The sequence below is a fragment of the Thamnophis elegans genome, chromosome 1 (genome assembly GCF_009769535.1).
Source record: "Thamnophis elegans isolate rThaEle1 chromosome 1, rThaEle1.pri, whole genome shotgun sequence".
NCBI lineage: Eukaryota > Metazoa > Chordata > Lepidosauria > Squamata > Colubridae > Thamnophis > Thamnophis elegans.
The window spans coordinates 78,214,654-78,336,549 of record NC_045541.1 but is presented as its reverse complement, the minus strand read 5'-3'; the positions used below and the strand labels follow the sequence as shown (position 1 = coordinate 78,336,549).

The following is a 121,896-nucleotide window of genomic DNA, read 5'->3' as shown; positions in this document are numbered from 1 at the left end:
CCATGTTCAGGTTTGTCTTAAATTATGTCTTAAAACTGTATTTTAATTTATATTTGCTTTAAAAAGTCAGGATCAGAGATTTTGCATTTCTTTCAAGAAAGGAAATATATTTTACTCTTTTAAAATTAGACACATAGCTTGAGTAGCAGAGTAGTAGGAATGAGTAGCACATATGTGCGAGGGGAACCTTTACTTTTACAACTTCTATATTTTAATCTTTTTAATAGTAAAAGAGATGTGCAAGTTCAATATAGAAATACAGGTAGTCCTCAATCTATGACCACAATTGAGCCCCAAATTTATTTTGGTAAGTGAGAAATTTATTAAGTGAGTTTTGCCTCATTTTACAACTTTTCTCAGCACATTTGTTAAGTGAATCTCTTGAAAGAAAGGGTTAGGGCTAAATCATCATGAATTCCATCCATCGTCCCCGAACATACAGTATATTCAGCATATAGGTTGAATAAGGAGAGAGTATGCAGTCTTATTTCACTTTTTTTGCTGAACTGCGGCCGTTTCTGTTTTGCAAAGATCTCTCCATACAGTGGCAATGAAGGATATTGTACAATAGTTTACACACTTTGTTAAGTCCCCCTTTTTTATATTGGAATGTAGGTTAACATCTTCCAACAATTCGACACTGCGACATTATTCAGAGTTGCTAGCATAGCTTGGTTAGAATCTTGACCGGTTCTTCTTCTGTTGCTTGCCATATTTCAGTGAGTATTCCATCAGTTCCTATAACCTTCTAACTTGACAATGACCAGAGGGTAGATTTAATTCCATCTTCAATGTCTTTATAGATGTTGCTGTAATACAGTTTCTTGTTTCTTTTAACAGCTCTCTGAAAACCCTTAAGCTCCTTTCTGGGTTTTTTGTCTTTTTTGGCTTGACTTCTCTTCCCTTCTTGGCAATTTCCATGGTTTGTTCTGACAGGTTTGCTTTTTTCTTTTCTTTTTCGACAGTCTTAAGTCTTAAAAACTTCTTTGAGTTCATTTCAGAATTCCTCTGGTTCTCGATCAATGAAGTGCAAGACTTCAGAGCTATTCTTAATGTACTCTTTGAAAATGGTGGATATATGTTCTTTAGCTTAACCTGGAATTTGCACATGAGCAATTTGTGATCAGTTCCTGGCCATGCCTTGATGCTATAATTGAGCTCTTCCTCCTCCTCTTAGCAACAATATAATCAATAAGATTTCTATATATTCAATTTAGTGATGTCCATATGCTGTATAGAGGCATCTTTTTGATTGTTCAAAGACCTTGTTAGCGATTAAGAAATCTTTGCAGTGGCAGAAATGACAAGTCAGCCTCCTGCTTCGTTTTGATTTCCTAAGCCACACAATCCAACTATATTTTCCTCTTTCATATTTCCAACTTTGGCACTCCAGTTTCCAATCACAAACAGCACATCTTGCTTGCATGTTCTATTGATTTCACTGATGTAGAAGAAAAAGAGGTTGATTACTTTGATATTGATTGATCATCATATTAAAGGATTGTCCGCAAAGCTGAATTGATATTATTTCATCACTGATTGTGTTGTAGCCAAATACTGTTCTTGCTATATCCTTTCTCAACATAAAGGCAAGACTGTTTCTTCTTTGTTTTTCATGTGCTCAGTAATAAAGAGTGTAATCTTTTGACTGAAAGTGTCCCATCTCAGTCCCTTTCAATTTGCTTGTGCCTAATATGTCAATTTGTAATTGTTTCATTTCATCTTTCACTGTGCTGAGTGTTCCTGTGATTCTTACATTTCATGTTCCTAGTGTAATTCTGTCTTTGCTGCTTCAGAATTTCTTTTCCTGTGTGGCAATTTCAGTCCCTAGATGTCCCAAAAATTTTAATCTAGCCATGCCATAACCACTGAGCCCTGGTGGTGCAGTGGTTAGAATGCAGCACTGCAAGCTAATTCATTGCTTACTCCAGGAGTTCGATTCTGAGCGGTTCAAGGTTGACTCAGCCTTCCATCCCTCCAAGGTCAGTAAAATGAGGACCAGATTGTTGTAGTGCTGGAAAGCACTATGAAGTAGTATATAAATCTAAGTGTTATTGTTATTAGTGAAAGATCCACTGCTCTTTCTCAGTAGCATATGAGTGCCATCCAATCGGAGGAGCCCATAGTTTGGCACTGTATCATCAATCAGCTTCAATGAGACAGATGGTCATTTAAATTTGATTAATGAAATAAAATTTCTATCCATGTGGTTTTCTTGGTAAAAGTACAGGAGGGGTTTATTTCTGACTTTCCATGCAATATGAATCAAAGCCTTTGCCATTATCACTAAAGTGATCATCTGCCTCTGGCATCTTCCTATATCAACACTGTCAATGTTGGCGCCTGCTTGCTTTAGCTGGGCACCTGGGATGATCTTCATTGAGAATATGTACAGGTAGTCCTTGCTTAATGACTGGTCGCTTAGTGATTGTTTGAGATTATAATAAATCCCCCAACAGATATTTACGACACAATTTTGTAGTTCGATCAGCCACATCCCTCCATTCTGTGATCAGATTTTGGGTGCTCCCTCCATTCTGTGATCAGATATTGTTCTGCGAACAAATGTGCTCTTTGGCTATTTGATGTATATTACTAATGAAGTGAAATGAGATACTTATTTGGTATGGTGTAGTTGACACACATACAAGAAGCATATCCCCTGCAAAATGTTGTAATTTTATTAATCATTTTTGAGCAACAAATATCAAGTATAAAAGATGAAAATTTCCCCTCAACCAGACATTAGTTGATAGACAGTAGAGCACTTATTCAGAAGAAAATATCCCTGAAAATCTATTTTCTGAAAACAAATAAATAGTAATTTGATTTTTGAAAACAATTCACTAACTTAGAACAGAAATTCTAAGTTCTATTATTCTTATTTATTACTTTGGTTTACAAAAATTCTCCAATGACCTTTTGGTGTGCATATGCTTATGTTAGTCCATTCTGTAAACAATTACAAAAATAATCCAGATCCTCATACAACTACTATGCTGATGGTATCATGTAAACAGTCTTCTTCAGCGGCAGCCACACTTCACGTTATTTCCCCTTCTTGCAATAGTAATAAATCTACAAAGAATCCCACATCATTATATAGCCTGTCTCATATTTGGAAAGAGTAGGAAAAAAATGAAGTTTGTAGAAAAAGGAATTTGGAAGCACAGTTAGAAAAATTATGTCAGAGAACTGAGAGCTACGCTTGCCATTTTAGCAAATACCAACCAAAGTTCTTGTCAGGTGCAACAGAGATGAATTGGATCAAAATCCTACTCAGTTTCCAGATCATGCCTGGCTTCTGTCAGCTAGTGTTAAAAACTCCACCAGTCTTAATTAAAATAGTACTACCTGTCACTTAATGCAGGAATTGTCACTTCTCAAGCGAAGATCCCAAACCAAACTAATACATCCTTTTTATTTCTTCACCCCCAACTCCAATTATTGACACCAAGCCCTCTTCCCCTCCATCTCCAAGTTTTTTTTAAAACTCATATAGTCTCAGTTGAGCCTACACCCAAGAAAAGGTCAGGATATTTCAGAATGCATGGCTTGCAGAAGAGAAAATCTTTCCTTGAAGAGTAGATAGAGGAAATATTTGGTTGGATGTTGCTTGAGCATAACTTTTACATTTTATTACATTTTATTCAATTTTGGGTCACTTTTTGGAAATGTTTAGACTGGTCCTGAGGGTCCTTTTCATTCCTGCTGCAGCTTTTATTCTTACTGCTTCTTCTGCTGCTGCTGTTCCAGCTGCTGCTGCTGTTCCAGCTGCTGCTGCTGTTCCAGCTGCTGCTGCTGTTCCAGCTGCTGCTGCTGTTCCAGCAGCTGCTGCTGTTGCTGATCCAGCTGCTGTTGCTGATCCAGCTGCTGCTGTTGCTGCTGTTCTTGCTGCGGCTGCTGCTGTGGTGGGAAGGTGAACATTTCTTGCTGATCTGGTGCGGGAGTGAACATATTGCACTCACTCTTGACACACTCACACTCGTCAACATGCAGGTAAGAATAATCCATGGTGATACCACCGTCGCAAATCAAGGTCACTTGCTTCTTTGTAGTCTTTCGCTCTTGACAACACGTGCATGTATGATCCATCATGTTTGCTTTATACGAGTACCTGAATGGTGAAAGCAAATTGAGGTTGAGATGAGCGGCTGCAGGATGAAGTCCGCTACCCTTCACAATCATTATTTGGTTTCATCAGGTTTTGTCTTCTCAATGCCATTTTGCATAGCGTTGGGCAGTCAAAACATTATAACCTACAGTAGGTAACTCTGTGGCTTGTGGATTCAACTCTCAGAATTCCTCACACAGCATGGATGACTGAGGAATTCTGGGAGTTGAAGTCCACAAGTCTTAACGTTGCCAACATTGGAGACCCCTGACCTACAGTATCTCTATCAATGGAATCAGTTTTTGGGTCCTTCATATTATTACTGTGATGGGCAATCATAGAGTTTTTCATTCCTCCTCCCTATTCATTGTTGGAACTCTCTCCTCTCACTTACCTGCTTGCTTCTACCTTTCCTTTGACATTTGCCAGACATCACATCTCCCATTTGTTGATCATCTGCCATTTTTCTCTCTCTCAAGGAATGGGAGCTAGGTCTGCACCCTGATCTATCTAAAACTACCTTAAATAGAATTCCATCTACACTGGGAATAATTTAAGATGCTGGGCAATGCACCAGCAATGAAATCGAATCTTAGCTGAACTTCCATTTCCAATGTTGAAAGTTGAAATTAAAATGACATCTGCACTACTTTGCAGATATCCTAAGAACCAAATCTTAGATAGTTTCTTTGCATTCATATCTCAGGGCATACAAAGATTTTTTTAAACAGTTGTTTCACAATGAGCTACCAAAGATGCACTAAAATTCAATGTTACTTACTTTGAAAAACTGTCACATTGGCCTTCACAGTATGTTACTACAATAGGTGAAGAAGATTCACAGCCATTGTGTTTTATTATTTTGGTGATATTTGTTGCTGTACAGTTTTCAGCTTGAGAGTGGAAGAAAAGACAAACAGTAAAAAAAATATTGAGTCTGATCATAAACATAAAACAAACAAACCAAAAATAAAAGAAAGCATACATGTACAGGTAGTCCTTGACTTACAACCACAATTCAGCCCAAAGCAAGACAGTTGTTAAGTGAATTTTGCCCCATTTTACAACCATTCTTGCCACAGTTATTAAGTGAATCACTGCAGTTTTTAAGTTATTAACACAGTTGTTAAGTGAATCTGGCTTTGGAATAACAGAATGAAAAAGTTGGAAGGGACCTTGCCTATCAACTATAAGAAGTGGGCTTGAATAGAATTGAAGTCCTGTGACATCTGAAAGGCTATGGTATAGCAGCACAAACGGCTTTATCACAGATAAAAATCTGAATTTTTTTTATTTATGATAATATAACTTACTTCTGCAGCTCTTGCAGCACCCATCATTAGTGAATGTCACATACTCCTATAAAAACAAAATATTTCAAAATTTAATTTAGGATATTAAAACCATCATTTTCCCCATAAGGGTATCATGTAGGATTAAAATTAGAATTCTTTATTGGCCAAGTGTAATTGGCTAATAAAGACATTTGCGTTAAGCTCTCAGTGTACATACAACAATAGTGATAGATCATTATCATGGTCATTGTAAAAATACATTCATCATAAAACATTAGATACAACACTTAGTGATAGTTATGGATACTAAATAAGCAATCAACAGAAATCACACTAAGATACCAAATAAAAAACAGTCACAAGCACAAAAATAAAACACAAGCAACTAAGTTATATTCATAAGAAGATAAAGAGATAGGTAATAGGAAAGATGAAAATAATTATGGTAATGCTGCATTTCTGGATAGTTTGACAGTGTTGTGGTAATCAGTTGTTTAGCAGAGTGGGGGGAAAACTTGGGGGGGGGGAACTGTCCTTGTGCCTAGTTGTTCTGACATGCAGTGCTCTATAGTGTAATTTTCAGGGTAGAAGTTGGAATCATTTATGTTCAGGATGTGAGGGATCTGTAGACATTTTCACAGGCCCTTTTCTAATTTGTGCAGTATACAGATCCTCAATGGAAGGCAGGTTGGTAGTAATTATTTTTTTCTGCAGTTCTAATTATCCGTTGAAGTCTGTGTTTGTCTTGTTTGATTGCAGAGCCAAACCAGACAGTTATAGAGGTGCAGATGACAGACTCAACAATTCCTCTGTAGACAGTTCCTTGGGCAGCCTGAGCTTTCTGGGTTGATGCAGAAAGAACCTTCTTTGTTGTGCTTTTTTGATGACATATTTGATGTTAGGTGTCCATTTTAGGTCTTGAGATATTATAAAACCTAGAAACTTGAAGGTCTCTATTGTTGATACTACGTTGTATAGCATTGTGACTGGTGATAGTGTAGGAGGGCTTCTCCTAAAATCTACTATGATTTCTACAGTTTTAAGTGGGTTCAGTTCAAGACTGTTCCGGCTGGACCACAAGGCTAGTTGTTCAACCTCCTGTCTGTATGCAGATTTATCGAATGAGACCAATCACTGTTGTATCATTTGCAAATTTTAGTACTTTAACAGAGGGATCCTTTGAGATGTAGTTGTTAGTCTAGAGAGAGAAGAGAAGTGCACACAGCCCTGGGGCACCCCTTTGCTAATTGTACAGGTATCTAATGTGATTCTGTCTAGCTTCACCAGCTGCTTCCTATCTGTTAGAAAGCTTATGATCCACTTACAAGTGTGGTCAGGCACAGCTAACTGATTTAGTTTAGGTAGAAGAATAGAACATCAATACAAACAAAAGCAAAACAACAATATTTGGGCAACAGTCCTAAAAGGATATTATATAACTTGGTGCATCTACTTCTTCTATAAATATTATATATGAAACAATGGAAACATTCTCACTAATTCTCTATCTCAGTATTCATTTTGCTTTGAATACATTGTCTCCTGTAGCGTACTAAAGCTGCATACTACTGACAATGCCAGCCAATTATTTTACAGTTTTATATAGCTGTTTAGATCACAATGTATTTTAGCAACAGAATGTCAGATTATGGCTAAAGCTTTTGCTTAAATTCATCTAATACAGTTCAGTTGTAAATCTTCCATAATAAACCCAATTAATTCCAACTTAATCTTTTGAAAAAATTCACATTCACCACATAGAATCAAATATGATAAAAGAAAGACTGTTGAATCAGTGAAACTTACAGGCGGGCAATTTGGATCAAATGGAGGGCAGGCTTTCTTGGTAGTGACAAGAACATATTGGTTCTCAACAAGATCACATTCATATGAAGTACAATTGTTTCCTGGTGGGTACCACGTTTCTCCTGGCTGAAAATAGCCACAATTGTAGTTATTTATTTATTTTAGAAGATAACATAAAAACAACTCATGATCATACATTCATTAATTTCTCAGAGTACAGAACTGGGAATGTGGTGGAGGGTGGCATGCAATTCAGTTAGAGGTGTCCTCAAAATGTGAAACAATAGATGGGAAATTTTTGCACAGCTGAGGGATACTGGACCGATCCTAGCATTCCTCGACTTACGCTGGATGTGATTTGTTAAATTGGCGCATATGTAGTTTGATGATAACAGTTGACTTGGCATGCGCAATGGAAGCTTGGCTGGGGAATCCTATCACAAACTCAGTATAGGTAGTTCTCAACTTATAATCGGGCACTTAGTGACCATTCAATGTTACAATGCACTCTCAAAAGCTACTAACGATCGCCATTCAAAGTTACAATGGCTGGGCCTCCCCCGCAATTATATGACTGCACTTCAGGTTTTTGGCAACTGGCCTATATACATGGCCATTTGCAGCATCCTCCACTCACATGACTGCGTTTTATGATGGTTTGCCAAAAGCGGGCATTTATTTCTAGTTTTTGGCAAAAAATGGTGCACAGCAAACAATTGGTTCGCTTAATGACCCCGGTGTTTCTTAAGCAACTGCCACAAAAAAGATTGGATCAGTATTAGATGCATGAGTGGATTAAATGTGAATTTGATGAGCAGTGGAGTTCGGAAAATTATAAGTTACCTTGATCACTTGGGCAGGAGAGGAATCCAATGTCAGAACACAAGCAACCTGCGCACATTGGCCACAGCATTGTCCAGATACTTCCCGATATTCGTAACCCTGTAGTTCAGAAAAATGGGAAACATTCATAAATCATAGATTTTTTTTAATAAGTAGTGAGTAGATGGATAGATTCAGAGAGTTTGAAAGCCATGAAATTTTGTTGTTTAAAAAACAACGACAATGTGGCTTACCAGAAGGCATCTTCGGTCGCATGTCTGAGACACACATTCCACATTGTTTTCCAGACCTTCTTTTTCAGAGCATCTGCATGAGTCACATAATCCTCCTGGTACAACTGCCCCAGGCTGAAGAAGTAGAAAAGTGAAACAGTAATAAATAATTCTAACCTAAATTCATACCTGGAACTACTACAATCAATCTATTTGTGATCTGCTCTTCAGAAAGAGCCATGCTCGGTACTTGTATTTTGATCTTTAAGATGTCAGGTGAAGATCTTTTTATTATTATTATTATTATTTTACAATAATTCTCACACTATTTGGTGTTTATTTTTATTGTGGTCTTCCTGTGATTTTGAGTGCTGCGTTATAATTGCTTTTGTTCTCACTCTTAATTATTTCATCCTGGTGTATGTTGTAGTTTTGGTTAATCATGGATTGCACAATGTTTTTAATTTCGTGGTATTCCTACAAAGGAATTACATTTGTTGAACAGGATAGAAATATGAAATAAATAATGATAAGGTTGAGGACAAATGCAAATGAGAGCAGGCTTTTATATTTTCAAAAAGGAAGAATTTTACTATTGTCATCCCTGAAAACCTTTAGCAAACTAGAGAAGCAAAAATGATCTCCTACAGGAAAAACACTGTTAATATTGGACTTGAATTAGTTGTTTAAGTGGTGCAATTCTTCATTTTAATGAAAATTACTTACACTGTAGAACTTTCCATCGACAACACAGCCTGGTACTTTCACTGTAGGAAACAAATATAATATTATAATTAATCTTAGCATTTGTTCTCAACAGATCAAATTAACCAAGAAGGAAAAATGACATAAAATGATACAATTTGCTCTTTAAAGTTTTCCTTTTAAGAATGTGTGCAGTCACAAAAAATTGTTTATTTAGCACACAGTACGGAGTAGGAAACTTGAGTAATTTAATCTTTGGGAATTCTAAAGCATTAGATCTTACCCAATGCATCTCTCAAATAGAGTTTTTTCCTGGTGAGCTCCATATATGCTGAATATTTTGAGCAAATATGGCTTAAACAATTTTGCAAGACCTGTTTCAGACCCACTGTTGGAATATACCTATTTGCATTTTTCTTACTGTTACACAACAATATGCAGTGGCATCCAATGACAATGAAAACGATTGCTTCATTTAGAACAGGGGTATCAAACTCAAGGCTCGGGGGCCAAATCCGGCCTGTGGGGTGATAAGATCTGGCCCATGGGGTTGCCCTGGAAACAGAAAAGGACCAGATGGTGGAGTCTCTACCAGCAAAAACAAAAGGTTGCAGGAAGCTGTTGCAGCTGAAAACAGAGCTTCAGAGCTCTTTTTTGCTTGCAGAGGACTTGGGCCGCAACAGGCGCCCCTGACACGAGTGGTGCTGAGCTGCTCATGCCCACCCTGGCCGCCTGAGGTGAAACACAACCCTGATGTGGCCCTCAATGTAATCAAGTTTGACACCCCTGATTTAGAAGAACAGCTCTTTCTATGACAAATGATAATGCATTGAATTGCTAATGTTAATGTTGATAACGTGTTTTTAAAAAATAGAGATTAATCAGAGTCGGGGTAGAACATATTTTTACAGATTGGGAATAGGTTTCTTTCATCCAGACGTATTTTGTACAAATAGCATCTTTGACAGAAATATTCAGTAACTTTGCTAGAATCACTTTCAGCAAGGTCAGTCAATCTATTTGAGACAGTCCTCACATGATTTAAAGATGGAAGAAACAACCAGTCCCTTTAAAACTGTATGTTGCTAATAGGCTGGCAGCAGAAATGTCATATATAGGGAATTAAGGATGCCCAACCTCAGAGCCAGTGTAGATCAAATATCAGTTTATACTAGGCAACCAAAACACACACACACACACACACACACACACGCACACACACAGACACACACACACCAGGGGTGGGTTTCTCGCCCCGTTCCAACCGGTTCGGTTGGAACGAGGCCGGCGGCGTCCTCGCGCACGCACGCGGCATCCTCGCGCATGCACGCGGCGTCCTCGCGCACGCATGCGGCGTCCTCGTGCACGCACGCGGCACGTGCATGCACGCACGTGGCACGCGCATGCATACTAGCGTCTGCACGATGCTCCAGCTGCTCCTGGAGGATCGCGCAGGCTCTGTATGCGTTCTGCGCATGCGTGGAAAGTGCAGAATTCGTAAAAACCGGGTAAGGAGCGGGCGCGGGTGTGCGGGCGCGTGCGGGCGCGGGGGGGGGCTTCGCCGTTCCCGGAAGTTACTTACTTCCGGGTTCGGCGACCAACCGGATCGCAGGGACCGGTGCGAACCGGTCGAAACCCACCCCTGACACACACACACACACACACACACACACACACACACACACAAAAGAGATCTCCCCTGAAATGGCTTTCCATGAAAGTGGATGAATATACTTTCTGTGTTTTTGCAGGCAGTGGAATATGGGGTAGGAGAGAATATTAAAGCAATACAGCAATTGTTTTTTTTTAAAATAGCTCAATTCTTACCACAAGTGGTGTTAATGCAGCAGCCTCCTGGCAAGTTTTCCGTCTTTAATTCATATCCCAGTGGACAGGTTTCAACAGACCAGGGACAGTGAGTAGTGTTGCACACTGCAGAATGAAAAATAAAAAGGAGAAAGACCAATGGGTGGATTAATACATTTTAATATTTATTAGCATCACTTTATCTACACTTTGTCTTGAGCAAATCATAGAGTGCATTGAGTTATAATGAATCCAGTACATTGTGTATTTAAATAGAAATTTGACCCGTCGTCTTTATAAATTCTGGTGCAATGGTTTAACTTCATTTTTATCAAAACAGAATTGGCGGTAAGTTGTCCAACAGCATAGCTGTATCCTATAAGCATTAGCTTTTGATCTTGTAGAAACTAGAAAGTGCATCTATAGGGTCCTTGGTACTCTCTGAACTTAGTGGATTTCCTTGCAAATGTTTCAGTACCAAATAGTTAACATCAACAGTATACTGAGGATGTTACTTAGTTTGGTAACAAAACAACTGCAAAAAACCACCAAGTTCAAAGAGCACTAAGGAGCCTACAGTGCAATCTAGAGCTGAATATATTCTCTTCTAAAGTATTCCTATTTTATTTATTTTTTTATTCATTACTAAATTTATTTTCCTGCCCATCTCATTTCAAAGCAAATATTTGCAAAGCAGACAGATTAACTTCTCTAATATATGATTTATAATACAGAGCCTTGGTTAAACTGAAGCAGCCACTGTAATCTAACCAGAGGTGGGCTCCTACCTATTCAGTCGGGTTCAGCCAAATAGGTAGTAACTCCGGTGGTCATGTGACCATACCGGTTCTATGATCGGCAGCGCCATCTTGATTTTCTGTTCTGCACATGCGCAGAACAATCTTCATTAAAATGTAATTTTAATTCATTTTTTAATGTTGTGTGCATGTGCAGATCATTTTAAATGAAGATGTGCATGCGTGCAGAGCGCGTGTCTGGTGTGTGTGTGAGCGAAGCAAGAGCATCCGCACAATTTTTTTTACTACCAAACTGGTAGTAATAGCGGCCAGAACCCACCCCTGAATCTGACAAATGAGAGTTTCCAAAATGAAAACTGGCAGGCTAGCTTGGGTTATTTACGATACAATATTGGTGAAAATTATACTTACCACACTGTTTTTGAGGGCAGCACTTTTCTTCAGGGGTTAATATTGTGATGGGTACAAACCCTTTATAGGAACATTCCACAGGAGTAGCTTTGGTAGGACATGGTTCTTCAATACATTGTACCATAAGAGAATATTCTTCACAAGTACATTTCTGGCAGTTGCTAATCCAGGTTTCTCCAGGCTGTGAAAAGAGATATTTTTAAATATACTATTTATCTCTCTCTCCCTCTCTCTCTCTCCCTCTCTCTCTCTCTCTCTCTCTCTCTCTCTCTCTCACTCTCTCTCTCTCTCTCTCTCTCTCTCTCTCTCTCTCTCTCTATATATATATATATATATATATATATATATATATATATATATATATATATATATATATATATATATATATATATATTCTTTCTATCTATCTATCTATCTATCTATCTATCTATCTATCTTATCTATCTATCTATCTTATCTATCTATCTATCTATCTATCTATCTATCTATCTATCTATCATCTATCTATCTATCTATCTATCTATCTATCTATCTATCATCTATAAATATATATGTACACACACATGTTGTACATATACATACATATATAGACATGCATAAATACAGTATAAATTTCTGTGTTGTGCTTAAGCACCTCCATTGCAGCTGCCATACATTATTGATTTGGAGAAGCGGATTTGGTCACATATGGAGGTAAGAGAGATTTACAAGCAAAAGTGTGCACACTTGGAATAGTGGGTTTTCCTGTTGCTACTTGCAATACAATAGCAGAGTTGGAAGGGACCTTGGAGGTCTTGTAGTCCAACCCCCTGCCTAGGCAGGAAACCTTATACCGTTCCGGACAAATGGCTAGCCAACATCTTCTTAAAGACTTCCAGTGTTGGGGCATTCACAACTTCTGGAGGCAAGCTGTTCCACTGATTCATTGTTCTAACTGTCAGGAAATTTCTCCTCAGTTCTAAGTTGCTTCTCTCCTTGATTAGTTTCCACCCATTGCTTCTTGTTCTACTCTCAGGTGCCTTGAAAAATAGTTTGACTCCCTCTTCTTTGTGGCAACTCCTGAGATATTGGAACACTGCTATCATGACACTGAGACAATGGATGCAATTTTTTCCTATTTCCTCATTAAAACCCACCAAACATTGAAAAAAAAATTTGAAATTTTTTTTCCCCATGAAGCTCCTATAGAACCCATAGAGTTTCACCCATCTACATTTTATGAAATAATAAAAGCTTTAATACTTACCACTTTGGGTAGCCCATCTGGTCCAGTACAACCTGGAAAAAAATGTATATGTATGATATTTTGCACTGAAGAACATCTAAATTTCATTATAATATAACGAACATAATAATGTGTTATTCTGTTTTACACTAGTCAGTGTAGGTAGCTTACAACATTTAAAAACAACACAGAACATTATATAAAACACAGCAATACAGGCAGCAGCTGAGAAACCAAATCAGTCTAGAGAAAGCAATGAGCATATTAAGGTTTCCCCCTCACACAGTAACCCCCATATCTGAAAACATATCCATGGGTTTTCAGAAAGGCTAGCAAGGTCAGATCTACTCTAGTCTCAAGGGGAATTGTGTTCCAAATGGAAAAAGCAGTACACATCTGGCCCACTTCTTGGGTCCCACAAGCTGACTTTTTTTTTAATTGATAGGATCTACAGCTTACCTCTCCTGCTATATTAATGGGGGGGATACACATGTAACTTGCTTAGAAAGCAAAGGGCCAGTGACTGTTGAGGCTTATGGAATCTAGTGCAATTTCTTTTGTCTCCTGGATAACAATCAAAGGGAAGATGCTAGGAATGCTCAGGTAACCTGAGCTTCAGATAGCACAAAGAAAGTTGTGGGTCCATTTTGTAGATTTCATGGGCAAATAATAACAGACAATGCTGATCCATTGCTAAGTGATACTTATGGAGGGATTATCATACAATTTTTAGAATGTATTTGTGGAGGGGAAAAATCCTCTGTTGAACAAAACCAACTCTGTGTGAAAGAAGACTATATTTTTTTTATAAATCTTGCATATTCATGCAAATGTTCTTCAGGATCTTTTACTCAGTTTTGTGCACTGCAGTTGATGGATATAAATCAGGCCTCCTTAACTATGGTAAATGTTTCACATGTCCATATTACTGGGTCTATGGGTTTTGATCCATCCATCATTTATTATTTAAGTGATTATCTCCTTTCAATGAATGATTTCTGATCTTCTTTCATGGAAACGACTGAAATCACATCTAGCTGGCTGGTCTGTCCAGCAGTCTCTTTGCATTATGTTATCCTCCACTTTTAGAATATAATAGAATAACAGAGTTGGAAGGGACCTTGGAGGTCTTCTAATCCAACCCCCTGCTTAGGCTGGAAACCCTACATCACTTCAGACAAATGGTTATCCAACATTTTTTTAAAAACCTTCCATTGTTGGGGCATTCACAACTTCTGGAGGCAAGCTGTTCCACTGATTAATTGTTCTGTCAGGAAATTTCTCCTTAGTTGTAAGTTGCTTCTCTCCTTGATTAGTTTCCACCCATTGCTTCTTGTTCTACCCTCAGGTGCTTTGGAGAATAGCTTGACTCCCTCCTCTTTGTGGCAGCCCCTGAGATTTTCTTAAAGAACACTTACCACAATCAGAGACACAGATATCTCTGTAGGTACTGAAGAGTTTGGTTCCATTTTTACAGAAGCAACCTTCTGTTATTCCAATCTGTGGAGGACCACTTCAATGAAAAAGAGGCACAGATTAGAATGGTAGCTGCACCCAACATTGTGAACAACCACACAGTGTATGCAACTAATAAGAATGAAGGAAGGAATTAGGTTATATATGGTCAACACAACTTCCTTTGAAATTGCTCACATTGATGTAACCGCCATTAATCATCAACATTTCATCTTCCCTGTGAGAGAACTAGTCATGATAAAAGAGGAATTTCAAGTCCATGAGGTTCAAATCCATGGCAGTAGACTAATTTTTAACACAGGTTAAAATTTATGAATTATGAAACCATGACTGAAATAAATCCATAGAATTGTTCTTGCATCTATAGAAGAATACATTTTTCCTGATAAAGTGGAAAGGAGAATTCTTATTTTGTTTGGTAATTAGTTCCACTATCAAAGTGCTCATACTATCAAGACACTTTTCCTAGCATGGAGTCTTTCTGTATCTTAAAACCATTGTTTTGTATCTTGCTCTTTAAAAATGATAGATAATAAACCTCACTGGCTTCTTTATAAAGGCCTGAATCAGGTGTTTGAACAGAGATATTATGTCTCCTAGTCAATCCTTTTTCCTCAAGGTTAAATACGTTGTGTTCCTTCATTCCTCATTAAGTTTGTTTCTAATCCTCTGTTCAATTCCATTGCTCATGTCTATCCACATCTCTGCCCAGTTCCAATTTAACTGATCTAATGTGATGCCAGAGCTGAACACCATAGTCAAAGGGAATGTCTACATAATGAAGAAAATTATTTCACATGATCTGGAAATTTTGTTTGCAACAATGCAGCGTAAAATTATATTGCTTTTCAAAAGTCACATCATTTTGCTAAGTCATAGTCAATTTATGATCAATTCAACTACTTTTTCATCCATGGTTTTCTAAAAGGCAATCCTTTTATACTTCTAGGCATATTCTTTTTTCTTTCTAAGTGATTTATTTTGCATTTTTTTCCTATAAAATTCCATTCTGTTGGTTTCCTCCCATTTCTCCAAACCCCTTGGTACCATTTTGCTAGTTTTATATCATCTGCAAATCTGATAACTAAATCATTCAGCTAAATCATTAATGGAAACTTTGAACGGTACTGGCCTCTTGCTTGATACCTTCTATTTTGATGAAGAACTACTGATGTGCTCAAAGTGCAGTGATCGAAAGCAAATTATGGTTCCAGCTAATGACGTGACATCTTGCCCATATTTAACTAGTTGGCTAATCAGAATATCAGGTATTGCTTTGTCAAATGATATGCTGAAATAAAGAGTCCAGCACTGAACAACAGAAGTTACCCAATGAGCATACTCAAAATGGTTTAATCTGGCAAGATTTACTTTGGACCAAATCCATGCTAACTTCTTCTAGTAGTGATGGCTTTGCTTTCAAGGTGTTTGGCCATTTTGGGATCTGTCTCTAGAACGTTCCAGACTGAGTAATCTGTAGTTTTCTTGCTCCCTTTCTAAAGATAACCTTTGTTCTCCTCTCCCCCGCCACCCATGGTACTTCATTTGGTCTTCAGGATTTCTGAAAAATAATTGCACATTCAAAATAACAGTAACTTCTACCATTTAATCACCCTACTCTGAAATTTGTAAGTGTACAATATCAGGAGGTAGTTCCTTGCTATTATGCTTGACCTGGAATATAGTTAATTCATGCAGCTCTTTGCAATTGCCTAAATCTGAGCACAATTAGCTCCTTATTTATTTTTCTTTCTCTTGCCCTTTTCTTAGCCTCTTGTTATTCTTTTCATTTTCACTGAAGAGCTGCTTCCTTACTCTTCCTTCTGAATGTAATAAAAAAATCATTCCACTTATGTAGTTTAAATGCACACTCAATATGTTGTTCATTTAATCACGACAATTATAAACTTTCACAGCTCTTTTGAGTTTTACTAACCTGTTATCACAGGTAGGAGGATGGATGGGGCCACATGGATAGTATACTTTATCTGTAGGGCAGCTAAAGGCTGTAAATGATAAGAGAAAAATGTTCATCATAATATAGAAATGAATTTTCCATATATTTTGCATTTGGGAAAAAGTTTCAGTACAACTTTTTTTCTCATTATCTTTCCATCCATTATTCAATTTACACATGGGGAACAAAAGAAGAAAAATAAAACACTCCGGGAACTACAACAATAACAACATTTATTAACAACATACTGCTATAAATTGCCTAGACGAGAGTCATTTAGATGAGATGAGCAGTGTAAAGCATAAGTTATAATTACGGTAATTAAAATTGAATAATATGACTATAAAATTATTAATTGATTATTATTAAAAAAACAATGATTCCAACCACATGCATCTATTATTTTTCACATAATTTTGGCTTTGTTCACACACACAAACATACATACCAACTTTTTGTATAAATGTGCCTGAAGCTGGACATATTTCTTTCATATCACAGTTTTAAATGAAATACATTGTCTATCTGGAAGAATGGTGGTTGAATATTCTTGTGTTTATTAAGAAATTGTTTAATTGGTAAAAAAAATCAGAGCTTCTTTCTAGTACCCCTTTTTCTTTCGGCATCACTTTTTTGAGTGTCATGCCAAATTCTCACTGAAGATATATTTAAAAAGCTCAAAATAAGGAAGGAAGGAAGAAAGAAATTATCATATAATAAGCAAACATAGTAAGATGCCTTGATATTCCAGAACTTACGGCATTCATCATTGGTCTTCCCTCGCCAGTCGATACAAACACCTTTAGAGGCACAGAGAGAAGCATATATCTCTAATCCTGAACATTGCATGGAGACATTTTTCATACGGCAAGCATCATAGAGGCAGCCTTGGAAGTAGGAATCCGGGGGTATGATCTTATGGCACTCAGAGAAGATGCTGCAAACATACAAGAGGTACTTGTAAAATAAATATCTCTGAATAAGTACGCATTGATTTACTCATTTAATTGAAGCTTCTTTTAAATCATGGAACTATTCTAAATGAAAAATGAAAGGGAAAGATTGAAAAAAAATCAAGACCATGGAATTTCTGGTACCAAAGAACCTTCCCCAAGGGTTAGACTATGAAGTTTTCCAGGTATAAAATCTTTCCAAAATCTATCTATTATAAAAGGACGGTTTCTGGAGTTCTGTGAACTTTCAGTGATTCTACATCAGGGGTAGTCAACCTTTTTATATCTACCGCCCACTTTTGTATTTCTGTTAGTAGTAAAATTTTCTAACCGCCCACCGGTTCCATAGTAATGGTGATTTATAAAATAGGGAAGTAACTTTACTTTATAAAATTTATAAAGCAGAGTTACAGCAAACCCCTACCGCCCACTATGAAAGTTGGAACGCCCACTGGTGGGCAGTAGGGACCAGGTTGACTACCATTGTTCTACATGATGTACAAATGTACATTAAACCAACATAATGGAAAGGATTTAAAGAACATTTTACTACATATTAGTTACAATTCATACCACATTTTTGAGCACTTTTTAATTAGCAACCATGCAGGTGTTATAATTGTGGGAGATATACCATTTGAGAAGGATTGTCTTTTTGTACATTATTTAACATTGGAGGCATTTAATGTAAAGGGAGCAAGGAACCTGCCCTTGTTCTCTTTCTTGTTGGTTTGATTTTCTCGAAGTATACTCCAGAAGTATACTCTTAGAAGTGCCATTCATCCCACTTCCTACTTAGCCCTATTATAACTTCTTCCTTCTCCTTCTTTGCTCCCATCTTTATCCCAAACTGACAGAAAATAAAATCACATTTTCTTTTCTTATTAACATATTGTCATAAACAGTTTTAATGTTCTTTTGGATTTTGAACATCTTTTTCTAGATCCTTGTAATGGACTTGATTCCACTAACATTTGCATCCAAATTGGATCCTGGTGAATGACTTGAGGGATTCTAACTAAAGTTATTTAAAAAAAACCCTCTGCAATATCCTTAGAAAATAGATTTTTCTGGTTAGATATCAGGCTGAGTTACCCTCTCTTCTAGTTTTCTGCTTGTGGGTTTATATATGGATGTAAAATGGCATAGCTGGATAGGTTATGCCTGCATTTCCAGGCCAAGCTTGCTAAGTGAAATGTGAGAATGTTTAGAATGTGACCCAAACTGTCCAATATAGAACTCTGCTCTTGTGAAATCTAATCTTATCCATGCTTGTTCACCAAACAGTTTGTATAGACTAGCAGCTTTATACTCTATTGTAGCCTTTTCTCAAATCTTCTACCCTGGATGAACTTTTGAAATAATTTTCAGGTGTCAGGGATGCTCTGCATAAAATTATATCTTAAGCTAGCTTTGTGTACACACACACACACACACACACACACAATGTCTTGTAGAAATTATCCCATGTAACTCTAATTGAGAAAGGCTGCTCCACTATATGGCCCATCAAACAAAACTAATTACTGCAAAGATCTAAATTTTGGTAGAATTTTCTATTGTATCATACTCAAATTTATAGACTAAGATAATGCATTTAGTTGAAAGAGAAACAGAAAGAATTTTCTTTTCATCAGAGGATATTGGTCAGAATCCATAAACAGGATTCTTTGAGTGAAAACAGTTTCTGCTTAGCATCAGGATTTGTCTCTGCTATTGGAGCTTCCATCAATCCTTCAAAATCTACTGGAAGATTCCTAAATCTTTGTAGCAGATTTGAAAATGTGCAAAGGACTGGATAGGTAAGAAGGATAATGGAATTTATGATACTTCGAAAAAAACCAACAACCTTGTTTAATCCACCAATATGATTATACTAGATGACCTATATCCTGTTTGGTCATAGTCTCAGAAATATTTCCTCTTCTAAACAGAGAAACCAAATGACGAACATGTCTATGGAGATTCTCAGTCCTCTAGGTCATGGCTGTCCAAGATGCACCTGGACTTTCTGATTTTTCTTTGAAGATGTTTCACTTCTCATACAAGAAGCAAATTGGTGTGAGTCTTCTTGGAACTGTTGAATTGTTTCTAAAACACAGTCTTTTCAACTGTTCCAATTTGCACCACTCAGGTAACTTTCAGGTGACCCAGATAAACCTCCAGGGGACCTTAATGACCCACTAAAAGAATACAAATTCCAGCTGCCTGCAAGGAGTATAAATCCTTCTATTCCCCACCATTCAGTCAGAGCTGAAGAAGCTTCTTGGATGAGAGGTGAAACATCTTCAAAGAACAGCCAGAAAGTCCAGTTGCCTCTTGGGAAAAAAAAACACCTTTGGGACAAAATGACCAACAGTTGGCAAAACAAGGGTGTGAACCAGGGCAACTTTTGACTTCCCGCCAGTTTTATCATTGAGTTTCCTTGTGGGAATGTGGGAGGAACATCGAAAATGTCCCTTCCCCTCCCCTCTCAATAGGGAGATAAATGGCTAAATGGCTGGGTGGGAGAGGGAAGGAGAGAGGGATTGCAAAACTGGCTGGGACACTGTCATAGAATGTTGAAAATGAAGTTCATGTGACTGCAGTAGCAATCCAGCAGCACTGAAACAGCCACAATTTTTGCAATTTCATTCTCCAGGAATTTGCATGCCTTCTGTAAGTTACCACATTTGAGGTACCTTGGTTTAAAAACTGTTGTTCTGCTAGGTTAAAGATAGTGAAACAAGGCTTTTAGTAGTATCTATATTCACTGGATGGCAAAAAATGAATATAAAATAATTCCTATCTTACTCATTAAAAATAAGGGAACAGAGAGGAGCTGCACTACATATTTCCGGTGAAGGTGTTGAAATTTGAGATGGTACAGGTGGTGTTGGTCCAAAGCAGTAATCCTTGTTGGGATCAGCCACTTTCCAATGTGCAGCCATTTGGGTGCAATCTGTTACTTCACCATTTGGTAAGCGACATTCATCTCTTTTATTGTTAGTGCAAGTACCTGGGAAAATAACATGAAAACATATGTAGAGGACAAAACATTTGTGATCTCAGGCCAAATAAGCAGTCAACACATCTTGCAAGTATGGAAGAAGTAAAAATATCAGAATGGCTACATAGTTTAGTGACTCAGGCAGTAGAAGTTGTGGGAGAAAGATCAAGCAGAGGAGGTGCCATGGCAAGCAATACCCTGCATGGGCTGTACCAAAAACAGGTAGGTGAAGTGGCAAATATTGGGAAATCCAGCCAGTGGTGGAAAGAGCTGGACTAAAAGACAGCACTGAAGTAATCATCATAGCAGCACAAGAACAGGCACTAAGCATCAGATATCTATGCAGATTCTCAGTCATCCAGGCCATGGTTGTCCCAAAGGTGGTTTTTCAAGAGGCAACTGGACTTTCTGGTTTTTTTTCTTTAAGACATTTTGCTTCTCATCCAAGAAGCTTCTTGACATAAACACCAATTGCCTCTTAAAAAGCATCTTTGGGACAAGCACCAGATATATAGAAGCAGTGGTCCACCCAGGGGTGAAATTCAGTAGGTTCTGACAGGTTCTGGAGAACTTGTAGCTGACATTTTGAGTAGTTCGGAGAACCAGCAAAAACCACCTCTGACTGACCCCAGAGTGGGGTGGGAATGGAGATTTTGCAATATACTTCCCCCAGGAGTGGGGAGGGAATGGAGATTTTGCAATATCTTCCCCTGTTATGCCCACCAAGCCATGCCCACAGAACTGATAGTAAGAATAAATTGAATTTCACCACTGGGTCTACCTCACTAGGGAGGACCTGAAATATAGTCTGTGCAGACAGACCTCATTCCAAATCAGAGCGGCAGGGTGTAAGATGAAAGCAGGAACAACATATACTGAATGGCACAAACAAATAGTTGGCCCTATGTACAGGAACATCTGCATAGTGTATAGTCTAGACACACTCAGGTTCAGATGGAAGATCCCAGAAGGCTGAGGAGAATAACAGTCTTCTGTTATTAGATCTTATACTAGAGGTGGCTTCCTACCAGTTCAGACTGGTTCAGCCAAGTAGGTAGTAACTTGGCTTGCCACGCCCCCAAACCGGTTCTATTGCTGATGCTGCCATCTTGATTTTTGGTTTTACGCATGCACAGAACAATCTCACAAAAAAATTTGTGCACCAAATCGGCAGTAATGCCGGCAGCAACCCACTCCCATCTTATACACATAGGATCTGTGGGACTTCCATATCCAGGCAAGAGAACTGGGCAATTAATTAGACATCTGGGTAGTAGACCAAAAGACAACATTGGTAATATATGTAGTGGTGCCAAGTGACAACAATATCAGGAAGGAGTATGAGAACCTGGAGAAGTATCAGCACCTGAAGGAGGAACTGAAGAGGATGAGGAAAGGAAAGGCCAAAGTGGTCTTAGTGGTGGTAGGAGGAACACTTGGGGATCTGACTCCTAAGCTTGGGGAGTGTCTCCAACAGATCCCAGGAATTACATCAGAACTCTTTGTTCAGAAGATGGTAGTGCAAAGAACAGCTAAGATACTGTGCAGTACCTTCAAACTCCCAGGCCTCTAGTAGAGGACCTAATATTGAGGAAGAAACATGCCACCCATAGGGATGAGAGGGATTAGCTTTTTTAACCCCATCGATCCCTTGGGTAAAGCAGATAACATGAATCCAATCTTTTTTTTTAGCTCTTTATTCAGTTTCAATGCTGTTGAAACACTCTCCGGCTTGAGTTTATTTTTTCCAATTAACAGCATGCACTTTCTTCTGCCAACAGACCACAGCTTAAAAAATGATGGTACCAAAACTTTGAAGAACACTATACCAGTGTTGGGTTTCTATTTTTTACTATTGGTTTGCTTGTAAACACACACACACTTGTGTGCACCTCTTCTGCAGATGCACAGGCGCGTCTGGGTGGGTGGGCGGAGCCTCCCACCACCGTTACTACCAATCTGTGCCGAACCAGAAGCAACCCACCTCTGCACCATACTTACTAGCAAGAGGAAGGTGTTCTACAGTTGTTTGCAAGAGGTTTTTGAGAGAAAATAGGAAGAGAACTTGCCCTCTTTATCATGTGTTAGAGAAGAAGGCAGCTTTTGTCTAGTTAACTATGACAGGCTGTAGAACTGCTTCCAAAGCTTCTAGACTATTTTATTGAATACTCCTAGAAAAAAATATCATTTCTTTTGAGACAAATGATATATTTTTCCATTTTTATTTACAACAGTAATTAGAAGTTCTAATATCCAGGCTGAATGAAAAATAAGTGACATTTTGGCAAGTGAGTCAAGAGTTTACTAGAGAAACAAGCATTTTTCTAAGAGCAAATATATAAAGTGTTGTTTCAACTACTTTATATTCATTATAGTTTGCAATTATTTCATGGAATAGGATTGACAGGATTAAACCATTTTACTTACCACATTGTCCTTCAGTATTGTTGTAAAATTTGCTGAATGGAAGCTTTATAGCGAAGATTACACCACTATAGGTGACAATAGTATCCATTTCAGAAATTTCAACCACCGTATTAATACCAATTGTATAGATATAAATGTCATCTTTCTGGAAACTTGACTTGATGAGTTTCCCATTGAAATAGATCTGCATAGAAGAATAATTTTGCATCAGAGAGCAAATTTATATCAGAAATTTTTTTGATTACCCATACTTTTAAACAAATAATGCACATGCATGTTAAAAATTATTATCTACACATTTTGGATAGTTTGCTTATTCCAATTATTAATTAAGAAATATGTATTTTATTTTCTACCAAATAAAATTACTTGATCTTAGTGTGCATGTAACCATGGAAAATCTTAGGGAGGCTGGTTCCCCCGTCTGAAATGGCTTTCCAAGGATATAAGCAGGGGTGGGCTTCAAAAAGTTTAGCAAGGGGTTCTCTTCCTGGTTGCTGGGTGGGCATGGCCTAGTCGGCCTCATACACTATGGCAGTGGGGAGCATTTTTGCCCTCCCTAGGCACTGGAGGATTTTCTTGAGCCTCTGGGAGGGGAAAAATAGTCTCCCCAGGATCCGGAGGCCCTTCCCAATCTTCCAGTAGGTTTGTTTTTCACCCTCCCTGAGCCTCCGTGTGTGCCCTGCATTTACCTGCATCCAAAATGGGTTGTATGGGGACTCCTGGGAGAGGAGCGGTGGGGTAGGCAAGGCCAAACAGGAGTGGGATTTGGGGGGTCTCTGAACTGCACAGACTCTTAGCTGGAGGTTCTCCTGAACCTCTGCGAACCCCCTAGCAGCCCACCCCTGGATATAAGACATACATCTGCTAGGAAAGGCCACATAGATCTAGTCACGCTTATGACATACTAAGAGGTGCTTTTTCCTCTTTTTTCCCCAGGGATCACTGTAAACCTGAACCTGCTTTAAGACTCTGATTGGCCTTAATTTTTTTGTATCTTTGTATCTCTAAGCAAATCAGACCAAACCAAATAAGTAGTACATAATTCTCATATTTTTATAATATATCATGATTATTATGTATAAGAATGCTTTGTGCTCTTTTATGCAAAACTAACTTTGCATGGCTATATTTCTTAATAAAACCAATAATTAGACATTCCATTTAAGAAATATCAATTCTTTCTTTTACCTCTCTGCTATGTTTCTGAGATTGTTATTTAGACTTAAGATGAATCCATTTATGTAAACATGGTATGTTTCAACCATTACATAAAGTCTGAAATGCTGGGGTGTCTTCCTCCTCCTCCTACTCTTCCTCCTCCTCCTCCTCCTCCTCCTCCTCCTCCTCTTCCTCCTCCTCCTCCTCCTCCTCCTCCTCCTCCTCCTACTACTACTACTACTACTATCACCACTACTACCACAGCTGCTGCTGCTGCTGCTGCTACTACTACTACTACTACTACTACTACTACTACTACTACTACTACTATATCTTCTTTCATGATTCAAAAAAGTAACCATATTAGATTCTTCACTGTTCTATAAATTGTTTTCAATTTATAGTGATCTCCATTACGGATGAAAAGTAGCTTTTCTATCCCTTCTCTTTCTGCTCAGATCGTTAGATAAACATACTGTACCTTTAACTTCATTAATTGATGGCTAAAAGTTTAAACAAATCTCACTATCTTCTAGGCATTAATACATGAGAATATAGGTAGTCCTCCACTATGACCACAATTGTGCCCCAAATTTCTGTTTTTAAATGGGACATTTGCTAAGTGAGTTTTGCTCCATTTTACAATCTTTCTTGCTTCAGTTGTTAAGTGAATCATTGCAGTTGATAATTTGTAACCTGTCTGTTAAATAAATTTGGCTCACCCATTGACTTTGCTCATCAGAAGTTCACAAAAGGTGATCACATGACCTTGGGACACAGCAAAGGTCATAAATATGAATCAGTTGCCAAGCTCTGAATTTTGATCATGTGATCATGGGCATACTGCAAAGGTCATAACTGAGAAACAGTCGTAAGGCACTTTTATCAGTGCTATTGTAACTTTGCACAGTCACTAAATGAACTATTGTAAGTTGAGGACTACCTGTACTGCACTTCCTTATTCAGAAAAAAATATATTTCTGAATAAGCAAGACTAGGGTTGCATCCTAAACATTGTACATTTGAATTGAAACATTTTACATGGGGCTAATCGTGGCTAAAATGTGGGAAGATTTTCATTTTCACAGGAGAAGTTCTCACCCCACTGCAATACCTGACACAGATGGGGGGGGGGTTGTTGTTCTAGAGAATCAAAGAAGTTTGAGGAATGAGTGGAGGTTATTGTTCTGCATGTGAATGGCACTGGATCTCACTTTCAAATTTTACCTTGTTAATGTCTATCCCATTAAACTGTTGGCGAGTTAACACAATGACTGAAGATTTGTAGTATATAATAATAGACTGGTGACAGGAAAGTTGATCTTCTGTGTCACAGTAGTAATTATCAAGAAGGATTTTAAAGTTGTTATATTTTGGTATAATTTCCTGCACCAATACATAAGTACAATTGTCCAAGAAAGTGTAGTAGACTCCATCAAATGTGATAAAGTGAGGATCACCCCAGCCACTACAAATACCTGATAAATAAAAGAAAAAAAAGGTGACAATTAGGATCTTAAAAAATATTGTACCTCGAGATTAATATCAACGAAATAACTCATATATTATCAAAAGTGGATTAAAATTCATCATTACCATAAAGCCATTCAGAAATAACATTTGCACTTACATTCACATTCATAGTGATAACAACATCCATCCTGTGAGAGAATCTTTACTGGTAGGTAGCCATTTTCACAAACAATATTCTGTACTGGTGGACACTCCACTTTGCTTATCATAATATTGTTGTTTCCTAAACAAGTTGCTTTGGTGCAATTTTCTATCCATGTCTCACCCTCCTGGGAATAGTAAAAAAAATAGTTTATAGTTTGACCCAATAAAGCTCTGTGTGCATATTCATATATTTCATACATTAAATTATGTTTCATGAGTAATAAGGAGGGAAGACAACATTTTTCCTCTGTCTAACTGAGATTTGACTTTTGGTCCCTGTTGTGGCCCAGCAGGAGCCGTTGGAGATGCAAACAGACTCCGACAGCGAGGGGCCTTATGAGTCGGCTCTGGAAGAGGTGGAGGACCCTGGACAGGGTTCCGACTCTGAGCAGGGCGCAGAGAGGCTGGTTGGCCACCAGGAGGCATCTGAGGCATGGAGCAGCAGTGAGAGCCGAAGGGAGGGTGCTCATGACGTCAAGCCTTGGAGTAGTGATGAGGAGACAAGGGAGGTGGTCCTGGATGCCAGGCAACGCCGGGCAGATGGACCGAGAAAACAGTATGCAGTTACAAAAGATAATTGGACTCAGCTGGTTGTAATTAGGCTCCTCTCAAGATTGTATTTAAGGAGGGACTTGGGCAGGAGTCTGATTTGCAGGATTCAACTTCATTCATAACGCTGGAGAAGCTATTATCTGTCTATGTCGAAGTCTGAGTTGCTGCCAAGGTTCTTATCTGTTTGTTTATGCTTGGGCTTTCAGCTACCGAAGTTTATGTTTCCTGTTAATTAAAGTGCTATGAAATTCCAGTTAAGCTTGTCTCGGCATTTGTTACAGGATGGAGGAGGGGGTCAGAACAGATCCCTATATTTTATAATTTAATTCAGAAAAATCTTGATGTCACGATCCTTCCTTTCCTTCTTTAAACAAGCTTTTTAGCAAGGAGACACATCTTGGAGAAACATTTGCCCATCTGATGACATTCTGTTTAAGTAACTACCAGATAGAGATAACTTGACATGATATAGGAGGTTAATTTATAATATCCTACTTCCCATTAAACTTCAATTCTGCATCAGTTCAAAGCATCATTTGTATTTCTCTGAGTTGCATAACCTTTCTGACTTAAGTGGAATGCCTGGAATTTGACATTTGTGAAGTTTTACCTCAGCATCCAAAGTCCACATTTTTTAACATTCCTATCTCCTGATCAGGTTGATAAACATGAAGTAGGAACCAAGCTCACTGGGTAAAGTAAACCCCAAAAGAGGACAAACCTGGTTTTAAGATGATCCCATATCAAAAGGATGGATAGATAGGAGGAAAAAATAGATTAAAAATCCCAGATGATGTCCATCTACACTACTTTTTCAATGTTCTAGCTAAGCTCCGTCCTGATCTCTTTCCCTCCAAGTAAGCATACATTCTTTGCACCCCACCACCATCACCCTAGAAAAGGGGGAGCTAGTGCCAGGATTTTTTTTAAAAAAATGAAGTAATAAATACTAATTAAAAGTTATTGCCTGTAAAATACAATTCTGTGTATTGTGCCAAGTCAATCTTGAATCAAAATGGTTTTTAAAATAAGATATATAATATGCAAGCCTAATTGAACCCCATCACTATACCAGTTGCCAAGTATCCACATTGCAATCACATGACTGTAATAATTGCAACTCTGAGGATCAGACATACGTCTCCTTTTCAGTGCTATTGTAACTCTGAATGGCCTTTAAGTGGTCAGTAAAAAAAGCACTTAATTGCGAAACTATCCAGATATCAAGCATAAATTTCCTTTGTTCCTTGATTTACACTAGTTTTTATAGCACCAAATAAAATGTTTGGTTAGCAATATTGCCCAGATGATGTCACTCCTTAATGCCCTCATTCTCTCACATTGGCTCTTTCCTTAGGATAAGGCATTGCATATCAAATCAGGGTGACCTTCAAGGCTGGTTAGTTCTTTGTTTTGAGAATAAAGGCTTCAGAGCAAGTCTTTGCCCCTGGATAGCTATTGTTTCAGAGAGCCATGCCCCTTGCTTTTCTGTTGTAATATAGCAGAAAACAACTAGCAGTCCTAGATCAAGGAAAGTTATTGTGCTGTCCACTGTGCCCTGGTCAGACATCACTTGGTACTCTGTCCAGTTTTGGCACTTCAGTTTAAACGTGATATGACAAATTTGAGTGACTTCAGATAGTGAAGGCTCTGGAAACCAAACCCAATAAGATGTCTAAAAGATAGGGCAGGTTTAATAGAGATTAAAAGTGACATGCGGCAGGAGACTATGTATCTGAAGAGATGGCATAAAGAAAAGGGAGTGAATTCATTTCCTATTGCTCCAGAGCAGGGGTCTCCAACCTTGGCAACTTTAAGTAACTTGTGGACTTCAACTTCCAGACTTCCTCAGCCAGCAAAGCTGGTAGTTAAAGTCTTCTGGTAGTTGAAGTCTTCTGGAAGTTGAAGTCCACAAGTCTTAAAGTTGCCAAGTTTGGAGACCCCTGCTCTAGAGGGCAGGGCCATTTTAAATTAATGGGTAAACTACAAGAATGTTCAGGAGACATCAAGAGAAACTTCTTGCTTTCCTCCCTGTGTCACCAAGCAGAAGAGGTTCTCTTGACCTTCTCGGGAAGTTTTCAATTACAGATTGGATGATCAGCTGTCAGATTCACTCTAATGGATCTCACACTAAGCAGGCAATTGAAATAGATGACCTCAACATGTTCTGTTCCAATTCTATGAGTCTATCCCTTTAAGTCTCTTTAAAATGTTTTATATGGTGCATCATGAATGGTATTTGGTAAAAGCTATCCAGGGAGTTTTGGGTATCCTTTAATTCTCCTTCGTTTGGTTTAAAAAACATATTTCCTAGGGGTAATATACTCGATGTCTTCATGATAAAAAGCTAAATTCCATGACTGTCCCTGTTGTCATTTTGAAAAGATTTACTTCATTGTGTAGAGGTGTCTTTAACCATTCTTCCAATTATATTGCTACATTAAAGCATAACTGAACAGATAATTCTATGGTGGTGGTGGTGGGGGAAGAATTGGAGAGAAAAAAGGGGAAAAAGACAAATGCTAAGCACATTTTGAGTCAGTATCCTATTTCTTCACCTTCATCCCAATTCACTTTACTTCCACTTATATGTATATATGTATATTCTGCCTGTTATTTTCATGAAACATATATTTGCAAACAACTATATTTGAATAAAATATATTTTGCTGTACAAGATTCCTTAGTATCAGCAAAGTGCTGTACTGTGAGGGAGATAGGTAGTTCTCAAATGTAATAAACACACAAAAGCTGTTCCAGGCAACTTTTTAAAAAATGAGCTATCACTTGCTTTCTGTTCGGAAATTGTAATTTGAATCAGTTCATGCTTGTTTCACCTAATTGCTCATAAAGCCTTGCCTTTATAGCACTGTGAGTCTGAAGGCTGGAGATGTATGAAGGAAAAGAGGGATTCTGGGATTCCAAATCGAGTTAGTGCCATGTGCAACCTAAAACTCCAATAGTCACATTTGGAATAGAGAAAGGTTAACTTCTCCTTCCCTAGCCAAAAATATCCAACATATCTACGGAAAACACATCACACTGAAAACATGATTATCACAGATTACAAAAAAACAAAAAAAAACACCATTACCTCTCGGGGTGGAACAGCATCAGGACAGCCTGGTGGTGGAGTAGTACCAGCAGTACTGGTAGTAGGAGTGGTGGAGACAATTGTGGGAGTTGAGGTGGGTTTGGGTGTAGTTGATAGACATGGCCCTTTATATCTTTCAACGGAACATGTGCTACCACAAATGGCGAAATAAAGGCAGCCATCGCTGTCGGTTTGCTTATAAATAATTTCACCTGGGGGGGGGGGAGAAACAACAACATTTCAGTAGGATTTGAGAAAGCTATCAAATAAGTGCATACATAACAAACACAATGATAGAGAAAAGTCTGCCACATGAATCATAAGGAGAAACGCAGAATAGGTATACTGCAGATCCTGTCAGCCAAAGGGTATTGGTTGGTGAAGGCCCCAAAAAGGAGCTTTTCCCACAGTGATCACTGTTCTACTGCATGGAACATCCTCCCTCCATATATTGAAATGGGCCCAACTCTGTTAGCCTTTTGCAAGACCCTAAAAACCTGTCTTTCTTCCAGTACCTTGGTGCTAAATGTGTCAAAGTCCCAGTTTTGTCACTGTATTAATAACAGGTCATTTAATTACTATTATGCAAGTGGTGCACTGGCCTAGACGTAGAGCTCGTGCCTCACAATCAGAAGGCTGTGAGTTCAATCCTAGGTAGAGGCAGATATTTCTCTCGGTGGGCAAAATGAGAATATTTGCTGAACAAAGCTCTGGATAGGTGACAGGAAGGGCATCTGAAAATTAAGCCACTCTGCAACCTTCATACAGTTGCGCAGACTCTACCCAACATGGGATTATGGGGTTGTTAAAAGATGATGATTTAATTGCTACTATGTGTATTTAATTTGGATGCCATTAGTATTTTATTAAATTGTTCTTAGTATTTTTAGTGTAATAACATTTCTGAATTGTAAGCTATGCAGAGCAATTTCCCAAGATGGGTAGCTATAAAATTGAATAAGCAAAAATACATAAAATTCAAAAATTGGCTGGCAAAAAAATAACAGTTATTGAAATAAACACTTACCAGGCATATAAATATTTTCCCCAATTTGGCAAAAGCAATGACTTGTGCTGCTGCCTACGGTGGTGGTTGAAGATGTAATACTTGAAGTGGGTTGAGGTATGGTTGTGGTTATCAATTTCTGTGTCATTGTTCCAAAGGCCGTTGTGGTTGAAACTGGGGGGGTTGAGCTGGAAGTGGAGGTGGGTGGTATGGTTGTTGTTATGCATTCGGGGTTTTCTTCACAACAAAGCACGCTTACCCTATAATTAAGGCATAGTTGATATTTTCCAGTTTGGTCCCTATTGTAGCATGTAAATCCAACTGTGACATCACACTTTACGACTTGACCAACTTGTTCAATGGTTAGGTCTTGGTGGTTTTCCGCTTGGCATTTTATATTTATAGGCTTTTCACAGAATTTCCCTCCCGCAGCTCGGATATTGCTGTAAGTTTCAAGGTCTCCTCCTTCGGGTCCAGGAACGGGAAAGTCAGAATCAAACCATTCTGACCATTGGCAGGTGACAGGCGCACATGTGGTCTTTGGTGGAGTGGTTGTAGTGAGAGTTGTTGTTGGTGTGGGCAACTGGGTAGTGGTGGGCAAAGCAGTCGTAGTTACTATGGGAGTAGTGGGAGAAATAACAGTTGTTACGGTGGGAGTTGTTTCTTTGGTGGTACTGCTGGTGGTGGTTATCACTGTTGAGGTGGGTGGTACGGGTGTTGTTTTGCATTCGGGGTTTTCTTCACAACAAAGCACGCTTACCCTATAATTAAGGCATAGTTGATATTTTCCAGTTTGGTCCCTATTGTAGCATGTAAATCCAACTGTGACATCACACTTTACGACTTGACCAACTTGTTCAATGGTTAGGTCTTGGTGGTTTTCCGCTTGGCATTTTATATTTATAGGCTTTTCACAGAATTTCCCTCCCGCAGCTCGGATATTGCTGTAAGTTTCAAGATCTCCTCCTTCGGGTCCAGGAACGGGAAAGTCAGAATCAAACCATTCTGACCATTGGCAGGTGACAGGCGCACATGTGGTCTTTGGTGGAGTGGTTGTAGTGAGAGTTGTTGTTGGTGTGGGTAACTGGGTAGTGGTGGGCAAAGCAGTCGTAGTTACTATGGGAGTAGTGGGAGAAATAACTGTTGTTATGGTGGGAGTTGTTTCTTTGGTGGTACTGCTGGTGGTGGTTATCACTGTTGAGGGTGGGTGGTACGGGTGTTGTTTTGCATTCGGGGTTTTCTTCACAACAAAGCACGCTTACCCTATAATTAAGGCATAGTTGATATTTTCCAGTTTGGTCCCTATTGTAGCATGTAAATCCATCTGTGACATCACACTTTACGACTTGACCAACTTGTTCAATGGTTAGGTCTTGGTGGTTTTCAGCTTGGCATTTTATATTTATAGGCTTTTCACAGAATTTCCCTCCCGCAGCTCGGATATTGCTGTAAGTTTCAAGGTCTCCTCCTTCGGGTCCAGGAACGGGAAAGTCAGAATCAAACCATTCTGACCATTGGCAGGTGACAGGCGCACATGTGGTCTTTGGTGGAGTGGTTGTAGTGAGAGTTGTTGTTGGTGTGGGTAACTGGGTAGTGGTGGGCAAAGCAGTCGTAGTTACAATGGGAGTAGTGGGAGAAATAACAGTTGTTATGGTGGGAGTTGTTTCTTTGGTGGTACTGCTGGTGGTGGTTATCACTGTTGAGGTGGGTGGTACGGGTGTTGTTTTGCATTCGGGGTTTTCTTCACAACAAAGCACGCTTACCCTATAATTAAGACATAGTTGATATTTTCCAGTTTGGTCCCTATTGTAGCATGTAAATCCATCTGTGACATCACACTTTACGACTTGACCTATTTGTTCAATGGTTAGGTCTTGGTGGTTTTCAGCTTGGCATTTTATATTTATAGGCTTTTCACAGAATTTCCCTCCCGCAGCTCGGATATTGCTGTAAGTTTCAAGGTCTCCTCCTTCGGGTCCAGGAACGGGAAAGTCAGAATCAAACCATTCTGACCATTGGCAGGTGACAGGCGCACATGTGGTCTTTGGTGGAGTGGTTGTAGTGAGAGTTGTTGTTGGTGTGGGAAACTGGGTAGTGGTGGGCAAAGAAGTCGTAGTTACTATGGGAGTAGTGGGAGAAATAACAGTTGTTATGGTGGGAGTTGTTTCTTTGGTGGTACTGCTGGTGGTGGTTATCACTGTTGAGGTGGGTGGTACGGGTGTTGTTTTGCATTCGGGGTTTTCTTCACAACAAAGCACGCTTACCCTATAATTAAGGCATAGTTGATATTTTCCAGTTTGGTCCCTATTGTAGCATGTAAATCCATCTGTGACATCACACTTTACGACTTGACCAACTTGTTCAATGGTTAGGTCTTGGTGGTTTTCAGCTTGGCATTTTATATTTATAGGCTTTTCACAGAATTTCCCTCCCGCAGCTCGGATATTGCTGTAAGTTTCAAGGTCTCCTCCTTCGGGTCCAGGAACGGGAAAGTCAGAATCAAACCATTCTGACCATTGGCAGGTGACAGGCGCACATGTGGTCTTTGGTGGAGTGGTTGTAGTGAGAGTTGTTGTTGGTGTGGGTAACTGGGTAGTGGTGGGCAAAGCAGTCGTAGTTACAATGGGAGTAGTGGGAGAAATAACAGTTGTTACGGTGGGAGTTGTTTCTTTGGTCGTACTGCTGGTGGTGGTTATCACTGTTGAGGTGGGTGGTACGGGTGTTGTTTTGCATTCGGGGTTTTCTTCACAACAAAGCACGCTTACCCTATAATTAAGGCATAGTTGATATTTTCCAGTTTGGTCCCTATTGTAGCATGTAAATCCATCTGTGACATCACACTTTACGACTTGACCTATTTGTTCAATGGTTAGGTCTTGGTGGTTTTCAGCTTGGCATTTTATATTATAGGCTTTCACAGAATTTCCCTCCCGCAGCTCGGATATTGCTGTAAGTTTCAAGATCTCCTCCTTCGGGTCCAGGAACAGGAAAGTCAGAATCAAACCATTCTGACCATTGGCAGTTGACAGGCGCACATGTGGTCTTTGGTGGAGTGGTTGTATTGAGAGTTGTTGTTGGTGTGGGTAACTGGGTAGTGGTGGGCAAAGAAGTCGTAGTTACTATGGGAGGTAGTGGGAGAAATACCTGTTGTTATGGTGGGAGTTGTTTCTTTGGTGGTACTGCTGGTGGTGGTTATCACTGTTGAGGTGGGTGGTATGGTTGTTGTTATGCATTCGGGGTTTTCTTTACAACAAAGCACGCTTACCCTATAATTAAGGCATAGTTGATATTTTCCAGTTTGGTCCCTATTGTAGCATGTAAATCAACTGTGACATCACACTTTACGACTTGACCAACTTGTTCAATGGTTAGGTCTTGGTGGTTTTCAGCTTGGCATTTTATATTTATAGGCTTTTCACAGAAATTTCCCTCCCGCAGCTCGGATATTGCTGTAAGTTTCAAGATCTCCTCCTTCGGGTCCAGGAACGGGAAAGTCAGAATCAAACCATTCTGACCATTGGCAGGTGACAGGCGCACATGTGGTCTTTGGTGGAGTGGTTGTAGTGAGAGTTGTTGTTGGTGTGGGTAACTGGGTAGTGGTGGGCAAAGAAGTCGTAGTTACTATGGGAGTATGGGGAGAAATAACTGTTGTTATGGTGGGAGTTGTTTCTTTGGTGGTACTGCTGGTGGTGGTTATCACTGTTGAGGTGGGTGGTATGGTTGTTGTTATGCATTCGGGTTTTCTTTACAACAAAGCACGCTACCCTATAATTAAGGCATAGTTGATATTTTCCAGTTTGGTCCCTATTGTAGCATGTAAATCCAACTGTGACATCACACTTTACGACTTGACCAACTTGTTCATGGTTAGGTCTTGGTGGTTTTCAGCTTGGCATTTTATATTTATAGGCTTTTCACAGAATTTCCCTCCCGCAGCTCGGATATTGCTGTAAAGTTTCAAGGTCTCCTCCTTCGGGTCCAGGAACGGGAAAGTCAGAATCACACCATTCTGACCATTGGCAGGTGACAGGCGCACATGTGGTCTTTGGTGGAGTGGTTGTAGTGAGAGTTGTTGTTGGTGTGGGTAACTGGGTAGTGGTGGGCAAAGAAGTCGTAGTTACTATGAGGAGTAGTGGGAGAAATAACTGTTGTTATGGGTGGGAGTTGTTTCTTTGGTGGTACTGCTGGTGGTGGTTATCACTGTTTGAGGTGGGTGGTATGGTTGTTGTTATGCATTCGGGTTTTCTTTACAACAAAGCACGCTTACCCTATAATTAAGGCATAGTTGATATTTTCCAGTTTGGTTCCCTATTGTAGCATGTAATCCATCTGTGACATCACACTTTACGACTTGACCAATTGTTCAATGGTTAGGTCTTGGTGGTTTTCAGCTTGGCATTTTATATTTATAGGCTTTTCACAGGAATTTCCCTCCCGCAGCTCGGATATTGCTGTAAGTTTCAAGGTCTCCTCCTTCGGTCCAGGAACGGGAAAGTCGAATCAAAACCATTCTGACCATTGGCAGGTGACAGGCGCACATGTGGTCTTTGGTGAGTGGTTGTAGTGAGAGTGTTGTTGGTGTGGGTAACTGGTAGTGGTGGGCAAGCAGTCGTAGTTACTATGCGAGTAGTGGAGAATAACAGTGTTACGGTGGGAGTTGTTTCTTTGGTCGTACTGCTGGTGGTGGTTATCACTGTTGAGGTGGGTGGTACGGGTGTTGTTTGCATTCGGGGTTTCTTCACAACAAAGCACGCTTACCCTATAATTAAGGCATAGTTGATATTTTCCAGTTTGGTCCCTATTGTAGCATGTAATACCATCTGTGACATCACACTTACCGACTTGACCTATTTGTTCAATGGTTAGGTCTTGGTGGTTTTTCAGCTTGGCATTTTATATTTATAGGCTTTTCACAGAATTTCCCTCCCGCAGCTCGGATATTGCTGTAAGTTTCAAGATCTCCTCCTTCGGTCCAGGAACGGGAAAGTCAGAATCAAACCATTCTGACCATTGGCAGGTGACAGGCGCACATGTGGTCTTTGGTGGAGTGTTGTAGTGAGAGTTGTTGTTGGTGTGGGTAACTGGGTAGTGGTGGGCAAAGCAGTCGTAGTTACATGGGAGTAGTGGGAGAAATACAGTTGTTATGGTGGGAGTGTTTCTTTGGTGGTACTGCTGGTGGTGGTTATCAATGTTGAGGTGGGTGTACGGGTGTTGTTTTGCATTCGGGGTTTTCTTCACAACAAAGCACGCTTACCCTATAATTAAGCCATAGTTGATATTTTCCAGTTGGTCCCTATTGTAGCATGTAAATCCATCTGTGACATCACACTTTACGACTTGAACCTATTGTTCAATTGGTTAGGTCTTGGTGGTTTTCAGCTTGGCATTTTATATTTATAGGCTTTTCACAGAATTTCCCTCCCGCAGCTCGGATATTGCTGTAAGTTTCAAGGTCTCCTCCTTCGGGTCCAGGAACGGGAAAGTCAGAATCAAACCATTCTGACCATTGGCAGGTGACAGGTGCACATGTGGTCTTTGGTGGAGTGGTTGTAGTGAGAGTTGTTGTTGGTGTGGGTAACTGGGTAGTGGTGGGCAAAGCAGTCGTAGTTACAATGGGAGTAGTGGGAGAAATAACAGTTATGGTGGGAGTTGTTTCTTTGGTGGTACTGCTGGTGGTGGTTATCACTGTTGAGGTGGGTGGTACGGGTGTTGTTTTGCATTCGGGGTTTTCTTCACAACAAAGCACGCTTACCCTATAATTAAGGCATAGTTGATATTTTCCAGTTTGGTCCCTATTGTAGCATGTAAATCCATCTGTGACATCACACTTTACGACTTGACCTATTGTTCAATGGTTAGGTCTTGGTGGTTTTCAGCTTGGCATTTTATATTTATAGGCTTTTCACAGAATTTCCCTCCCGCAGCTCGGATATTGCTGTAAGTTTCAAGGTCTCCTCCTTCGGGTCCAGGAACGGGAAAGTCAGAATCAAACCATTCTGACCATTGGCAGGTGACAGGCGCACATGTGGTCTTTGGTGGAGTGGTTGTAGTGAGAGTTGTTGTTGGTGTGGGAAACTGGGTAGTGGTGGGCAAAGAAGTCGTAGTTACTATGGGAGTAGTGGGAGAAATAACAGTTGTTATGGTGGGAGTTGTTTCTTTGGTGGTACTGCTGGTGGTGGTTATCACTGTTGAGGTGGGTGGTACGGGTGTTGTTTTGCATTCGGGGTTTTCTTCACAACAAAGCACGCTTACCCTATAATTAAGGCATAGTTGATATTTTCCAGTTTGGTCCCTATTGTAGCATGTAAATCCAACTGTGACATCACACTTTACAACTTGACCAACTTGTTCAATGGTTAGGTCTTGGTGGTTTTCAGCTTGGCATTTTTATTTAGGCTTTTCACAGAATTTCCCTCCCGCAGCTCGGATATTGCTGTAAGTTTCAAGGTCTCCTCCTTCGGGTCCAGGAACGGGAAAGTCAGAATCAAACCATTCTGACCATTGGCAGGTGACAGGCGCACATGTGGTCTTTGGTGGAGTGGTTGTAGTGAGAGTTGTTGTTGGTGTGGGTAAACTGGGTAGTGGTGGGCAAAGAAGTCGTAGTTACTATGGGAGTAGTGGGAGAAATAACTGTTGTTATGGTGGGAGTTGTTTCTTTGGTGGTACTGCTGGTGGTGGTTTTCACTGTTGACGTGGCAGTTGTTGGGATTGATGTTGTTTTCACAATCTGAGGTGCTAGATGGCAGCCTTGTTGTACGATGTTGTGTAATAATGGGTCTTTCTGTTGTCTTTGGAACTGGTTGTTTTGTAGTTGTTAGTATTGATGTAGGTATTTTTGTTGTTTTCAGTGATGTAGTGATAGGTGTTGTGGTGGTTACTCTTGTTGTTTCAAATGTTGTTGACTGTGTACCTTTTGTTGGAAGCAGTGTTGTAGTTAGAGGAGCTGCAGTGGAACTTGGTTGCATAGCAGTAGTTGCCGTTGAAAGTTTGTAGTAGAAAATAGAAAGACTGGTTATATATTAGTAGTGGCAGGAGGTAATGTCATTGTAGGTGTCTCCGGAACTGATGTAGATGTCAGTTGTGGTGTTGTTATATTTGGACTTGTTTTTCCTGAAGTTGTAGTAAAGATTGTAGAGGTTGTCTGAGGTGTTGTGACTCTGGTTGAAGGTTCTGTAGGAGTGGTCAAGCAGTAGTTGTTGCAGCAATAAACTTTAATTTGATAGTTGAGACATATCTGTAGCATTCCCAACTGATCTTCATTTCTGCAAACAAATCCAAAGGATACGTTGCACAGGACCTTTTGGCCAATTTCATCAATAGTTTTATTAGGGAATTTCTCAGCTCTGCATTCTATATGTTCTGGGTTTCACAGAGATCTTTTCCTGTGGCTCTAATAATGTCATATGTTTCAAAATCTCCTTCATTATCCAGTGTAGGAATATGCACATCATACCATTCTGTCCATTTGCAGATAGGCGTGCAAGTTGTTTTTGTCATCATTTGTTGTTGAAGATCCAGTTTCCATTGTAGACGGGATTGTAGTGCTTGTAGATAAAAAGTGCTTTTTGGGGTTGTTGTTAAGATGCTAGTGGTTCCTTTAATTGTACTGTGAAGCAGTGGTACTTGCTGTAGTTGGTACTGTAGTTGTTTGAACTGAAGTGGTAGTTGCAGGTATGGAGGGTTTAGTATAATTGCCACATGGTACAAAGGTACAGCATAGAATTTGATTTGATAATTGTGGCACATTTCTGGATGCTGGTCCATATTATTACAATTAATCCAAGTGTTCTGTTGCATTCTACCTTCTGGCCCAGTGTAGTTAATGGAGTATTGGGGAATTTCTCTGCTCTACATTCAACAGCTTTTGGACTTTTGCAGACTTGGTAGCCTTTGACCCTTAGATTGTCAAAAGTTTCAAAATCTCCATCGTTGTTTCCCGAGCCAGGCTGCATCCCATCATACCACGGTGGACCAATTACACACTTCCTGAACACAGACGATGTAGTCATGGGCACTGCAAAGATATTAGAAGGATAATGAATATGTTTCATCTACCTAGAACAACCTAGAACAACCTAGAACTATGGCTGCCTACAATCTGACCTACGCTTAGTACACAAAATTGTCTGCTATAACATCCTAGCTGTCAACGACTACTTCAGCTTCAACCAATAGCTACAAACTCAAGTAACTGCTCCAACTTGATTGCAGAAAATACGACTTCAGCAACAGAATGGTCAATGCCTGGAATGCATTACCCAACTCTATTGTTACATCCTCAAACTCTCACAGCTTCAACCTCAAACTGTCTACCGTGGACCTCACCCCATTCCTAAGAGGTTTGTAAAGGGGTGTGTATAAGTGCACCAGGGTGCCTATGTTTACTCATACTTATACTTGTTTTCTCATACATTCTTGACAACCAAAATAAATAATAAAACACAATATTGTCTAATAATTGTGAGCATGCAAAATACCCTGAAACAACTATGCCCCAGAACAGTTTTTTGAGGTAAATGTGGTAATAGGGTCAGTGGTCACACATATAGTTTCCTCCTTCTTCCTCTTCCTAAAAGAATTCCTCTTTAAGACTCTCACCTAAGGAAACAATGATCTTCATCAAACTTTTTTGATGGCAAACAATTACAGGAAGTTTAATTGGCTTCCTTCCCAGGACATTCTACTCAAGATCATTGATTTCCTGCTGCTAATGGCATGAGGAGCAATAATTATTAGCATGGTGTCTGAGAAGAAATAAGTGAAGTACATTCCTTGGTTTTGTGATAACTTAATTGATATTTTAATTGCACATTACCCTCAGCACCTGCTAAGCAGATGCACTTTTACATAGTTATTACATTGAAGAGAAGAATATGCACAGAGTGCAATTAAAACATTTATTTTAAAACATGTGGCATTGCATTGCTTCAGCAGCAGCAGCAGAATAAGTCATCTCAACTTAGTTTAGACAAAGTGGACATTCTTTTTTTATTACATTTAGGGATTCAGAGTCCTATTAGTTAAAATGTTTCATATGGTACCATGGCAATAGGCCAAATGGTTTATTTTCCCATGATTTCCTTCTAGGTTGCTATAATGTGGAAATGTGGGGTAGCAAATTGAATCTACAACTTAATCTTTTTTCTCCATACAACAACCTATTTTCAGTAGCAAAATTGGCAAGTTGTTTATAGCAGAGGCGGGTTTCAAATCCCAGCGCTACCGTTTTGCTTATGCTTGTGTGGAGACATTTCTGCGCACACTAAAATGTATTAATTTTTTTTATAATCATAGACTAACAATCATTTTGTTTCATTTCATTTACTAAGGAAAAAGATAAGTCCTCAGAGTTGTTAGAATTTGTACCTGAAGTAGTACTTCTGTGGAAGTGGTGTTAAATACAAAGACAGTAGAAGTAGGAATACTGGTAGGGGTTGTGGAACACGGAAAGATATTCCTCTCAATTGTGCCATTTTGACTGCAAATTGCAGTGATGCACCCTCCAATGCCATCAGTTGTATTGTAAATGATCTCTCCAGGTTTGCTTATCTTTCCTTCATAGATACAGTAGCATTCTGTCATTTAAAAAAAGCAATTGATTATTGAAGTTGTTTCAATTCTCACAATGGCTGATCCAAATAATCACAGCCCACATCAAATCGACACAGTCTGCTTACCATTTTCATCATATCTGCAGTCCTCTTCACTGTCTATTGAACAATAACTGTAAGGAAACAAATGAGCGCATTTGTTAGAAGGCTGCTCACCATTTAAAAAAGCACAACAGGTTAAAACAAATGTAGTTTATGCATAATCGGAATAGAATCATGCAGAAACTAATACTTTATTACAAGAAGATCCATTCATTGTATGGAAATGTCCAGATAAAATTTCTGGAAAAAGAAAAAAGCTTCCTGTCAATTCAGAATTTATAAACAGGTTGACCATTTTCTATGGAGAATTCTTATTTTTCCCTTCAATAAAATTAAGGGAATAATAAATTATTTATTTATAAATATTTCCCTTTAATAATTGTTTTCCCTCTAATAAAATTAAGCTTTATGAATTATTTTGTTTGAAAATGACTCTTCTCACAAGAATTGGGGGTAGAGAATGGGTTCAGAAGATCCTGTGGTCTAAGTGGAGCAAAACAATGGAGTGTGCAAAAAAAAAAAAGAATAAGATCATTATTCATTGAAATGATTTGAGCAACTCTTAGTCTACCCTGGGATGAGATGACTACCGAGTAGAGTGTATTAACAGCAGAGGTGAGTTCTTCCCGGTTCAGACTGGTTTGGCTGAATAGGTAGTAATTTAGCTGTCCATATGCCCGAACTGGTTCTATCTTGTTTTTTCCCTCTGCACATGCACAGAACAATTTTTTTAGTTCTGCGCATGCACGTGCACACAAAATGCGCACGCACCTGAAATGCATCCCTCAGCGAACCAGCAGTAAAAGAATCCGGAACCCACCCCTGATTAACAATATGGCATTTTTCAAGAAATTGATCCTGAGACGTGTATTCCAGAATGTTGCCTGCTGATTCTTGCTCCGGTTTTATGAAACATAATGGTATTTGGCCTCTGCCAGATCTTTAACTTATTTGGAAGCTTCAATTGGTACAAAACACAATGGTATGAGCATTTATGTGTACTGTCAAAAGAACACACACTGCACCTCTGTTCTGTGAGCTGCTGTGGTTGCCAGTTTGCTCTCAGGTCCAATGCAAGATGCTGGTTTTAACCTTTAAAGCCCTTCATGGCACAGGATGAGGCTATCAGAAAGACTGCCTCTCTCCATTTACATTAGCCCAACCCATCAGATCTTGCAGAGAAGGGATACTGCAGATACTATCAGCTAGGGCTACACTTGGTGAGCCCCAGGAAATGTGCCTTCTCTACTGTGGCACTTGATTAATGAGTATTGTTCCCCTCCCCATTACATTGGCCCCACCCCTTTGATGTTCTGAGAGGCCCTCAGGACTTGATCATGTGACTAGCCTGGGTTGCCACAAAACAAAACAGATTTGTCTAAGTGACTACTGTTAAGGAAGTCATTTTTTATTCTTCCTTTACTTACAGTTGTATTTTGGGGATTTAGAATATTTATTGCCCTGGTTTTTTTAATATTTGTACTTGCTATTTTTACACTTCTTGCTTTATCCATTGTTGTGTATCACCCAGAGTCACCTTTGATGAGATGGGTGGCTGTATAAATTTGAGGAATAAATAATAACTTCACAATCCTGGCATTTTAAGCAGAAGTCTTACCATGATTGACAGCTCTTTTCTGAAGGCAATTTTTCTCCTGGTTTATAATAGTTTCCCTTATCATCAAAGCAGCCACACTTATCAAGGAGACACAGTCCATCTCATCTTCATTAAAATAGGGTTTATCATCTGGACATTTTGGATAGCATCCTACAGTAAGAAAGATAACTTAATGTAAGCTTTTCACCGGACAAAATGAGCAAAGTAGGCAATAAAATAGAGATGCGTGAGTGATTTTAACAAAATCTCATCTTCAAAGCTTCAGAAAGAAGAGCAAAGAGTTCCAAACATTTTTTTCAAAGTTAGGCTTAAAAAATAAATGTTATGCAGGCAGATCAGATAAGAGTGGGCTTTTTTCTTATTTCTTTTCAGAAAAATAACAGCTTCTTTTTCAGTTCAAACAAACTGTTTGGTTCAAACCAATTATCTGGTATTATCTTTCATTTGCTAGCATGTGCAAAACTGCATGCATCCATACATTAAAGTTGAATAATTGAGAATTGAAAATAAAAGTTATTGGAAAAATATATCCTTACTTCTTAAGCAAGTCTTGAATAGTTCCTATTATAGTTATTAGAAGAATTGATGCAATTTCAGTTTTTAATGATTGTTGCAAATCAAAGACAAGATGCATAAATACTGTACCTTCCAAGTCATAATTCAAGTGAACAATTGTGTGGATTCCTACAGGTCTTCATGCAAGAAGAACCACAAGGTTGATAATGCCATTCACACTCTCCGTGTTTATTGTAGTAATCACAGAATAAAGCTGAAAGGAAAAAGCAGTTCAAGTGAAATGTGTTTGTTTTACAAGAGATATCCCTTTTAATATTCTTGATATGATTTATTACATTTTATTACTTGATAACATCATAAAATAACTTATCTTGGAATAATTTCCCTTGAACCTAATACTGAGAGGACATCTATTGTTTCATATGGATTGTTTGGAAATTCCTTAAATCTCATGAGATATCAAGTTCTCACTGAACTCATTGTCCCATGGACAGCAACAGGACCTTAGACTGAAAGTTCTTGAATCTAATAGTGGGGACAGGGAAAATTCAATTCAATTCAATTATACCCGGAACAATTACAACTTGTTCAGGAATTATTATTCTGTTTCCAAATGTTCTTTTGCATTTTCTGTTCTCATGTCACCTTATTCATATGACGTAGGTATATCTTCCATAGCAATCTAGCAAGGCTTTGTTAATTTAAGGATACATCTGATCATAGCCATTCTAGCCACGTAGTGACACCATGGTTCAATAAATCTCAATCTGAACTTAAAGTAATTTGAAATATTTAGGGACTCAGGGACTCCTTCCACAAAATCACATATGCAAATATGAATGCATTGCCAGTGATCGTCATAGAGATATCTCATTTCCATTTTCTGAGTTGGGCTGAGCTTGCAGTAATGATGTGAAATACTACATGTAACCATCAGCCCTGAGAGGTAATACATTAAGCTCTTACAGCATTTGCGTGCATTCAGAAGACTCCACCTAAGTCCAATGATGATGATTTTTTAGTATTAAAAATCCCATTTGCTGTGGTCCTGAGAAATTAACAATTGAAAATATTGTCTGCACCTTATTCCCACCTTCAACATTCCTGGGAAGGATACTCACGACAGATAGATGGAGTTCTCCAAGAGATGCATACACCAGCCTCCTGACATGCCTGTGCATATGCAGCTACGGCTGTACAGAAGCATTCACAGTCTCCTCCAGTGTCACAAGCACAGGCATCAGATACACATGCTTCATAATATTTAGTTGGTTCAACCTAGTAGGAAATAATGAACATAATTCAGTGTGTTCATTAGTTCAGGTAGGTGAGTTTGATAAAGCATGGGGCATAATAAAGCATTCTTATATTTGCCATTCTTTATTTCCAACCAATCCTTCTGGAGACCTGACCGTATTGATCACTATTCCATTTGTTGCAGTAACAACTGAACGGACAAAGCAATTTGTTGTAGTTATGAAAGCAATAGTTTTGGGATGCAACTGGTAGATGTGATCTGTCATTAGCAATGAATCAGGATGCAATTTGCAATGAAACAAAAAGATATTCTCTAAATCTATTCAGGAACAATTCAGATCCAACAATCATTGGACATGTTGCTATCAAAGATACAAAGCCGAACCACAGTGGGATCTGCTTTTGATTTCTCTTGTAGAAATAATTGACTTCATTATTGATTTAAATGGTTGCAGTGATCAAGGCAATGGACACATTGCAAAAATGGAGATAGTATTCTTAGTAGCCCACCAATAATTAAAGTATTGCTACTTAGTCATAAAAGGATTAAAGGTTAGGTTATATGAATATGTAGTATGTATGTATGATTATGTATGTAGTATATATGTATATGTATATATGTATATATGTATATATGTATATATGTATATGTATATATGTATATGTATATATGTATATATGTATAATGTATATATGTATATGTATATATGTATATATGTATATGTATATGTATATATGTATATATAATGTTGTATTTGTGCTGATAAATAAATAAAGGGAGATTAGTATAGATCTATTTCAAGCTATTTAGCTCTCATCAGTTAGCCATACCCTTACTGGGATTCGAACCTGGGCTGTATTACATATTAGGCAGATGTGTTAACCATTAAGTCACAAGGTTCTCCTCCTTTATCAGCTGAGCCAGGGAAATAGGTGATAAAGGAGCTGATAAAGGAGGAGAACCTTGTGGCTTAGTGGTTAACACATCTGCCTAATATTAATACAGCCCAGGTTCGAATCCCTGTAAGGGTATGGCTAACTGATGAGAGCTAAATAGCTTGAAATAGATCTATACTAGTCTCCCTTTATTTATTTATCAGCACAAATACAACACAAATGTAACAAAGGCAACAGTAAAATATTGGGTTTCTGTCTGGATGGTCTCTTGTGACGAGCCGATAGTCAGAGAAAGGAAACACTAGGCTTCCTCCCATATTTGGGCATACCAGGGGTTGTGACACTAAATACATACATACGTATATGGGATTTAGCCTAGGTTTAGAGCAAGATTATGTATTGATTAGATCCATCATTAACTCTTCATATTATAGAGCAGCCAGTAATGTGTTTCAGTTATTAATATTCCCAGATACTTTGGTCAGATGTCACTTAAAACTAATTAAAAAGGAATGTAGACATACTTGTGGATAGCTTAAAGACTGCTAAAAGGTTCTGAAAGCAATATGTGTCAAATCCACTTCATATTATACCACCAAGATCTATTAGCAACCATATTTAATGCCCCATCTGATTACCATGTCAGGTTTGCCAAAGAATAAAAGTGTCTGAGAGGACAGAGTTGGTAATAAAAGGACTTTCCAGTTACAAAGGAATCCTCTGAGAATTACAAAACTGAAACATTTTTATTTATTTTTTTAATCTTTGGAATGCTGGAATGATAGCATCTCTTTTCAGTTGCTTGGTTTGTGGCTCTTATATCTTCATCTCAGCAATCACATGCATATAATCTTGTTAATATACAGCTACATCTTCTTAGGAACACAACTGAGTCTAACATTTCTGTTGCTAAGCAAGATAGTTGTTAAGTGAGTTTTATCTCATTTTATGATCTTTCTTGCCATAGTTGTTAACAGAATCACTGCAGTTGTTAAGTGAATCATGCAGCCTTTACAGTGAATCCGGCTTCCCCCATTGATTTTGCTTGTCAGAAGCAAGCTGGGAAGATCACAAATGATCACATGATCCTGGGACAGGGCAACTGTCAAAAATACATGCTAGTTGCCAAGCGCCCAATATGATGATGTGACCATGGGGATGCTGCAGTGGTTGTAAGTGTGAAAACTGGTCATAAGTCATTTTTTTGCAGTGATATTGTAACTTTGGTCACTGAACAAAAACCATTGTAAGTCAAGGATTACCTGTATTGCATAAAGTTTGTTCAAATGATCTATATAGTCTTCTGAAATGGATCTGTTCATACCTGAGAATGGCAGAGATCAAAGGTCTTGCTGTTAATGATGCTACACTGCCTCTGTGCCCAGGAACTCCTATAGGGATTTGCAGAACATGGATCCCTGGTGCTTGAGGCATCTGGACAAGAGGGAGAAACTTTCCAGCTGTTACCAATTCCAGGACATCTCCTACTATTGACTGGCTCCTGGTGGTGAAATCATTGATGTCATTGCCATCATAGTTTCCACAAAGGCCACAGACCTCACCCTGCACAGAGAAAAATACAAAACAAAACAAATTGAAAGCTGGGCATAGATGGTTCTAGCTTTAGAGTTCTAGCCATTTTAATGCTGAAGAATATGCATTACTCGGAGACCTTTAATATATTTCTCACACATAGTTTGAACTCATGTACTCAAAGCTGTATATGTTAAAGACAAACCCCAAGTCCAGGAATGTTTAATCTGCATTTACGAAATGATTAAGGATCTATGAAACCAATACATTTTTAATTACACTGAAACAGCATTGTGTTGCATAGCAACGAAATAGCCATGCCTATCTCTACCTAACCCCAATTTATTTCAAAATTAGTTTTAGGAATTGAATTTTTTTTCCTCAAAAGCATAACATGGTTGTCCTTCTAAGAATGTATTTCTTCCAAAGCTATTTGAGTTCCTCAAACTATTACCTAATCTATTCCTATGTATTTTACTCTATGACAATTGTCACATGAAATATACAGTTCCCCCCCCCAGTGGAATATCGTATTGCTCAAAATGAAAGAAATCCAAAATATGAAATTACATTTTCTACAACATTGTGTGTGCATATACTTGTGTATTGAATAGTCCAGCTTAGAAAAGTTATCCTTGAATGGAGCACAAGTATCCCTAGCAGAACTAAAAGGTTATGTTTACTCCCCGTGCAAAAGGTTTGGTTATATTGAGCTCATCCTGAGATTGGACACAGAGCTATGATTAACATTAATAATTAAGTTTAATTGATTCAAGCCAACTTCAGCAACTAGGATTTAGAATATTTGTTTTGAAACATTTCTTTAAACAGATGTTTCCAGCTATTGGCCATGATAACTGGGAGATTTTGAGAGTTCTCGTCCCAAGCTATTAGGAAGGGAGGTTGTGCAAAGCTGGTTTAAAATTGAACAGTTCATAATGTCAATCATAGTTTGTCTACTAATGTATTGTCGTTGTACAGGGCGGGGCATAACCTTTTCCTAGGGGGTCACAGCAAGATCGACAGCAGTTTACAACTTCCGCGACACCTCATTTTAAAGCCCATAAAAAACTGAATTGAATGAGCTATTAAATGTTAAATTTGCTTTAAGAATGGCTGGAAAATTCGATTCGGAAGAACAAAGGATCATTGACAGAATAAAATGCATTGCCTTTCGAGAGGCTCGCGATGCTGGAGCGACGTTTATCAATCGAAAATGGATTGCAAACAAATTGAAACGTCATCCGGATTGGGTTACTGATAATTGGAACAAAACAGCCCAAGAATGTTTCACAAAATTTGGAGAAGGGCGTCCTCTGCAACTGTCCCAAGAAAGCAAAGCCATCATTGCAACTGGCAGTCGCAAACAACGAAAAGGAAACCGAAAAGTGGCCCAAGAAATCCTTCAAATTCGTGGAAAACGAGTTGATCAAAGGACAATCGGCCGATATCGAGAACGAGAAGGTTTGAAGCCATTCCACGTCATTTGCAAACCATTGAAAACTCAAACACACGTTCAAGATCGGCTTTGGTTGTGCGATTGGTTGTCTGAATGGACCAAGGAAGATTTTCTTCTTCATTCGGCGCCATCTGACGAATTCTTCGTTTATGCCATTCGAAAACCGAATTTCCAGAACGATCAAATTTGGGCTAAAGACGTCGACGACATCGCCAAACATGAACGATATCGACAAATCGTTCGCAATCCGACTTGCATCGGGATTTTCGTCATTTTCACAGCCAAGAAACTGCATTGGGTTTTGAAGGATAAAGGGGAATCCTGGGATGGCAGTTATTTCCGTGAGAAAATTTTATTGGAGAATGTCATTCCATTTCTCAGTGATCCAGACAATGTCTTGGTGGTTGGTGAGGCTGTCTTTCTTCATGACAAAGCTCCTTGCATGCGTGCAAATGCGACTCAGCAATTGTTAAAGGAAAACAATGTCGAATTTTGGGCAATGACGTCTGGCCGGGAAATTCGCCAGATCTCAATCCGGCAGAGAACATTGGGGCCATAATTAAGGATGAAGTGGAAGCTCTGATGATTCAGGAGCAAGGTCAAAATCGATATTCGGTTGAAACTTTGAGAATGAATTTGGAAACTGTGTTGAAAAATCTGGAAAATCGAACGGAACTGTTTGAAGATTTGTTGTGTTCTTATCCACCTCGTTTGAATGCTGTTCGAAGGGCTAATGGTGGTCATACTGACTATTAAATCGTGTCAATAAACTCAGTTTTTGATGGGCTTTCGAATGGTGTATGAATTATTTGTGTTGTTATTACAAGTGTTGCTGTGACCCCCTAGGAAAAGGTTATGCCCCGCCCTGTAAGTATGGTCCAGAATTAGAGAAGCTGAAGTTTATTCCTATTTTCAGACATAGATGCTCAGTGAGTGGTAATTTTATTTTCTGCCCATCCAATCTCAGGATCGCAACTGGAGAAAAAAAGCTAGGAGAGATTGCTCTGTATTCTGCCTTGGTCTTCTGGAAACAGAAATGAAAGCTTTTGCATTTCTTTCAACCATAAGGAACTTGGTTCTCCAACCGTATCAATTTTCAAGTGTATAGACTTCAGATCCCAGAATTCCATAGTAGTATGGCTATCAATGTGAATTCTAGGAGTTGAAATTCACTCACCTGGAAGCTGCCAAATGGGAAACATTGGCAAGAAAATTAGGGAAGGGAGTATGTGAGGTCTATGCTTGTCCATATTTCATTGAACCATAGTTCAGTGTGATTTCCAAGTATTGCTTTTGCTATATGTTGACAATCAATTCAAGGGATACACACACACACACACACACACACACACACACACACCTCTTCAGTTATTCACAGAATTCATCAAGAATGATTAAAATTTCCCTATAAATACCAATGTTAAATGGGGTCAGTCCACCCAAATAAAATATTTGTAGTATTTCTTAAACACAAATTTTATGCTAAAGCCAATCATTTACGTTCTTACAATGCAAAAAAAGTCAGTTAAGAATGTTAGCTATAACAAGGTCAACAGAGAATTGTCATTCATAACGATCATGTTTATTGCTCTGCATAATATATTGTCAGAACATTGTCTTGCCCTTTGTGTTTTACATGACAATTTTTTCACTGCTATCAATGGTTCTAGCAACTAAAATAATGCTAAATTGACTGTAAAGTGGAACCATAATAGGATCCATTTAATAAACCAACTACTGTAAATATTTAAATGTGCATGTTTAACTCTTAAACATTGTTCTTCATTGACTGTATCATTATATTATGAATGTATCATTCATTCTCTAACAATTTTCAGTGCAAGTCTTCAGAAATAAATAGAATGATTCAGTTTCTATTTTGCATTCACACCTCACCTTAAAGTCTGCTTTGAGTTTAATGAACACACTGGTTTTCTTATCCCATATTACGGTCACGCTTCCATTAAAAATTTCAATCACCATGTAGATGCCCATGTATCGGATCGTGAAAGGCGCTTCGCCTTCAACAGCAAGTCTCGGTATCACCTTAAATGTTCCATCTGTAAGTAGTAACTCATAGTTCTAAAAGATAAAATACAAGGAACATATGTATTTGTACCTATATCTATCAATGGAGAACAAGTTTGGTGTCGTGATTAAGGAATCAGACTAGAAACCAAGAGACCATGAGATCTAGTCCTATCCTAGGTATGAAGACAGTTGGGTGACCTTGGGCCAATCAATTTCTCTCATCCCTAGAATATACAAAAGGGAAAACTATTTCCTAAAAACTTTGCCAAGAAAACTGCAGGAATTTTTCCAGGCAGTCACCTGAAGTTAACTTTGATCAAAGACACACCACGCACAAAACCACTCACACCACCTATCAATGCCATTGCTTCTAATAATTTCCGCCGGAGATTTCCATTATTGGCAAGTTCTGCACTGGCATTTGGATATTTTTGCAAATATAGTGCCCTATGCTTACCATATACTATTTCAAGATTTCCACTTATTATATAAAGATTTCATATTACAGATTTTGTTGCTTTGTCCATACTACTACAAGTCATAATGTTTTTACCTTCTGCTAAGTTACTTACCCCAGCGAACACCTTAATGGCTTTTGAGCAGGTAGTCCCTGTAGAACCGCAAGGGATATTCTCTGTGATCACCCGGAAAGTTTCTACATTTGTCTTATTTTTACTACACTGATTCTGCAGAAAAGAATGTGGTGTTAAGTTTTTATGAACACAAATGGAGACTCAAGGCTAAAAAATTATAAATTTATGATAGTAGAAATTGAATGCGAAAAAGTTTAATACCTGGACCAGTGTGTATTCACACAATCCATTGAAGGCATATCGTTTGTCATCAAAGGTGGTATAATGACCATCTCCATAAACTGAGCAAGTTTCCAGACAAGGTTTATTAGAGCATAACCACTTTCGGTTCTTGCATGTGCTAGGTAGCCAAACACATATTAGATATTAATAGGGATGCAATATAAATGCAATCCGCTTTATATCAGCCATCAATTTATACATACCAAGTATTACATTTATCTTTGATAGTTTCTCCTGGTTTATGTGGCTTCATTGTGAATGCATGGACATTCTTCTGCAGGTATACATTTGCCTGTACCATCAGACACTAGCTGATCAGGACATACACAACCAGAGACACACTGTGTACTGTACTGCAATAGAGGATTAACAAAAAGTGTTACCTGACAAAACTCTATGACAAGAAGTAACATTTCTAAGATATCGTACAAAGAAAAAGTGATTTCAAATTAATGCCAGTTCTTCCTATTTTTAATATGTACACTGTTGTTTCAATTTCCTTTTCCTTCAGGAATTTTGATAAAGCAATAGCAATAGCACTTACACTTATATACAGCTTCATAGAGCTTTACAGCCTTCTCTAAGTGGTTTACAATGTCAGCATATTTCCCCCAACAATCTGTGTCCTCATTTTACCAACCCCGGAAGGATGGAAGGCTGAGTCAACCTTGAGCCTGGTGAGATTCAAATTGCCTAATTGCAGGCAGCCAGCAGTCAGCAGAAGTCGCTTGCAGTGCTGCATTCTAACCACTGTGCCACAAAGGCTTTTTGCAGATATAAAGAGGGGTCCCTGAATGTTTATTTTTATGCATCTCTGGCCAGTGACTTGGCATAAGCTTAATAAATTAAATAGAATACAATATAAAAGTGCACAATCATGACTAAACCATGCTTGTTAAACAGGTTTACGGTATCATAAGAATTTGTTCTCCTTTCTCCCAGAAAGATCTGAGAAGACTTTTAGATACTTCATTAACTATCATCTCTTGCGATCTATCAGACTAATTTCTATTTGGCAGTATCTTCCTCAAGGGATAGGAAGATAGTGTGCCAAATTGTGCTGGCAATTTCGGAGGCAAAAAGACAATTTTCATTACAATCAATTATCTCCTGACAGACAGCTTCATATATTTAACTCGACTGATGATAATTTCAGTTACTAATATGCTGTTTTACTTATTAAATTTCTATTCTGCATTTTCACTATGAAAACAATCCCACCCAAGCTGAAAAAGCTATTAGAATCAGACCCACTTTTAACTAGCCATACTTACACAGCCCATATCAAGTGTCTGGCAGCTCTTCTGACACTCAACTCCATGAGCATTAGCTGTGGCATTGTCACAATCAAAGTAGACCATAGGAGCAACACAATCTGGAAGAAAAAAAATTCTGTCTGAGATTTTATTTCGGTAATTACACAATGTATATTATGCCAAATTTACATTTTATGACTACAACTGACATGGGACCCCATGTTAGAAGAATCACAATCTTGTTTTGTTTAAGTTTCTTAGTTTTGAATCGTGTTTCCCAAAGTTGGAAAATGCCTCTTAATAATAATAAAATTAATGTACAGTAATTGATCAAGTTTTCAAATTGCTTATGAAGCACACAAATTAAATCCACATGAATATTCATACTTCAGTTTTAGAAACAGTGGTTGGATTGTGGGCCTTCAATGGCTGCCCTCCTTCCCTTGCAACCTCCTCAGTCCCCCAATTCTGATTTGGAGGGTTGAAGAGATCCTAGAACAGAAATCTGCATGTTGCAGAGGAATGAGAAATCAGCAGAAATCATTTGCACATGTCTCTGCTGCCAGCGTATCTTGAGCCAATAACTTTACTCAAGGAATTCTCCTCTTGTGGGAGCTGTATTGGATCTAATTCAGTGTTTCTTTCTAGATTAGCCAATCAGGTATTCAGTTTCTACAAATCTTGCCATTTAATGGTGCCATTGTCAGATTTGTGGTTGTGGTGGTGGTGGTGCTATTATGACAAATTAAATAGAAAACTTGTTCATAAAGTACTGCACTTACTAAATAGTATGCTTGCTTTAGGCATAGATTTCTCTTGCTGGATCTGAACAAGGCTGGAACACCATCATAATAAAATAGGGAATAAAATGGTGGTTGTACCTGTTTGTGATTTCACTTCCCCAATGCATTGAAGCTTGCCTTGTACACAGGTACTGTAAGAGAGTAAGACAGCTATTATATTGCAATAAATGTAATAAACTTATGATCCTGATTTATTACACTTTAAACTATAAGTAGTTTCTTTGTTGTTGTTGTTGTTGAGGAGGAGGAGAAAGAGGAGGAGGAGTAGGAGGAGGAGGAGAAGGAGGAGGAGGAGAGGAGGAGAAGGAGAGAAGGAAGAGAGAAAGGAAAAGGAAAAGGAGGAAGAGAAGGAGGAGGAGAAGAGAAGGAGGAGAGAAGGAAAGAAGGAGGAGGAGGAGGAGAAAAGGGGGAGGAAGAGGAGGAGGAGAAAGGAGGAAGAGAAGGAGGAAAGGAGAGAAGGAAGAGAAGGAAAAGGAAAAGGAGGAAGAGGAGGAGGAGAAGAGAAGGAGGAGGAGAAGGAAAAGAAGAAGGTGGAGGAGGAGGAAAAGGAGAGGAGAGGAGGAGGAGGAGGAAGAGGAGAGGAAAAGGAAAGAATCATTCAAAACACGTTGAAATACTGAAAGGGATTTCTTTTTGATAACAATTGTTAGAAATGAAGAGATCTTTTACTTGGGGTTATATGGATACTTGAAGCATTTCTGTTAGAAATGTATGGGCCACAAAATCATATAGATCAACTGTATTATTGCCAGCTTAACCCACTTTTACCAGTTTACTTTTCACCTAGCTGAAAGCAAACAATAAAAAAGTGAATCCCTTACTGATTAAGTTCAGTTCTATTTCAGTCTTGCTAGCTTACTTTCAAAACTAATAAGTTTTCATTCTTCTGTCTTCCAAAAGGCTTGGGTTTTCAAATCAGGCAGATTTGGTCATTTAGAAGTATCTTTTAATGCCCAAAATACTTACAGATGGAAATGTGAAAAAAAGGAAATGCTACAAATATTACAAAATTGATCAATAGGTACTTCCATTCCATCTTTAAAAACTCAGCTCACTGTAAGAAGTACAGTAAAATAACAGCACTACACCAGATTTGAAGTTTTATTTATTCTAGTAGATGAAGTGACTTTGTGAAAGGATTTCTGGTCCTGAATGGTCAGCTCACAAGCAAGGTTGAATACAATTGCTTTCCCCTATACTTTTGTTCCATGGCTTTCTGCTACTTCTCTTTCCACCACTATGTTTATTTGAAGTCTCTCACCACATGATGCCATTGTCATGAACCACCTCTCCAGATGGAATGGCAGATCCTTTGTGGTAACAAGGACACTTAGAGGCAGGCACACATTTGCCATTGTCATCCAGGTATGTCCCTTCTTCACAGGTGCATCCATCCACTGGAGAGAACTTGATTTTGCAGGTGACATCAACCTCACTGAGAGCTCTGCAGGTGGCTTGACAGGTCTCAATGTTGTAATGATAAGTCCAGGTTTCAGGACAAATTTGAAATTTGGCTTGAGAGAGAAAAAGGAAAAAAAGAATGGATTTATTAGCAAGATTCATGTAGCAATTGTACTAGAAATTCCTATACATACAACAAGTTGCAATGACTCTATCAGTCTCTTCCCCCCCTCTCTCTGCCTGCCTGCCTGCCTGCCTCCCTCCCTCCCTCTCTCTTTCTCTTTCTCTTTCTCTCCATCTCTCTCTCAGGGGGGGGGGACTCTGTAAATATATGCATCTCCAAATCTCAAACATCAAAACATGTTCTGTAACTCCCAAAAATGAAGCTCATGAAAGAAAAGTTCCTGACCAATGAAGGTAGCCATTACCATAGACCAGTGGTTCCCAAACTTGGCAACTTTAAGACTTGTGGACTTCAACTCCCAGAGTTCTCCAGCCAGAAGAGCTAGCTGGAAAATTCTGGGAGTTGAAGTCCACAAGTCTTAAAGTTGCCAAGTTTGGGAACCACTGCCATAGACAGTAATCTGATTGTTGAAAGAAATATACTGACTTCTGCCACTAGTGCAGTTAAAATACTGGGTATTATCGACATATAAAACCTAAAGAAACTGAGAACAGGATACTGAATGCAAAAGGCTGGAGTGCATACGAACCACTAGATATCTTGGAAAGGGAGAGAAAAATTCAACTGTTGAAAAGCAATAGGAGTCCAGTAAAAATTCAGTAATCAGTAGAGAGGTGGCTAGAGTTAAATCGACCCTACCCACAAGATATGAGGCATGAGAAGTTTGCATGTGGAAACTTGAGGCATGAGAGGCTTACACATGCAAACATATTTTAAAATAAATGTAAGAAAAGTTTTAGCGAATGATGTGCCTGATTCCAAGCTAATTTTGGAGTTATTTTTTAGGTAATTTCCTAGCATGTATATTCTTCCTCTTTGAAAAATAAGACAGCTTCCAATGGTCTGGGATCCTTCAGGAGCATTTTAATTGAGTTAAAAACAAGTAGGGACAGTCAGAATAACAGTTGGAGGGGATGTTGGAGGTCTTCTAGAGATCATGTACCAAACCAGAAAAATGTCCAATCTCTCCTTAAAAATCTCCAGCAATGAAGCACCCATAATTTCTGAAGTGAAGCCATTCCACTGATTGTCAGGAAATTTGTCTTTAGTTCTAGGTTGGCTCTCTTTTTTGTTTGTTATTCTAAACTTACCACAGACAGTAGTCCTCCATGCGCTTAGCAATACTCCTTTAGCAGCACATGCCCTGACATAGGCTGAGAGGGCAGCACACATGCAGTCCTCACTCTTTTCACAGTTACAGGTGTCAAACATGCAGTTCTAGAAAAAACAAAGGACCTCAGGATTAACCAAACTTCACTTTCCTTCAGAGATATTTCACTTTATCTCCAGGTTGCAATCCTTAGATCCTTCAGATATCACTGAGTGTCAGCCAGCCTGTCTTCCTATTGGGCTACTAGAAGGTGTAGGCAGTAGTATCTGAAGAATCACCACTTCTATAACTTTGCTTTAGCCTGACCTTGCCAAAATCATGAACAACTTGGAGAAATTGCATTTGAAGTATTTTTTCTGCTTTCACCTAAACTGTCATATGCTAGTCACTTGGGTTCTTTCAGTGTATAAATATGTAACAGTTTATTAGCTTTCAGGAAGCAAGATATTTCCATGAATTATGGATCCTGCAAAGTGAATAGCCATATACTTCAGGTGCTATAAATCAGTAAAGTAAACTTAGAGTTTATACTGGAAATGAACGGCTCTATCTAAATCCAATCCATTAAAATTCCTTTCCTTCTGAATTTTCTGTAATTTTTCTTAAACATTACAAAAAAATTACATTGACTGTGTTATACAACTTGCCTTAACATATGAATTTTGTTCACATCTTAACTTAGAATATGCATTTTTCTAAAGTACAGTATATATTTTAATTGAGTTTCTGCACTTATGCAGATCTAAACCATAACTATATTGCAAAATTTGAAATTCAGGAAGTATAATAATGTTTTGATTCACATAATAGTCCAAGAAATGCAAACTATTTAGAACAGCTTAAAAAGTATTTGTCATCTCCAATTAAGACCTAACACAAGAATGGAACTATATATTCTATTTATATACGAATTAATACTTCATACTAACATTTGACTATTAACTATTGTCTAGGTAGACATTCTGGTGTACTATATAAGTGAGAAATATATGATTGGATTACAAAATGTAGGGAATGAAAAAAAACACACCAATACATAGAAAGCAAAAAAAAAGACCAATTAAAATCTTAAGTGGCTTCTCTGATTTTGACAATGCATTTTTCCCATGAATTATCTTTAAGTTCATCTTGGCATTTCAGTTGAAGAGAAATAACTCACAGTATGGTAAACATCTGGGTTTACTATTGAGTGGCATTTCTGAAAGGGTCCCTTAGTGTCAGTCAGCAAACCGCACCAGTGTAAAGCATATTTTTCTATAAAACAGAGATAAATGTGGTGTCATTTTGGTATCCTTTTTTGCTATACCTCCTCTGTATAAATCTGCAACAATGATCAATTATGTCAAACTGACAAACACAATACAGCAGGGCTATTAAACTCCTGGTCTACAGGCAAGATACATCACGTGCTGGTCACACCCATGCCTGGTTTAGCAAAAGGGGAAAATGTCCTGATACTTCACATGATGCTGTCATGATGATGTGAGTTTTTTTCCATATTAAGTTATTTTTTCCATTTTCATAGCATATAATAACATGTATACTATTACATAACCAACCATACTGTATTATTAAATATTTACATCAATTCACCTTACCATCAACTCCCAAAAACAATTATTGACTCTTCTGCTCTCCATACACCATATACCTTATCCATCACTTTCTTCTCCCTCTCTCCTCCCCCCTACCTCCTTTCTTCCCTCTATCCTTCTCTTCTCTACTTCCCCTTCCTCTCTCCTTCTTCTCTCCCCCCTTTCCACTCCTCCTTTCTGTCCTCCTCTTCTCCTCTCTTGTCAGCCTCTGTTTTGCTGCTTGCTTTCGGCTGCCATTGAAATGGGGAGGGGAGCATTGTTTGTGGGTGGGGAAGTGTCAGTACAGGAGAAACTGATTAAAGGGAGGTGTTCTCACCATCTACTGCGCATGCTGCAGATAAGGGTTTTGAGGATCAACAGAAAGACGAGACGAGAGCCAGGACTACCAGAACAAGAGGTTTATTCACATAGAACTATATACAGGTGATTCAGCACCATCCCTGCTTGACAGCTATTTAAACGGGCTGTCAAGCAGGGATAACCAATGGGCGTGCTTTCAGCGTCTAGCAACGAATGACGCTGCGCCCTAGCCAATCAGGGCACCTCTAGCGGCTAGCAACAGGCGATGCTGTGCCCTAGCCAATCCGGGCATTGCCTGGCCTGTTGCTAGCTGCCAGGTCATACATCGAGCACTTTCCGAGTCCTCAACAACGGGATTTGCCGCCCAGACCAACTGTCCGGCATATCAGCTTGATGATGCTTTTTGAAGATGTCTCCCACATGACACCTGTGGGTTGTACTGATTGGACTATGGACTAACATTACCAGGGGGAGGGGTTGGGTCACATATTGATATCTATGATTACACACGCTTTTGCCTCAGACCTCACTTTGTTTAGCTACCATCTACTCATGAACAGTAAAAGTACTCTTAATTCTGCAAAATGGAGTTGAATGGTTTCTATCTTGGTTACTGAGTGAAGCAGCCCTGACACCTCTTCTCTCCTATCACTCTCTTCTTCCCTTACCTCTCTCCTCTACTTCACACTCTTCACTAATGATCTGAGTTTGACACCCCTGCAATAGAGTAATCAAAGCCCCATTCCTCTTTACTAAGTTTTCCACTCACTGCATTAGCACCAACAGGAGTGCGGCTTTGATTGCCATTTTGTCATCACAATCTGACACTGTACTGTACATGCTCTGGAACATGGTTTTAGCCCTAAACCCTTAGTGCTATCTCAAGAGACAGGCTTGTGCTGCACAAAAGTCTAATTTAAACCAGGGAAGACAGCTGCATTCTCTCAGCTATGTAATAATGGGTCTGTCACTTTTGGTACATTATAGATTTTTCATTTTCTGCTGACTATATGTGACTATACATGTCACTGTTTTTATTTATTTTGGGGAAGGCATTGTAGAGGATAAGTCCACAGTAGCCCCCAATCAGTCTAATCTCCTTTATAAGACTCTTTTCTGAAGATACTGAGAGGAAATAAATAAATGTTGTTCTAATCTCCTTGGAGGAAAAGCAGGACATAAATGTGAAATAATAATCCTTATTATTGTCCATTGTGAAGATGAAATTTGTCCTGATAATTCTGGACACAAGCAACTTTAACTGCAGAACAATCAAATATTTCAGTCCATCTGGGTGTTTATATTTTTTAAACACAATGTTAAATGTGTTAGATCTTTTCCCCCTCATAGATCTCTTTTTAAAGATGTTTCTAGGACAGCCCTGCTTACTGTGAATTCTATAAAAGCACAGTATCAGCAGCACATAGTGAAATAAGTCAGAGAAGATATACAAACAAATGTACATACCATTTTCTACGCTGAGAGTACAGGGGTTTTCAAATATGTTTTTGACGTTGGGACAGTCTGCCTGTGTTTTCCAGGTATTAGCAAAGGCAGCAGGTGTTCCTTCTGTCACCCCACTGACAGCTTTAAAGTCATCTGTTTGGATACCATTGAAATTTCCACAAAGGCCTGAAACAAAAATTAAAGACATTAATCCTTTATCACTGGCGCAGTGGTTAGAGTGCAATACTGCAGGCTACTTCTGCGGCTTGCCGGCTGCCTGCAATTTGGCAGATCGAATCTCACCAGGCTCAAGGGTCACTCAGCCTTTTGAGGTCAATAAAATGAGGACCCAGATTGTTGGGGGCAATATGTTGACTCTGTAAACTGCTTAGAAAGGGCTGCAAAGCTCTCTGAAGCAGCATATAAGTCTAAATGCTATGGGTACTGCTATCATTGTAACTTCCTTCTGTGTAGTGAAAATGACTCATTGATTCACTTACCACATGTCTGCCCTTTGCGGCTTGGATCCATGTATATAAACAGTTGCATTATAGGGATAAATTGTATCACTAGCTGGAATCCAAATTTTGTGTCTACCATAGTGTAGAATGAAGAAGGCTTGAAGATGGTGAGATTGGCTGTAGAAACAAAACCATACAATGAAGTAGTTTTCAGATGAAAGCATACATTTTATCTGCCACCAAGGGACGAGTTTTGCAACTGTGGTTGCTGCTGCAGCACAAGCAGAGAGGTGTATCCATTTGGGCTTTTCATGATACTGATACAGGCATAGACTTTGTATCTCAATCATTAACTGATACTATTATAAACTAATAACTCTTAGGATTAACATTTCTTATTAACCCGATTAGCAATTACTTAGGATCAATAAATTAGTACCTACTTTCAAAGGAAAGGTCTAATATAATATCTAAATGGCCAATCACATCCAATAAAGAATTCTACACTACTCCACTCCACTCCATTTTGGTAATGAATTGCTATCAATCTTTTCCTGTTCTAAACTAGACTTTTAACAGCATTCAGTTCTTTCTTCCATCATTGGCAAATGAGAGGTATTATTTTATTCATACACCTACATTTTACAGAATTTCAAAAATTCCATGAACAAAAGATCAATCCTTAAATTGTGTAAAATACTAGAATATAAATAGCAAAGAACTCACATGCTGAGATAGGCAGCTGAGTGAGAATCATATTCACATACACAGCTCCATTAGACTTGATCACAATCACCTGGGTAGTAAAAATGAGAGATTAGAGCAAGCACACTGAGAAAGTACATCTTTACTGCAGTATGTATTTATTAAGCAAATACATATGTTCGACTCACCCACAATGACTCAAAGAGGCATACAACAATAAATTAAAACAATAAACCAAACACCTTTCCTTCAGTCATACTGATTTTCATTAACTCTTTTAGGCAATACACACGTTATTTTGCTTAACTGCATTTTTTTAAAACACAAGATATCTGTATAAAGAATCTATATCGTATTTAATTGGTTGGAATGAAGGTTCAACAATAACTGGTTGAATTATATTGGTGTGTCAAAAATAAACGTGCTGAAATATTTGGAACAAGTTTTAAGTAGGATAGGATAAATATTTTTCTGAGATTTTTCAGAGACTCATGTCCAAAACATTCCTATGCCATGGAGAAATTTTGTAAGGCAAATTTGAAGATAGGTACAAAAAGAAATAGAGAAAGTGAGGGCCGAACAGGAAGGTAGCTTAAACTAGAGAGTAAGAACTAAAATGTGAGAAAAAAAATAACAGGGAAGGAGAGAAGCATGAAAAAGAGGAATAGGAAAAGGAAGTGAGAGGAGTCATAGTCAAGGCAAGAAGTTTGAAGGAAATAAACTTTTTAGCCAGGATAGATAGTGAAAAGTAATACTGAAATATTAACAGAAGAAAAAAACATTCCAGAACCTGGATCCCCCTACAAAGAAACAATGGACAGAACATTGTGCAAAGAAAATGAATTGCATGTGTTGTTTGTAATTGGAAAGTCAACATTTTTACTGCATATTTTTGGTATAAGTTTAACATTAGTATCAGGAGCTCAACTGAGAACTAATTTTTGCATGCAAACTGAATCTGTTTCTGACTGGGTCTTGTGAAAAATATTATTCCTAAAATTATTGAGCAAACGTGCTTCTCATCCATTCTTGTTCTTCACACTTACTGTCTGTCCTCCATCAATGTTTATAGCTAATCCTTTCAGGCATGTCTCAGTTTCTGTCAGGCCACACTTTTGAATTTCTCCCAGAACAGCAAAGGCGTTGCTATCACAGAGCTGGAAAAATAAAGAGTATTAACAGTTTGCATTAGCTGAACCTATCACATTCCTTCTAAACTAGTTATGTGTTTAAAATAATATATATTTTTAAAAAGGTAAAGGAGTCCCTGCAAGATTTACTCTGCTAGTCATTGCCAACTTTAGAAGACAGTGCTTATTTCCTTATGTCAAAGCCAGCGTTTGGTTCCTATTGGTTCAGACCAGTTCAGCCAAACCAGTTGTGGTTTGGTGGCCTGGGTCACTGGAACTGGCAGCGACCCAGGCCTGCCATGCCCCTAAACCAGTTCCCCTGGTGGCACCACTGTTGTGGCCCAGCAGGAGCCGTTGGAGCTGCCACCAGACTCCGACAGCGAGGGCCCTATGAGTCAACTCTGGAGGATGTGAAGGACCCTGGACAGGGTTCCCACTCCAAGCAGGGTGCAGAGAGGCTGGTTGGGCACCAGGAGGCACCTGAGCCTTGGACCAATGGGGAGGAGACAAGGGAGTGTGATCCAGACATCATGCATTGGAGCAGTGGGGAGGAGCCAAGGGAGTTGTTCCTGGATGCCCAGCACCAAAGAGCTAATAGGCATAAGGAACAGTTGCACAGTTACAGGAGATAATTGCACTCAGCTGGTGGTAATTAGACTCCTCTCAAGATTATAAAAGGAATGATTGTGCACAAACCCTTTTGCAGGAGTCAACGTATTCACTTGAGCTGGAGGGGCTCTGGGGGCTCGCTTGGCAGGCTGGATTGCTGCCAAGGTTAGTCTGTGCTGGATTGCTGCCACCGCCTTGTCTGTGCTGGATTGCTGCCAAGGCCTGGACTGTGCTGGATTGCTGCCAAGGGCCTGTCTGTGTATCAATAAATCCTGGAAGTATCTTTGTCTCGGTGTGCTTTGGTGTAGGACGAGGGGGGTCAGAACACACCACCATCTTGTTTTTCAGTTCTGCGCATGTGCACAACAATTTTAATTGCACTGCTAATGCGCGTGCAGCGTGCACATGAGCGAACCGGCAGTAGTGCCGGCCGGAACCCACCCCTGGTCAAGGCCATTGATCCAATGCTGTCTGAAGATATTCCTTCAGTCATGTGACCAGCATGACATTATTGAGTAGTGTTACCCTCCCACCGAAGTGGTATCTATTTATCAGCTTTTGCATTTGCTTACTTTCACACTGTTAGGTTGGCTAGAGCTGGAGTGAGGATAGGAGCTTGCCTTGTCACATGGTGCTCAGGGTCTTGAACATGGGCTGTTAACTTTCCAGCCAACAAGCCAATGTCTTAATTACTGAGCCACCATGCTGCCTGTCTTTTAAAATAATAAGAATAAAATCACCTGGCTCTTTTTTTTTTGTAGGTCAGGATTTCCTTCCCACAATTACAAAAACAAAGTACTTTAAAAGTTGCAATTTTTGTTTCCCCACCCCTCTTATTTGAACAAAACATCATAATTTAACAAATCAGAAAGAAGTGCAGTCATTATACATGTATTCACCCATCCCTCAAATTCCAGAAAACAGAACCGTAGTTGATGATTTCATAATGTCTAATAATAACATTGGGATAACAACAACAACACACAATAATCGCAACAACAGAATTGTGGCCAGTTATTTTGCTGGATTTGGCATTGGTTACTAGTTGGGCCCCACCCAGGGGCCTAGGACGTCGTAATGTATTTTCGTAATATGCGTGCGGATCCAAGCAGTGCAGCTTTTTGCATTTGACTTATGGTGATTTTGTCAATTTTTAATTGTTTTAAACGTAATTCCAGTGCTTTTGGAATAGCACCCAGTGTGCCAATTACCACTGGAATTACCATTGCTGGTTTGTGCCATAATAATTTCGATTTTTAAGTCCAGGTATTTCGTGATTTTTTCATGTTCCTTCTCGACCCTGCTATCACCTGGTATTGCGATGTCTATGATTGTAACCTTATTTTTCTCAACCAGTGTGATGTCTGGTGTGTTATGCGCCAGTATTTTGTCTGTTTGTAAATGAAAATCCCATAAGAACTTAACCATCTGATTTTCGGTGACTTTTTCAGGCTTATGTTCCCACCAGTTTGTTGTTGTTTTAATATTATAATTTTTGCACAAATTCCAGTGGATCATTTGTGCTACTGAATTGTTGTTGTTGTTGTTGTTGTTGTTTGTTGTTGTTGTTATTATTATTATATTATTATTATATATATTATTATTATTAGTAGTAGTAGTAGTAGTAGTAGTAGTAAACTTTTGATGAGGAAAAGATTCAGTTATCCTGAGCACTGATTTCAAGTGTAATCAAGAAGTAGGGAGCTTTATTTAAAATTGATATGAATGAAAATATGTGATAATTCATAGATGTAGAAAGGATGAACTTCTCCCAGTAACAACAATGCATGGGAGGGTCCTTGTTTTCAGTGTGACAATCCCACAATGTTGTAGTTATTGTTGGATTGTGTTATCACAATCAGGTGGGCAGGACCTATGGTTTGGGTCTCTTCTTTAGAATTGGTATAAATGCCTTTAACTGGAACTTTAAACTACAGTGTTGATGTTAAAGAATAGGAAGTCACTCCAAGGTCCATCAAGGTAGCCTTGGGCAGGCAGATTACCTTAGTAAGCATATAGCTACAGTCCCCAAAAAAGGAATAGTGTTTCTCATCAAAAGTGGCGATATGGGAGCCACCTTCAACAGAACAGACTCCAGGACATGAAAGGCTGGTGCAAGTCCACTGCCCCCCTGTGCATGAACTGAAGTAAAAAGAGGAAGAAATTACCAACAAATTATTAAACAAAAAGTAGAGTTATCCTTATAATAAAAAAGGCTGGTTGTTGTACTATGTATCTCTTGTTTTCAGTAAAGCTTTTGACCTTTATTAAGGAATACATTTTTATTGGTGTTCCAAATGGAATGTTCACTAAGGATTTTATTGCAGTGTTACTTAATGTTTTAAAAGATCCAGGGTATTAATGAACATAACAGTATAATTCCTATCATCCTGAAGGAAGCATTTGTGTGTAAGAGGGGATACTTTAAAAATCCTGTTTCATTCGGTAAAGAAATTAATGTGTTTGGAGTTGTCTAGTTAAAGCGCCTTTAAGAAGTCTATTGGTCCTGCAAATTAGGCTTCTATTAATAGAATACCCACTTTTCCTCAATCCTTATCCAAATTCTACATCATGGATTTGGATGACAAATATATTCCAGCTTTAAATTCTAGAACATTCTCTGAATGTTTGCTATAATTTACGGAAGCTTTTTCTTCAGTATTTGACTGCTGATAATAATAGTCTTCCAGCATTTGATAAATAGGTGACAGTGGCAGGGATTTTTAAACTTTAAATATGTGGGTAGATAGTCATCTCTGAAAACAGAGGCTATCTATGCCCACATATTTTGAACCTCTGCTATGGCATGGCAGCATTTTACAGAATGTTATAGGCTACGTTGAAGGTTAAATGCTCAGAACTATAGCCAATGTCATATAAACAGAGTTTCATGCAGTGGAATTTCCCCTTATGTTCCCCCTCCTCGTGGTTTTCCTCTTCCAATCCTCTCTAGAGGACCTCCAATTTGGCAAAGCAGATTTGTGGTAAACTAATGTAGGAATGAAGAAAAATGCATTCAACTGGGATTTGCTGTTCTTTGGGCAGATGAACATCTTCACAAATGTTCTTCAGGTTATGTAAGGTAATACTAGGTCTTACTGTTACTAACAATGAATGCAGTCAACTATATGCATCTCAAATGAAGAGCAGCCAAAGAGACCAACAGAGTTAATTTTCAGTTATTTGCCTATTTACACAATGCATGACAAGGTTTATAAGACACCCAGGGTTCAATAAACCCAATATAAATAAATTTGGTAGTATTTGCTTGCCACCATGTAAGTCAAATAGAATTATGACATTTCTAACAATGTGTTTGATTGTTTCCCCAGGCTTTTAGTTAAGATACAGAGAGTCCCTTGTTGAGTGCATTCTTATTAATTTTGTTTCTGCCTATATATAGTGATTGGATCACATCCAATTTGGTATATATTGAATTGATATGGCAATATATGAGCCAACTGGAGTGAGATCGAGATGGACAATACCTAAATTAATTAAATAACTAAATGTCATAATGAACCTTTTTACAATCAAATATACCTATAGATTTATAAATATCTATAATTTGTAAAGCTTTTAAATTTTGAAGAAAAATGAATCATTTTTTTAAAAATATATTTCTATATTTTTCAACTTTGTGAAAGACTCTTTTGTAAATAACAGCTATTTTTGTGCATGCACACAGCAAGAATTTGTAGGTGGGTTCAGAAGCATGCAAAGCAACAAGGAATTCATGTTCAAAAAAGAAATCCCTTTATGAGTATAATTAAACATTATTTCACAGTCCTATGACATTCTTAGCATTACTAATTGTGCCCAGTATATTCTTAACAAGTCAACCTATGCAATAACATGCCTATTTTTTTCATCCCATCATCTCTAATAAAATTATTAAATCATAGAGAATCATCATTCTCACCATGAAATGCATTGGGAGGCAAAAGAAGTACCAGGAGCGTAAGAATTGCCGTTGTAAGTACAGTAACAATCCGAAATGGGGATGCAGCCAGAATTGTTAATGTCATCAAACACAGTGCCTAAACAAGAAATAACTAATGTATGTTAAAGGTAAAGGTAAAGGTTCCCCTTGCACAGATGTGCTAGTCATTCCCAACTCTAAGGGGCAGTGCTCATCTCCATTTTAAAGCCAAAGAGCCAGTGCTGTCCGAAGATGTCACCATGGTCATGTGGCCGACATGACTAAATGCCAAACTGTGGCCAGCATGATTAAATGCTAAATTACTAAATACCTTCCCACCAAAGCCGAGGTGGTGCAGTGGTTAGAGTGCAGCACTGCAGGCTACTTCAGCTGACTGCAGTTCTGCAGTTCGGCTGTTCAAATCTCACCAGCTCAGGGTTGACTCAGCCTTCCATCCTTCTGAGGTGGGTAAAATGAGGACCCGATTGTTGTTGGGGGCAATATGCTGACTCTGTAAACCGCTTAGAGAGGGCTGAAAGCCCTATGAAGCGGTATAAGTCTAACTGCTATTGCTATTGCTAAAGTGGTTCCTATTTTTCTACTTGCATTTTTACATGCTTTTGAACTGCTAGGTTGGTAGAATCTGGGATAAGTAATGGGAGCTCACTCCGTTACGCGGGGCTAGGGATTTGAACCGTCGAACTGCTGACCTTTCTGATTGACAAATTCATGTCTTAGCCAGAGCCACCACGCGATAATAACATGTATGTTATTCATGCTCATTTCACTATTTTAAAGTAGTACATGGAGTACATTATATCATTCCCAGTAATAAATCTCTGTGACTCTTGTCATCAATATATGCTATATTTTCCTTAAATACAGGAAAGAACATGAACTATTTCAACATCTGGAGCAGGGTTTCAGATCACACTGAAGCATGTTGTGATGTTATGGCAACCAGGAATCAACCAGTTTTCACTGGAAACCATGGTGTTTGGGAAAAAAGCCATGGTCCCAATAAAAATCCACTCTTTGTAAAGCTTTTCTACAGCATCAGATTTGTAGATGCTGTGATTCTGATGAAATACTCCCTCCTTCCCTCCCTATCACTAGTATCACATGGAATTTTGCCCTTAATTGCTATAAATGTGATTTATGGAAAGCTGTTAAAGAAACAGATCTCTACCATGTTCATAAAGCCGGCATCAAGACAAAAATACAAGGTAAAAATATTTTTATGAGGGTGAACCAGATTTTTACGCTGCCATGTAGTAAAATTCCAGCAAGAAAATATATACATATAGTTGTTCTTCTTGAACAGATTTAATTGTGTTCTAACATTCAGCCAATTTCCTTGATTTGTTAAATCAAACAAATCTATTCTATTTGTAAATTCAATACAATTGTAGATCAAGAAACAGAATTAAAATTAAACTACAAAACAACCAGGATTAAAGTTTGTTTTATCTTCAGATACATAAATAAATCAATAACTATTTAAAATTCAAACAATTTTCATTTTTCTTTGCCCCCCAATGGCTTTTACGTACATTATCTTCATAATGCCTCAAATCCAATCAAATTAAAGTCAACTAATCATATGGGAGACAAAATAGGTGTTTGTTTTTATCCTTTAAATGGTCCTTCCTGCAAGAACACTGAAATTTAAGTTTTTTACACCTGCCAGAGAAGCAAACAGTTTATTGCAAACTTGTTTTCCTTTCCATGCTTTCTGGAATGCAATTCCATGTAGTGACTTCGATAACGAAGAAGATACTTGTTTTTCTTAATGCCAAGAGATGTTTCAGCCAAGCAACTGCAAGTCTATGAACAATTGAGCATGGATACTGACTTACCGGGGGACAGAAACACCCATCTATACAGTGATCTTCACATAACTGGACTGCTCAGAATTGGTACAAGTGTCGAAACACGGGGATCCACATTCTCGATGCTGCATGTTGAAAGGACAAGACGTGGCTGAAAATAGAAATGATCAATGAGACATTAGAAATCCCATCTCTTTTTTTTCTCTCTCTCTCTGGAGGTAAAAAACACCTTAAATTGAATGTTGGCAATAAATTTTAGTCCTCAGATGGAACAATTTCTGAGAGGCAAATATAGAAGCTGAGTTTATTATCAGTCTGGGAAAAAAGGAGACATGATGTAGAGAAAGGTAAGGGGAAACATAGTAATGCTCTTTAGATACATAAAATTGGACAAAGACATCTTTTTAAACAAACCTTAAAGGCTGAATCTAATCGGTTATTTAAAAAAAGGTAAATTAAACATTAGCACCAGCTTCTTACTGATAACAACAGTAAATTCTGGTTGGAGATATGCAGAGTTCCTGCATATAACCCTCACTAAACTCCGAGTATCCCATTGGCCAGCTTAATCAGCTGAAGTTGCTTCAACCATATTTGAATGTTGTAGGTTGCATCTCTTTGAATTGGATTTGGATTTTCCTGCTTAGGTAAAGGATTGATCTTGATGGCCTATTGTGTGGTTTGTAACTGCCTTATTTAGGATTCTATGCACTGATTGCAAAGAGTTCTCCATACGAATGGAGTTTTCTTTTGGAACTAATACTTACGACAGAAATCGTTGTTCGCCATTCAAGTGGTTGTCCACCAGCATGGGAGCATTGCCTGGAGTACTCAGCAAAGGTGTTACAGATGCAGACTTCAGTCACAGACTGATCACATTGGCATAAGTCTTGTATGCAAGCATCAATGTAGTCACGCACATCAACCAATGCATTGCAAGCTTCAAATGAATTACCAGTCAGTATATTTTGGCACAGAGTGGTCTAGAAAAAAGAATTTAGCGCTGCTAAGATATAAACATGACACTATATATAAACACAGGAAGCTATTACACTATTATTGATCTGCATTGCTAATATTTACAAGCTTGTTTTTTTTTCAAGATTTTACTGTTTTAATTGTCTTCTAATTGCTCTTAAGAAAGAGAGAAGAAGAAAGGGGTGGGGTAGCCAAATTCCCATATAGAGAATGAAATGAAATACAAATCCTTACAGCCTCCTGGTTGCATTGGCCTCCAGGTAAAGGGACAGGATCTTCGCATTGTTCTGTGGGTCCGTCCATCTTCTGCATGTTTCCAAACTGCAAAGGTGTCAGCTGGACATCTGCAATAAGCAGAAAGCCATATCTAGTGTTGCTCACAAAGCAGGATTAGCAAAACAACAACAACACCCCTGTCTGGACACAGGCTGCAATTTTACTATATAAATCTGGCAAAGAGGTCCAAGAATGATCATCAGTCTACATTGAGGCAGGACCTCTTGGCGGCTTTCGATACCATCGACCATGGTATCCTTCTGCGACGACTGCGGGAGGTGGGGGTGGGAGGCACTGTTTTATGGTGGTTCTCCTCTTACCTCTCGGGCAGGTCGCAGTCGGTGTTGTCGGAGGGCAGAGATCGACCCCTAGGCCCCTAACATATGGGGTGCCGCAGGGTTCGATCCTGTCCCCCCTTCTTTTTAATATCTACATGAAACCGCTGGGCGAGATCATCCGACGGCACGGGATAAAACCACCAATATGCGGACGATACGCAGTTGTATCTGTCCGCCCCGTGCCAACTCAATGAAGCGATGGACGTGATGTGCCAGGGTCTTGAGGCCATTAGAGACTGGATGGGGGTTAACAAGCTTGTACTCAATCCAGATAAGACCGAGTGGCTGTTGTGCTTCCCTCCCACTAATTGGCCAAGTGTTCCATCTCTCAGGCTGGGGGGTCAAATAGTACGCCCCTCAGATAGGGTCCGCAACTTGGGAGTCCTCCTGGATCCACACTGACTTTTGAACATCACGTGTCAGCTGTGACCAGGGGGGCATTTGCCCAGATTCATCTGGTGTGCCAGTTGCGCCCCTACCTGAACCAGGAGGCCCTCACAACAGTCACTCGTGCCCTTGTGACCTCTAGGCTGGAGTACTGCAATGTGCTCTACATGGGGCTGCCTTTGAAGAGTATCCGGCAACTTCAGCTAGTCCAGAATGCGGCCGCGCGAGTGATCATGGGTGCACCTCGCTTCACCCACGTAACACCTATCCTCCGCGAGCTGCACTGGCTACCTGTTGCTCTCCGGGTGCGCTTCAAGGTGCTACTTGTCACCTACAAAGCCCTTCATGTATTGGGTCTGGGTACTTGAGAGACCGCCTACTGCCAATTACTCCACTAGACCGATCCGATCGCATAGATTAGGCCTCCTCCGAATTCCATCAATGAGCCAATGTCATCTGGCAACTACCCGGAGGAGAGCCTTCTCGGTGGCTGCTCCGACCCTCTGGAACGAACTCCCCATAGAGATTCGTACCCTCACCACCCTCCAGACCTTCCGCACTGCCCTTAAAATCTGGCTGCCCCAGCAGGCCTGGGGCTAAAGACCCTAACCCCACCCGAATGGTATGATTGTTGTGTGCTCTTTTAACAATGTATTGTTTTATGTTCATAACTTGTTTTGTCCTCCCCTTCCCTTAACTTGTGAGCCGCCCTGAGTCCCCTCAGGGAAAAGGGCGGCATACAAATAAATAAACTAAACTAAACTAAGACATAAAGTGAAACAAGGACATAAGAGTGAGACAAGACATGAAATATAGAGAATGAATAATTTTTAAGTCTTGTAGACAAATAGAAAGACTAAGTGTCAAGCCTCGAAACTCACACCTGCTGTATTTTTAGTTAAAGTTCAGTCACCACAAATGCTTTATTAGAAACATAGATGCGTCTTTGCAAGTCAACTGTGACCTCAATGTACAAGAGAGGAAACAAGTTGTTTATCTGCTTCTTGCATAGCAACAGTAGCCTATAGATTATTTGACCAATTAACGCAGTCATAGTACATTTCCGTGTTTGGCTACTTTTGAGGAACTTATAAGAGCATGCTTCTCCACAAGAAGGTTGTTCAGATGTATAGATGATTGCTTTGGCTAACTTGTTCTGAACCTTGATACCAAAAAAGCTACTTCTTTTGATCCGAAGTCTGAGTCCCTTAATTTCTGCAACAGCATGATATGAAACCAAACTGATTCTTGGCAAGATGATGAGGTTAATTAGGCCAATCTCTTCTTCCCATTATGAATAGTTAAAGTCCACTCACTGAGCAGTGGTGTTTCAGGAACTAAAAGTCAAGATGGTAGCAGTAACCATATGTCTGAAGCATTACCTTTTTGATTGCCATCTTGACTTGACTTGTTGTTGCATACTTTAAGGTTGTCGAACCAATTATATTTCAGTGGCATTTGTCAAAATAAATCCTGTCCTACAAATGAATTGAAATGTGACCCCAAAAGCAATAAAAACAGAAATCTGCTATTTTTGCCACTTACTGTTGGAAATGAATTCATTGTAGATAGCGATTTGATTGAAATCCCCACAAAGGCCACAAGTTTGATTAGCATATTTTTCATTTAGTTCCAGCTAAAACAAGACAAAAAAATGTAACTATAGTGAAGATCTACAGTTTTAAGAATGAGAGTTAAGAACTAACAACAGGTTATATAGAACATTGGCAAACAGGTGTAGGGATGAGCATGTTTAGAGATTAAAATGAAGTTCATTTGGATTAGTGTTTAAGGTCTGATAGTGGAATTCTGTTTTCTTTCTTATTTTTGAATTCCCATTACATCCAATGTTTGCCTTTGGCTCTCATGTTAAATCATAGTGTTGTACAAAATAAATAGGCCATTGCTCCCTTTCCCTATGATACAATTAAACTGAAGATAGAAAGGTTTTGTTCTGATGTCTCTTTGAGCAATATTTTGTATTTAATATTAATTATGACTTATTTTAGCAAGCCTATTTCATAAGCCATTAATATTTGGTTACCATTAAGCTTCTTCAATTTATTAATAAATTGATTAAATTAATTAAATATACTACCCATCTCACCTGAGTGACTCTGGGTAGTTTACAACTAAAATTCATATAGCCATAGAAAAAGAAACATGATTAAAAACAAAGGTAAAATAACAGTATTAAAATAAAGGTAAAATGGTACTAAAAGATGGAGGGAAATTCAACCATCCTGATGGTTGCATGCCAATCTTGAACCACATGCCAGGAATCACAACATATCTCCCCTACCTAACCAGGTGGGTTGGGTCAAAGTAATTGAGACAAGATGGTACTGTTCTGTGAAGGGACTTAAAAGTGATAACCAATATCTTGAACTGGACTCAGAAACAAACAGGCAGCTCACATAACAGAGATGTTACAGGCACAACTCCTAGAGACAGCCAGAACTGCACATGCCACCCAGATGGGTTTCTGCTGGTTTGCCCCAGATCGGGTGAACCTGTAGTGGCAGCAGCAGGAGGCTGCACCACCCACCGGGACACTTCTGCACATGCACAGAAGCATCTCATGAGTGCACAAGTGTGGGCATGCGCACGAGCAAACCAATAGTAAAATAAATTGAAACCCACCACTGATGCCACCACATTCTTCTGAACACTTCTGAACACTTTTCAAGGGTAGCCATATGTAGAGCACATTGCAGTGCAGGAGATTACCAGGGTATGAGTGACAGAAATAAGAGCTTCTCAGTTAGGGAAAGGATGCAACTGGTACATAACTCAAAGTTGAGCAAGGCCTCTTTGCCATGATTGCCACCTACCCTCAAGCAGGAATCTTAAGTCTTAAATCTTAAGTCCAGGAAGAACCTCAGATTATGTACTAGATCCGTTTACAATGAAATGAACCTTCCCAAACATTTCCTTGAAGTCATCCCAGAATAGAAGACAAAAGACAGTCCCCAATTTTGGTGTGCCTCATTAGTTGGGGCATAAATAAATGAAATGAGACTAAAGGTAGTCCTCTAGTTATAATGGCAGCTAAGTCCAACCTTTTGGTCTTAATTCATTGCAGTCATTACTAAGCCATCCACATGACCATCTTGCTCAAATGGCCGCAATCCAAGATCTAACTGTTGCAATTGTTAAGCAACTGTGCATGCCATTAAATGACTGCATGGGGGTGCCTCAGGGAGTGAAAAACCACCCTCTGCCCCACCACACCTATTGTGGTGCTCCATCCTTCATGGATGTCTTTTTGTCACCTCATTCCATCCTTTGTGCAGGGCCCTTTCTTGTGATGATTTGGAAAGCTCTTCACTAAATTATCTGATTTGAAGAAGGAGACTTTCTGAATCATCATGAGAACAATGGCATTTGCTAGTATTTTCTCCTCCTGAGAGGAGAAAGGTTCTGATATTCAACATTAGGAATAAAAAATCATTTGATTCTTTGTTTAAACATTAATGAGGTTGCTGAGCTCTGCTGTATGTTCTTCAGATTCCATTCTAGTTATATAACCTCTGTGCCCATTTAAAAAAAAATAAAGATAGAGGAGAAAACACACTTGTTTCCAAATTAGGAAAAGGTTTGGTGGTGACAACAAAATCAGTAAATTGGTTACAGAGCCCCTTGAGTTAATGGATTATTCTTTAATTCTGAAAGAAATAAAAAGTAAAAACTACCACAACAAAGAATGTGCAACACTGCCACAATAATTAGTACTCTCCTTACACTTCATTAAAAACAGACTTATTTAAACACTGAACCATTAATATTCCTAGTTTTGGGCTGCAAAATGTGACTTATCACTAAATGACAGTAGTGAGATATAGAAAACTTTTCCATTTTTTCCTTCCAAGTGATCATCCAAATATTTGAAACTTAGATCTAATAGTCCTAGCCTCACAGTTATACTTTCATTATCTAATGATTGCACAATTATTCATTGTGCAAGCAAAGATATTTTCAAGAACAGGCATGCAATTAAGAACACTGAGTAAATAAGGAAGCATCCATATGTATAGATCACTTATATTGTACTAGATTTAGATTCAATCAAATCAAAGAGTATCAAAGCCAATTGCAAAAATCGGTACTTTTTGAGAAACATTTGGGAAGATACAACTGTTTGTGGAGGCAACTCCTAAACAGCATATACATTTAATAACTTACTATTCTTATCCATCATGTCAATAATGTTTGATTGCAAAATAGCATCCATGGGTGCTTTTTTGGGTCTATAATTTTCTATATGTTGATGATAGACAGACAGACAGATAGACAAGGTGTGTGTGTGTATGGATGGATGGACGGACGGAGAAACAGAAAGACAGACATAATGTATGTGTGTAAGCAAAGATCCACAAGTCATTTCCAAAACCATAGTAGGGATTCCTTGCCATTTCTAGAATAGGTTCTTACCAAAAGGCTATCCATTTGATTCCACATCATGGTGACTCCTAATTTCCCATGGACCTTAAGATAACCCGAGATTCTCTCCATCATAATTCCTAAGTGGCTGTAAGGCAGCTGAACCCTGGAAACAAAGCACATTACAATTGAAAGTGATAGAAATTCGCTTACAGGAAATATCTCATTTACAAATGTTAAACTGAAATATGAACAATATATGAAATGACATTCCTCCTCTTTGCCCTGGTGCGACTGGAATTTATGGCTTTGAAATAACAAAAATATATTTGTTTAAATAATGAAACTTACGGTTCTCCGTTGACAGTAATGGAATTAGGGGTCAGTTCAACAGCTACTCCATCAAGTTTTAAAACCACATGGCTTATAACAGTAACATTCTCAACCACCAAGTGTCTAATTTGCACATTGAAGTCTTCATAAGAGATTTGCAGTGGGATGCAAAGACATAATTGCAGAGTCCAGGAAACTGATAGATATCTCCATCAAGGTCTTGAAGTGGAAATTGCCCCAAGTGCTACACACTCTATGATTATGAGCTGAGTTTCCAGCTGTGGATTCAAAGTAATATGTAAAACTTTTTGTTCAAGACTATCCTCTTTAGCCACCTATCCACACCCTTATCTACCCATTTATTTTCTCATCCACTCCTCTAAGATGTTTTTTTCCACCCCTTCAATCATAACCAATTACTTGAGACTGCCTAGACAAATAATTGTTTTCTTGGAAAGCTATTTTTTTAAGTGGTTTGCCATTGCCTTCTTCCTAGGGCTGACAAAAAATGACTGGCTCAAGGCTTTGTTCCTAAGGTGGGATTAGAACTCATAGTCATATTTCTAGCCTGCTGCCTTAACCATTACACCAAATGGCTGCCTTCTCTAGAATACAATCATTCACATGAAGTATGGCAACATTTCAGTGTGATTATTCATTGTTATTGCCATTGAGATCCCTTCCCTTCCACCCTCTTTTTGATTGCTCTGTTCCTAATTAATGTTAAAGTCTTCTATTTTCACTCTGAAATCTCATTGCTGATGTGAACTCAACAATTCATATGGAGCGACTAATCTAAAAACTATTTTTAACAATATAATAATATTATCTTTGACCAACTTACTCTTGATAACCATTGTTGTTCTCAATGCAGGGATCATGCTCACAGGGCTTGAGGGAGCTAATGTGGTAAAATCTGAAACAAAAGAATTCTATTATAGAACAAACATTTTTGCAATGTCACAATGTATTTCCAAACCTCACTAATGATTACATTTTCTAGTGACATTTATCTCTCTAAATTCAGCATACAATTAGTTTATTTCTTTCTCTTATGATCATATTTATTTGTCATCTATCTTGCAGTTCAAGGCAACTCTAATATTTATAAATATTTTTTTGGCAGATCTTTCATTCTCAGATTAGCTGAGTAATTGGAATATTCTGAACTGGAATTCCAAATAATACAGTGCAATTCTTACAGTGCAGGTTAAAGGAATAATTTTGTTTCTTCATCAAATTGAATTCCAGATCAGAGGTGGCATTCCACTGGTTCTCTCCCATTTGGGCGAATCAGTAGTGGCAGCTGCGGGAGGCTCCACCCACCCCCCCAATGTAATGTGCGAGCGCTGTGCATGCACAGAAGGCGGTGCGCTTGTGCAGACGAGGCGTATTTGCTCATATTTGCAAACCAGTAGGGAAGGTAAGTGAATCCTACCACTGGTCCAGATGGCTCCTACCTTTTGGAACATCATATCTCCCAAGGTGAGATCTGCACCCACCCTCCAGACCTTCCAGAAGGCCCTGAGAACCTGGTTCTGCAACCTGGCCTGGGTCCCATTAGGAATGTACCACTCCGAAGGTGGCTATAGATTAAGAGAGGACTCTAACTCTCCCTGAGGTACTTCATGCTTCCCTCCTCCTTTTTTTATTATTACTATTGTTGTTTACTGTTTTATTTTTAATGTTTACAAATTTTTAATGCTTGTAAGCCACCCAGAGTTGTCTCTAAATGGGCAGCATTTTATTTATTTTTATTTATTTTTTATTTTTTATTATTTATTTATTTATTTATTTATTTATTTATTTATTTATTTATTTATTTAATAAACAAATACATTTGACAATTCAAAACTTTCTGAATTTCCTAATAATATTTAAGTTACTCTGAATTTAGTGGGATCTTTTGCTGAATAAATATGCACATAACTAGTATGAAACCTCTTATAACAAAGTTTTCTAATAAAAAAATAGAGTGCTAAAATTATGGGAATTTGTCTTCATATAAATAAGCTTAATTCTGAAAGTGATGTCTTACATAAAAGTAGCCATGTTGGCAAACATTTTCTTTCCATTGTGCAATCCATATCAAAATGGGAAAGAATGAATCCCTTTCTGCACTTAAATTTCTTTATAAATGGGTAGTGGAACAGTATTTCAATTTTGGCAAAATGTTTATCTTTAAAGAATATTTCTTGTGCAGATGGCAATTACATAACAGAAAGAAGGGTAGAAGTCCAAATTCTGTTTTCGTTTCTTTTTTCATTTTTCTTCCTTTTTTCCATTTCCTGTTTTTACTTCTATTGTATTCCAAAATTCTAATAAAATGTTTTTTTTAAAAAATCTTTGTTGACAAGCTTGAAAAGGGGGGTCACATGCTTCAAGATGTTGGGTGAAGAAGAAAAAGGGCCGAGATGCTGAGAGTCTTTGCGTTTTATACTCTCTCCTGGGCCCCACTTCCTGTTCCTGTCCCTGTATAAGAAATGCATTCTGACTGGTTGTCAGACTCCCAGGGGCGGGGTTTTTAGCTAACTTTGTAGGTTGTCCTGAGACCCAAGCTTGTTTGCCTTGCTGGCTAATGTAATCTTCCCAGGTGCCGTGTGGTGAGATGGACAGAGGGTTAATCCTACCTTTGTTACGTAGAATAGACTGGCTCAGTCTTAATGATCCCTTGACAAAGGTGAGGGGCAGAGTTTCTGCCTCCCTGAGTTTCCACTTCTCTTTTTAGGGAAAATATTCTGCCTTTTTAATATTTCCTAAAACATTTCATTTTCTAGGACAGGGGTGGGTTTTAACTTCCTACAGTCCCTAGATCTTTATGGCACCAAAAGGTTTCCAGCCAATTTGAGAGAAGAACTTGACAAAAAAGAAATATTAAGACTAACACCGTCAATATTTTTCACAAAAATTATATTTTTTCTCTCAGAAATACAGGAAGAAACCAACAACTGAAAATATTGATCAGGCCTATAAGCATAAACACTGCTCCAAGCATTTTCAATTATTTGTTCATTCACTGTGGCCTTAATCCACCCAGAAGCTGTTAAATGCGGCTGCTTGCCAACAAGCAGTTGCCATCCCAAGTTTGTTTTTCATCACAGCTTAATCTGTTTAACATAAGAATCACGCAAGATTTCTCCACCCTTCCATTTGCAAAGCAACTCATGTTTGCCACTTATCTATAAACTGAAAAACCAGTCCTCACTATTTGACAGCACATGACTGTGGCAGTATAGCTTTTATATGGTGAAAGGTTTAATGATTTAATGGAAGCTTCAGGTTGAGTTGATTTCAATCTTGTATAGAAAGTGAATTAAATGAAGTGCATCAGAGGTGGGTTGCAAATCCCGGCGCTACCTGTTCGCTCGTGCTCACGCATGCATGCAATGATCGGGGTGGATGGGTGGGCGGAGTCTCCTGCCGCTGCCGGTTCGCTCGATCTGGGATGAACCAGGAGCAAATCACCTCTGAAATGCATGCCTTAAACTACTTTAAGGTCCATCTTGATGGTGGGTTTTTTTTTTTTAATAATACATGTGAGAAAAACTAACTGGATAATTAGATTTAGATTTGTGGATAATATTGATGAAAATTTAGGACTGAACCAAGAAAAAAAATCCATCTATTTCCCAGAAAAGACATATCTTAAATGTTGTATTATAGCAGGTACAGTACATGCCTCATTTATATTTTAATTTCTTCAACTTTAATGATTCTGTAACAGTTCTATCCAAACCTTTCTTATTACAGCCAAAGAAAACAGACTTGAAAATTTCCTTTTCTAAATTGGAAGGGATATAATGACAAAGATCCAAAGGCTAATTAATTTTACATAACACTATCACTGGTGTAAATTACTTACTATCATGGGTGTATTGCTTACATATCCACACATACACAGTATATATTTGTTTAACAAGATATTCAAATACAGATTTAGATTAAATACCTGTGTGGTTTGTAAGTATACTGCTTAACTGACGAAAATGAACAATACTTCATCGTAAACCTAATTTTATTAGCAATGCCCCATCTTAAAAAACATATCTTTTGCTGTTTTTCCTAGTTAACCAAACTCTCATGTAGAAGATTCCACTTTCATTTTAAATGGAAAGAACAGCTGCAGGATGTATAATTATTTGCAAGCAGTAAACTTTGAAGTAGGCCAACAGCTTTGCTTTTGGTGTGCTGGACAGCTGCCAATTAACACACACACACACACAACACACACACACACACCACACACACACCGATAAAGGACCGGTTGGGAGAAGTAAGAATACAGGATTGTTTGACTGGCTTTTGCAAGCATATCCCCAAATATTCCCTCCCAAGCAAAGAGGAAAACGGGCTGTAAGCTTCTTCTCAATGATACTTTGAGCCTGGTACTGTGTGAGTTCAATCCTAGGTAGAGGCAGATATAAGGTCCCCTGCCTGGCCAGGGGGTTGGGACTAGATGGACCTGCAAGATGCCTTCCAACTCTTTTAATCTGTTACTTCTTAGTTTTATAGCATATTCTATATGTGTGGGAAGGATGATGGAAGGAACTGTTGCTGCTCTTTTCTACTGCCTTCCTGCTAAACTTCTTGCCACTTAGTCCTTCTTTTTCTTCATCTCACTTAAAGAGCCTTACTAAGAGAGAGCAGATGGTTGTCAAATCCCGGGTTTATGATTCTCTGCCCAGCTGAGCTCAAACAATGCTCAGCTCTAATAGAGTTTGTAAGTTCTTGCCTTCTTATACCTTGGATGATGCCCACATTCCTGTTCCACTCCACTTCCCTTGGCCCTGAGGGAGAGATGATTAACAGGTGATATGATGCCATCTTCACATCTGAAGGGGTATTATGGGTAGGTGATGAAGCAAATGTAGTAGTAGGTTGTTGTTGTTGGCTCAAATCAATGAGTTCACATTACAGAATGAGGAAAAGGAGAGATGGGGATGGTGAAAGTTATTTATTAGGAAATTTTAATTTAAAAATAACTTCCTGGTGGCACAAGTGCCGATGGTGGAGTTTGGATGACCATTTCTGTATGAATGGCCTGTTTTGGCAAGGGGTTGGATCTTACTGGCTACGCTAGTGCCTTATTCTGAAACACTTTGTGAACAACAGATCCACTGTGTAAAGATAAGAGTGATTTGAATGAGATGCCTCCTTGTTGGTCTGACAGCTCTTTCCCCTTCTCTCTTCTGTGCTCAATCAGAATAGGATGGAAGGGACCTTGGAGGTCTTCTAGTCCAACCCCCTGCTCAAGCAGGAGACCCTATACATTTTAGACAGGCAGTTGTCAGTCTTTTCTTAAAAATGGTGGTGAAGCAACCACAACTTCTAAAGGCAAGCTTGTTCCACTAGTTAATTATTCTCACTGTTAGGAAATTTCTCCTTAGTTCTAAAATTGCTTTAGAATAAAAAGAGAGAGAGATCCTTTATTAGTTTCCATCCATTCTTTTTTGTCCTGCCTTCTGGTGCTTTGGAAAATAAAATGACCTTCTCTTCTTAATCTTAATCTCTTAATCTTCTTAGTGCCAGCCCCTCAACTACTGGAATACTGCTATTATGTCACCCCTAGTCCTCCTTTTCTCCAGACTAGCCATATCCAGTTCCTGCAACGGTTCTTCATATGCTTTTGTCTCCAGGTCTTAATCATTTAATCATGCTTTAATCAGTCTGCTCCTTTCATCAGGGTGCTATTCTAAGAGGACGCCCAATGCTTTCTGTGTCTACATCGTGTTGCTCAATCAAAGATATCAATCTGCAAAATCTGCTTCTCTTCCTGAAAGACCAATGGAAACGGGGCCATGCAGTCTTATTTTTCACCTTTTTGCTCTGCCCTGTACATCATGTTACAGATACCTACAGTCATGTGTCTGCTGCACTTGCTGCTCATCAGGAGGGAAAGGCTCTTGGTCCACATATTGGGATTGCTGGTCCTCGTACTGGGATTGCTGATAATCAAACTGGGCATGTACTGCAGCAATAATTAGAAAAGCAAAGCATTAATGGTCATGGACTTCACAAGAAAAATTCACCTGCAACAATTCTGCAAAATATTATTGTCCATCTAGTATTTTACTTATTCTCTGGGATATTTATTTTCTCTGTTCATCAATCATCACTTAAAGCAGTTAAACGTATTCAGTGAAATAGAGAAAACAGTATAGAAAACAAGTGCCTGAAGTCATAATTAGTTCACTTCTGAGGGGTCCTTCGTGCTCTCTGAGCTTGGTTGTTTTCTTGCAGACATTTCTCAATCCAAACTAGTTAGCACCGTTAGTACCAAGGACCCCTCATTCCACCCCTGAACTACAAATATTTTCCTTTTTTGGCAGTTCATTTCTCCTTCAAAAACACAGCTGTAGAATGGCTCTTTGACTTGCTGTCTAAAAGCAAGAAAGGAAGGCATTCTAGAGAAATGTTCTGTGAAGTATTTCAGTGTTTTGGCCTCATTATTTTGAAAACCCTATCCTTTCACTGGGCATATAAAATACACTGAATATCCTAGAAGTAGCAGATCAATTTGATCTGATATTTACAAGTATGGCAATTTGTATTTCCTCCAAATTAAATCTCTGTGTTTGTGTGTGTCTGTCTGTCTGTCTGTCTCTCTCTCTCTCTCTGTGTCTCTCTGTCTCTCTTCCTTCATGTATGACAAATCTGCCTGTGCAACTCTGCTGTGGGTGTGCATGCATTTCAACATATATGTGGCAGCTTCTTTAAAATCCATGAAATTTCCATCAGTCAAAATTCACTAAAATCCTATTGATTTCAGTTTTTCTGCTCTATATATGAGTCTTGAAACAATCTACCAAGTAAGGCACATATTTAGTAAGTTATTATTTTTGCAATCCCTCTTGGCATTAATGGTCATAAATACAACATATTTCAAAGACAGTTGTTTCTTTCTCCTTTTTGCTTCATGAACCTGATCATAGTAATTATAGCCAACTGGAATAACCAATATGTAGAACATCTAAAAATGTTATAAAACTAAGTTTTGAGAGATGAAGTTTGCTTGTCTCCATCTAGAACTCAACAGTATCAAAACTTGAGCCACACTAGTAATACATTTTAGTCTAGCATTAACCTTTCTAGTTATGCTCAGCAAGATGCTTCTAGAAAGTCTCTAAGTAGCACAGGGTTAATGGACTCCCTTTCTCTGTTTTCATCCTACAAATGGAAATTTAATTTGTTCTGCCTCTGAACATCGAAGTCTACACATATTTAAGACAATGACAATTCTTTTGACTTGTAACATCATGTTCCATAATTGTGTGCCAGGTGGCAAAATACTTTCCTTAGTCTCTCTTCAATTGTCATGTGTGTATTTCATTGATTATTCTTATTCTAGTACTAGAGAAGGGAGAAACACCTTCTTGAACTTCTTTCTTAAGAGCATTTAGAAGTTTACTAGTTTGAGTCACCTTTTAGTCAACCATTCCCCTAAACTTAAACATTTTCAACTGATTTTACTCCTATAGAACACTACATTGCTAAATATTTTCGCTCTATTCCTTCTTATAAAGAAATAGCCAGAATTGTAGAACATTCTAAATATAGTATATATGTATATATATGTACACCCATGAACTGATTCATAATGCATATTACATTAGTAGTTTATTTTAAGTTAATTGTTACTACAAAATAGCTTACAATTTAAGTTATTTTATATATTTTATTAATTGACTATGGTGGATATGCATGTATGTCTACAGTGTGTTATTAGTTTATATAGAATGGGATGATATTTCTGTCTTTCCAAAATGAATAATGTTAGTGTTGACAGATTCTAATGATTTCATTCCATCTAAATGCAATGAATCAAAATTCTTTGATATTAATCAAATGCAATGTTATCACAATGAGTCCTGAATTTTATGCTGAACCAGAAGCATATTAAAATATGAACTACTGGCATTTTCTTCTTTGATATCACTTAGAAAACTTCCTACCATCTTATTACAAGTACCTTGAATAGAAACTGTGTAAAAGTGTTTTGCAATAACACTGATCTTAATGCTACTTGTCCAGTACGCAATGGAATCTAAATTCAGGCAGATCTGCTAAAGTATCAGTATAGCACATTCCATGTAGCCTACATAAACAGCTCTGTCTATTGTGAGGCATTATTAATCATAATTATTGATAATCAAAGCCCCTGAAATTTCAAAAGAGAGCTGTACGTATTTCAAGTATGAAAGGGATGGAAGAAAACTGGATAGTATTTTCACAAGAATATAATATATAGAGATACTGCTTAAGATAAATATTTCTGGTCATGGTTTCAATCAGTTTTTACATGTTGTAAAGTTTTGAACAGTTTGACCCTCATAATTCCCATCCCGACTTTCTCTAGGAAATGAACTTAGATGCTTTGGAAAACACCCAGAACATAATCTTTTCAGAGTATCTTGTCTCTGTAGATCATATGAAATAAAGTTCTATTCCTTATTTCAAAAATGACTGATAAATTACAGGACAGTACACAATCCCAGGAGGCCATAAAGTTCACATTCCTTGAATGGCTGACAATTTTAAATGCAATTAATTCAATGTTGGATTTCTAATTAATAAAAAATAGCATGAACTTTGCAATAGACTCCAAGAACTTAACAATCTTATTACAAGCCACCTAAACAATGCAGTGTTTTTATTTGCCTTATTAACCTTCTTACATTTGTAACTTTCTACATTCACATATGAAACAGTATTTATTCTTGCAGAAAAAAAATGTACATAAAAGAGAGAATTAATTTTCTATGCTTTGTAATGCACCCGCTCCATTAACGACTGGTTTGTCTTTTCTTTCTAGCATTTTTATCCATCAAAATACTGCTCAGTGTGTCAATGCAAGCTGGAATTGGCGATTGATAGGAAAACTCAAGCAAGTGTTTTTCAAGTCCTGATAACATTTAATGAGGCAAAGCAAAGAAAACAGTGTAAAAGCATCAGACCTTCAAGAAGCCAAACATTTGCTGAATGTCTTCCAAATGATAGGAAATGAACTTCTCTTAAAGTTTCCTACCTTTCTGATGGCTTAAGATGATCTTAGTATCCATAGTGGTATTCGGGTCCCCCTGCCTGTCCCCATCCTGCCTGGGGAGTTGGCAGTATGTACCATGGGCTTCTGAGAACCCACTTGTCTTTTGATGCCTCTATATAGCAGGCGTGTGGACTCTGGCTGAGTTCCCAGATAGTTTCACAAGCTCCCAGAGAGGTGGAGTTTCAGAATCTTTAGCAGGTGCACAGGTTGTGAGAGGATGCTGTTTTACTTTATTTGGAGTTGCTATGGCCATTGAAGAAACTCAGATGAAATGAAAAGCAAAGGTCACAACGTTTTTTTGCCACTTAATAGAGTTAAAGAGAAGATGCAATTCAAGGATCTTCCCCTTCCTGAGAGTCATGGTGGAGTAATGGTAAAGAGGCTGGGCCCATGTTCAAGTTCTTCCTCAGCCGCAGGAGCTCACCAGATGACCTTGGGTCATGAACCTTTGCTTAACCCAACTTCCTTCTCAGGAATTTTGTTAATAAGGAAAAACGGGAGGAGGAAACACTACAGATATTACTCCTAAATGACGCGTAAAGATTGGGTGGGCTGTTTCTATCCTTAATACTCAAGTTCTAAATAACTTTTAAATAAATACTCATGCTGAAAGTAGCAGTCACTAGAACACTATTACAGAACAAAAATAGAAAGAGACTAAAGATTAAAGATTCCTTAAAAACTTCCAGGCAACCTAGGTCAAATGCTAAATTAACAGAGATGTAGATGTTTTAATTGCCACATTTAGATAATGTCTTTAAAAAGGTTTTGTGTAAGGGTGAAAACAATATATGAAAAGGTATAATTGAATTTTCACTGAGGGGAAGAATGAAGGAAACTATGTCAAAACCACAAAGCAATAGCAATAGCAATAGCAGTTAGACTTATATACCGCTTCATAGAGCTTTCAGCCCTCTCTAAGCGGTTTACAGAGTCAGCATATTGCCCCCAACAACAATCCGGGTCCTCATTTTACCCACCTCGGAAGAATGGAAGGCTGAGTCAGAACTGCAGTCAGTCAGCTGAAGTAGCCTGCAGTGCTGCATTTAACCACTGTGCCACCTCGGCTCTTAGACCCTGAACAATATCAAAAAGTGAGTAAGTAAGTAATAAGTAAGTAAGTAAGTAAGTAAGTAAGTAAGTAAGTAAGTAAGTAAACAAACAGCCAAATAAATAAATAATAAATAAACAAACAATAAATAAATACCTTACTTCAGTATGCTAGGGAAGGTTTTCCCATAGGGAAACAACAGCTTCCCAAGCCTGCAACTTGGATTAATTTCGTTTAATTAACCTTGTGCAGCTACTAACCAATAAAAAAACCGCGATGTAAATTAATTTTTTTAACATTAAACGGGGCATTGGAGGTCTAGTCCAACCCCCTGCTCAGGCAGGAAGCCTACATCATTTTCAACAAATGGTTGTCCAATCTCTTCTTAAAACCTCCAGTGTTGGAGTATTCACAACTTCTGGAGGCAAGTCGTTTTACTGATCGTTCTAATTGTCAGGAAATTTCTGTTAGTGGAGATTGCTTCTTTCCTTGATTAGTTTCCATCCATTGCTTCTTGTCCTGTTTGGAGAATTAGTTGATGCACCCTCTCTTCTTTGGTCTGCCTCTTAGATATTGGAACACTGCTATCATATAGTCCTTTATTTTATCCAAATAAACATACACAATTCTCATATGTTTTAGCCTCTGGTGCCCTAATCATCTTTGTTGCTCTTTTCTGTATAGATCAATACAATAATTCAGTAAACGTATCTTTCCAGACATATTACAATATAGTACCTGAATCAGAGCAGGGGCTGGTAGTCTGTGCAATTAACAGGGAACACTATAGGATCTCAGATGATGGCACAGATGTTGAACAATGTCACTTTCCAATATCTTGCAAAGTTAACCATGTGACTCTTGTAAGATTTGAGATTTTGCCATTTAAAAAATAATGATAAAACAAATTTAATTTCAAGAATCTTTGGTTTCTACTTAAGTGTTGATGGTACTTTGGTGTTGATTGTCTCTATGGCTGCTCGTTAGGAAGAAAAGACAGAGGAAACTCTGCCTATAGCTCTAGATATAAAATTATATGCATTTATCCCATTCAGGTGCTTGTCTAGATGTCTAAACCCTCCAGTTTCATGGTGGCTAAGCAGGTTTTCCAGTATATGCAGAATGTAAAGGTTTTTACTCTATGCTTTGCGTAAAGAGCTATTACTCTTTTCCTCAATCACTTGGTTAAATTAGTTCTGCACTTTTGCAATAACTCATCTTAAAAAGATGAATTTATTAACAATACTAGTAGTCCATACTGGGCATTTTGGTTTTTTTACATAAGATTATGAATTTCACGTGGTCCTTCTTGTCACACTCTATCTCTTCCTGAAGAAGAGGATTCAAATTTCCCAGATCCAGCCCTGTTCATGATTCTAGGAGGTGTTTAAATTTGTTGGCCCAATGTGGCTGATACCAGAAAGCTGAGATGGTTCAGGTCTAGTAAGTATTGGGATCGAAAATCAACAGGAATCCCAGGGCTTTAATGTAGATTAGGAAGTTTTAAAAAAAATCTGAAGGAAATGGTAAACCAACTTTGTATTAGTAGAAAGGAAAATCCACACATTTCCATGAAATCCCCCAAAAAGAGCTCAACTCCAAAGAGAAATTTCATTCCATGTCATGGATTTGTTTTAAACTAGAAAATGTAATGAGAATCATACCACACCCAACTTTCTCTTTCCAAAGTGACAGAGAAAATAATGTTCTCACACACACCAACAATTGATAATATAAAAAAGTATGTACTGTAGGTATAATTACTCACAAAGTTGAGGAAACCTATGAGGCTGGCGTAGAACTAAGCAAAGACAAAGAATTGCAGTTCAAACAAATGGGACTCGGTAACAATGACTTTGTAAATTACATTGTTAAGAATGCTTCCAGTGACTGGAAAGCGGTGAGGGGGAGATTATGGCATAGTTGAGAGACTTGACTATCCTAAACAAACAAAATAATCGAGTTCAATATTTACATCTGAGCCAGGTTACTTGTTTTCAATCAGCCACTCATCCTAAAATAAGCAAAACCAAGTAGTTATTTGCTAGTGGTAGGCACACCTACAGGGCTGGGGTTACACTTATACCCATATGTTCATTGAAGATTACTTAGTTTGCTCAGAATCAAGTAGTAAAACTTTTCTGGAATGAAACACCTTTATTTGGTAGTGGAGACTGGCTACTAATGAGCATAAATGATTTGAAAATTGCCTTCACTCTACATAGAACAGGGAGTGAACCTCCAGCTGTTAAATCCAACTATATTTCGCAGTTTCACTTCATGTAGTCCTTGGCCTAATTTCAAATGAAGATGAGAGAGAGAGAAGATGGGCAGTTCCACCTACTTGTGATCTCACCCAACTATTGCATATTGTGGCCATAGCAGTTTTCTCAAGGAATGTAGACCTTGCGGGAGAAAAGTTTGCTTATTTTTTTATTTAGACAAAGTAAAGTTAAGGTAAAAACCAATTTTTCCTCTGACATGTCAGCCATTTACTCTGATTATTGCTTGAACCTGGGAGTTGAACAAGTTGGATTAATGGGCAAACCTGCTAATCAGGTAGAACAGGTGCATCATTTGATAGATAAATTCAGGTAATATATTAAGTGAAACTATATAGTTAACCCAAGTGCTCTCTCTGAGACCATATGTGTGGAATGTACTAAAAAGGGGGAAAAAACCAATTAAAGAGGAGGCATACCTTTCTATTTCCAATCCCAGCTGTGAAAGTTAGGACCAATAGACATGGCTACCTTTTCCTCTAGTTTGTTGATCCTGTCATTTGTAAATAAAATGAAAATATTATAAATGCTAATCAAGTTCATTAACACCCTTCCATAGGAAGTTGCATCTACTTCAGGTCCCCTGTTAAGGAAACTATCAATGCTTTGGAAAATGGTGTATCACTAACACAGTACAAAAGAGATCTTGCCTTCTTTGCTTACATTAAGCAAGATAAAATAATTAATATTGTTTTAAGAATAATATGTCTGTTATTGTGAGAAAAAAATAAATCTGTCTACATTTTTTTTTCAGCTGAAGAAATGTTAACAGTGTTTTTCAATAATCATTTCCCATGATGATCAGTAAGATAGATTAGGACATTCAGACTTTGGAGAATTAACCAAATCTCTCTAATGGCCTTGTAGTCTAGGTTTCTTTTCTTGTTGCAGATCATAGCAGAAAGAAAATAAAACTATACTGGGGTGAAATGTCAGTAATTAAGCTAGCAGATATTGGCATGAAAGATGACCCTGCCTCTCTTTCTCATGAGATCTCATCACTACAGAAGCTGGCCGGAATGAAAAGGTTGACCTGGACTATATTCATGTGAAGGCTATTACCTAATTTTGAAAGAAGGAAGTCCCACACAGCTTTCCATGGCTCCCCCCACCACATTTTATTTGCTTAAAAGACAGCAGAAAGCATTTTCAGTCAAGTTTTATTTAGACAGTCAAGCAGCTTCATTTTTGAGCCTCAAGCATCTAATAGGTTTGCATTCTTTTCCTAACAGTCCCCCCCCCCAAATAATACCTTTACACAGGTGGATATTGAAGTACAAAATGTACTTATTTATCAAATGTATACACCACCGCTCTCCAATATCTGAGTAACTCTAGATGGTTTCAGATTTAACAGAGTTAAAACAGTATTAAATATAGAATTTAAAAGGTGGAGGGACCCCCCCCCCAAAATTTCCTACCATTCTTTGATCCCCAGGCCAGTTGGCAGAACCACTCTTCATGTAATTGGGACAAGACAGTTCCTCAAACAGCTTGGTTTCATGTGATAAAGGGCCTTAAAAGTGGTAACCAACATCTGGAATTGGACCTGGAAGCAAACTGGCACCCAATGCCAGGTTACACAATGGAGGTGTTACATGCAACAGCCTCAGAGTTCCCAAAACTGTTCATGCAACTGCATTCTACATCAGTTGCAACTTCTGAGTACTCTTCAAGCCCCATGTAGAGTGCATTGCAATAATCCATATGGGAGATGACCAGGGTATGAGTGATTGAAAGAAGTGTTCCAGAACCATGAAGGAGAACAATTGGCATGAAATTGAGCAAAGGTGAATCACCTGAGCAATTGTGAATCCAGGAGAATCTACAGATTATTCATCACATTCATCTGGGTCAGTGCAATCCTATCAAAGATCAAGGATGGCAAACCCCCAGAATCAGATGAAGAGGACCCTCCTCTTCCACAGCCACTCTGTATTACATGGGTTCAGTTGAAGCCTGCTATTCCTCATACAATCCTTCACAGCCTCCAAGCACCACAAAATACATCATTGCATCACATAGTTCACTCAGGACAGAGATATACAACTGGTATCATGTACATACTGATGGTACTTCATCCCATGGTGATGGATTACCTCATCCAGCAGCTTGATGTAGATGTTCAAAAGCAATTGGGAGAGTACTGAGCCCAGGATCACCCACAAAGCAGGAGCCACAGCCAAACCTCTGCTTCCTATCAATGACAATTGGGACCTGCTTCTGAGAAAGGGGGTGAACAGCACAAAACTGTTCCCCCCACCCCAACTCAAATCTGTTTTGGTAAGCTCAATTTTAATTCATCAACTGAACGATTTTGGCAAGTCAAAATTTTAATTTATAAACTGAAGTGATGTTCCATTGAAAATTACAAGAAGTAGTGGCATAAAAATTATTGAAGGCAAAGTTTTTCAGTAAGACCTATGATGATTGTGAAATGCTGTATTAGATTGGATAGGGACATGGTGGCTCAGTGGCTAAGATACTGAGCATGTCAGAAAGGCCAGCAGTTCAGCAGTTCAAATCCCTAGTGCCACATAACGGAGTGAACTCCCATTACTTGTCCCAGCTTCTACCAACCTAGCAGTTTAAAAACAGGTAAAAATGCAAGTAGAAAAATAGGGACCACCTTTGGTGGGAAGGCATTCCATGCAACTTCAGCGTTTAGTCATGCTGACCACGGAGACATCTTCAGACAGTGCTGGCTCTTCGGCTTTGAAACAGAGATAAGCTAGACCTAGAGTTGGGAACAACTAGCATATAGTGCAAGGGGAACCGTTATCTTTACCTTATAGATAGGATCCATGGATGGATAACCCAGAGGCCCTAGAAGTGTTGAGATGAAAGAGAGAGCTCTTTGCTTGAGAGAAAGAAATCTGATCTCAAATTCCATTAACACCTCCTTGGGGAATGTGGCAGAAATGTGATCAACTCTTTGCTCCCTAATGTATTTAGTTAAGAAAATTTATATAGCTGTCCAATTCCAGGTGACTTGCAAGGATAAAAGTCCAATAAGAAAGCAATAAAAGACTGTAACCCCCCACCCATCCTCTGGTGACAACAACCAAATGAGCCATTTGATGGGCTCCATCACACTCTGGAGTCCTAAGGCTCATTGCAAAAACCAGTTCTCTTTGCAAAATAACGACACAATGCAGGGCCAATCTTATCTCTTTAATGCTAGATTTCTCTTGCTGGGAGAGATAAAAGAAGAAAATAAGGTGTGTAGCAGAGGCAGACCAGGGAGGCTTTGGATCCATAGATATTCCAGAAAGAAGATCCATGTTAAAAAAACACTTAAAGCAGATAGGTTGGATTGGGCTTCCAGCTGTCTAGTAACACTTTATGAAATAATGGTTTAGGAATTGCAAATAAACCCTTAGTGTATAACTTTAATAGAGTTGAAACTCAAACATCCCACCACATATGATAATAGGAACTAGTCATTGCAACAAACGCTACTCAAGAGATTTGCAATTAAAGTTTTAGACCTTATCCCACAGAGGAGGTTCAGGTTAAACATGGAAATTATGTTTTCATAATGTGTGATTTCATTTTCGCATGGAGTGCACTTAGGCTCACTTGAGTTAAAAATAAGAGTTGAAACCTGCAGTAATCTTACATTATAAAAAGATTTTCCATTCCCTTCTCATTAAGAATGAATAACTTCAAATCCTGGAGCCTAGAAAAGCAAAAGCAAATGGAACCAAATTGTCTGAATTTTAAAAAAGAAACCACCAGCCGAGGTGGCGCAGTGGTTAGGGTGCAGTACTGCAGGCCACTTCAGCTGACTGTTATCTGCAGTTCAGCGGTTCTAATCTCACCGGCTCAAGGTTGACTCAGCCTTCCATCCTTCCGAGGTAGGTAAAATGAGGACCCAGGCTGTGGGGGCGATATGCTAACTTTGTAAACCGCTTAGAGAGGGCTGAAAGCCCTATGAAGCAGTATATAAGTCTAACTGCTATGCTATTGCTATATTAGTCTAATAGTGAGTAAATAGCACTTTTCTATTAGTTATTTCAGGGCTTTACAGTAAATAATATCTGGCCTGGAAAATTTTAACCTAATCTTGAGTAGGATATGCCTAGATTATGTCAAGATGTCCTTGTTTATTGAAAAAAACTTCTTTTATTCATTGTCATAGCTGTGTATGTACACATTTCAAGATTATACCCTTTCCTACAACCTGACATTCTTATCAAAATGATGATTGGCTCCTGCAATTTATAACCAGATTGCCATTTGCGAATCTTTAGAAGAGAGTGGATGATTGGTCTGACTCGTTATCATATTTGTTTAAGAAATGTGTCAGCATTCCGAGTAACACATCTGCTAAAAGCAGAACTCCAAGGCAGGTAGATCCATCAAAGAACATGTTTATCAGATACATCATATCAGCACAGCTAGTTAAAAATCAACTCTAAAAATTCCTGCAGTTTTCCCCTAATTAAAAGAGTAAATATTTCTTTCCCAGATGTCACCAGTCACATTGTCCAATGAAAGTAGCTGGGAGGCTGCTTGATCACTCCTCTCCTCCTTCACTTGCCAGCTGTTGGGATGACCTTGATTCCTACAAGAAAACATTTTGTTTGATTGATAGCCGGTTTATCTACTTCCCCCCTCCTTTCCCCCTTTCGAAGTTCGTGGCAAACTATGAGGCAGGAAAAGATTCAGCCAGGTTCCCTTCAGAGTTGAAAGATTGACTAAACTCATTGATACATGTAAAAAGGCTTAATCAGAGCAGTAGGTGGGTGAGATGAAGAACAAAAGGTACGAAGAGGAAAATACAACAAAATTACCAGGAGGGTAAAAATACCCCCCAAAACCAGAGGGAAGGCAAATTATCCCAGCAGCTGTATGTTGTAAAGCAGACAAACATTAGTGCACAAGATAATCTACCTGTTAATGACTACTTTTACTTCAGCTGCAATAACACAAGGGCTATCAATAGATACAAACTTAATGTAATCTGTTCTAATCTTGATTGCAGGAAAAACGATTTCAGCAATAGAATAGTAAATGTGTGGAACACCCTACCTGATCCTGTTGTTAGTTCCTGTAACCCCCATATCTTTACCTTAAGCTGTCTATCATGCACCTACGCATTTCTTAAGAGGTCCCTAAAGGAACCTGCATAAGCGCACCAGTGTGCCTCAAGGTTGACTCAGCCTTCCATCCTTCCGAGATGGGTAAAATGAGGAGCCAAATTGTGGGGGGCAATAGACTGACTCTGTAAACTGCTTAGAGAGGGCTGGAAAGCACTGTGAAGGTGTATATAAGTCTAAGTGCTATAGTGCTATTGCTATGAGCTTTTCATAGATTTGCTGTGCTCGGCCTCTTATCAGTAATCTCTAGACGGAGTGGCTGCTTATATGAATAGATTGTCATCTTCATGCCAGAGAGAATCTTAGAAATGAAAAAGAAGAGGAAAAATCCAGATTATCCAGTGACCTGAAATTATTTTATGATGCAGTGAAACAATATATAGCTAATAGCAATGGAATAACTTGCGACAGAATGATTGGCATGTCTTAAGCCTGTTCTCTCTCCACCTAAGAAAGTCAACTGGGACAAACAAGGTACAGAGATCAGCCACATTTTTGTTTTCCACTCCCTGCTTCAGTCTATGAAAATGCCTCTTTTACTTTTTTTATTGAAAATTTTGAGAAAAAAACCTTTTACAAATGTTTACCTCCCTCCCTCTACCCTCCCCACCCAAACCCCACCCCCCAGTCTCCCTCCCCCGCTTCCCAGAACCAATACAGGGTATAAATCTTTAACAAAGATATTCTAAGGTAAACTTAAAAAGAAAGTTAGTATCATCTTTCATTTGAGCTTTAACTCCTCTTTGCTAGGCTAGCTCTAAACAGATTATATCATTCCTTGTTTCTTCAGTCATAAACTAGAATTTCTTAGTCCCATATTTATTTGGAGTATAGTCAATCCATCTTCTCCACTCCAGTTTATATCTCTCATTTGAATGGTCCTTGAGATATGCTGATATTTTAGCCATCTCTGCTAGGTTTGTTACTTTTAGTGTCCATTCTTGAATAGTAGGCAAATCTTCCTTCTTCCAGTATTGTGCCACCAGCAGTCTTGCTGCGGTTATTAAATGCAAAATCAGGTTAATCTCTACAACTGTACAATCAGTAATTATACCTAACAAAAATAACTGAGGGGTAAACTTTATCCTTTTTTTAAGAACATTTTGCATAATCCACCATATTTTTATCCAAAATGCTTTAACCTTTTTACGAGTCCACCATATATGATAGTATGTAGCATCAGCACAATCACATCTCCAGCATTTAGGTTGTAAATTCGGATACATAGAAGCCAGTTTTTTAGGATCTAAATGCCATCTTATAAAACATCTTATAAAAGTTTTCTCTCAAATTTTGGGCTTGTGTAAACTTTACATTTCTTACCCAAATCTTTTCCCATGTATCCAACATTATTGGTTCTTCAACTTTTGGGCCCACTTTATCATACAGTCTTTAACTAATTCTGTTTCCGAATCCATTTCTATTAATGCATTATATAGTCTCTTTATATGCATGAACTTTGATCTCTAATTTATTTTAGAAAATTATCCTCGTCTTGCATAAACCTATTTTTGATCTTTTTTCCATCTGGCCTGTAACTGCCCATACTGAAACCATGTTTGAATTGCCTTTTCCTCTTTTAATACATTCAAGGGTTTTGATTGTAGTACACCTCTTTCTAAGGTAAGAAGCTGTCTGTATGTAATTACATCCTGTTTTTGTACTATATTTATGTTTTCTATTGCGTGTCTAGGAATTATCCTAGTATCTTATCATTTAGTTTGTACTGATATTTTTTCCAAACCTGCAGTAGAGCATTCCTGCTAAATGCCTCTTTTACTTTTGTCATACATTTATTATAAATAAGGATGTCTCTCCATGAGAAACCACAGCATGGAAGTACAGATTATGTATGTAGTTCATTTTTCAAAGCCCATGTTGCACACTCCAAAATACAGTCAAAATGTAACTCTTTAATTTCATTGGAGATATGAATATGTGCTCTTCATGATGTATTTAACTCTGGCAGGATCACTTTCATTATTTGGAAAAGATTTCTGATTGTTTCCTTCCCCGCATGCAGTACTTTGGAAATATCTTTCATTTGCTTAAAGCTGTTTTCCTGTTTTATCCCCCAAGAATTCTCAAGCTGCTCATTTAAGTCAGCAGGAAATGTAATCTAAAATAATTGATAAAACAGAAGTGATGCAATATTGTAAAAATAACTTTATTTCATAAGTGTTTGTATTTCTGTGCAGGTGATTTTGCAATATTAAAGGAGATCCCTACATATCTTCTTATCAATTTCTTCTGATAGTTAGACTATATAATTAAGATTAAATTACTGGAAAACTCTGACATATTTCTTGAGTAAGAATTAATACTCCAGATATATGCAATGAGTCATTCAGCTTCCATTGTCTAAGAGTGATTGAAAGAAGGGTTTTAGCACATAAGGTGGTCTGAATTTACTGAAAGGAACATATATGCATTCATTTTCCTTGCCAGCCATTAGCTGTCAAATGGTTCACAAACTTTGTAGAATTGTTCTTAACTGAATCTAGGATCATCCTAACCTCAAAACTCTAGATTTATCCACAGCAGATGGATCCAGACATGATAGTTGGAGGGAGGGGAGGGAAGCAGTTGAATGGATGGATACTGTCTCATCTCTACCACACTTTGCATTAACCTGTTCAGACAGGATGTGATGGAATTTGTATAAACAGAAGCAAAATCACATGAAGTAGTATCATTTTATAAATCCTTGGTAAGACCACACCTGGAATACTGCATCCAGTTTTCATCACCACATTACAAAAAAGATCTTGGGAAACTTGGGAAAGACTTTGGGAAAAAATGCAAAGAAAAGCAACTAAGATGATTGAAGTCTTGCAGACAAAAGCGTATGAAGAATGATTACAGGAATTGGGTATGGCTAGTCTAAAGAAAAGGAGGACTAGGGTTGACATGACAGCAGTATTACGGTATCTGAGAAGTTGGCATAAAGAGATGGGGGGAGCTTTTTTACCAAATCTCCCATAGGCAGGACAAAAAACAATGGATGGGAACTAATTAAAGAGAGAAGCAACCTGGAATTAAGAAGAAACTTCCTAACAATTACTTCCTAACAATAAGAACAATTAACCAGTGGAACAGCTTGCTTTCAGAAGTTGTAGATGCTTCATCACTGGAGGTTTTTAAGAAAAAACTGGACATCTACCTGTCTGAAATGGTATAGGGTCTACTGCTTGAGCAGGGGGTTGGGTTAGAAAACCTCCTAGGTCCCTTCCAGTTCTATTCTGATTGAGAATGTGAGAATGACCTCACAAGATGGGGAGAAGAGTTTTTGCCTAAAGAATGATCAAACAGTCCTCAACTATGTAATGGGTAGAGAAAGAAATTTAGAAAGGATTGCCCTTCCTAATCAGAAGGAAAAACAGATAGAGGAAGGTCAGACTCACAAGATTCTGTTAACGTAATCCTATAACAAAGTAAAATTAGTTCATCTTGTAATCCTCAAAGTCCCCTACATTTGTGCATGCTAAATCTCCTTTCCTGCTCCTACCTGAAGTATAAAGGAAGTTTTGAACTATAATGATTTTCCTTTGCCCATTTGACTGGAATTTTGTTACTTTGAAATTCAGAATTGCTTAAATAAAATTTAAAGCTGCCTGAAAAATAAGAAAAAGGGCACATCTTTTGCAGAGAACAAAACTTTCAGAAATTTCAAATTTCCATAGGAAATGAGATTAATCATCATCAACCTGCTTTCCTCGACCTCTGACAACTGCAACAAGAAGCCCTAACAAGAAATGTGCTCTAAAATTGTATTAATCAAGGTCATTTCATTGATCTTCTAAAGCATCAATGTTGGGTGCCTTTCATCCCTAAGAAAAATAAGGAAGTAGCATCCCATCTAACATCATGGCTGGGCTAAGAAAGAAATGTGTAGAACATGGTGTGTCCACAGTCAATTCACTTTTACAAGTTGGCTACTCCACACAGCTATAAACACCTCTTTGGACATGTCTTCATCTATGATATCCCCTTTTGTTGCCAGCCTCTGCCATGCAAATGTGGCTATTGAGAAGCCCTCCAAGCATTCCTGAGCTAACAGCTATCAGAAGTGCATTTAAACTCATAAGCAAACCAGTGCAACTGGTATAACAACTCTGAAAATACATAAAGTAGTGTATCCTCCATATATAGGGGAGTCTAGGAGATTATTAACCCAAATCTAGAATTATCTACTTGATCCGCTATGTGCTAGTCAGGCACTTTTAGAATGGGATGGAATGAGTCTACAAAGGGAAGGTGATGTGATAGGACTCTAACACAGAGGTTCCCAGGAAGGAGATAGCACATTCCAAGCCAGAGTGGGGGAGTGGGGGAGAGACAAGAGATAGCACAGTCTAGGGATGGATCATGGGAAGAGGATGGGATTTTGGGTATCTCCTAGGGCAGTGATGGCTAACCTTTTTGTCCTCACATGCCAACATTGTGTGCATGCTTGCCCACACCCATAATACAAAGTGGGAGTGAACCCCCATGTGTCCATCCCCCTGCACATACGCACACAGCCCCCCCCCCCCCCCGTGCCCCATTTTGGGCCTAGCAGGCCTCCCTGAAGTCTCCTGGGATCAAAAACATGGCACGGGGGGCGCCTCCCCATGCTCCCTGCTGTACATGCCTATGCTGTCACAGATGCTATGGCTGCCTTGTATGCAGCTTTATTCCTCTCTAGCATTCATCTCCATTGTTCAGTGATGCATTTCCTGCCTTTCTAGGATTTATCTCTATTTACTCCTGTGAGGCACTTCCTGTTTCTGTTAGATGTATATATAGTTATATTTTTGATGGCTGTTAGAGTGTTTTGCAGAGACTCGAAAATCAGCTGCCTGGCGGGAGGCACATGCATGCTTGATGAAGCTCAACTGGGGTGATGGCTCGCATGCCAGCAGAGAGGCCTCTGCATCCCACCGGTGGCACGCATGCCATAGGTTCATCATCACGATCCTAGGGTATATCCCTTAGGTTAGAGTAATTTAGCTTTAGTCTGGCAAGATTCTATCTAGTCAGTGATTCTCAACCTGTGATCCGTGAACCCCTAGGGGGCATGATGTCATCAGAGGGGGTTCGTGAAGGCTTGAAGAAATGTTATGATTTAAATATTAAGTCCGGATGGGGGGGTCCATGGTCGTGGCCTGTGAAGACAAAAGCGAGTCTGTGGTAAAAGCTTCAATAAAAGGTGACCATATCTTTTGTTGCAATTCATACACAATGTACCTCTGCAACAAAGTATTTATAAATTGCAAATAATATCAAATTTTCCATTCACTGAATAAATGGGGCCAAAAATTCATCTTTCCGTTGTTGAAAGACTAGTCTGTTGGCAACAAGAGTGAGGAGAATCTATGTTGTCCAGGGATCAGTTTTTATGTCATCATTATGTCCAAAAGAATACGAACATTCGAAAATGTCAAACCTTGTCTCAAAGCCAAATTAATATGTGAGAGAAGGTAGGGATTTTTTTGACTACGAACACTGTATGCAACGTGCCAAAAGCCTTTCAGTTGTTCTCATATTAATATTGACCCAAAGGGTTGGTTTAAGATGTTAACTTTATCTCACTGACAACTTTATTGATAAAGCACCAAAATGACTGTAAGCATTTCACTTTTTGTTGCAGAAGTGGCATAAGCATGATGCTTTATAGAGGCTGTGGAATGAAAGAAAAAAATAAATAAATCAGGCATTTTGTTGGAATGTTGGAATTTAGATTAATGGTGGGGTTTAAGGTAAATGTGGGTGACCCACTTTAGCTCTTTTTTTCTCATCTGGAGCACCTGGGAGTGAATACTAAAAAGTAAATTTGCTTTTATGGTGTGGGTCTAGGTGGCTTGGAACACCTTTGTATGCTCATGCATTTGTTCTGAATCATTAAATTAAATGGGTGGGAAAGTCTTGCAGCACTGGCAAAGGTCTGGTTTCATTTCACTTAATCTGACAAATTGACTGTTGTAGAATGATATAAATCTAAAGCTTTCCATTGATTTCTACTGACATCAAGGGCACTCTATGCAACATTTGTTCCACCTTAACATTGCAGTTTCCCCCTGTTTCTGGGTCCCAAAACTTCCTTTCTTAATATATTTTGGAGTAGAGGTGAGATAATCTACTTTGAAGTACATACAGAGATTGTGACAAAGTATTCAATGTCATATACACTTTTGTGAATACTTCTCCTTTTCCATTTCTGGGTAAACGCCAATATGTGAACTAAAGCTTGTTTTTTGAATTGTGTCCATAGATTAACTTGCTGGAACTAGCCACTCCATTGCAAAAATCCTGTAATCAGAAATTCATATAAAGCAAACTATTCAGACTGTTTCCTTGTGTTGTATATATTTTCACAGGCGTAACACTGTAGTTCTTAAGCAAAACACCTTTTCTGTTATTGAAATACACACACACAAACACAAACAGAGAGAGAGAGAGAGAGAGAGAGAGAGAGAGGGAGAGAGAGAGAGAGAGAGAGAGAGACTGTTATTGAGTTAGAGTGTGTGTGTGTGTGTGTGTGTGTGTGTGTGTGTGTGTGTGTGTGTAGTGAGTTCCAGCTGCTTCCACTGCTAGTTCACTCAGGGATGTGCTGCTTGCGTGAACTTGATGCACGCTACGTGCACATATGCAATATTGAAAAAAATTGCTTCTGTGCATACACAGAAGCAAAAAATAAGATCAATGGAACTGGTTCAGGGGTGTGCCAGGCTGAGTTACTACCTACTCAGTTGAACCGGTCCAAACCAGTAGGAATCCACCTCTGGTGTGTGTGTGCGCGTGTGTATACACACACATTATATATGCAAACTATCCTAAAAATATAGGTGGGAGGCAGGTGGATGGGCCTATCATACATGCAATGGCCAAATTGATCAATGATGCATAAAGGCAAATATCTCTTCAATGGTAGTTTTTACACTCTGGCAATGTATACACACACACACACACACACCAGTGGTGGGTTCCGGATCCTGGGCCGGCATCGTCTACATGTATGCGCACAGCACATGTCCACACTCCAGCAGCTGGAGATGCTCCAGCTGCTTGGTGGAGCATCGTGCAGGTGCTGTATGCACCATGCATGTGTGCGGAAGCGCCGAAGGCTTTAAAGGACAGGTAAGGAACTCGGGTGGGCAGGTGGGCCTCCACAGCATTGTACCAAAACGGTACCCAGTGCTCCAGGCAGGCTCCGGTACGCCCGTACTGGGGCATTCTGCCTGCAACCCACCACTGACACACACACACATCAGTAGGATTAGAACTAGGATAGTAGGATTACAATAGGACTTCTTTTCTGAGTAAGAAAGAAGGAAATAAGAGAGTGGTTGTAATTAAATGGACCTCCTTTCCAATTAATTTTAAACATTTAATTCGTTAATTTGACCAATAGGTTGGTTAAAAAATGCAGACTTGCTATTTAAAATGAGAATGTTGGGTAATTATATACTCTTTTTGAAAGTTTGATAGATGTGGGTCATTGGAGTATGGACTGTAAGGTTGCAGTAGGATGATGGGTGGGAGAATGTAACTTTTTGTTTCTATAGAGTCCTCATCCGAGTCCCCTTCTTTCTCCTTCTTCCCTCAACCTTTGCTACTTGCATTGGGAGAAAGGCTTTTATCAGTATCACTGGGAGGGAAACAATGTTGAATGAAAGCATTCCATGCCACCGCCTCAGTCTTGTTTGAAACATACACAGAATGTTACTGACTGCATGCACAGCATGTCTTCATAGATAATATCAGGCTAGACTAGGATCTGTTTTTGTCCTAGAGTTCATTTCAGTGCACTAAACAATAATCAGGTATCAGTACTTTACATGCTAGAGCCAGAATGATTCCTGTAGTCTGAAGGGCTTGTTGGCTGAAAAATAAGGGTTATAGTTCTATGCGTACTTAAAAAGACCTTTGTTGTAAGTCTAGCCAACTAAAAAACCCAACTCTGTGGTAAGTAGGGTTTTTTTTTTAGTTAGCTAGTAATATAGAAATACTCTATATTCCCCTGGTTCTATTCCTTCCCTTTTCATGGAAACCATTTGGGAGATTTTAGACTAATCATTCCCTCTCAGTCCAAATCATCATCAGGCTACATCATCTACAACAGGGTTGTCAAACTCCTGGCCTGTGGGCCAAATGCATCACACACTGGCCATGTCCGGTTTAGCAAAGGGGGGGAAGTCCCGATACATCACGTGATGTTGACATGACGATGTGAGTTTGACATCCCTGATCTACAACATGCTAGCTGAAAAACAAAATAAAACATCTTATTGCATCATGGATTGATAAACTTCATTGTAAGAAGTAGATGAGCACGGGGAAGAAGGCGGGGCTTAGCAGTGAGAAGATGGAGTTTCAGGCTACTCCTGAAATTCCTCTATACCGAAGGATTTTTGGACGGGTTCTTTGAACTCTAGCTGTCCCGGAGAAGACAGTGAAGGTGAGGAGAGACCCAGGACCTCAGAGATACCCGCAAATCTCTGGGGGGGGGGGTATTAACTCCTCGTGCCAATTCCTTTCTGGATTAGCTGCGTGCTAACTGAAACTGCAGGTTGCCCCTAAGAATGCTAGAAGTGATGTCATCTGGTAAGCTGATTTTATTATGCAAGAGAGACTGTTCGCGTTAAAAACTTAAGATAACTGAAACCAAAGAACAGGGAAATTTAGCGGCGAATTGGCTTTTTCTAATGGATTTATGGCTGGTGGTTACTTTACTTCTTAAATGCTTCAAGAAACTCCTCGACACCCTCCCTCCTCTGAATCTCCTTAAGTGGATCGTAAAATTTATTTTCTACTAATTAGCCCGTCACGATTCGACACTTTTACTACTTTACTACTCGGCTTTGTTTACAATCACAGCCTGTGAGAGACTAAGAAGTCTGTGGAAAAAAAAAAGAGTTTGCAATTTTTAACTGCGACACACATCATGGCATCCCAAAATACCTCTAAGATTTCATTTCAGAGACTTTTTTCCGCATGTAGAGGACTTTTTGATTCTTATCAAAGACTGGAAAGAAAACTGGATCATCTGATTTTAAAATATGAAGCAAAAACTGAGATTGTTGAATGTTTAAATGCTCCTGAAATACAAACGGAAAATGTGAGAAATGGTGTCTGGTCTATCTCAGAGGAAGAAAGGAGGGGGGAAGCTATAAAGAAGACTCATTTAAAAAGACAGAGTGCAGGAGGAATGGAAAATCCACCCTTGAGAATTAAAGTTAACTTGGAAAATTTTACAAGCCCAGGACAACATTATTATTATTTCGTCACTGACATTCAGAGTCCAAAGGTGCCCAAATATCTTTGTCTGGATTTGATTATGAAAACATTTGGTAAATTTATCCAACGCGTGGCAATTGGCTGGAGAGGATCTTGCTATTGGAGAGACACTGGCTGATAGATGGAATGGATAGTAATATATACAATTTGGAACTGGCTGATAGATTGAAGAACACAATTGAAAACTAGTTAAACCTAATTGCTTTTTCTTGTAACAGATATAGTTGAATAATAATTGATATTGATAGTAATGTATATAATGTGGAGTTGATATGATAACTAACAATTGGAAGATTATACATAAAGAGTATTAACTACAATAATTATCACTATTAAAAACTAAATAAAATACATACAATCAAATGTTAATCAATACTGGGAAAATGTTATGATGTATGATATAATTAAATATTATGGATGTCCAGCTAAAATAGGATATGAGGATTTGATGATAATAGAGGATTTTATAAATAAGTAAATGAATTGTCAGCATGTGTTATGGATTAATTATGTAATGCATAGCTAAGGATGAAGGATGTTTAAATAACCATAGGTAATTAAAACTGGAGGTATAATGATGTTGATATGGTAAATATTCGAGTTAAGATATTTGAATTAATATGAGTTAATGGAAGAGAAGCACCAAAGCATGTTGTAACCAGTTGATATACTTCTTTTTTTTTCTCATGATAGACACCTGTGTTTTGTTTCATTTTCCTGCCTTGTCTCTTGTCGTTTTTGTCTTTTTTTGTATTATTTTTATTTTTTATTCTTTATTTTAATTTTTATCTTTTATCTGTCCTTTTTTTTCTTTCTTTTTTGATTTTTTCCTCTCCCACCGGTGTGGGCAGGGATTGTTCAAGATTATTACTTTCATCAATATTGCTAAATAATAATTACAGTTAAATGAAAATGGATATATAATAATGCCTTAGTTAATATGAGTTATGTTGGTTGACTGTGGAGGAGATGCACTAAAATTTATCTGTAATTGATTGATATATTTTTTACAGATGTAAAGAAAGATGTGTACCTGTTTTAAACTAAAATTAAAAAACATTTATTAAAAAAAAAGAAGTAGATGAGCACGATCTAAATAAGTAGACCTTACAATTAAAGATGACAGATTCTCACATCCACAACAACTTCCTAGTAAGATTACAGGAATGGACTTATTATGCCCCTTGATAAAGCTCAGTCAGTGACAGGCCAAGAGTAGTGTTAATCTGAAATGGATCATATATTTTAATTCAACAATGTAAGAATTTATAGCTTGCATTGCCTCTTGTAACTATCACACTATCACATGCATTAAGACTTTATATTCTATTTTGGTATTTCTCTTTATGGCATGGTTCTATTTCCTCTGTCTCCTCTAGTAGCATGCCTTGGCAAAATGTATTGGGAGAAAAGTTGTGCTAGATAATGTAGCCAATAAAGGCTACAAAAATAATGGTCTACACATGGCTGGCTTTGAGCAGAGGCAGGGAGGCAGTATTGACAAAACAGTGGCAGGAATTCACTACAATAATGATAAATTATACTCAAAGATTTTTCTTTCGCAAACTCCTTGCATTACTCTTTTGTAATACCATTTCATGTGATTATATGCTTCTATTAAAAAAAATACATCTGTATTTTTACAGATTTAGCATCACTTACATTAAGAGAAAAATGAACTATTTTTACATCCTAATCTTTTTACTTTATGAATTGTTAAGTGCTCTTTTGAAATGGTAGAAATCCAAAGTATAAAGTCAGACATTTTTCACCATGAACAACAATAAATATGATTTTAAAATCTGGGAAATACTGAAATATCAAGAAACAAATCAGATCGAAGCAGAGGATTATGTGTTTATTACTTCTAAAATTGGTTGATGGGATTCCCATTGCTTATAGGTTTTCTCTTTGAAAAAGGATGTTTTATTTCCTTAGCTTGAATTAGCCTGAAAAATAATATTACTGAAGTCCTATTAAACAAGTTAGTTAGTGGACATTCTCTCCACCTTTTTCCCCCCAGTTTAATGCCAACCTGGCTTTTTCAGGCACTTCTTTTTCTTCAGTTTAGGTCCCTGCAATGGGCAGCACTATTTATTAATTCAGAGATATTATGTTTTATAGAGGCCACAATTCAAATTTAGATACACTGGCACTAATTCTCCAAAGAACTGGGGAAAGCCCGCCTACTGCAAAGGTTTCAGCAAATAAATGGATCTTGAATGATTCACAATTATCCATTCAGATTGTGAAGCATGAACAGAGCAAGAGCAAGTCTTAATAGAAGTGTTGAATGCACAATCAACTTGAGGGAGTGTTCGGAACAGCTCTCAAGATCCAAGCAGTCTGTGACATAATAATATAATGGCTGTAGGGTGAACTTCAATAGAGGTTGGGACCTTGCACCAAGATGATTACTTTCACAGCTGGCTATTTCACCGACTTTTTGTTCTTGCTCTATCCTCAGAACAGGGCATTGAAGTCATTCACTGTGTTCCACGGATTGAAAGCAGTTCTTAATGAAATATTGGGCATTTTAGACAATGTTCCTATTAGCTGGCATCAACCTGTACTTTGTACTTGTGCAACCTGTGAAAGAAACTTCTGTGGGCCAAAATAGGTTCAAGATAAGGATCTCCTTAATGCAAAGTGTTCCCCAGCTGCTCTATATTTTTATACCTGTAACTATAAAGTACAAAAAACTACATTTCATGCAAGGTCTATTTGAAAATAAGTTTACACTGGAATGCAGGGAAATATTACTAAATGGGAAAGCAAGCTGGGAAGAGTTTGAGCCAGCCACTAGAAGATTCATTTAATGCATGAAATTGGAATGTTTTTGCAGTTATGTAATTTAACTAATTGATGGATCATACAGTTTAAAGTTTATTTGCCACCATTTTACTGCCTACAGGAGGGCCTTGTGACTTACCTAGACAGGAAGAGAAGAAAGATTTGACCTAGTCTATGATTTGAGCCTCAGTCAGCCTTTGTCTGCTTTCATTGGGCTGAAATATTGTTTATTCTGTTCTAAAAGATACAACACACAGTATTCATAGCTATAACACACATCATAGTTTACTAATAATAGTAAAAGTTAAAAAAATACAGCAGTAATTATACTGTGAGGAAAAATTCCTACATATATTGGTTGTAAATAAACATAACAAAAAAGGAAAAAAAGAATATAGCGACACTTTTTAAAGTAGATAATCATTTGTAACCCACTTCCCCAAACTTGTATGATGTAATTCAAAAAATGCTACTAATGTTCAGAAACAAACAGGCAATTCATACAACCGTTTTGAGAATGAGACTTAAGTCACGGAAAAGTTTGCCTTGCTTTCCCTCTTTCTCTGCCACAAATTATGAATGTGACTTATTGGTTGTGTGAATGACCCTCTGTAAAGCAAAACAACATGCCCAGAATGAATTGGTACAGAATTTTTTACTTACTGATAGGGTTCACTTCATTTCATTTGGGAACCTAATCAAGTTTTCTTAAGAAAATATATTGAGTTTTTGCAAGGGAAATGATTGAGTAGATTTAACAAACCTTAAGTATTGTTAACCTGAGTGACACATTTTGTTTCAGAATCCAGGAAAGTTTGTATATTACATCAGAATGATTAATATATACCTGTTTATAAATTGAGTCATTAATCAGACTTCTGTAATGGATATTGGCCATGTAATCCACAAATGTAGATTAGTTTGTCATCAGTCAGTAATAAGGGGAGAGGGGAAACAATGGCAAACATTTTGAAAGTTGATTGTCATGTGGGATAAGACATCTAAGTTCTAATATTGTTTGGTATATGGCTAACCTAATTATGATATTCAATATTTAAAATCTTTTCTCTAACAATTATCCTAGCTTAGAATATTCCAAAAGGAACAATTGCCTGAATGCCTGAGTAAGTAATATACTGAGTAAGTTTCATCAATATCGACAGTTGACAATTAGTATTAATAATCAGGCCCTCAACCCCAATTTTGTTGTTGTTTCCATTTTAAGAATCATATTAGATATTAATAAAGATCAAGGTTCCCCCCACACACACTTAGCAATTTTAAGAGGTGTGGACTTCAACTCCTGAAGTTCTCCAACTAGCCATGCATTGAAATCCACACCCTTTAAAATTGCCAAGTTTGAAAAACAATGATCTACATGAGAGAAACAATTACAAAAAAATGTTTATGAGATTTATGAGTGAAGGGTCCCAACTGAAGGTTATAGAGTATTTCAGCCATCAGTTTTGCTACAAAAAGTTTGATTGCTGCTTGAATACATTCCCATCCTTTGTTCAGGTAAATCTCATAATAATTATTATACTATGCATTTGTACTTGTCAGGCAACATGATCGGTGTGCATTATAAACAACTGTGGCTTGGCTCCCTATGGCCTAAATATTTGAAAGTTTTCATCTGCTCTGCATCATTTTCTTCAGTGGCCCAAATAAACATTTTGCATTTTCTAGCAAACACCATCATTTTAGCTTTCTTTAGTCTTTAATTACTGGAAGATTTTCTTGGCAATAATAGGCAAAGATTTTAGAAGTTCATGTGAGTCTCATGAAATAGACTTTAATATCATCCATCTTTCTTTAAAAAAACTGAGATATTCACCCCCACAATGGTGGGAGGATGAAAACTCAAGATGGATAGACTGTCTACTAGAGAGTTTAAACAGCTATTAAATTATAGTCCCGTCTCTTATGACCAGCAATCAAATCTGATGAAGTACATTGAGGATAATATCTGATTCTAATAGTAGCCTTCTTGTAAAGTTCTTGAATTAGGAAAAGAAAAAGTTTCATTCCTATTGTTATTTCTTGGCTTGTCAAGAAATGGTCTTATAATGGGGACAAAGGATGATTTGAAGTCTATAAGAGTTACAAAAAGCGTGGACCTGTTCTTGCAGTTGATTTAATGCAGAGCAATTGAGGCAGATTATCAACCAGTTTCCTGTATCTACTCTTACAATTTCCAATACAAATGATGGACATAAAATTTACTAACAGCACTCAAAAAATTAGGGGGTAATAATTGTGTGGAGCTGCTCACTCTTTCCTCTCTCTCTCCCTCCCTCCCTCCCCCCTCTCTCAATTGGCACAATGTTAGTAGAATCTCAACTGGGGAAAGATGACCCATGTGATGTAAATTGTGTCCAAAGACTTGATCTGAGCTCAAGGAGTCTCTTTGCTCTGTGATACCAGCCAGGAGTCATTTAGGGAAAAGTTTATCTCCATTTTTAAATTAATCCATTCCTCTTCATAAGAATTACAAAAGGCTTTGAAAAACATTGTTAACTGGAGAGGGCAGATCATTTCTCTTATAATGTGCTTTTATTTGCCCAAAAAATGGAGGGACTTTTAACTTGCTTGTAACTAATTGCCATCAGAGTGATTCTTTTTTAAAGTATCTCAAATGGGTCATTATTGTTTTTCTCCTGTCCACTAATTTAGCAAGCATCTCCCAAAAGGCATCTTTTTGATATAAAGAAACATGTGCCAACAATTCAGTCTTTGCTACAATACAGTCCTTATCAAAGTAACTGTCACAGTCAACATTAAAATGAGTGGTGTGATTATTCAGGATGGAACAAAGCTATTCTTGTGAAGTTTGGACAAGAAATGTATATTGAGTAATTCCTAATTTGTTCAATACAGCTGCTGCTTTCTCTGCTTGAATTTCCAACAGTCTAGAAGAATGTAACAGTTTAGATATCAGAGAAACTTGCCCTACATGGTTTAGGACCTGGGTACCTGAGAGATGGCCTCCTGCCATTTACCTCCCAAAGACCGATAAGATCACACAGATTGGGCCTCCTCCGGGTGCCATCGGCGGGTCAATGTCGGCTGGCGACCCCCCGGGGGAGGGCCTTCTCTGTTGCTGCCCCGGCCCTATGGAATGATCTCCCCATAGAGATCCGGACCCTCACTACTCTTCCAGCCTTCCGTAAAGCTACTAAGACCTGGCTGTTCCAGTATCCAGTATCCAGTATTGATCAGAATCCAGCCCCATTTAAGTGGTATGTATGTTGTGTAATTTTAAATAATTGTATTTCTATTTTTAATTTTTTTATATTCCCTTGTTGTCTGTAAGCTGCCAAGAGTCTCCTGGGAGTGGGCGGCATACAAATGCTAATAATAATAAACTTCCCAACTGGTTCCATCTGTTATAGAAGGACCCTGCCGCAGTTGCCATAAGGGGGAAATTCTCTGTATCAAAATGGTGGAGTAATTAATAATATAATATAAAGAGTTAGTGAGAATTCCCCACTGTGTGTACACAAGTCATTTGAACAGAATCTACCAATAAATCATGAGAAACAAGCCAATCACCCATATTCATGATCTTGATAGATAAAATAAATACATTCTGCTGGTTTATTTTTAGAGATTATACAGTTTAGAATGTGAATATCAAATGGTTTGGTTAATTAAGATAGGTAAATAACCTGTAAAATTATAAGTTGTGTCTTATAATTATAAATTGTGTCAAGTATGTAGGGAGATGGAAACCCTCAACTGCCTCTAAATTGTAGTCTTGATCTTGTAAAAATTGTAGTTTTATTGTCTGGATTAATTTGTGCATTTGAAATGGTTAGGACTCAAGCTGTTGCGCTAACAACTAGCCCCAAAGGCTGTGAATCTCACCAAAGATTAACCACAAATAATAATAATTTGGTAAAAAAAACCCAAAAAAAGTCTGGATAGTGGATGTGGCAGTGTCTGGAGACAGCAGAATAGAAGAGAAAGAATTGGAGAAGATAACAAAATACAAATACCTACAAATAGAAATAGAATGACTGTGGCAAAGGAAAACAAAAGTAATACCACTAGTAATAGGTGCTTTGGGTGCAATTCCAAAACAACTGGAGCCCCACGTGAACACCATTGGCATGGAAAATTTGCCATCAGTCAATTGTAGAAGGCGACTTTACTTGTGAGGCAGCCTGGAGAAAATGGCCAAAATATGACCATATCACCTGGGTATATGAGTCCCCAGGCTCTAACTAGCTTTTGAATATCAATATAGACATATAATATGGATTTTAATTAAGTTACAACAAACCTTACTGGAACAGTGTGGCAAGTTGCTATAAAGGAGGGACACAGGAAGCCAGGCGTGGGTGTAAGATAGAACAGAGGTGAAACGGCCGATAGCTTAAGACATTATAGGAACTTCTCTTTTTGTATTTTTCCTATGTACTTCTTTGTTTGTAACATTCCAAAATGAACTTCTCCTTTTCAAAATGTCATGTTTGTCTCGTGTATGGAAACGCCTTGAGAATGCACAGTGTCGAACACGCATAAAAGTAGCATCCTGGGCGGAGCCAAGGCAGTTCAGATTTTGGTGTGTGAACACTCTGAACTCGATGCATCAATAAACCTGTTTCTCTTGCACCTTCGTGGTCTCACGTCCCGTTTTTCTTGAGCATTGTGGTGAAAGCCTCAATCTGCTGCAACACTTGGAACAGCTTCCATCCTGTGATGATATCTGCAACATCATAAAACATCCAAATCTGCCTATCCCAGGTCCTTGGTAAGGACTCAATAGGTAGACAAAAATGCTAAACCTAGTCTGAACATCTGGCTGACTGTGTGATGAATAATAATAATAATAACAGCAACATGGCAAAAGACCAAATTATATTACAAAGGTTAAAAAAAGGAATATTTGCACATCACATTCTTTCTTACAGGGGTGGAAGCATTTATCTTTATTACAGTTGGCTCTGCAGGATACTTTTCTGTTAAATGTGTGCAATTTTTCACATTTCTGCTTCAGGAGATAATATTTCATAATTTTATGTTTCTCATCTGGGTAGATGTAAATTAATATGATATCAGGTAGCCTGTTATCTTCTGATAACTGAAGCTTAGGATTGGATATTGCACTGCAACTTATTACAGACTGTTCTATGATAATATGTTAACACTCTAATGCTGATGATATTATCTAGTTTGAGTAATGAAATGTTTGCAAGAAAACAATCAATTTCTAAGAGAGCCAAGGGCCTCTCATGTTAACACTCTCTCAAAGTCATAAAATATCTAAAATAGCTTTCAAACTAAGAGAATACCATCCACCCATCCTTCTATTTATTTAATCTTAATGTTTGGTTTGGATGTTGTTTATCTGAGTAGATCAATCCTAATAAAATGGCAACATTTCTTCTTTTGTTTATATATATGTATGTATGTATGTATGTATGTATGTATGTATGTATGTATGTATGTATGTATCAGGGGTGGGTTTCTCGCCCCGTTCCAACCGATTCGGTTGGAACGAGGCTGGCGGCGTCCTCGTGCACGCACGCGGTGTCCTCGTGCACGCACGTGGCGTCCTCATGCACGCACGCGGCATCCTCGCGCATGCACGCGGCGCGCGCGTGCTTACTAGCGTCTGCGCGATGCTCCAGCTGCTCCTGGAGGATCGCACAGGCGCTGTATGCGTTCTGCGCATGCGTGGAAGCGCAGAATTTGTAAAAACCAGGTAAGGAGCGGGCGCGGGTGTGCGGGCGCGGGTGTGCGGGCGCGCGCGGGCGCGGGGGGGGCTTCGCCGTTCCCGGAAGTTACTTACTTCCGGGTTCGGCGACCAACCGGATCTCAGGGACCGGTGCGAACCGGTCGAAACCCACCCCTGGTATGTATATATATATTCTTCTTTACTGTATTTGACATTCTATATTTTCACAATTATTTGGTTAAAAACACTGAAATAATAAGGAAGGCATCATGAAAGCAAGTTTTTTGGAAAATATAAGAAGCACTATCATACTTCAGAATCAGTAATTTAATCACCTCTAACACTGGTAGTGTCAGATCTGTCTCTGTTCAAAACCCAAGAAAGAAAACCCCCAACTCCATTGAGATAGAGAAGAGATACTTTTACTGAGTTTGAAATGATAGCAGCGAAAGCAAGACAAGATCTGATTCAAAATGCGTGAAAGTTTCTCCAAATCCCTCCCCCCAGGATCCAGCACTGAGGGGATCCAATCAACATACATTATGATGTTGTGTGAAGGTATTTCACCCATCTGGAGTCATAGGACTATTGGCCTTGACAGTGTAAACAACTCCACTCAGTAGTGCAATAATTCTTGAGAGCAAACCTCCCTTTCAGTTCACATGACACTTCACTTCACCAGCAAACTTCCTCCACCCAAATGCCTTGTCCCTTCCCCTCCCCATTACTATGGCAGTCGATAGCAAGCATGCAGCAAAATCAAACCCCATGCTGGAGATCCAGCTGACAGGTAGTGAAAGGTAAATTTAGTAAATGTCTGGAGATGAACAAAATTGGATGATACAGAAAAATTCAGTATGGCTGTTGTTTTAAAGTCAAATGGCATGTGGATTACTGCAATGAGCTCTACATGGGGCTGCCCTTGAAGACTGCCCAGAGACTACAACTGGCCCAAATGCCCAGTAATAGAGGCCTCCTAGGTTTACCCATACAACATCTCTGATGCATGAGCTGCACTCGCTTTCAGTTTCTTTCTGAGTGCAATTCAAACTGTTTATTATCTTTTAAAGCCCTATATGGCATAGGCCAGGCTATCTGTGGGGCCTTTTTTCCCTAAGGACATGTATCTACCATACCAGGTCAGATATGGTAGGCATGCTCCTAGTCCTTCCCCAAATATTGTCATCTGATGGAAGCTAGTAAGTGTGTCTTTTCTGTGGGAGGAAAAGTTAATATAAACATGTTTACATTATGGAAGGATATAGACAAAATGCATACATTTAGGGCAAGCTACATAATGACAACTGTAAAAAATTTTTTTTACAAATTTGATGGAATTGATTTACATTTGTTTGCACAGTATCCTGAAATAGATTTTGACTGATTTATGCATTTCTACAGACAAGCTGATGCACAAAAGAATTCAGCTATATATTTTGTCCCAACATTGTGGTGATAGATCAGAAGAATAAAGCAATCTGTGGCAATTCTTCAGAATGAACATTTCTTATCATACCCCACAACCCCAAACTGAAAAGAATAATCATATTTCTAAGATTGTCCAAATACGTATTTTTATATTTCAAATTTTATATTAATATAAAATTATATTATATTAGTAGAAGTGGTGATATGCTCAGGTTTATGAACATTTTCTGCATACCTAGTGAATTGTAAATATGCTGAATGAAGGAGGAAGAGGAAGAAGAGGGGAAAGATAACTGGCTGGAACAGAACGTTTGGAATCCATATAAGCAATCAGTTTAGTTTTATGGTAAGATCAGGCTTGAAAAGAAATGCATTCAATAAAGCAAGCATATCAGCAGAAGACAAGAGAACAAATTATATATTTCTAATACCTGCAACACAGGGGTGGGTTTCGGCTTCTGTTACTTTGTGTGGGTGCATGCTTGATGCGCGCTATGAGCGCATGCACAATAGTAAAGAATTGCTTTTGTGCATGTGCAGAAGCAAAAAACAAGATGGCGGTGCTTAAAGCACCACTGATAAAACTGGTTTGGGGGCATGGCCAGTCGAGTTACTACCTACTTGACCAAACCAGTCCGAACCATTTCATTTTGATTTTGATCCTTCCTCCGTCCCTCCCTCCCTCCCTCCTTCCCAGTCTTCCTTCCTTCCCCTGTAATTATTACTTTCCCATATATTTTGCCATTTTGTTAATAAGATCTTAGCTGGTACTAGTTTCTATCTTTGAAGTAAACAAAGAAAAATGGTGTACTTGAAAGGAATGTTCATAGTTAATAATAGCTTATTTCTCACTATTATACTTACTAAGAATAGTACTAGTACCATTCTGGTTACTATTTTTTAATCTTTGTTTGCATAGTTATATCCCAAAATATATATAAAAATCCATATGGGTCCACATTGCTAATATAAAAAAGATCATCAGCAAGTGTTGCTAATTACCTCTCAGTCCTATACTCCAGCATGACAGATTGAAAAGGGTTCAGAAAATCTGCTTCATCCGTTAAAGTTACATGCCAACCACCCACTCAATAACATTTTCTCTACAGGGAAAGATACATATAGGTTCACTTTACTAATATAAAAATGATATCTAGAATTTATAGAGGCAGTCTATTTTAAAAGATATATATTTTCCAGGTAAATGAAGTATTATACTCAAAGGCCAGACCATTTTGCTTTCTGTATAAGTAATATATTTATGGAAAAGATAATCATGCAGAGGATTTGTGAGCACCTAGAAATGAACAAGGTAATTAGAAGAAGTTGCAAGTGTTTGTTAAAAACAACTCTTGACAGAAAAAATCTTCATTGTCTTCTTTGATAAGGACAAGCGAAATGTTGAGAACATATTTTTCTTAGACTTCAGTTGGGATTTGACAAAGTAGACCACAGGACTACTTTTTAGTAAGATAGAACAATGTGGGATAGACAGTACCACCACCAGAAGAATTTGAATTGGCTGACCAACTGCATCCAACATGTAGTCCTCAATGGATCTACTTTTAAATGGAAGGATGAATGCAGTAGGATACCTTAAGATTGTGTCACAGACCCAGTACTCTTCAACATATTCATAAATGACCCAGATGAGGGAGATCTAGGTGTCCTAGTGAACCACCAGTTAACTATGTGCCATAAATGTGCTGCAGTTGCCAAAAAAGGCAATGCTGGGCTGCATCAACCGATGGAAGGTATGAAGAATACAAGAAGTGATAATATCATTTTATGCTGCACTAGTGAGGCCATACCTGGAATACTACATACAGTTCTGCTTATCATGATACAAAAAAGATGCCGAGATCCTAGAACATATTCAGAGAAAAGCAACAAAGATCATAAATCCTATGATCAACAACTGAGGGAGCTAGAAATCTAGTCTATTAAAGAGAAGGATAGGGAAGACATGATAACTGTCTTCTAGTACTTGAGGGCTGTCACAGAGAAAAAGAGACTGATTTTCTAAAACACCAGAGGGCAGGACAAGAAATAATGGATGGAAGCTTGCTAAAAAGAGATCTAACCTAGCTCTCTTAGATCTCCTAGAAACCTTTTTACAATTAAGGACAATTAATCAAAGGAATAGCTTGCCTGCCAGGATTTTGGGTGCTCCATCATGTGAGGTTTTCAAAAATAGACTGGACAACCATTTGACTGAGATAGTATAAAATCTCCTGCCTTGACCAGGGGGTGAGAGTAGAAGACCTTGAATTTCCTTCTAACCCTATGATTCTATGTTCTGTGTTAAAAAAAAAAATGAGAGAAGGTTGGAACTCTCTTTAACAAACGTCCACCCATTATATCTTGTCCTGCACTCTGGTGTTTTGGAAAATAAGTCAATTTCTCAAATTTGAAGTTGTTCTGGATCCAAGGAAAGCAAATATTTGTTACCTATGTGTCACCCCACTAGAAAGGCAGATAAAGAAGGCTAAAAGTAATTTTGTTGAGATTGGCTATATAGAATTGTGTGTGTCTGATTGTGCTATATTTCCTCTTCCTTCTTATATTCTAGTGAATTAGGGAGGCATCAATATGGGCCACTTCCAACCCTTTCAACAGAAGACTAACTTGTTCTAAAGATTAAAAATGTTTCTGCCCTACGCAAAGGCTCTTGAGTATCTCCATCAATATATTTGTCCTTGATACCACAGAGTAAGTTTTCTTCCTCTTTCTCTCCCTGTGTCCTGTTGATTTTATGTTTATGAATGCATGAATCCACAGTGGGATATACTCCTAAACCCTATTACTTGTTCAATTAGAAATGCATGCCTTGACCTTAAACTTCATCACAACTTGGAACTAGGGTACCAATTGATTATTGTGTAATATGCCTTCCTGCACTTTCTTTATTTAAAACAGTTGTATGGCCACCAATATAAAAGATAACATATCAGACCCTTGTGTGGGGGGAGACAAACCCCACTCAATCTTGCTAGTTTGAGCTGAAGTCAGTTCTTCTCAATTCAAATCCTTAGAGTCTCCAGGCACATGGCCAGCACAACCACATCATTTCTTTCCTGGCCAGGAGTACAGATATATACATGGTTATCATCTGAATACTGGTGACAACATGCCATATGGCATTAGATGACCTCACCACTGGTTTCATGTAGATGCTACAGAGAAGAGGGGAGTGACCCAAACCAGAGCATTTCAGGGGCCTAAGGCATGACTTCTCCTTGCCCACTAAAAATGACTGGAATCAGCCACAAAGAAAGGAAGGAGAACCCAAAACAGTGCCTTCTACTTCCAACCCACCAAGCCAATTCATAAGGATATCAAGTATTGAAAGTTGCTGAGAGCATAGCCTGGACAGTTCCATGCAGTTGTGAAATTCAATTTTTTTTTTACTACCGGTTCTGTGGCATGGCTTGGTGGGCATGGCAGGGGAAGGATACTGCAAAATTCCCATTCCTTCCCCACTCCTGGGGAAAGGATATTGAAAAATCTCTGTTCCCACCTCACTCTGGGACCAGACAAAGGTGGTATTTACTGGTTCTCTGAACTACTCAAAATTCCCACTACCAGAATCTGTTAGAACCTGCTGAATTTCACCCCTGGTTTCACTATCCTGTCCTATATTCTGACATGAATTCAGACTGAAAAGGGTCCAGATAATCTGCCTTATCCAGGGCCCTCTGAAGCTACATACCAACCAGCCTCTCAACATCCTTTTCTTTAAAGGAAGAAATGGTTGGACAAAATTGTCTAACACAGTTGGGTCCAAAAAAGGCCTCATGAGCAGGGGATTCACCACCCCTTCCTTGGTATCTCAGGAGGACTTAACCAGCCAAAGGCATGTGAACCTTCTCCACTTGCTCAGGCTAAACCAGCTTAAAGTCCCTCCAGATAATAGGACAGCCATACTTTGAGATCTGCATCAGAAGCCCATCTCTGGATTCATTTAGCAGAAAATTGGTGCCCACCATTACTGCTATTTTGTGTTAGAATAAGGTATACATTTAGATAAAATTAAACCACAATAACATCAAGGAACCTCTGTAACAAATATATCTGATTCAGTCTGCAACTATTAAGATAATTCTTGTATGTTGAAATAAAGTGATACTTTTTTTTAAACTCAAGGACTTAATTCCGGAAAGTCCTACTTTTGAAATGGCAAGCAAATATTTGATGTTATAATAAAGCAAGATTCTTTAATGGTTCTGTATTTTTTCCCTCATACAGGCATTATTTCTTATTCCAGGAGGTTTAAGATATTCCTGTTAACAACCATGAGGCTGGAAATGGACCACCAATATTCCAAATATTGATGAGGACATATGCATTGCTGAGAAACTTCTAAACCCTGAGACTATGGAAGAGCAAATGGACAATAGCATAGTTGTGATAAAACAAAGCTTAATAAGTTTGTAACAAAAAGTTCATTTGTCCAAGGAAACCTCAGCTCCTTCCAGCCACAAGGTTTGGGATTCTTTGTTGATAAATAATGTAAATTATTTGAGAAATTAAGAGATCCTTTTTGCAAAAGATTATATAAGCTTTGTGAGAGCCACACAAGGCTTTTAATAAAATTTGCCATAAAGTAGTTGTTTGTTTTATAACTACTGAAATAATTTTTACCTGTTTAAAATGATCTTCTGATTCCCATTTTCAAATTAATCTTAAATGAGACTGGATCACAGAAAAACACAGATCTGATGATTTCACTAATTCACAACTGTCCCCATCTCCATCCCCATATTCATTTTATTAATAAGAAGAGAAAAAATAAAATAAACCCCCAGAGGAAAACCAATAAGATAAAAAATAAGGTACAAGCAGAAAATAAAGTGAGGAAAAGTAAGAGTTGGAAATGTACTACTATTCCTAAACTGACTTTTAAAATTAAGTATAATAACCTGTTTAAACTTTTGGGAGTAGCTGATGAAAGAAACAATAGATCAACCAAAACGCCACTCAGGAAGAAGATGGAAGCAATTGAAGTACCCAATGAAGCAAGTACAGTACGGCAAATTATAAGGTTGAAATGACGCATGTTCTCAAAAAAATCCCCAATGCAAATTAAAACATATTATATACCCATGATGGCAAATTTATGGCAGGTAATCAGATGTAGTTTATCTGGATCCCTAGAGATCTTTCTCTCCAGACAGAGCAGCAGGAATAATCTATCTACTCTATTGAATTAACAGCTAATTTCATCCAAGCTTCTAAAGATTTAAATATGTCTGCTACAAGTTTCTAATGTTCTTAAAATTCAATTTCATTTATTCAATGGTCTATATTATATTGACTTTTACCTTGTTTTAATGTTTATCAGTTTTTTTTTAATCTGATACAAAAATGAATAATATATTTATCCTTGCTTTTCAAATATTTATAAGAGCTATTTTCTCTTAGAGCGTAAAGGAAATTTCTGAGCAAACAGTGACAATCTCCAATCTTTGTAAAGGGAATCCTTACTAAATTGCTTCTACTGGAAACAATAGCTATGATTTAAAGAGGAATTTTAGACTGCAAAAGACAAAATAAAATTGCCTTAATATTACGACACTTGGTCATAACAATGTACTCTCCACAACTAAATTCAGTAATAGAAATTAGCAACTTCACAAATCTGAAATTGAAGACATGCAGAATCCTTACCTTACTTGAGAATATTTGAAAGAAGGCTTTAATTGTGATGTTATATTCTTAAAATCTTTTAATAGGCAAAAAATTGATGGCACTAGCAAGTAATATTCTTTTTCTTTTTAAAATGATGCTAAAGTTTTCAGTGTTTGTGGAAAAAAATGGAAATCAAGACAAAATGGAATCCTATGTTTAATTTTATATTTCATGTTAATCCCAAGGCATCATTTTGCTTCTAGATATGGATGTTTGTTGAAAAGAAGTTAAAGAGCATCTATTGTACTGGTGAAACTTTGTAAAATCTCTGTGATGTTCCATCTGATTGCTAAACCAACATTTATTTTCTATACCTGGTCACTTTGACAGGTATGTCATGAAGGAATCAGGGATTGGAGCAGAATGTACTTTCAACAAGAAAATCCCTGTCAAGAAAAGGTCAATATAAGTTTACCCCCCCCCCTGTTCTGTCCCCCCTTCTCGGCTCATTAACAAATGGCAGGCAGACAAACTTAAAAGGAATTCTCTTTATCAGTTCTCGGCTCGGACTGGCTGCGAGCCCAAAAATAAACAGAAATAAAGTCTCTTTCAAGCAGATAACAGAATACAAAACAACTCTTACAAGCAGTGCACTTCTCCAGGTGCCTTCTTGCATTAGGGTTACAGGAAACAAATCACTTCTCCAAGCGTATCTTACATAAACCACGACCAATGATCAATCAATGTTGAATGAACCAAGGAACATTGACTCCTGCAACTAGGGCGTGGCACCATCCGTCCTTTTATCCCCAGAATATGCCCCTAACGAGCCCCAACTGCATAATGAATCTTGCATCCCAAAAAGACTCACAGAAGACATCTGCTGAGTCACAACACTATCCCCCACCACAGGGCCGTTTCCCTGGGTTCCGATGGTCTGGATGCGGTGGGAATGATGTGACCACAAGATGACCCGCACCCATTTCCCTTGGTGCCTTTTTCATGAGTCCCAAACCTCTGGAGGCATAGCCCCCTTGAATCGGAACTCCTTAGGTATCTGGGGGCCACCATGTTTCCTTCCGCCCTTCCTGGCGTCAACACCCTGTCCAGGGTCATCCACCCTCCACAAGGCCGACCCACCAGCCCCCCTACCATCAGAGGTTGATGGCAGCTCTACCAGCTTCGGCCGAGCCTTAACACCCTGTCCAGGGTCCTCCACCCTCTGCAAGGCCGACCCACCCTCCCCCTATCATCGGAGGTTGATGGCACCTCTACCAGCTTTGGGCGAGCCACCACGCAATCCCCTCCTGCAGAGCCCTTCCCCCGGTTTCGATGATCGGGGTGCGGCCCAGGAGGGTTGGTGATGGCCCCCTGGAGCACGGTCCAAGACCCTGGTATCCCTCTGGGACCCTAAAGACAAAGTCCAGTGCTGCGGGGATTGGAGTCGATAATGTCTGGAATCTCGGCAGAGTTCTCCTTGTAGACCTGGCCCAATGACACTGTGCACATGACTTCACGCACCTCTGCACATCATTTTTCAGATGGGGCCACCAAAATTGACGGGAGGCCAGGCGCAACGTCCGAACAACCCCCAATGTTTTGATGCAGACGCGCAATGAATCTGCGAGAGCACCCGTTGACGGATGTGCCCTGCGGGAACATACAGCCGGCCCCAACACTTCAAAAGATCCCCTTCCAAAGTCCATGGGGATGCCGGCCCCACTTCCACCTTTCGTTGCTCCACCCAGTCATCACCCCGCTGCGCATCCCGTACCAGAGACTGCATGCTCACTGGATGACAAATGGCAGTGCAGGCTGCAATGGGTAGAACAGTCCAAGGTGGAAGCGAGTTCGCAGGGTCAGAGTTCTCTACTTTCCTCGGCAGGCCTCCACCCTGGGACTCCACACACCCCGAACGCACGCTATCTTGTGCGAACGGGGTATCATGGCTGGACTAACGTGCTGGTTGTCCGACATGATAGTGCGTTGTTGAGGGATGGCTGCAGTCCACGCAACCCTTCTGCTCTTCTTGGGGCAGCTCCCTGCCAGGTGTCCAAGACCCCCACAGTAGAAGCACAGTCCCTCAGCACATCTTCTGTCCATCTCTGTCCGTGACACTCGAAGTCTGACAGCACCCAACTCCATGGGCTCCTCCCAGTCCACTGCAGTCCCTTGCTGAACCAGCATGCTGGTGGTCTCCTGGAATACACGGCGAGGCCCTCGCCTCTGTAGCCGGGCATCTATCCAGAGGCACAGGTGGACCAACGCGTCGAACGTCGGTGGCCTGTCCACCCTCACCAGTTCATCCTGCAAGGCCTCAGACAATCCATCCTGGAACGTGTCCATTGGAGCTGGTTCATTCCATGTGGAATCCTGGCTATGTAGCCTGAATTCAGTCACATAGTCCTGCAATGAACCACTCCCCTGCTGCAGTGATTTCAGACTTCTAGCAGATGTTTCCCCCTTGATAGGATCTTCAAACATTCATTTGAAGTACTGGAAAAAGCCCTGGAAGTCATCCAACAAAGGGCTCTGCTGAACTAACAAGGGGGTAGCCCACCGGGCAGCTGTGCCTGAGAGTAAACTGATAATGAATCCCACCTCAGGAACAGCTTGCACTGTCCCAGAAACGTGGCAAACATGGCCAGACTCCCATCATATTTATCTGGCATGGCTACTGGGCATTTCCTCCTTGGCTGGGGGGGGGGGGTGCAGCTCTCTGCAACTGTTGAATTTGGTCCAACAACATCGTGATTTGTTGTGCCATTTGTCTATTTTCAGCCATCAATTGTTCCATATTTACTGAAATGAAGGCTTTTGGGGCAGGAGTCAATCTGTTCTGTCCCCCCTTCTCGGCTCGTTAACAAATGGCAGGCAGACCAGCTTAAAAGGAATTCTTTTTATCAGTTCTCAGCTCGGACTGGCTGCGAGCCCAAAAATAAACAGAAATAAAGTCTCTTTCAAGCAGATAACAGAATACAAAACAACTCTTACAAGCAATGCACTTCTCCAGGTGCCTTCTTGAATCAGGGTTACAGGAAACAAAGGACTTCTCCAAGCGTATCTTACATAAACCACGACCAATGATCAATCAATGTTGAACGAACCAAGGAACGTTGACTCCTGCAACTAGGGCGTGGAACCATCCATCCTTTTATCTCCAGAATATGCCCCTAACGAGCCCCAGCTGCATAATGAATTTTGCATCCTGAAAAGACTCACAGAAGACATCTGCTGAGTCACAACACCCCCCCTTTTGTCTCTTTCTCTCTCATCCAAAGAAGCAGAAGCCTCAAGTAGCTCAATTTCTTAATAATTTTATTTTAACCCCTCAATTTGTGATGGGGTGAAATGGGTATTGAAAGTGGTCAGGGTAAGTCAAGCCACGTCAGCTCTGATAATTTCAAAACAGGGTCATGACAATTTTTAACTTTAGTTGTTTCATCAATTGTTCAAAAAGAAAATGACAGAAATACAAGTGACTGGTATCCAAGTTGGCTGCTCTCAATATAATTGGGATAGTTTTGCAGTCTATTGATCATCTGCTTCTGGATCATCAAGAGCTTATTTATCTAGGGCAGGATCGGGAACAATGGCCTTTTTATGACTTGTGGACTTCAACTCCCAGAATTCATGAGTCAGCCATGCTAGCTTAGGAGTTCTGGCAGTTGAAGTCCACAAATCATAAAGAGGCCATCATTCCTCTTCTCTGATTTAGGGGATACAAACAGGCTGAATAATGTATATTGGGTGAAAGAAAAATAAGAATCCATTTTGAGTTTTATTACTAGGGTTCTTCTTAGCTCAGGAACATACAGGAAATCTCCAGAAGTATGATTTACTTTTTTGCCATTCCCCAACTAGGTTTCAGCAACGGATGAACTTCAATCTAACAAAAATCTAATCAGGATCAGAGATGGTTAGCAGTTGAATGGAAAACCGTCCACTCAAAACATGTCTATAATGCCAAGGTTATAGACTGGGAAGTCAAAAAATATACCAGAAGAAAATAATGGCAGATCACTTCTATTCTGTTGCCAAGATAACTTTATCGACCTATCCAGGAAAACACTGCGCACTGAGTTAAACACTAAAATAAAAGTTACTTTTTAAAATTTCCCATAGCTCTTAATAATCCTTTCTCTTCCTTGTACGACAAATCTTTCATTCTTCTTCCAGAAAGCAAGGGAGAAAGGCACAAAATAATTTTGAGCTTAATTATCACATCAGCATAGTATGCAGTGTTGTGAAATTATGTCCATGAGGTTTGATTTTTATTTATTTACTATGACATTCTTACGAAAATTCAGCAAAACATTCATAAACAGGTTCTTTGAGTGAATTGTTCCTAATGCACAAGTCAAGGTAAGGGGAATTCTAATTTCAAAGTGACTCATGTAGATATTAGTAGATCGTCTTAGAAATTATCAGATTGGATTTCAAGTACATTAGATCAACAGGAGCATTCTTCTCACTTATGATTTATGTGACATTGAGATTGCTTCCTGGTATTATAAAATTGGTCAATGGCTAGAATCATTTAAGAAAGTTCATACCCTTTCTCTTTTCACTTACTGTAATAGAAGAAAATTTTCCTTGATGTCAGCAGTAACAATAAAGTAGATTTACTCAACCGTGGATGTGTGAAGCCATGGATTAGAATAACAACAGCATGATGTAGCCCACAAGATGGCATAGGTTGACTTGGAATTCTGATGCTTCGTACAACTTTTTTTCATTTATTTGTTTATTCATTTTCATTCATCCCTTGCTTACTCTTTCTTTTAGAAGATAAGCACTAAAACATTGATTAGACTTTCTTAGAAACATAGTAGGTTAGTTAATTAAAAATAATGTAGCAGCAAGAACATCCAAGTTAATATATTTTGCATCTTCTATATTATCATCCTCTATTGGAGCATTGGAAAGTGAATGTGGGCTCATACTTCATGCACAGATTCATCCTAGACCTGTTTGAATAAAGTCAACTGAACATATCACTGAAACATACCATACATACATACATACATACATACATACATACATACATGCATGCATGCATGCATACATACATAATCCACATTATGAGCTGATGTTCATGCTACATGCTGAATTTAGATACATTAATCAACTTCATAGCTTTGTACACTATCATGAATTAATCAATCAAACTACATTTGTGTATGCAAAGCCACAAAAATTATCTAATTGAAAACTACAGGTATTTAAGGAATGATGTTCAAACTCAGCCAAAGTCTTTCAGTCCATATAATTAATATGCCTATTAACTTTTCATCATAAGCCTCTTAGCAGCTTCCTTCATTCCCTGTCCAGTCATTCATGTCCAGTAGAGTGCTAAATTAGGGGGAGTGGGAGCAATTTGATATCTTTCTGAGCTATGATGTGTTTCTTACTCAATTGCAAGGAAACGTTTTGTACTGGTCTGAGCTAGATGTAGGACTGTTTGTCAATCACTACATAGATAAAGATCAACTCAACTTAATCTTTGTAAGAGTTTCCCTTTAATTCAAATCTTTATTTTATCCAGTAAGAAATCCTGTGTTCTTTGCATATTCCCTCAATAATCTGTAAAAAGATTTGGGTTAGGGATTATTTATTTATTTTGTATATATAACACACATGATTTTTTTTTAAAAAAATAACCTTTGCTCCTGGTACCATATGCCATATTAAGGCTTAGGGAATTTGATTTTATAGAGTTTTCCTTTTAACTGAACATGTTGCAACCACACATCATTCATTCACAAGACTGGTGCAATAATAAACTTCAATAGTCAATTTAGATTTTCTTCAAGCAGGAAGAAATGTTCATTTAAATGTACAAGAAAGTTGAAACTCTATAACCAAGTCAACTATGAGGTCAGTCAATTTCCAAAAAAGC

General features: G+C 38.6%; 1 protein-coding gene across 1 annotated transcript; it reads right to left on the bottom strand.

Moving 5' to 3' along the window:
- Positions 1–1,308: 1,308 nt before the first annotated feature.
- Positions 1,309–82,808, bottom strand: MUC5AC (mucin 5AC, oligomeric mucus/gel-forming). Its single transcript, XM_032212770.1, is given in 67 exon segments — positions 1,309–1,441; positions 3,836–4,117; positions 4,896–5,007; positions 5,428–5,473; positions 7,216–7,341; positions 8,059–8,157; positions 8,292–8,405; positions 8,997–9,037; positions 10,803–10,907; positions 11,951–12,131; positions 13,197–13,228; positions 14,594–14,688; positions 16,588–16,657; positions 17,367–17,545; positions 20,355–20,559; positions 22,978–23,161; positions 25,366–25,616; positions 25,769–25,940; positions 29,462–29,673; positions 30,489–31,673; positions 31,675–33,568; positions 35,827–36,314; positions 36,317–37,059; positions 38,075–38,192; positions 38,195–38,242; positions 38,245–38,431; positions 38,433–38,465; positions 38,468–38,481; positions 39,283–39,307; positions 39,834–40,042; positions 40,145–40,191; positions 41,739–41,821; positions 41,824–41,888; positions 42,275–42,299; positions 42,395–42,507; positions 43,376–43,532; positions 45,733–45,878; positions 45,881–45,971; positions 49,297–49,482; positions 50,004–50,117; positions 50,226–50,364; positions 50,450–50,491; positions 50,493–50,599; positions 51,521–51,621; positions 52,384–52,436; positions 53,567–53,819; positions 54,982–55,108; positions 56,161–56,255; positions 58,364–58,528; positions 58,843–58,980; positions 59,530–59,599; positions 60,555–60,665; positions 63,251–63,389; positions 65,170–65,302; positions 67,025–67,072; positions 67,075–67,152; positions 67,769–67,783; positions 67,786–67,984; positions 68,214–68,323; positions 70,526–70,616; positions 73,415–73,529; positions 73,715–73,853; positions 73,856–73,912; positions 73,915–73,974; positions 74,541–74,612; positions 79,554–79,664; positions 82,722–82,808. Coding segments are annotated over 67 exon segments (11,412 nt in total). The 5' UTR covers positions 82,756–82,808.
- Between the last annotated feature and the right edge of the window lie 39,088 nt (positions 82,809–121,896).